Here is a 144179-nt window from a genome sequence, read left to right on the forward strand (position 1 = left end):
ATGCAGACTTATATACTAAAACTACTGCCTTTACCCCCAAGAGGTATTAGTTACCAATTCAATTATTTTTAATTGACTTTAATTTTAGGAAAGTTTTAGAATTTATAGAAAAACTTGAGCTGATAATAGAGTTTTCAAATACCCACACCCAGTTTTCTCTATTACTAGCAGCTTACATTAATAGGATATGTTAGTTAAAATTAGTGAATTATTATTATTAACTAAAATCCATAATTTATTCAGAATTCCTTAGTTCTTTCCTGATTTTTCTTTTCCATTTAATGTTCCATGACCATCCAGGAAACAGTCATTCAAATAACCACATTACATTAAATTGTAAGGTCTCTTTAGGCTCCTCTTGGTTGTGGCAGTTCCTCAGACTTTCCCTATTTTTGATGATCTCACCGGCTTTAAGAAATATTATTGAGATGTTTTGTAAAATACTCCTCAATTGGAATTTGTCTGGCATTATTCTCATGATTAGTTTGGGATAGGTTTTGAGAGAAAGACCAGATAGTTAAAGTGCTGTTTCTATCACCTCATATCAAGGATTCTTACTATCAACATGATTTATCATTATTGGTGGTAACCTTGACCATCTGGATGAAGTAGTGTCTGTCAGGTTGCTTTGCTGTCGAGTTACTCACACATCCTATATTGTGTTTTGAGAGGGCATATTTATATGCAGCTCACCCTTACAGGATGGGGAGTTATGGTTCCTCTGGTCAACAGCAGAATATGTACATAAATTATTTGGAATTTTTGATGGTTCATTTTATGTGTCACTCTTGCTAGGGTATTATGTCCAGCTATTTGGTCAGACACTAGTTTATGCACTGTTGTGAGAGTATTTTGTAGAAGTCATTAGTATTTACAATCAGTTGACTTTAAGCAGATTACCCTTCATGATGGGAGTGGGCCTCACCCAATTAGTTGAAGACCATAAACCAAGGTTTATCAGAATAAAAGAAATTCTGCTTCAGTACTCTAACATAAAAATTCTGCTGAGTTTACAGTCTTCTGTTATGTCTTATAGATTTTGGACTTGCCATTCCCTGATATGGAGAAGGAAATGGAAACCCACTCCAGTGTTCTTGCCTGGAGAATCCCATGGATGGAGAAGCCTGGTAGGCTGCAGTCCATGGGGTTGCACAGAGTTGGACATGACTGAAGCGACTTAGCAGCAGCAGTAGCAGCATTCCCTGTTATGGCATTAGCCAGTTCCTTAAAGATCTATCTGTGCTTACATCTATCTATCATCATTTGTTTATCTCCTATTCATTCAATTTCTTTGGAGGTATTTAATTCTTCTGCTTAAAAGTTTTGCCTTTTCTCTTGAATTTATTTATTTAATCACTTACTTATATTAGTATGGCCTCATGGATTTTTATTTTATACTTTGGATTTCTATTCTGGTACTTCCTTATTAATTTGTTCCTTAATTGTTTTGCCAATTAGGAGCTCCTTTAGTTGTCTCTGTTTTTTTTTTTTTTTTTATGTACCCCATGAATATAGGTTTTTATTTTGAGCAGCTCTATATTTTCTGTCATTACAAGATGCTCCAACTCATCCTTTATATTTCTTGCCTCATTTCGAATTTCTATAGCATCAGCTTAGAAATAGATTCTTTTTCCTACACTATTCTCCATTCTAGGAATCAGAGTCATAAAAAGTATATAATGTTAGAAAGCATCTAGTCCAGTGAATTTCAAAGATTAAGATTCATATGAATCATCTTTGGACTTTATAAAAATTCAGATTCATTGGTTCTGGGAGCATGAGATTCTTTATTTTTAGGAATCTTCATGATAGTGTAAAAGTTAGTCCTTTGAGGCACAAGAATGTGGTCAATATTTCTCACCTTCAGTTCAGTTCAGTCTCTCAGTCACATCTAACTCTTTTCGAACCCATGAATTGCAGCATGCCAGGCCTCCCTGTCCATCACCAACTCCAGAAGTTCACTCAAACTCACGTCCATTGAGTCCGTGATGCCATCCAGCCATCTCATCCTCTGTCATCCCCTTTTCCTCCTGCCTCCAATCCCTCCCAGCATCAGAGTCTTTACCAATGAGTCAACTCTTCACATGAGGTGTCCAAAGTACTGGAGTTTCAGCTTTAGCATCATTCCTTCCAAAGAAGACCCAGGACTGATCTCCTTTAGAATGGACTGGTTGGACCTCCTTGCAGTCCAAGGGACTCTCAGGAGTCTTCTCCAACACCACAGTTCAAAAGCATCAATTCTTCGGTGCTCAGCTTTCTTCACAGTCCAACTCACATCCATACATGACCACAGGAAAAACCATAGCCTTGACTAGATGGACCTTTGTTGGCAAAGTAATGTCTCTGCTTTTCAGTATGCTATCTAGGTTGGTCATAACTTTCCTTCCAAGGAGTTAGCGTCTTTTAATTTCATGGCTGCAAGTCACCATCTGCAGTGATTTTGGAGCCCAAAAAATTAAAGTCTGACACTATTTCCACTGTTTCCCCATCTATTTCCCATGAAGTGATGGGACCAGATGCCATGATCTTCGTTTTCTGTATGTTGAGCTTTATGCCAACTTTTTCACTCTCCTCTTTCACTTTCATCAAGAGACTTTTGAGTTCCTCTTCACTTTCTGCCATAAGGGTGGTGTCATCTGCATATCTGAGGTTATTGATATTTCTCCTGGCAAACTTGATTCCAGCTTGTGCTTCTTCCAGCCCAGGATTTCTCATGATGTATTCTGTATATAAGTTAAATAAGTAGGGTTACAATATACAGCATTGATGTACTCCTTTTCCTATTTGGAACCAGTCTGTTGTCCCATGTTCCAGTTCTAACTGTTGCTTCCTGACCTGCATACAGATTTCTCAAGAGGCAGGTCAGGTGGTCTGGTATTCCTATCTCTTTCAGAATTTTCCACAGTTTATTGTGATCCACACAGTCAAAGGCTTTGGCATAGTAAATAAAGTTTCATAAATTCGTCCTCAATTTGTCCCAAATAGTATCTCTCACAATAGACTATTCAAAGTCATAAAAACCTTAAGCAATGATATTAACTTATGTGCAACTTTGGTTCTATTTCTAAAGTTGGGAAGGTAGAATCTTCTTTACTAGGTTATTTGCTATATTTGTTTCCTAAGTTTATATGGGAGATATTCTAATAGTACATAATATTTATATACAGAATACATAATTGTAATAATACATAATAGGAGACATTAAAATTAATACATAATTTGATTTAAGTAAGTCTTTTTTTAAAACTTGATGTAAACTTTTTTATTATACAAATCTTCAGTCAAAATCTGAAATAGTTAGCAGTTATCTAAGGAATCCAGGAAATTGTGATATAAATTCTTTATATAGAATAATGATGTTCCATATAATCTCTCATTAGTCTAATGTTTCTCACATTAATCAGTTTCATTTGGCTCTATATGAGAAAGATAACTGAGGAGAAGAATATGTAGGGGCTGAACTATTCAGTACTTATTGCAAGTGTAACAGATAAGGTTACAGCTGTTCTAAATAAAGGAGGTTGATATGGTATATTCTTCTAAGAAGATTGTGTAAAGGAAGGGTTATGCAAATATTCAAAAGGAAACAAAGTTTGAAGAATCCTCAAGTCAGTTGAATTACATCACATACTTCATCATCAAAGAGCAGACGAAAAAGAGTAATCTACTTACCTCAACCTATCATTATATTTTTCATCAAAAGTTCCATAACAGTGGAAAGATTGGATTATATTCCATGTTTATTGACATATGGGGTAATATAAGTATAATGAAAGAACTAAATGAACCTGTGTCTGGTTTATTGCTCATAAAACTCACATCAAATGGTCATGAACAATGGATGGGCAAATGTAGATGTTCTTTATTAAACTTCTTCTAAGATAATAGTGGCTTTATTTGTGAAGTTATTACTTTCCCTCTTCTTTATATCTACCTAAGGATTTTATGTTCGTGAATACTGGCAATTGAATCTAATAGTAGCTTTCTGGATATTGCTTCAAAAGCCAAAATCTGTCTAATTTCCCTGGGCTCAAAATAATACATAATCCTCAGTACCTCCTTCAATAACTTAAAGAGAGGAAAATATGCTTTGCTACAGTTGACATGAATTTTATGAATTTTAGTCTATATATGTATATGAATTTTAGTGTATATACATATATGTGAGTTTGTGTATGTGTACCAGTGACTCACAGAATAAAGCTAGATTTTATATGGTAATAATAGAATTCACTTAGACTTATATTCTAAATTTTTTCATTCTGATATTTTTCAGCAGTTATTTATCTATAAGTATTTGCTTGTTCTGTTTCACTGGAATGTTTGATTTCATACAGCTTATCATAGACAGGTCTTTCCTATAGGTATGTGTGTGTATGTGTATGTGCATAATATAAATGAATGTGTATTTACTCAAATATTCATACATGAGGAGCTATATGTCAATATTGCATTTCTTATTCAAAATGTTGATATTCTCAGTGAGTTACTCCTGGTTATGTTCATGAAGCAAATCTTAGTTAAATGCCAGTATAATAATTTCAGGATCCTACCCTGGTCCATTTTATATTCTAATTCATTACAATTTTGTGAGGATTAAATAATATCAAATGTTTATATGACACTGACTAATTTACCATATGCTATTCGAACTGTCTTACACACTTACACTCATTCAAACCTAAATAGGCCCCAGTACCATCCTCATTGACAGATGAAAAAATGTATACACAATAGGCTTAGTATCTCATCCCAGGAAAGCTGAGATTGAAAACCCTATAATCTGTCTCTTATCAAGTAAAATAATAAAATTCACTTTGTGCATTTGACATCAAGAACTTTCCAACAAATACTACTTTTCCTCTGCACTTGTTCTCAATTTCTTTTTTATTCCTTTTCATCCTAAAAATATTTTTTGTATTTAATGTCGGCAAAGAGAACAGAAAGAAAAAGCCTCAGTAACATACTTAATATGCACATTATATAGCCTTGGTATCAATATTAAGATTACCAATGGTAAAAATCACAAATTCCATTTTATATTCTTTATGGCACTGCAAAAAAGGACTTTGATACTTTAAACTGTGTTATGGCTCTTTCTCTACACTATTCTGGCTCATTTTTAGTTAATCCAATTTTACAGTTAAACTTTTTAAAATTAATCAACTGCTTCTTGATAGAATGACTGAAAAATTCTCCCTGACTCTGGTCTTAAATGTTTTGTCATGCCTTCTGAGAGCATAAACATTTTAGCCTAAAAATAGTCTAAAATTTTTTCCTATTAAAATAAGAGCTAAACTGAGGGTTTAAAAAAGCTGTACAGTTATACTGAACATTCAAGTATGAATTTTGTTTACCCTTATATTCTTATGACAAAGAAGAAATTGAACATCCTAAATACCAAATTTAATTATTTAGGTCTACTTATTACTATAACTCATAATTATCAGATAATATATAATGGAGTAAAATGGCAATTTAATATTTTCAGAATGGTAGTCAGCTACAGGATACAAAGTGAAATGTATTTTATAAGGCTGCAAGGTCTTCTTAAATAAATAGATCTATTATATTAATAAAATGTTGGCAAAATAAAATTATTTACTTGACAGATTTCTGATGTGATTTGCTAAATTGTCCTGACACATTTGAAAGCTTGACGCTTAAAGATTTGTAAGAGTTAATGAAAAGAATGATGATCTGAGGTATTTAAATTTTCTTCTTATTCAGTAAGAACTCTCCAGTATAAATCTTTGTGGAAATGGTTTATGCTCTGAAGAAAGAACAACGGTTTGATTCTCAAAATCTCATCAAAAAATGAAAACTTTATGACTTGTATCCCAAACGGTCACATATTCATAAATTAACCAAGTCAAATGCTTGGATAAGAAATTCTTGATTGAACAGATGGCTTTGGATCAGGAATGGAAGAGAAAGTGATTTTCAGTCTTATGCTTTTATTTTTATAAGTGTCAATATTCTGAACATTTGAGATATCTCTTAGCAGATGGTGACTTTGGAATTTCCTTACCACATCCTGAGAATGATACATCTCTATTGTTACTAAAAGTATATAGACAATGATGCTATTTTCTAAAGTAAATATAATGAATTGAAAATGCTCTTTTATTATTATTTATCATTAGATAGAAAATCAATATTTAAAAAAAAATTATATCTACCAGAACTTTTAGGAGACCAAAAAAGAAGAATTCATACTAAGAACAAGAATTCTGCAATTAATTTGTTTCCCATCATGGAATCACAACATTGAATCATTTCCTGTATTTATTATAAAATAAGACTTGATCATAATATCTATTAAGTTGACAATTGACAATCCAGCCCATTGTTATTTCTTGACCCACCAAACTTAGACATAATATGCAATATTTTTCAAAATTGCTGCAGATGGTGATTGCAGCCATGGAATTAAAAGACGCTTACTCCTTGGAAGGAAAATTATGACCAACCTAGACAGCATATGAAAAAGCAGAGACCTTACTTTGCCAACAAATGTCTGTCTAGTCAAGGCTATGGTTTTTACACTAGTCATGTATGGATGTGAGAGTTGGACTGTGAAGAAAGCTGAGCACCGAAGAATCAATGCTTTTGAACTGTGGTGTTGGAGAAGACTCTTGAGAGTCCCTTGGACTGCAAGGAGATCCAACCAGTCCATCCTAAAGGAGATCAGTCCTGGGTGTTCATTGGAAGGACTGGTGTTGAAGCTGAAACTCTAATACTTTGTCCACCTGATGCGAAGAGCTGACTCATCTGAAAGACCCTGATGCAGGGAAAGATTGAGGGCAGGAGAAGGGGACGATGGAGGATGAGATGATTAGATGGCATCACCGACTCAATGGACATGGGTTTTGGTGGACTCCAGGATTTTGGTGGACTCCAGGAATTGGTGATGGACAGGGAGGCCTAGCATGCTGCGGTTCATGGGGTCACAAAGAGTCAGACTGAACTTAACTGAATATATTATAATAAATATGTATATTTATCAATATATCTAAATTTGAGGGTCAAGAAATAACAATGGGCTGGACTGTCCATTGTCAATTTAATAGTTATTAATGTCAAGTCTTCTAAGGTCTTCTGTAAGTAGTAGAAGCAGGGAACTGTGTTTTCCAGATCCCTGTCTCTCTTTTCATCATCCAAAGAATAGTACTTTCATGAGATTTTAGATAAAGGAGAAGCATAAAGTTTTATTTTCATGGGTCCACTGAAGATAGACACTGGACCAATATAAGAGTTCAAGAAGCCTCCAGTTGAGCTTTTTGAGAATCATGTTCACTTGTGTTGATAACCAAAGTACTTGGATGGGAATGGTCCAGAGGTTCTTTAGTGGCTTTAGAGTGAGCATGTAAGACCCACTTGTTTACATGCTTAAGTGAAGATCTTCATATGTAGTTTTCTAGATTTTTTTCCCCAGCCTTTCCATCAAATAAACATCTAATTGTTTGTATTAATACAACTGAAAGATATAGACTGGCTTCTGTTTTTCTAACCAAATTTGTACTTAAATAAGTAGTAAAAACTTGTATCTGAAATAAAGAGAGCAACATAAGAAAAAACAGCTAAAATGATAAATCTTGGAAAATAGAAAAGAGGAGTAAGATTGAATCTTAATATCCATATTTATCAATATTATCCTAAATGCACACACAAGGCTTCCAGGTCAGAGAAGACTACTATTTACACCCAGCAAATAAGCATATGCCTTCCAGGTGCCTCAATTTCTTAACCCTGGGGTGAAGCAATGAGATCCAGATGTTCTCCAACATATGCTGGTTTGTACTATAAGTGAAGAACCTAGGACAAAATAACCTGAGTGCTTTGATCCTTGGGGACCATGTTTTTACTCTAACCCTTTGGAATGTGTATACATCTCTCTTGGGGAAAGATAAGATCATTGTCTCCAGCTTTACAGTATCTTCATAGGATGCCTCCACACTTCTAAGTCTCAGCTCCCCAAGCCCTCAGATAAATTTCTCTGAAATTGTCTCACTGGCTAAATCAGTCATCTTCCCAAATTTACCTGTCTTTCAGATGTCTGTAAAATATACTCAGAAAGCTTCAACTATGCAAAAATACACAAATATTTTCTCTACTATGCCATAGGAAATGATTGTGTTTTAGAATTATGGATCATATGAATATTCAAATTTTGTGCATATATTATTATAATTAGTATCTGCATTATTATTTACCAGTTTTTATAAAGAACAGATGATCTTGGAGCCATAGAAGATTTTTTTGCTGGTTAATTATTTACTGCCATACCAAGAGCAGAACTGCAGCAGCAAGAGCCACACCTGATTATTGTATAATATTTGCATATGGAAAAGAGAAGTCTTTAAGGTTCACATATTTTGTTGAGGGATCCACATGCCTCGTGTGTGAGATAGTTAAATTATCATGAAACCAAAGTTTACCTATGAAGCTTACATCCAAATTTTAGTCTTCAAAAAACTATTAGTTGTGTACTTTGCTTTTTTATATCAATTTTTTAATTTTTTTAAAAAATAAGCACTTTGAAAATGATTTATTTATCTGTGGCTGTGCTGGGTCCCCTTTGCGGCATGGGCTTTCCTCCAATTGTGGCAAGCGGGGGCCACTTCTACTTGTGTGTGCAAGGGCCTCTCATTGCAGTGCCTTCTCTTGTGGAACACAGGCTCTAGGTCACATGGATATCATCAGTTGCAGCTTCCAGGCTCTAGAGCACAGACGCACTAGTTCTGGCACACAGACTTAGTTGCTCCATGGCCTGTGGGATCTTCCAGATTGAACCCGTGTTGCCTGCACTGGCAGGCAGATTCTTTACCACTGAGCCACCAGAGAAGCCCAATATTTTCATTTTTAGAAGGAAATACTGCTATTAAGTGTAATAGTGATAACCCGCCCCATCCCATGCACCAGAAACACAGCTATTAATGTTTTATACTGAAGATGATAGATTGTGCTTCAACTATTAGGGGAAAAACAAGCCACCTCAACAAATTAAAACTGAAGCATTAACAATATACAAGCCCTAGAATCTATGGGTTACTTGCATACAGCTTAGGTTGTAATTTCCAGGAATATGTTTGATTTTTTTGCATTCTTCAATATTAATATATTTTATTCCCACTGACAACAAAAATAATTGCTTTGAACATAACAAAAGTAATTGTGTGAGAAATTTAACATGACTCTATGGTAGTGCCTCTGTAATTTCTGCATTTGCTTTTGCCTATCTGAATGTGAAAAAAGCAGATCTATTCCTGGAACTTGAAAAATGAGATTGTGGTTAAGGGCACCATGACATATTCTGGTAGAATGTGTGTCTTTGTTGCCTATTCTTTTTAGTTTGAAATGCTTTGAGAGTATGCTTTATAGCCACCTGCTATTTGTGCCTCTTTAGAAAAATGGACTGCAGTGTAAATAATTATGGTTTTGAAAAGCAAATGATCACTTTCTCCAGGAAGACCGATAAATTCATGCCTCAGTTAGGTTCCAGCATTTGCCAGCTTTTCTCACATCTTTGCTACTTGCCTTTCACTTTTAGCTTCATTTATATTTCAGTCCCTAACATGAACTTTAATTGAGATAAAGCTAATTAGATTGAACACAGTACTCCAAAGTTCAGTAATAAACCAAACATCTCATATACCAATATGACTATATGAATTCCTATTGATGAGAACTCTCTTTCCCAATGCCTGTTAGATAGTTCCAACATTAAGGCCCAGGTCCTAACACACCTTCTAGGAGCCATTCTATTTATCCCAAGACTTGCTTTAGTTGCTTATCACTCCTTCCTCTCTGTCCATCTCTGTCACAGGTTAATCACATTATGCTACAACAATTTAAAAATCTAAAAGTAGATGGAGTATTTGACAACAAGTGGTGTAGGATTCTTCTTCACATATCTTTCTAACACTTAAGAAAGTACAGGTACAAATAGGACTTAAAGGATGTTTGCTGAACAACTGGATGGATCATTGCTAAAATACCTTAAAGATTAGTAAGTGAGAATAGAGGTTTGATAACTATGAGTACCATCTGGACTTCAGGAATTCGTCCTTAATGTAGTCATGTCAGAGTACATGTCAGGGCATGGCAAAGCTTGGGAGAAATTGATTAGAGACTACATCACTATGTAGTTTAGTGCTCTTTTAGTTAATCAGAATTTTTACACATATTCCCACACACTGAATTTCAGTACCCAGTTAATATTTTACTCCTTTGCTCTACCACTATAATAGAAATCTATACCACTGGTGTGCTGCAGTTCATGGGGTCGCAAAGAGTCAGACATGACTGAGTGACTGAACTGAACTGAACTGATGCAACTATGCTTAAAGCAAGGTTTAAAGAAGTAGACAAGGCTATGGTTTTTCCAGTGGTCATGTATGGATGTGGGAGTTGGACTACAAAGAAAACTGAGTGCCAAAGAAGTGATGTTTTTGAACTGTGGTGTTGGGGAAGACTCTTAAGAGTCCCTTGGACTGCAAGGAGATCCAACCAGTCCATCCTAGAGGAGATCAGTTCTGGGTGTTCATTGGTAGGACTGATGTTGAAGCTGAAACTCCAATACTTTGGCCACCTGATATGAAGAGCTGACTCATTTGAAAAGACCGTGATGCTGGGAAAGATTGAGGGCAGGAGGAGAAGGGGATGACAGAGGATGAGATGGTTGGATGGCATCACCAACTAAATGGATATGGGTTTGGGTGAGTTGGTGATGGACAGGGAGGCCTGGCATGCTGCAGATCATGGGGCCACAAAGCATCAGACATGACTGAGCAAGTGAACAGAACTGAAAGAAATAGACAAAATAAGAAAAAATTTCTTAAAGTTTTCTGGATTAAAAAACTAGAAAACCCATGGGATCTTCTATAAATGAAATCAAACAGTATTTGTCTCTACCTAATGTATATTGGCAGAAAGTGAAGAGGAACTAAAAAGCCTCTTGATGAAAGTGAAAGTGGAGAGTGAAAAATTTGGCTTAAAGCTCAACATTCAGAAAATGAAGATCATGGCATCCGGTCCCATCACTTCATGGGAAATAGATGGGGAAACAGTGGAAACTGTGCCAGACTTTATTTTTTGGGGCTCCATAATCACTGCAGATGGTGACTGCAGCCATGAAATTAAAAGATGCTTACTCCTTGGAAGAAAAGTTATGACCAACCTAGATAACATATTAAAAAGCAGAGACATTACTTTGCCAACAAAGGTCCATCTAGTCAAGGCTATGGTTTTTCCTGTGGTCATGTATGGATGTGAGAGTTGGACTGTGAAGAAGGCTGAGCGCCGAAGAATTGATGCTTTTGAACTGTGGTGTTGGAGAAGACTCTTGAGAGTCCCTTGGACTGCAAGGAGATCCAATCAGTCCATTCTGAAGGAGATCAGCCCTGGGATTTCTTTGGAGGGAATGATGCTAAAGCTGAAACTCCAGTACTCTGGCCACCTGATGCGAAGAGTTGACTCATTGGAAAAGACTCTGATGCTGGGAGGGATTGGGGGCAGGAGGAGAAGAGGACGACAGAGGATGAGATGGCTGGATGGCATAACTGACTCGGTGGACGTGAGTCTGAGTGAACTCCGGGAGTTGGTGATGGACAAGGAGGCCTGGCGTGCTGTGATTCATGGAGTGGCAGAGTCAGACACGACTGAGCGACTGAACTGAACTGAACTGAACTGAATGTATATTGGAGTGAATTTTTAGAGTTAATATATATCCTACAAATACATTGCATCTCCTTCCCCCCCTCCTCCCTGCATGTGATACAATTTGATTTCACTTATATGAAGTACCAAGAATGGATAAATTTATAGTCAGAAATTACATTGGTAGATGCTAGGGGTCAGGGTCAGGGGTGGGGAGGGAATGGGAAGTTGGTTTTAATGGGGTCCAGAGTTTCAGTTTAGGAAGATGGAAAATCCAAGAGATAGATAATGATAAGAGTTGCATAACAATGTGAATACTGAACCGTATACTTCAGTTCAGTTCAGTCACTCAGTCATTTCCAACTCTGCAACCCCATGGACTGCAGTACTCCAGGCTTTCCTGTCCATCACCAACTCCGGGAGCTTGTTCAAACTCATGTCCATCGAATCAGTGATGCCATCCAACCATCTCATCCTCTGGTGTCCCCTTCTCCTCCTGCCTTCAATCTTTCCCAGCATCAAGATCTTTTCCAAGGAGTCAGTTCTTTGCATCAGGTGGCCAAAATATTTGAGCTTCAGCTTCAGTATCAGTCTTTCCAGTGAATAGTCAAGAGTGATTTCCTTTAGGATGGACTCGTTGGAACTCCTTGCAGTCTAAGGGACTCTCAAGAGTTTTCTCCAAATCTGCAGTTCAAAAGCATCAATTCTTTGGGTTTCAGCTTTTTTTATAGTCCAACTCTCACATACATACATGACTACTGGTAAAACCATAGCTTTGACTAGACAGACCTTTGTTGGCACAGTAATGTCTCTGCTTTTTAATATGATGTCTAGGTTGGTTATAGATTTGTTGTCTTGCAGTTCTTTCCTTCAAGATTCCCTGAAGCAGCACCAGCTTCCCCCTGCACTTGGCAGTTAAGACAAGGAACAGTGTCAGACTTAGTTTGTAATATTGACAGCTCCTGTAGAGGGCAAGAAACACTCCAGCAACATCATGGGGTGACACTGCCTGCCACATCCTCCCAGGAACCTGAGCCTCAAAAGAAATCCAGCTTGGGTCTCAAGCCTGCCCTGTCTCCTGAAATTTGATACTAGCCAAGTAGGTCATTTTGGATCATTAATTGGATACATAAGCCCTCTTGGAGGAGGTCACCATAACCCCACCATGGAGCCACCGAGCAGAAGACCCACAAACTGCAGAACAATTATACCAAAGAAATTCTTGCACTGTTAAGAAAGTTCCAGGACCTACAACAGACTTCTCAACCTGGGGATCTGGCAAAGTAACTGAGAACCCCCAGGGAAATTGACTTTGGAGGCCAGTGGGATTTGTTTACAAAACTTACACAGGACTGGGGAAACAGACTCTTAAAGGGCACAAACAAAACTTTGTGCTCACCAGGACCCAGGAGAAAGAAGCAGTGACCCCACAAGAGACTGACTCAGACTTGCCTATGGGTGTCCAGGAGTCTCCAGCAGAGGCATGGGTTGGTGACGGCCTGCTGGCAGGGTTTGGGGCTCTGAGTGTGGCCGTGCTTGCATGGGACTTTTTGAAGGAGATTGCCATTATTTTAATTACCTCCACCTTAGTTTGGTCTCAGGTCAAACAACAGGGAGGGAACACAGCTCTGCCCATCAACAGAAACTATATAGTTAAACATGATTAAAATAGTATGTTTTACATTATGTGACTTCTATCACACACACACACATAAAAAAAATTTAAAGGGAGATAGCCTCTTTTTTGCTGACTTGAATTCTTTAAGAGCTGAAGATTTCTTTTTCTTTAAACTGTATTTTATTTAGTACATAACTATGTGCAGTTGATTAGCTAATTTTTGGCAAAAATAAATTGACTGCTGAGTGAATGGAAGTCACTCAGTCATGTCCGACTGTTTGCCACCCCATGGACTGTAGCCTGGCAGGCTCCCGTGTTCGTGGGATTCTCCAGGCAAGAATACTGGAGTAGGTTGCTATTTCCTTCTCCAGGGGATTTTCGCAACCTAGGCATTGAACCCAGGTCTCTTGCATTGCAGGCAGATTCCTTATCATCTGAGCCACCAGGGAAGCCCTGGTAACTCAGAACTTGACTGAATCAGAAGTTGACTGCTTGTGAACTTTATTTCACTACTGATCAAATCAGTTTATTATGAAGATTGCCTAAATAGTCATGTACTCATTTTAAACAGCTGATATTTTAATAATAAAAATAATTAAAATAGATTAACATAAATATGTTATAAATTTACTAAACTTATCCAGGTAGTTTTACATACTTAATTCTAAGGGGATAAAAGTCTGAAAAATTATATCCAGTTTTATCATCCAGTATATTTTGCCTACTTGTATTTTGTGCATATTCTTGAACTATTTTAGCAAAATTTTTTTAAACAGCTATGTTTCTAATAATCATTGATATTTCTATATGTTTCCAAATTTCACTTTTTATTTATTCCTTGCCTTTAGATACTTATGCTATAGATTATTAACTTTTTTCTTTTGATAAGACATGACTCAGACCACAGATTCCAACTAAAATTATTAAGTTACCTTTCATCTTAACTCTTTCCTGATAAGATTTTAAACTTTTTTCATATTTCCTGAAAAAGCTAGTAAGAGACACAAACATTTGATCTTTTACCATTTAAATAAAGGATATCAGAGATAATTAGGTTTGTTTATCATTCTCCACTTTTTTTTAAAGAAATTTGGGATAAAATGAAAATTAGCAAACCTAGAAAGAAGTTCAATCTTCTTTAGACTATAACATATAAGTAAATGTGTTAATAAATATATTTCAGCAATTATATATTTTCAAGTTAAAAATACACTCATAACTGGACACACAGATAAGGACAATATCTATCTATAAATAATTTTTTTCTAGGTTTCAATGTTCTTATTAATCAGGAATATGTGTAATACACCTTACGATATAAATGAAAGGCTCTGAAAGTTTTTTCAGTATGCTTACATTTGCAAACTGTTCTTACTCCCACGGTAATCATAAGTGTATCCTCATAAATTGATTTTACATTACGTTTCAAAAGAAGATTCTACTCTTTTCTGTCCTCATAATGCTGACTAACATACTGTTATCAAACCCAGCTTGGGTCTTCTCACCCAATGCACAGCAAAGCCAATCTACTGACAATGTATGTACAGCATTTATTGCATGGCAACCAACGTGGGCCCAAGCAGGGAGAGCTAGAAACAGCTCACATTCAACATCCTGATGAATTTTAGGGAAGAGTTTTTAAAAACAAAGGGAGGGAGAGCATCACAGTGTGTATGATCAACTCATGCACAATTCTCTGGTTAATGGTGAGATAATGGGGTGACATTTCTGGAATCTCAATCATCAATCTCTGATTCCAGTCAGTCTGGGGTCTGTTTGCTGGTGGTCAGCATACAGTTAACTTCTTCCCCCTGGTGGAGGATTTAGAGGAGAATTAGTACCTATGGAATAACTCAGAACATTATTTACAGCCCCTGAGAAGGTGGTAAAGGCCCTTGACTTGGTTTTATGGCTAAACTATTATTATTTTGTCTTGCTTGACTATCTTCCTTTGTTTCTGCACTCACTTCTCAGATTAAATCTGCTCTTTGGAACTCTGGAAGATCTAGGAGGCTGAAGCTTTTCTATTAAAAATGACAATCAGGGGAAACAGGGAGCATCTGTCCTGGGGAAACCCCTGCGGGGTCCTGCTCAGTTTCAGTACCATATCGGACAAAAATCCTTAGTATTCTCTTATTATCAGATATAAACTTGCTTTTATCTTAAAACAATATTTCTGGAGTAACTTCAAATATATAGTCAAGATTGGCTGTGGTTGATGCCCTATGTGCCTGAAACATGATCCTAACAAAATTTTAAAGATGTGAGAATGGAGTCAAACCCTTTAAGGTTTGAGTACCTCCAAATGAATTTTAAATAACTGTGTTCTCGCTCTCTCATATATATACATTCATATAATATAGTTAAGATAGATAAAAACTTCTATTTTTAAAGGGACAAAAAACATTGCATGAGGTATTCAATACTCTCTAAAACAGTGGCCCTCACTTAACCAGAGCTGTTAATAAGGAGCTTGGTACATGGTTGTATTTAATTAAAAAACTTCAGTGCCCACATCACTATCAATCTTCAGATAAATTAGAAAGGACAAATGGAGCTTTCAAACTTAAGCTAGTTTTCAGACACTCCTGAATTTTGTGAATATAAGCCCACAGTCCCAGATGCTGCTTTAAAACAGGACTAATATGTGATCATATTGCTAATAGGTTCCAGAGACTTCTGTGGATTTCCTGTCAACTTGTTCATAACTTATAACCTGGAAGAGACATCCAAAAAGTCTGCCTTGAGTCTGGAGTAGACTTCAGGATCTTGATCCTTGGAATCATCAGTTAAGTAGACAGCCAAGTCATCTTAAAATAACTGAGATTGTCTTAGGAAGAGACCTCAAACTGAGATTGTGTGGGAATCTTCCAGAAGCAGATGACTGCAGAAGGAGATAGCTTCAGCATAATACTATCTAATCAAGAAGATAACTGACTACTTCTGCCCAAGTTTCATAGAAAGAAGTAAACAGAGCTACAGATTGTTATGCTTTGATCTACCTGCTCCCCTATGTACTTTATCTTCTTAGATATTTTTCCCACTTGATTGTTTAATATTTGTAAGTGATTTACAGACACATAATACCTCTTGACAATAACAATGTCCTTAGCCTTTTTATTTGGATTGTAAAATGATCACCACAATAAGTCCAATTAACATCCATCAACACATATTTCAAAATTCTTTTTTCTTTTGATTAGAACTTTCAACACTTACTTTCCTAGCCCCTTTCAAACATGCAATATGATATTATTAACTATAGTCAGCAAAGCAAAAGGAGAAGGGGGTGCAGAGGATGAGATGGTTAGATAGCATCACCAATTCAATACACATGAATTTGCACAAACTGAGAGATAGTGAAGAACAGGGGAGCTTGACATGAGTGATGAAGCCCATGGGATAGCAAAGAGTCGGACATGACTTATCAAGTGGACTACAAGCACCTGCTGTACATTTACATCCTGATTTTCTAGCTGTAAATTTATACTTTTTGATCCTTTCACCATTACCCACTCTGCATTGCCTTAAGCAACTACCAATCTGTTCTGAATCCATGTCCTTAGCATTGATTTTCTCTGTTTCCATTCACTTCTTGACATGAGTCCAATACCTGAACATAATTTACTCATGCTTTGGCTAAGATATGTAATGAAACAGACTGTTGGGTTTGTACTCTTTCACTGTGATGTTATATAGTGATCCACTGGTACGAGTTCCTCATAATAAATCTGCTTATTCTCTACTTGGATTTTTAGATAGTATCACCACAACAGGAAAGAAAACCAGAAATCTAGAGCCTGTTATCATGACATATCTAGGGTGGAAATTTTGTTTCTGCACTGAAACAACCCCCACAGAACATTTGTGTCTGTTAGCTTTTAACCAAACTTTTACAAAATTAGAGGTTGGCAATGAACTATGGAACTGATGGTATATATTCCAAAACTGTCTCACGAAAAAGAGCCCTATTTAAGTTCAGTTTCAAACTCTTGCACTTTAGTTCTCCTTGGTGACCTTTCTAGTACAAAATCTGTGTCTGTATTTGGACCATTCTCGATGAGTGATGGCTAACCATTACAAAGTTATTGGACATTCCCAAGTTACATTTTTGGCTGAAAATAGATCATGGTTAAAAAAAAAAAAAGAATCTTACTCCATTTTTTTTACTACTTGAATGCTGATATCTTTTTAACCTTTTGCTCCAAAATTGGGCAAGCTGACAAGAAATCATGGGTGCTACTCCTTCGGTGCTGGAGGGAAATTCAAACCAGGCAAAACCCTTCCTGTGTGTGAGAGTCTCATGTAAGCCCCATTTTAAAGCATCTTTCAGACTTTATTTTTAAAATTACATTTTGTTATGGTAAGAACACTTAACAAGACATTTACCCTCTTCTTACATTTTTAAGTGTACAATACAGTATTTTTGACTATAGATGTAATGGTATATGACAGATCTTTATAGTTTATTTCTCTCGCATAACTGGAATTTTATGCTCATTGATTAGTAGCACCCTGTTTTCCCCTCTTTTCAGTCCCTGGGAGCCATGACTGCTATCTTTGCTTCAATGAATTGGACTATTTTGAATATCTCATGTAAGGGAAATCAGGCAGCATTTGTCCTTCTGTTACTAGCATATTTCACTTAGCATAATGTCCTCCTGGTTCATCCACATTATTTTATGCTGGAGAATTACTTTCTACATTAAGGCTGAATAGAATTTCATTATGTGTATATAAAGACATTTTCTTTATCGATTTATCTATCACTGGACAGATAGCTGTTTCCACACCATGGTTAATGTGAATAATATTACAATGAACATGAGAGTGCTAATATTGTTTTTTGAGATCCTGATTTCATTTCCTTTTGATAAATACCCCTAAATGGGATTGTGATTATATGGTAGTCCTATTTTTATTTTTTGAGGAATCTCTATACTGTTTTCCATAGTGGTTGCACCATTTTGTGTTCCCATCAATAGAGTATAAGGGCTGCAATTTCTCCACATTCTTACCAACACTTGTGTATCTTTCATTTATTTGGTAAGAGCTATTTGATTCATGTGAAATGATAGTTCAGTGTGGTTTTGATTTGCATTTCTATGATAACTAATGGCATCAGATATTTTTTCATATACCTGTTGACCATTGGTGTGTCTCTGTTGGAGAAATATCTGTTCAAATCATTGTTGTTCAGTCATTAAGTCATGTCTGACTTTTTGTGACCCAATGGACAGCAGAATACCAGGTTCCTCTGACCTCCACCATATCCCAGAGATTGCTCAAATTTATGTCCATTAGTTGCACCCGCAATAAAATTCTGAGCCACTCTCCTTTCCTTGACCTCCCAAGCCATGTGGAACTTGCTTGAGAACTTTATTCTACTCTCAATTCAAGTAAAAAACCTTTTTAATCTCCTTGGTATATGTGCAGTGTCATCAGTTCCAAAGTCCATGACAAATTTTTGGTGGGGTCCATTCTGATATATTGTCTAGCTTCACCTGGAAAATAACCACAAGTAGTCATTTGAGACTTAACCATTTGTGCAGGAAATTCTTACTCAAAAGAGACAAAATTGTTAACTAGTCAAAAAAAAAAAGTTTGCTTTAGATCTTTGCCAAACAACTTATGTGGGTTCACTCATTTAGCCAAATAATTATCTAATTAACAACAGCCTGCTCACCTGAACAAAGAGTTTGGGTATTAGGTTCATAGTTGTCTCATCAAGATTGGTTTCAAGATTCTGGCCCTGTTGTGTCTACTCTTCTTAAATAACCATATCATGAACTCTGGCATGAATGCACAATCATTTTTCTTGCCTTGAATATCCTGCATTGGAGGAAGGTATATATATATATATATATATATATATATATATATATATATACATAATTAACTGATTTATATTGTTGTATGGCAGAAAGCAACATATAATTGTAAAGCAATTTTCCCTCAGTTAAAAAGTAAATTAAAAAAAAAAGAATATTCTACATTAAACTGTTGGAATCCAGGGAATGAAACCTATAAATTCTCTTTCCTTTCCTCTCCTTTGATACTGTTAAGAATTTGTAAATGTGGAGTTTTTCATATCTGTAATAAATTTAGTTAACTCAGTTTTGAGTGATCAAGAGGTTTTTGTTTGTTTTTGTTTTCTTTTTAAGGGGAGGTGGTTTTTGTAATGAGTCAAGAACTGACAAATATTATGTTTCACTCAAACTCTTAATTTTCTAATTGCTGTTTACATGGCTTAACCTAGTTTTCGACTCACTGTTGTTTCTCCAAATTGCACCCATCTTTGACAGTGACCCCAGTATTCCATGGATAGGTTTTCTATTCTGATATACTTCTGCCTCTATCAGACCATAATTCAAGCTAAAATTCATATATTTTTGGGAATACGAACCATTAAGATCAAGAGACTGTGCATCTGCTATCTGAGGCATGGTGATTTACACAGTAAGTACTCAGTGACATGTTTATTATGCTAACAAACTCTTACTGAATATGCTATTGACAAAATTCTTTACTTCTCTCTTTATCTCCCAACAAATGGTGCTTCATATCTTGTGCTAGCTGTATTCATGTAGTTGATTCTTTAAACCGGAGGGTAGAACCAATTTTTGTAAAGTAAGTATAGCACCCAGAACCAAATCTAATATTCCAAACAGAGAACAAAGAGCCTCCATACTCTTGTGACAGATATTCTATTTTTATTATCAAATCATAGAAGACTTCCCTGGTGTTTTGACAGGCACATGGTGTCTTCTACTAAGTGAAGTTGCTCACTTGTGTCTGACTTCTTTGTGATCCCATGGACTATACAGTCCATGGAATTCTCCAGGCCAGAATACTGGAGTGGGTAGCCTATCCCTTCTCCAGGGGATCTTCCCAATCTAGAAATTGAACTGGAGTCTGCTGCATTGCAGGCAGATTCTTTAGCCACTGGGCTATCAGGTTAGCCCTTTGACTAAGTATACGATTAACTAAATCTTTAACATAATTTTTTTTTTTACCCCCTACAATGCTAAATTATATCTTGTGGTATTTTCACTGCTACTGCTGTTTCTTTGGACTGGGGGTGTAATTATTTTATTTTATTTAGATGACTGTAAATCTCTCAAAATTGTGTGCAGTCTTGATCTATCATATTCTATATTGATTATCCTTCTTGACTTTATGCTAATCACAGATTTAGTATTTTGGTTTCTAAATCTTTATCTTGATAATTCATGAACATCTGAAATAAACAGATCAAAGGGAAGAAGTTTGTGCCATAATGTAAAAGACCTACAATCATGACAGCATCATCCTCAGTGACAAGGCCATTTGGTCATATGTGTTTGAACTGGTTGTGTGAAGAAAATCTGAATAATCTGGAAAGTGCTCTCAGATCCCTTTTTCATGCTTGGATCAGAGTCTACAGGCAATTAGTGTCTTTGAAATGAAACACTGAAACCTCTGTGGTTTGCTTACAATTCTAAGACCAACTTCACTGATGAAATATTGATTCTTTCTTCAATCTCATCTTAAACTCTCTCTCTCTTTTTTTTTTTTTTTTCTGGAAATCTTTCTGATCACACTTTCTAAGGCTGGGTTAGATGGTTAGAACACTCATCCAAGTGTTCCTTTTAGACTCTTTACCACTCCTATTACAAAATTTTCACTCTTCATTGTAATTGTTTATGGCACATGCTTATGTTTCACATTAAAATGTAAAAAGCACAAGAGGAAACTTTATTTTTGTTCATTAATTGTGTTTGCAGCTCCTAGATTTCTGGCTGATATATAATCAATAAATATAAAATATCATCCCAAATACATTCATGTTACTTTCTAATGGATAATTAAATATTAACTTCTTTATTTTCTATGACTGATCTAATCTAAGAGCCTTAATTTCACTGAATATCAGTCACCTTAAAGTTTGAGTTTAAAAAAAAAGCCATTAGTTTTTTCAATGTATACTAAAAGTTCAACTGTCTATCAAGGGCTGATATAAAAATATTTCACATGAAGAATCAGTTTTTTCTAAGTCTGCCCATCTTTCAGTACATCCCTCCACCCTTTGTTTCTGTCTTCCAAGGTGGTATTGCTGCTGCTGCTGCTAAGTCATGTCAGTCATGTCCAACTCTGTGTGACCCCAGAGATGGCAGCTCACCATGCTTCGCCAACCCTGGGATTCTCCAGGGAAGAACACTGGAGTGGGTTGCCATTTCCTTCTCCAATGCATGAAAGTGAAAAGTGAAAGTGAAGTTGCTCAGTCATGTCTGACTCTTAGCGACCCCATGGACTGCAACCTACCAGGCTCCTCCATCCATGGGATTTTCCAGGCAAGAGTACTGGAGTGGGTTGTCATTGACTTCTCCAAAGGTGGTATTAGGTTGATGCAAATGTAATTTTTGGTTTCAGACCATGAATTTTAAATCATTATAACTAGGCTTAAACCAATCTAATAAATAGTTATATGCAGGAGTGTACTGAGGCCTTCAGTTCAGTTCAGTTCAGTTCATTCTCAGTCCTGTCTGACTCTTTGCGACCCCATGAATCACAGCACACCAGGCCTCCCTGTCCATCACCAACTCCCGGAGTTCACTCAGACTCATGTCCATCGAGTCAGTGATGCCATCCAGCCATCTCATCCTCTGTCGTCCTCTTCTCCTCCTGCCCCCAGTCCCTCCCAGCATCAGAGTCTTTTCCAATGAGTCAATGAGGTGGCCAAAGTACTGGAGTTTCAGCTTTAGCATCATTCCTTCCAAAGAAATCCCAGGGCTGATCTCTTTCAGATTGGACTGGTTGGATCTCCTTGCAGTCCAAGGGACTCTCAAGAGTCTTCTCCAACACCACAGTTCAAAAGCACTGAGGCCTTACAGAGCATCAGAGAAAGCATTCTTCTGAACCATGAAGTCTTCTGGATTCCTTGGCTCAGTGAAGTGGCTAGTTTCTCTGTAATAAAGAATTTGGTTGGCCTTTGTCCCAGTTATTAGAAAGTGAAAGTGTTAGTTACTCAGTCATGTCTGACTCTTTGTGACTCCATGGGCTGTAGCCCACCAGGCTCCTCTGTCCAAGGGATTCTCCAGGCAAGAATACTGGAGTGGGTTGCCATTCCCTTCCCCAGGAGAATCTTCCCAACCCAGGAATTGAACTCAGGTCTCCTGTATTGCAAGCAGATTCTTTACCAACTGAGCAATCAGGAAACCCCAGTTCTTAGAAGTAACCTTTAAATCATTGAAAGCTCCCTGGGTAATAGAAATATCCTTTTTATGGTGGACTTTATGGGTTTATGGACTTCCCAAGTGGCTCACTGGTAAAGAATCCACCTGCCAAAGCAGGTGACTCAGAAGACGTGGGTTTGATTCCCCGGGTTGGGAATTTCCCTCAGAGAAGGAAATAGCAACCCACTCCAGTATTCTTGCCTGGGAAATCCCATGGACGGAGGATCTGGCAGGCTATAGTCCACGTGGTTGCAAATAATTGGACATGACTTAGTGTCTGATTACATGTATGCAAACCGGGGGTTTATGCTCATGAGTTACCTCATGTTGGAGTTATAGATAGATTGTGCTAATGATAATGACTCTGGATAGTTGCTCAGATCAGAAAGACCAACCAAATGACTGGGGGATTCTGGCTTTGAATCAAGTGGTATCAATTCAACCCGTGGTGAAAGGAGATTGAACTCAGTCACGTGGGCAATGATCTGATCAGTCATAACTACATAATGAAAACCTAGTAAAAACTTTGGACACCAAAGTCAGAAGAGAATCCCTCATTTGGAAAATACTCTACATATCATAACATATCCATGTACTAGGAGAGTAAAATATCCTGACTCTATAAGGAGAAGCCACTGGAAGCTTTGAGTCTGAGATCCTTTGAGACCTTGGCCTATGTGTCTTTCCTTTGGCTGGTTCTGATTTGAACCCTCTTGGCTGTAACAAAACTGTAATAATAACACTTTCCTGAATTCTGTGAATCATGGTAGCAATTAAAAACCAGAGGGAACTCTCAAATTTACCCTCACTTGGACAGAAGTGAAGGTGGCCCTGGGAACCAGGGTTTGTGGCTGGTGTCTGAAGTAAGGGTAGTCTCAAAGAGGAGTGTACCCTTAGCATTTGAATATTTTTCTAATTCTAGGTGTTAGTGTAGAAGACATTGCAGTCTTAATTTCTGTGCTGGTAGATGCTGAACAGTTCTTGTAATGATCCTAGCTCTTTGCAGACCCACCATTCTTTGTAGAATGCCTATGGTTGTTATCTAGAGGATTTGGTTAATCTGAGTCACTTGAAAATCACAGAGACCTTGGTGCACTGCTTGAGATTCATATGTCCATCTGTCAAAGCTCCTGGCATGCCATTATCCTCTTATTGAAAGCTAGCGCTACTGAAATTTCCAGAGTGAATTTTGTGATGTGCCATCTAGACTCCTTTTAGGACTAAAAGACTTAATCCCTTAACTTTTAAGGAGGTTGCTAACTACTGTTAGATGACAGCTCTCTCTAGAAAATGCTCCATACCAAAGTCAGCTGTGTTGCCCAAGGTTGTATCCTCTTTCTAGAGATAACCTGCATTAATGATGATAGATGCAGGGATATTAAACCTCACCTTATTACTACAATGAAGGCAGTACTGAAGGGTCATCATAGCTTCAGAGATCCTTATTAGGCTTGGCTAGAGCTCTGTTTGGGTTACATCACAATTCAACTTCTCCTTCTGTCCAATCCTGCCTCATTTCATTTCTCTTTGAAGCTGCCATGACTCTGTGATAAAGTTCTTGCATGTTAGTCTCAGCTTCATCTTGCCAGGACCCCAAGCTCTAATCATTGCTGCCAGGAATGGTCATAGGAATAAAATACAGAATCCAGGAACTTAGTCATCTTCTAGCTCACACCTATAATCCATGGCTAGCATTAGATGATCACAGAAGACTCTGGTACAAGGGATCAAAACTGTTGTTAAAACTTTCTCTCACAGTGAACTGGATTGGTGTATCACTGGAGAAGGATGCACTAGCAAGGGTGCTGTATTGTAACTTTGAGAGATACGGGGTAAGTAACAACTGACATAAAAGATTGTGAACTCAAGCAGCTGTTGCTAAGTGTAGTAGATGCTTAAAGGAAAGATAAGCAAAGGGTAACTGATTAAACAGCAATTAAAAATTAAATGCGAAAGCGACAGGCTTCCTTGGTAACACAGTAAGCTGTAATTGCAACCAGAAATCAGTTAAAGCTGAAAACCAGACAAAGGACTTTGTGATTAAAGTACCAAAGTGTCAAAGAAAGTTAAACAGTGAACTAAGGCAATTGTCCTATGTAAAGTCAAGACTCTAACTGAGAAATAAAATGACTTAGGTATGTGATAAAGATAGCTGGGTTAAAATACTAAAAATTTCACATTCACAGATTCCCCTAGCCCATCTGTTCATGTAGAAGTAGCCCCCACCCCTTCCTATTAAGGGTTAGAATATTCCCTCCACTGTAGAGGATCTCTGTTGTGGGAACATGTGTCTCTCATCCCCATATCTGCCCTCATCTCCTTTCCTGGTTACTAGATCATTAGAATTATTTCCCATCATAGTTTGGTTTCAGAAAGTTTTGGTTAGATAAAGGATTATAAGAACACAAGGAGCTGTAGAAAGTAATCTTTCTTTTCCTGGGGAGATAATTAAGGCTCATCCTTCAAAGAAGGTTATGAGAGAAAGGGGAAGGCACAAAAATACATCAAGAAAACATATCTTAAAATGAATGAATAGATCTTATTTGCAAAGCAGAGATAGAGACACAGGTGGAGAGAACAAAAGTATGGATTCCAAAGTGGGGGGGAAGAGGAGTGGGAGGAATTGGAAGATTGGAATTGATATCTCTACACTATTGATATTATGATAATGAATGAAAACCTATTGTATAGCTCAGGGTCTGCACAATGCTCTGTGGTGTCCTAAATGGGAAGGGAATCCAAGAAAGAATACAGCTGATTCACTTTGCTGTACAGCAGAAACTAATACAACATTGTAAAACAGCTATACCCCAATAAAAATAAAATGAAATAATAAACAAATGAATGATTCAATTCATATTGACTCCTCTAAGAATATTTCATGTCCTATGAAGGCAGAATTAGTTCCTCTTATACATACCAATAACCTCTTATTCATATTTCTATTATAAGAATTATTCCACCGCTGTTATTCCTCAGAGAACTATCTCCTCTAGTATCAGAGGAAGTTCTAGAGAATTGACAGCTCATTGAATATACAGCAGACACTAATACAGTGTCTTAATTTTGCAATTCCAAGACCAGTTTGACTCATCTTTCAAGTTGCCTCTTAAACTCACTTTTTCTTAATATGCTTAATATTTTCTAAATTAATGAGTCAATAGATAAAATAAGTTAAAAAATTCAGTTGAGTGGATTGAAATCTTTTCTCTCAAAGATATCTGGCAAATTAAATGACCCAAGACAGTTGACATTGGGATATGTTTGAATTTGAGCTGATGAATATACTAAAATAATACTAAGTGGAATTTTCTTTTTCAGACATTGGTCAGATAAATATTTTGGGGAGGAGGAAATTCTTCTTGGCTCACCAAAAATATATGAAGTTTGAGAAAATGGGTAATCCTAATTGTTTCATTTTGTTTGCACCTCGTCGGGGAAGGCATGCCATCCCACTCCAGTACTCTTGCCTGGAAAATCCCATGGACTGAGGAGCCTGGTGGACTGCAGTCCATGGGGTCGCTAAGAGTGGGACAAGACTGAGTGACTTAACTTTCACTTTTCATTTTCCTGAATTGGAAAAGGAAATGGCAACCCACTCCAGTGTTCTTGCCTGGAAAATCCCATGGATGGGGAAGCCTGGTGGGCTGCTGTCTATGGGGTCGCACAGAGTTGGACACGACTGAAGCGACTTAGCAGCAGCAGCAGTAGCCGTAATAGTGGAATGTTACCTAATCCAGCCCTAAAGACCAGACCTATTACCTTCTACAAACAGATATATTCAAGCTGCCAGTTTGAGGCTTAAGGTAAGCTCTCAAAAGACAGCTGATAGCTGTACCTCCACGTCAACTGAAGCCAACTAGCTTAAAGCTATTTAAAGATATTTTTTGGCACTTAAGTCTGGAAATGGCAACAAAGCAACCAAGTTCCAATTGCCCAGGATGGTGGTGAAGCTGCAGGATGCTCAACTCCAAGTGACAGATGCAAATTCTTGGAAACTGGGCTCAAAGGGAATTGTAATCAACTGGCTGCATGATGAAGAGAACACACAGTGCTGTGGCAGGACATTCATGAGAAATATGGATTCAGCTGGTGCTGTTTACAGATGAAAAAAATGTATTTTTGTGCTGAATCCAACCTGTGATGTTCCAATGAGAACATGTGGCATCCAGCAATCCATTATCAAAGCTGATCTCCCGACTCTCAAAAAGAGCGATATGAAAGAAGCAGCGATTTTAGTCTCCAATTCATTTCATTTTTTCCAATGTTATCTTTGGGGGATTAAAGATGACTGGTGCTGATACAGTTTAGACCAAGTTTAGACCAAGTAATTCCTGAGACAGCGAAATGACAGCTATATCTGGCTGTGCACCTGAACCCTGGGAAAATGCTGATGAAACTTTGACTTGGGTTTAGAAAGACTCATTTGGATATATTGTGTATATATTTGAATCATAAAGGAAAGAGGAAGGCTATGTGAAGTCTATAGGAAATGGCACTTGTGGAAGGTCAAATTGGCATTTCCATGGCTATACTTTCTATGTGGAATGAAATTAACCAGAAACATACAATGCAGTGTCCTTTATTTGAAGGTGTCTATAAATTTCTTTGCAAAAAGAAAGATGCTTAAAAATTTCCATCTGTTAGTATGCTGCCACAGTGAGTTTAGTGCTGAAACTGTGCTTTTGGCAGAGACATATTTACTACAGGAGTGTCAACACTTAGGGCAAACCAACCCTAGCTTTATAACTGAGAAAAATGAGCAGTGCCCAATATTCTGTATCCTCAGGCCCTTGCAAAGTGTCTGGAAAATGTAAGTATTGCTTCATTAATGCTTGCTGAATTGAATTATATACAATACAAGTGAACAAGATCAGGCAGTTTACAGATTGTAAATTTCTCTGGAAGGAAAAAAAAAGAAACATCAAAGTGTGGCTGTCACTGTAAGCATTTTTGACTGAATTCTTCAAGAGGTTTATTTATATATACGTGTCCAGTTTATTTCTAAAATTGAATGTGTTCACTTTTGTTTGAATAACCACTTGCAAAAGACCATTCCTTAAACCAAAAGTCCTTCCTTAAACCAAAGGACTACACTTTGGCCCCATGGTGGGTAAGTTATTAACAATAAATCTGCTTTGTTATGACCTCGATTCCATATTGATAGATCCCTTCAACAAGCCATCATAATATGACTTAAGAATTCTATTTAATATTGTATAGTCCATTAAATTGATACATTGGATGGATAATTTAGTAGCAAGAAAAAATGACGCCATTTGAAGAACTGGTGTATTATTTTTTATCAGATCATGACAATTAGATAATTTATCATATTTCCATTTTTATCTTGCCAGGATGCCCAGAACTAAATATAATGCTCAATTAGGATAACCACTTAGACATTTTGTTGATACATTCTCTATGATATGTTTTTATTTTCTTTTTCTATTCTAATATTTACATAATAAAACTTAGAGAACAAGTGCATACATAATAGGTATGTAGATAGGTAGCCAACTAGCAAACCAAATATTTGTCATTGTAAAGATAAGCCAAACAGCCTGAAAAATATTTTTTGTTGATAAGACAAACACAACCTGAGGACACTCAAGCTGAATGAAACAAAAGGATTGACCTTCAAACTAGGCAACAAACTCTGCTTGTTATTGCAAAACATCACATTCAAAAACATTTATTAAAATCACCAGAATATTGATCTCTTTTTCTAATTTCAAAGTGTTAGTTTCTCAGTTATGTCTGACCTTTTTTTGATTCCATGGACTGTAGCCTACCAGGTTCCTCTGTCCATGGAATTCTCCATTCGAGAGTACTGGAGTGGGTTGCCATTTCCTTCTCCAGGGGATCTTCCTGACCCAAGTCTCCTGCATTGTGGGCAGATTCTTTACCATTTGAGCCACCAAGGAAGCCCCTTTTGGTTTCAAGAGGAAGGATTAAATAAATATTTGTTCTAAGATAATTTATGTCCTATATATAGTGAGAATAATTAATATTAGCTGTTTCTTTCATTTTATAAAAAATATAATTTAAAAACCAACTGGAATTATATTTTTCTTTTAGCTCATTTTGATAATAATATTTAAATACATAAACTATAGAGAAGGCAATGGCACCCCACTCCAGTACTCTTGCCTGGAAAATCCCATGGACGGAGGAGCCTGGTAGGCTGCAGTCCATGGGGTCGCTAAGAGTCGGACACGACTGAGCGACTTCACTTTCACTTTTCACTTTCATGCATTGGAGAAGGAAATGGCAACCCACTCCAGTGTTCGTGCCTGGAGAATCCCAGGGATGGGGGAGCCTGGTGGGCTGCCATCTATGGGGTCGCACAGAGTCTGGACACGACTGAAGTGACTTAGCAGCATATATATATATATATGTAGTTCAGTTCAGTTCAGTCACTCAGTCATGTTTGACTCTTTGCGACTCCATGAACTGCAGCACGCCAGGCCTCCCTGTCCACCACCAACTCCCGGAGTCCACCCAAACCCATGTCCATTGAGTAGTTGATGCCATCCAGCCATCTCATCCTCTGTCATCCTCTTCTCCTCCTGCCCTCAATCTTTCCCAGCATCAGGGTCTTTTCAAATGAGTCAGCTCTTTACATCAGGTGGCCAAAGTGTTGGAGTTTCAGCTTCAACATCAGTCCTTCCAATGAATACCCAGGACTGATCTCCTCTAGGATGGACTGGTTGGATCTCCTTGCAGTCTAAGAGACTCTCAAGAGTCTTGTCCAACACCACAGTTCAAAAGCATCAATTCTTTGGCACTCAGGTTTCTTTATAGTCCAACTCTCAAATTCATAATTATGGTTATTATACATGTATATTTACTTAAATATGTATTCATACGATATGCAAAATGCAAAGACTATTAGATATTACTTTTTGTTTGAAGAATTAATAGAAACTTAAATTTGTTAGTCTATAAATCTGTGATAATATCTTGTCAGTTATCTAAAATTGAAACTTGCTTGAAGGGCATTTATGGAATTCTTTATCAACAGTAAAATCTCATGCTACACGAAGAGATAACAAATGCTTTTTTAAATAAGAAATTTGTGTAAACCACCTTTAAGGTAATACTGAAGATTAGTATCAAATAAAGCAGTTGAACTGTGTACCATGTTGAAGATTTTTCTATTATGGAATAAACAGTTAGAGGCCTAAAGTCAAGCTTCTGTAACAGAAAGTATTTTATATAACTCATGTTACTTGCTTCATTGGACAGGATAGCATGCTATGGAGTCTTGCACTAATTAAAATTGATAAATTTGTATGTGATGTGTAAGGTTAAAAATTGAGATATATACTTTACATGTCATTGTGTCTGACTTATGTGTGACCCAATGGACTTTGCTGGCCAGGCTCCTCTGTCCATGAGATTTCCCAGACAAGAATACTGGAGTTGGTTGCCCTTTCCTTCTATAGAGATCTTCTTTACCTGGGGATCGAACCCACATTTCTTGTATCTCCTTCATTGGAAGGCAGATTTTTTACTAACTGCGCCACGTGGGAAGCTCTAAAGAGGTAAAGAAGATTGAAATATGTTTTTACTGAGTGGGAGTTGTTTTTCACAGTATTCTATCACAATCAAGAATTCTGGGAAATCCCATTCCAAATTACTGAGATCTTAGGACAATGTGTGGAACAATAAAATACAGACTTGCAGCCTTTATATTTGATGCAGGTATCATTTTACAAGGGATTTTTATGTTCAGATGCTTAGTTCCACTTCAGAAGAAATCAAGTACCACTGCCAGTGCCACCAATCTATGACAAATCAGAGAAAAAGTAGTAGCACACATGTATTATATTCATATCACTGTTTTGGATTCTCCTGTTTAGTAAACATAGCTTTGAGTTACTCCATCTCCATGCATGAAGTATGTTAAAAGAAAAATCACTTTTTGTTATTTTGTTCAGCCGTATTCAAACCTTTGCGATCCCACGGACTGCAGAACACCAGGGTTTCATGTCCTTTACTCTCTCCCAGAGTCTGCTCAAACTCATGTCCATTGAGTTGGTGATATTCAACCATCTCATTCTCTGACACCTGCTTCTTCTCCTGCCCTCAATCTTTCCCAGCATCAGGAACTTTTCCAATGAGTTGACTCTTCACATCAGGTGGTCAAACTATAGGAGCTTCAGCTTCAGCATCAGTCCTTCCAATGAATATTCAGGACTGATTTCCTTTAGGATTGACTGGTTTGATCTCCTTGCTGTCCAGGGGACTTTCAAGACTCTTCTCCAGCACCACAGTTTGAAAGCATCAGTTCTTTGGCACTCAGCCTTTTTTATGGTCCAGGTCTCATATCCATACATGACTACTGGAAAAACAATAGCTTTGACTATACAGACCTGTGTTGTCAAAGTCATGTCTCTGCTTTTTCATATTCTGTCTAGGCTGGTCATAGCTTTTCTTCCAGGAGCAAGTGTCATTTATTTTATGGCTGCAGTCACTGTCCACAGTGACTTTGGAGCCCAAGAAATGAAATTTGCCACTGTTTCCACTTTTCCCCCATGTTTTTCAGAATCACTGAAAACCAATATCTCTTCTTAATGACTTTAATTCATTCCTGAAGATTCTACCCTTAAGTGAAAGAACATTAAATAAAAATAATTTTTCCTTAATTTCAATGGGAAAAATGATACATTTTTTTTTTTTTTTGGCTGTACTCATTTATTTATTTATTTATTTATTTTTGAGTGAAAATGTTTTTTTTTTTTTAATTTTTAAACTTTACATAATTGTAGTAGTTTTGCCAAATATCAAAATGAATCCACCACAGGTTTGTGTTCCCCATCCTGAACCCTCCTCCTCCTCCCTCCCCATACCATCCCTCTGGGTCGTCCCAGTGCACTAGCCCCAAGCATCCAGTATCGTGCATCGAACCTGGACTGGCAACTCGTTTCTTAATGATATTTTACATGTTTCAATGCCATTCTCCCAAATCTTCCCACCCTCTCCCTCTCCACAGAGTCCATAAGACTGTTCTATACATTAGTGTCTCTTTTTCTGTCTCGTATAGATACCACCTTTCCAAATTCCATATATATGCGTTAGTATACTGCATTTATGTTTTCCTTCTGGCTTAGTTCACTCTGATAATAGGCTCCAGTTTCATCCACCTCATTAAACTGATTCAAATGTATTCTTTTTAATTTTACTCCATTGTGTATATGTACCATTATTCATTGCTGATGGACATCTAGGTTGCTTCCATGTCCTGGCTATTGTAAACAGTGCTGCAATGAACATTGGGGTAAAAAGCAGTGGGATTGCTGGATCATAAGGCAGTTCTATTTCCAGTTTTTAAGGAATCTCCACACTGTTCTCCATAACTAGTTTGCATTCCCACCAACAGTGTAAGAGGTTTCCAACTTTCAAAATATCCATTTTTCACAGATAGCATATGTCAAGTAATTTGAAGCTAAAATAGTTTGTAAATAATAAAAAGTAGTAAAGTTTAATATATTTATTCCAAACTTTTCTGAGCCATGTTCTTTAGTCTTTTGAGAGGATGTTTATTTTGCATTGAAATGCATTTTAAAATAGAGTTTTACTACAGGAAAAATCTCCAGGGCAAAAATTAAAGCTAAACACTAAAGTCATGGAAAAACCATGGAAAAAATAAATACACACAATAGCCCAAAATCAGAGCATACACTTTCTCTTCATCTCTCATATTTTATATGTGTATATAATATGAAAAGGGTTTTGGACTCATCTAAACAAAATGTACAATTTAATTTTGTTTCATAAGATAATCTCTGAAGGAAAACCTTTGTGTTGAGTAAACTATTATGCATGCTCTTTTTCTGAAATAGTAATGTCAAAATACTGTGGTGCTATGCAGTGCTTAGTCGTTCAGTGGTGTCCAACTCTTTACAGTTCCATGGACTATAGCCATCAGGCTCCTCTGTTTGTGAGGATTCTCCAGGCAAGAATGCTGGAGTGAGTAGTCTATCCCTTCTGCAGGGGGATTGTCCTGACCTAGGAATTGAACCATGGTCTCCTGCATTGCAGGTGAATTCTTCACCAGATGAGCTACCAGGGAAGCCCCCAAATATTGCTAATATGTAGCATTCCTTTGCTGAGATTTGGAGTGGAAACTTACAAAACAAATAAAATAAGAGATGTTTCCAAACTGTTTAAAATTTTTCTGGAGTTGACATGGCTAAAAGTATGAGTACTATTCAATCATAATTATTAAAATAATACACTTAGTTTTATACCACTTCTAAGTTTTCAATAACTCAATTTTAAATTGATGTCTAATTAAATTGATAGTTTATCTGCCTTTGCTTGTATTAATTTCATCCAAAATTAGATTTTCAGGAGCATCTTCATGTTCAGGGTGTCTTCAGGAGTCTTGGAATTACTGTTTACCTTAGAGTTGTTGTTTAGCAATTCAGTTGTATCTGAATCTTTTTTACTCCATGGACTGCAGCACACCATGCTTCTCTGTCCATCATCAACTCCCAGAGTTTGCACAAACTCATGCCCATCAAGTCAGTGATGCCATCCAACCATTTTATCCTCTATCATCCCCTTCTCTTCCTGCCTTCAATCTTTCCCAGCATCAGTGTCTTTTCCAAGGAGTGAGTCCTTCTCATCAGGTGGCCAAGGTATTAGAGTTTCAGCTTCAGCATCAGTCCTTCCAATGAATATTCAGGGTTTACTTCCTTTAGGATTGACTGGTTTGATCTCCTTGAAGTCCAAGGGACTCTCAAGAGTCTTCTCCAACACCACAGTTAAGAACCATCAATTCTTTTAGGCTCAGCTTTCTTTATAGCCCAGCTCTCACATCCATACATGACTACTGGAAAAACCATAGCTTTGACTGTATGGAATTTGTTGGCAAAATAATGTCTCTGCTTTTTAATATGCTGCTAGGTTTGTCATAGCATTTCTCCCAAAGAACAAGTGCTTTTCAATTTCATGGCTGCAGTCACCATCTGCAGTGATTTTGGAGCCCAGCAAAAGACAGTCTGTCACTGTTTCCATTGTTTCCCTGTTTGCCATGAAGTGATGGGACCAGAAGCCATGATCTTAGTTTTTGATTGTTGAGTTTTAAGCCAGGTTTTTCACTCTCCTCTTTCACTTTCATTAAGAGGCTCTTCAGTTCCTCTTTGCTTAACTAAAATATTTTATATAGGATAAAATATACACAAAATTCAATAGTTGAAGCTTAAATTGAAGTTTTCACTTCATTCTAAGCTGTTTTTTTTTTTTTTATTAATGGAATGCATTCAACTACTGAGAATAATGAAGCCATCAGAGAGAGGATCTTGGGTGACTCTAGCTCTGTTTTTCCCCTAGTAGTTTATATTCACCAGGGAAATGGTAATTTTTATTGTTTAGCTTGACATGAACGGAATTCAGACTGACATTTATTATGTTGCTCTGCTATTTTAACTTCACTTACATTAGCATCCCCCACACCAGTAATGATGAATGGGAAAAACTTCCTTTTTTTTTCTTCTGAAGGAAGAGAGAGCCTTAAGTTTTCAGAAATTCTGAGTTGGTCAGTTATCTCCTTATCCTTTTATTCTATCATAAATGAGGAAAGAATATGGGAGGTTATATTGTTGTACACGTTCAGAATATTTGTTTCTAACACCCTATTTGGCAAGGCTGCTATAATAAAAATACCACACACTGGCTGACTTAACATAAATTTATTTTCTCATAATTCTGGAGGTCAGAAATTCAAGGTCAGGTGTCTGCAGGTTTGATTTCTCCTGAGGCCTCTCTTCTTGGCTTATAGATGGCTTCTTCCTTGCTGTGTTCTCACATGGCCTCTTTTCTCTGCACAAACTTTACTGGTGTTTCTCTTTCTTATTCTGAGGACATCAATTATACTCCTTTAGGACTCACACTAAGAGACTCATCTTTACATAACCAACTCTTTAAAGGTTCTAACACCAATAAAGTCATATTCTGAGCTACCAGGAGTACATCCTTCAATACATGAATTGGGAGACTCAATTCATTTCTTGACAATTATTATATTAACCAAAGATTCTAAGGATATGAAAACCCATTTTGAAAAGTGAAAGAGAAGAGTGAAATAGTTGGCTTAAAGCTCAACATTCAGAAAACTAAGATCATGGCATCTGGTCCCATCACTTCATGGGAAATAGATGGGGAAACAGTGTCAGACTTTATTTTTTTGGGCTCCAAAATCACTGCAGATGGTGACTGGAGCCATGAAATTAAAAGACACTTACTCCTTGGAAGGAAAGTTATGACCAACCTAGATAGCATATTGAAAAGCAGAGACATTACTTTGCCAATAAATGTTCCATCTAATCAAGGCTATGGTTTTTCCATTGGTCATGTATGGATGTGAGAGTTGGACTGTGAAGAAAGCTGAGTGCCAAAGAATTGATGCTTTAACTGTGGTGTTGGAGAAGACTCTTGAGAGTCCTTTGGACTGCAAGGAGATCCAACCAGTCCATTCTGAAGGAGATCAGTCCTGGGTGTTCTTTGGAAGGAATGATGCTAAAGCTGAAACTCCACTACTTTGGCCACCTCATGTGAAGAGTTGACTCATTGGAAAAGACTCTGATGCTGGGAGGGATTGGGGGCAAGAGGAAAAGGGGATGACAGAGGATGAGATGGCTGGATGGCATCACCTACTTGATGGACGTGAGTTTGAATGAACTCCGGGAGTTGGTGAGGGACAGGGAGGCCTGGCGTGCTGCAATTCATGGGGTTGCAAGAGTCGGACACGACTGAGCGACTGAACTGAACTGAAGTGAACTAAATCTATTTACTTGAGGAGTATCAAACTCAAAAGGCTTTAAGCTTATATGCTGCTGCTGCTAAGTCGCTTCAGTCGTGTCCGACTCTGTGACCCCCATAGACCGCAGCCCACGAGGCTACACCGTCCCTGGGATTCTCCAGGCAAGAACACTGGAGTAGGTTGCCATTTCCTTCTTCAATGCGTGAAAGTGAAAAGTGAAAATGAAGTCACTCAGTTGTGTCTGACTCTTCGCAACCCCATGGACTGCAGCCTACCAGGCTCCTCTGTCCATGGGATTTTCCAGGCAAGAGTACTGGAGTGGGTTGCCATTGCCTTCTCCATTAAGCTTGTATAGGTATCATTAAAACTTTTTTGTAGCCACCCTGTGAAATAGTAATGAGTTAACTGGATAATCACATAGGAAGAAATAAACCTAATTTTAATCCCTAATTCATTCTAAAAGCTATTTATTTCAAGCTGGTTTATAGATCTAAGCAAAGCTGATAGAACCATCAAGTTTGTAAAAGAAATCATCAGATCAGATCAGATCAGTCACTCAGTCATGTCCAACTCTTTGCGACCCCATGAATTGCAGCACGTCAGGCCTCCCTGTCCCTCACCAACTCCCAGAGTTCACTGAGACTCACGTCCATGGAGTCAGTGATGCCATCCAACCATCTCATCTTCTGTCGTCCCCTTCTCCTCTTGTCCCCAATCCCTCCCAGCATCATAGTCTTTTCCAGTGAGTCAACTCTTTGCATGAGGTGGCCAAAGTACTGGAGTTTCAGCTTTAGCATCATTCCTTCCAAAGAAATCCCAGGGCTGATCTCCTTCTGAATGGATTGGTTGGATCTCCTTGCAGTCCAAGGGACTCTCAAGAGTCTTGTCCAACACCACAGTTCAAAAGCATCAATTCTTTAGCGCTCAGCCTTCTTCACAGTCCAACTCACATCCATACATGACCACAGGAAAAACTATAGCCTTGACTAGATGGACCTTTGTTGGCAAAGTAATGTCTCTGCTTCTGAATATGCTATCTAGGTTGGTCATAACTTTCCTTCCAAGGAGTAAGTGTCTTTTAATTTCATGGCTGCAGTCACCATCTGCAGTGATTTTGGAGCCCAGAAAAATAAAGTCTGACACTGTTTTCCCATCTATTTCCCATGAAGTGATGGGACCGGATGCCACCATCTTCGTTTTCTGAACGTTGAGCTTTAAGCCCACTTTTTCACTCTCCACTTTGACTTTCATCAAGAGGCTTTTGAGTTCCTCTTCACTTTCTGCCATAAGGGTGGTGTCATCTGCATATCTGAGGTTATTGATATTTCTCCCGGCAATCTTGATTCCAGCTTGTGTTTCTTCCAGTCCAGCCTTTCTCATGATGTACTCAGCATATAAGTTAAATAAGCAGGGTGACAATATACAGCCTTGACGTACTCCTTTTCCTATTTGGAACCAGTCTGTTGTTCCATGTCCAGTTCTAACTGTTGCTTCCTGACCTGCATACACAGGGGAGTATATTTATGACCATGGAGATTGGCTTTCATTTTTCAGAGAGAATGTAAAAAGAACAATTCAAATGGGAAAAAGTTGATAAATTAAACAAGATTAAAATCTATCATTTATGCTCATGAAAAACACCATTAAGGAAATGAATCAGTAGCTTATAGTTTAGCTACTATAGAACATATCTATCTGATGTTGGAAATATACATATAAGTGCACACACATACATGGATATATCACTATAAATTAGCCAATAATCCATAACTATAAACCATATTAATCTAGATCTGGAAACAAACCAAATGCCTATCAACAAGAGAACATGATAAACACATTGTAGTAAACTCGCATAATGTAGCACAACTCAGCACTGAAGGGAAAACCACTATTTATTTAAAATTTTCATTGAAATTTAGTTGATTTACAACGTAGTTTTACTCTCTGCTTACAGCAAAGTGAATCAGTTTTACATATGCATAATTTTACTCTTTTTAGATTCTTTTCTCACATATGTCATTATGGAGTATTGTATATGTAAAACTAATAAGGAACTACTATATAGCATAGGGAACCCACTACTTAAATGTACAAACACATGAATGGGTCTCATAGACACTCAAAGAGACACAAGGAAGTTTTCTGTCATGACAGAAATGTGCTAGGCTTTATCAAATGCATTGAACTAAACACTTAGAATCTGTGCATTTTACTGAATAAAAGCTTTTGTAAAGGAAAATAAAAATACACAAATTCACAAAACATTTTGTAATGGTAAAAAGGCTGAACATGTACTTTATAACTATGGGATATTATTGTATTTAAATTTCTGGAGGGACAGGCCTCAACTAAATAATTTACCATTATATGAGATATTCAATAACTATATGCCCATCTGGAAAGGTAATAAGGAGCAGGAAGTTTGTGAGAAGGTAATTTTATTTACGTTTATTTTTCTGGTAGAAAACTGGCTAGCTTATGGAAAAATATTTATAATACACACACATATTATGTACAAATATTTCTAGAATTGTCTTAGAAGTAATCAAAATCTATTTTATTATGACTTTGCTCAAGTTTCAGACTGAGAAAAATGTACACGTTTTATTTCTATACTATAGGTTAGCCAATAAAAAATACAACATCAATCCCTGTCTATAAAAGTCTCTGATGACTTGGGAACTTCATGCATTTTATATTTTAATCACTGCTTTTGGTAGTAGGGAAGTGACTCACTGTATTGGATAGTCCCCTTGACACACGCAGAGGTTATAAAAGAGTGAACTAAAATATACCCTATATTTGGACCCATTTTTTTTTTTCCTTCTGGGAAGCATACTCTCAGCAAGAAAGAGAGAAATCTGCTTCCACAGTGTCCTTAATACTTGCAAAAGACCCTAAGAAGATTTTTAGTTACATGATTAAAGATTTGAACATGATGTTGGGAAGAAAAGCTATATTCTTTGGTGCAGTCTCCAGAGAGAATGATGGACATATTCCTGTAGCTATTTGAGGCACTCTAAGTGTTGTTTCTATTTCCACTTCTTCTGGATTGTTTCCAATTGAGTTATTCCTGAGAAACTTAGCTGCCACTGACAGACTTGGATTAAAATAAATAAGTGGATGAATATATTAAACACATCAAGTCATAGAATGGAACATTTAATGAACTTGTGTTATTTTGTGGAGTACTAAATAACATGACAAAATGTACATGATAAAATAAATAGAAAAAATATCAGAAATCACACCCAAATCAGCATAGAATTAATAATGAAAAAATAGATAGCATCTATACAGTGATAGTCAGCTACGTACATTTCAAAATAACTTATGTATTCTTAATTCATTGAATACAACATTATGTTTCATGCTTAGTTGCTCAGTTGTGTCTGACTCTTTGAGATCCAATGGACTATAGCCCACCAGGAATCTCTGTCAATGGAATTATCTGGCCAAGAATACTGGAGAGAGTTGCCATTTCCTTCTCCAGGGGATCTTCCCAACCCAGAGATCAAAACCTTGGCTCCTGTACTGCAGGTGGGTTCTTTACCACTGAGCCACCAAGGAAGTCTCACAACATTTTGAGAAAGTACTAACATTTTCTTCATTTCACTTATGAGATATCTAGGCCCAAAGTAGTTAAATTGCTTATCTGAGGTCATGCTGATAAAAGATCCAGATCTGCAACTCAAACTTAAGTTATAGGACATCAGAGTCTGCTCACTGTACTGCATAATTCTGTGAGCACAAACAGACACAAATACAAATTGATAGAATGGAGGCAAGAATGTGTGGAAACTCATTATTTAATGGTTGATCTATTTGATGATAAGGATGGGGAAAAAAAGTTGGGAGACTAAAACAATGGGGAGAGTTATTATTTGGTCATTTAATATTGAGTAAATTAACAAAGGGAATTTATTGCTTGTCATATAGCACTAAAGGCCAGATTAAAATTATTGGTCATGAATTTAAAGTGAGATGAATCAACTTGGTTGCTGCAGTCAGTGTTCTAAAGAGAAACACAACCAATAGTATATACAAAAATATATATTTATATTTATATCTGGCAATGGCACCCCACTCCAGTACTCTTGCCTGGAAAATCCCATGGATGGAGGAGCCTGGTAGGCTGCAGTCCATGGGGTCGCTAAGAGTCGGGCACAACTGAGTGACTTCACTTTCACTTTTATATCTTTATCCATCCATAGTATATATACCTAATAGTATCTATGATTTTTGTAAATTATCTATTGGATTTTCACATATCTATAAATGTATGTGTGCACAGGCTTCCCTGGTGGCTCAGTGGCCATATATATGTGTGTATTTATTTATTTGTGTATATACACACATACATATATGAGAGAGAGACAGAGAGAGAAAGAAGAGTGAAAAAATGAAAAAGAAAGTAAGGGAAAAGAGGCGAATAATAAAGAAGTGACTCACATGATTAGTCAGGCTCCAGATTTGCAATTGGCAAGCTGAAGACCCAAGAGACCTGATAGTGTAAATTCCAGTCTGAGACTAAAGTTCTAAGAACCAGGAGGATTGCTGATGTAAGTTCTAGTCTGAGACTGAGTCTGTCTGAAAACAGGAGATCATTTTCTGAAGAGAAATGATCAGCCTGAAGAGAATGAGTGAAACGGAGAGAGAAAGAAAGAGAAAATGAATATTCTCCTCTTGTTCAGCTTTTTTGTCCTAGTTTGGCCATTGAATTGGATGAAGCCCACCCCCATAGGGAGGGCAATCTGCTTTACCCAGTTAATCCATTCAAATGTTAATCTCATCCAGGAATAGCCTCATAGACACACCATCCGGAATGATATTTAACCAGATATCTGGGAAACTTATGGCCCATTTGCTATGACCCTCTTCCAACAACACAAGAGAAGCCTCTACTCATGGATATCATCAGATGGTCAATACCAAAATCAGATTGATGATATTCTTTGCAGCCAAAGATGGAGAAGCTCTATACACTCAGCAAAACAAGACTGGGAGCTGACTGTGGCTCAGCTCATGAATTCCTTAATGCAAAATTGAGATTTAAATTGAAGAAAGTAGGGAAAACCACTTTGCCATTCAGGTATCACCTAAATTAAATCCCTTATGATTATACAATGGAAGTGACAAAAAGATTCAAGGGGTTAGATCTGATAGACAGAGTGCCTGAAGAACTATAGACAGAGGTTCATGACATTGTACAGCAGGCAGTGATCAAGATCCCCAAGAAAAAGAAATACAAAAAGGCAAAAAAGTTCTCTGAGGAGGCCTTACAAATAGCTGAGAAAAGAAGAGAAGCAAAAGGCAAAGGGGAAGAGAAAAGATATACCTATTTGAATGCAGAGTTCCAAAGAATAGCAAGGAGAGATAAAGCCTTCCTCAGTGATCAGTGTAAAGAAATAGAGGAAAACAATAGAATGGGAAAGACTAGAGATTTCTTCAAGACAATTAGAGATACCAAAGGAACATTTGATGCAAAGATGGGCACAATAAAGGACAGAAATAGTATGGACTTAACAGAAGCAGAAGATATTAAGAAAAGGTGGCAAGAATACACAGAAGAACTATACAAAACAGATCTTCATGGCCCAGATAACCAGGATGGTGTGATCACACATCTAGAGCCAGACATCCTGGAATGCAAAGTCAAGGGGCCTTAGAAAACATCACTATGAACAAAGATAGTGGATGTGATGAAATTCCAGTTGAGCTCTTTTAAATTCCAAAAGATGATGCTGTGAAAGTGCTGCATTCAATATGTCAGCAAATTTGGAAAACTCAGCAGTGGCCACAGGGCTGGAAAAGGTCAGATTCATTCCTATCCCAAAGAAAGACAATGCCAAAGAATGCTCAAACTACCACATGATTACGCTCATCTCACACTCTAACAATATAATGCTGAAAATTCTCCAAGCAATGCTTCAATAGTACGTGAACCGAGAACTTCCAGATATTCAAGCTGGTTTTAGCAAAGGCAAAGGAACCAGAGGTCAAATTGCCAACATCCATTGGATTATAGAAAAAGCAAGAGATTCCAGAAAAACATCTGCTTTTGCTTTATTGATTATACCAAAGCCTTTGACTGTGTAGATCACACCTGTGAAAAATGCTTCAGGAGATGGGAATAGCAGATCACCTTACCTGCCTCCTGAGAAATCTGTATGCAGGTCAAGAAACAACAGTTAAAACCAGACATGGAACTCCAAATTGGGAAAGGAGTACATCAACGCTGTATAACGTCCCACTGCTTATTTAGCTTATAGGCAGAGTACATCATGTGAAATGCTGGACTGGATGAAGCACAAGCTGGAATCAAGATTGCCAGGATATCAATAACCTCAGATGCACAGATGACACCATTTTATGGTCAAAAGTGAAGAGGAACTAAACAGCCTCTTGATGAAAGTGAAAGAGAGTGAAAAAGCTGGCTTAAAACTCAAGATTCAAAAAACTAAGATCACGGCATCTGGTCCCATCACTTCATGGCAAACAGATGGGGAAACAGTGACAGACTTTATTTTTTTGGGGTCCAAAATCACTGCAGATGGTGACTGCAGCCATGAAATTAAAAGATACTTGCTCCGTGGAAGAAAAGCTATGACCAACCTAGACAGCATATTAAAAAACATAAACATTACTTTACCAACAAAGGTCTGTCTAGTCAAATCTATGGTTTTTCCAGTAGTCATGTATGGATGTGAGAGTTGGACTATGAAGAAAGCTGAGTGCCCAAGAATTGATGTTTCTGAACTGTGGTGTTGGAGAAGACTCTTGAGAATCCCTTGGACTGCAAGGAGATCCAACCAGTCAATGTGAAAGGAAATCAGTCCTGAATATTCATTAGAAGGACTGATGCTGAAACTGAAACCCCGATACTTTGGCCACCTAATGTGAAGAACTGACTCATTGGAAAAGGTCCTAATGCTGGGAAAGTTTGAAGGCATGAGAAGAAGGGGACAACAGAGCATGAGAGTTGGTGATGGACATGAGTTTGAGCCAACTCTGGGAGTTGGTGATAAACAGTTGGTTATGGAAGCCTGGCATGTGCAGTCCATGGGGTCTCAAAGATTCAGACATGACTGAGTGACTGAACTGAACTGAACTGATGGCCTATTTAACTTGATACCTAAAATTAACCAATGCAATTGTTGCATATTTCTCTCCAACCATGCACAACTACAAGTGTGCAGGTGTAGAAGGGACAGAGAATTTTATTCAAGCTAAACTGATGTTTTACCAAGTGATTAAGACAGAGAGAGTTCCAAGGGAGTAGAAGGTAAAATGCAGAAATGTATAATAACAAACCATATTGTTTTAACTGTGTGATAAAAAGTTCCTTTGGAGCCTTGAAAAGGGTGAACAATCTGATGAGATAGAGGAATTGTTGAGATAAGAGACTAGCTGCTGCTGCTGCTGCTAAGTCGCTTCAGTTGTGTCCGACTCTATGCGACCCCATAGACAGCAGCCCACCAGGCTCCTCCATCCATGGGATTTTCCAGGCAAGAGTAGTGGAGTGGGTTGCCATTGCCTTCTCCAGTAAGAGACTAGAGGGAACAGAATTAGTGGCTGGAAATTGGAATGTCTGAAATTGAAGTCATGGATGGAGTGCAGTGGTTTTTGTTTGTTGTTGTTTCACTAAGTTGTGTCCTACTTTTTTGTGACCCCATAGACTCTAGCCCATCAGGCTCCTCTGTCCATGGGATTTTCCAGGCAAGAATACTGGAGTGGGTTGCCATTTCCTCCTCCAGGGGATATTCCTGACCCAGGGATCAAACCCATGACTTCTGCATGTATCTCTTGCATTGAAGGTGGATTCTTTACCACTGAGCCACTAGGGAGTGAAGTGGTAATTATGGTAAATGGGTGAAGGAACATGCACAAAGTTTGGTAGATTGATAGCAGATGACAACCCCCATCTCTGCCCTTATTTATAGAGGAGAGTATAAAGTAAAGATAAGATTTATGTGCATATGAACTATTTTACAAATCAGAATGTGGTCAGCGCCATAAGATATGTACCAACAGAGAACTAGGTGAGCTCTGAAAAGAAAGAAATTACTCTTGGCTGGTTACTAAGAGGGAAGTGGGATTTCAATTCTACCCTGGAGGGTGAGAAATATGTGTGGGTGTGGTCATTAGGATATTTGGATTGATTTGATATGTAACAGGATTTCCAGGGGGTTTTGATCAAGAACATTTTATTGCTTATCATGTAAAAATAAAGCTGAAACCCCAGTATTGGGAAGGGTGAATTAAAGATGTGTTTGGTTAAAGATTAGTTATATTATAGTTATCATATTTTCCAGGCACATATAGCCTGGAAAAATATAGACTCTATATTTAGCCAATGGTAGGGGGAAAGTGTCTGGATTATTGGCATAGCTATTGACAGAGCACACAGTCTAAGTGTTTATTTTTGTAAGTTAGTGGCTGGTCAGGTTGCTTTTTAACTCTCTTTGATCTTGGCTGGGATCACTCAGATATTTCATGACCATCTGTCTGATACTGGTCTGGGATAGCCTTCCCTTGAAATGATTAGGGCAATTTGACTGAGCTTCATAAACCTTTCATTCCCTAGCAAGCTTGTCTTAGCATTTCTCATGCCAATGGCAGAGGGACAAAAGCAGAGTGAAAAAGCAAAAGTACCTTTTACAGGTTTCTAGTTAAGTCACATCTACTCATTTGTCACTGGACAAAGCAAATTCTATGACCAAGCTCAGAATCAGAGAGACTGAACACCAAAAAAAAAAAAAAAAAAGTAATACAGAGAAGAGTGAAGAATTAGTCAACTTCAGGCTTCCCTGGTGGCTCAGTGGTAGAGAATCCACCTGTAATGCAGGAAATGTGAGTTTGATCCCTGGGTTGGGAAGATCCCCTGGAGAAGGAAATGGCAACCCTTTCCACTATTCTTGCCTGGAAAATCCCATGGACAGAGGAGCCTGGTGGGCTACATTCCATGGAGTTGCAAAAGAGTTGGACATGACTGAGCAACTTTCACTCACTCATTCCTGTATATTTAGTACAGAATAGAAAAAAGAGGACAGATTTACATGATGTTTTGAATATGTGACATTTTGCATGTATATATGTGTATTTAAGCAATGACTGATTAATAGATATAGATTTGTACACTAAGTCTAAGGTAACTGTATAATTTTCTAGGGAAAGTATGTAAAGAGAACAGAGACATAGAGCAAGAGATAGAAAGAGATGGTATGGGGAGGGAGGAGGGAGGAGGGTTCAAGATGGGGAACACATGTATACCTGTGGCGGATCATTTTGATATTTGGCAAAACTAATACAATTATGTAAAGTTTAAACATAAAATAAAATTTTTAAAAAAAGAAAAAGAAAGAGATGGAGAGAGCATCTCATATAAAAATACTTTTGGGTGTGTCCATGAATTGACTACAACAAAGGAGGTGGATTTGAGTCAATGGATTTGAGACTTCATTCTTGTTTCTTTTAGATTTATACTTGAAATGAAAAGCTGAGATCAAAGGAGAAAATATACTTTTATAATAGTCTTCATTGGGTTGAAGAAATAATTTGTTTTCAGGAACCAGATAATCTGAGTTTGAACTCTAGGTTAATTATTACAAATTATTACGTGTTCAGGCATCTTTTCTGTTAAATGTGGATAACAGATGTAATTTGAGGGTTGAATGAAATACCTAGCAAAAAGACAGATGTGTAGTTAGTACTCAATAAGCAGGTCTATATCTCACCCCCATTTTCTTCTCTTAATTCTCCTTTCTCTCAATAGCGTGTGTGACTGTGTGTGTGTGTGTGTGTATAATTTATGTTCTTTTTAGTTTATGGAGCTCACTTTGCTATAATAGTACAGTATAAAAGCCACATTCTTGAACATTTACAACTTTATTCCAGAAATAGATCAGTGACAGAACATCAAGATTCTTATGCAAACCTTGTTGATATATTTTGAAGTGCTATGTAAATATTAAAATCCCTGTCATAGGTTTCCTGTGACTACTTGCCTACTGGTGACATCTGCAGATTCTCTGATGCTTCATATTTTATATTATGAATTTTAAGACACTTACAATTTAATTTTGAGGTGACTGAATGAAATGGAAACAAGTATTGTGAAATATTTAATCACCTTGGGGTTAAAATTGACAACAGAATTAAATCAACAACTGCTATCTTGAAACAAACTAATAAAAGTGCATAAGTTATCTGACAAGTTCAGCTCTATAGATATAAATAGATATAAAGATAATTCTAAAAACAAAGTGCTCCTTTTGTACAAATAGGCAGAAAAAATTATATTTTTCATGCCAAAGTTGATAAATTTTTCAATGTGCTTGGCATATTTAAGGTACTCAGTGATTAAATTTAGTATCATTTAATGTAATCACTATTCATTTTTACCCTTATTTTATAGCTAAATACCTATACACAGTAAATATAGGATGATGATAAGGCCTCATGAATAATAGGTAATTAATCCTCAGATGAGTCAATGGATGATGCAATGACCATTATTATTAACAGATGTTTATAAAAATACACTCTTTTCTAGGTGTACAACAATTTAAAAATTGGATAAATCCTTGTCCAATAAGACTAATTTCTTAGGGGAACAAGATAATATCTGTGATGACTGATTTCAGGGATATTGAAATACATAATTTTTTAAAAAATAACTTCCATTCTCTAGAAATTCTAAAAAAAAATTCACATAGTATAATAAGAGTTTTCAAAATTATTTTAGGTACAAGTAATTACAGCAGAAATTATTACTGCTGACTATACAGATTACTTGAAGTTCAGTTATTTGATGACTTTACTTTAAGATGACTAAAATGGGAACATAATTCAAGGCAGATGTTTTTTTGAAAATAGGTTTTAAGGATAGAAAAAGCAGAGTACAGTGAGTTTCTCAACACCAAATAGATCACCAAAGATAAATGTCACCTTTGCAGTTTTGCTCAGAGTTAAAGGTACCTCAAGTGAAATAACCAACGGCAGACACATGGATGAAGGAGACAGTGCTCCACCAATAAGATTTGAAAAGTGGAGGACAAGCTCTGCTAACCAATGTCCTGCTTCAGTATTTTTTAGGTGCCTGAATTGAATAGCCACTATCTTAATAATTTAAGGTGATTGTCAATATGACATATACTCTAGAAGAGAGGTTCTAGAAGAAAGTCATTAAAATGAGCAAAGGGCCTGTGTTTGAGATCTAGCTTTGGCATCTCTTTGTACCTGTGGGATGATGTAGAGGCAAGTGTGAGGAAGTTAGAACACTCTAAAAAAAAGGAATTTCAGCAAAAAGGTAATATATAGAGAAATGAAGATATGCACACTAAAGAGCCAAAGTGAAACTAGGTGGGTGATCCTGGTATTTCTCTCTCATTTGCACCATGTCACAGGTGAATTTACCAGTGAATATATGGTTTCAGGGTACAGGAAAACCCAAGACAATTAAAGAGATAGCTCAGTAGGCAAAGAATCTGCCTGCAACACAGGAGACCTGGGTTCAATTGCTGGGTAGGGAAGATCCCCTGGAGAAGGAAATGGCAATCCACTCCAGTATTCTTGCCTGGAAAATCCCATGGACAGAGGAGCCTGGCGGGCTACAGTCCATGGGGTCGAAAGACTCGGACATGACTTAGGGACTAAACCACCACCACCAAGGGAAATTCAGAGAGCATTGAAATGCAAAAATAAATAAATAATTGTTGCTTTCCCTCCTCCTTCACCACCACCTACCTCATTATTAGGTTATTTGAGCTTAAGAGAATCCAGGTTAATACAGTATAGAGAATGACATGTTTATTAATTTCTATTAAGATACTTAATGTTTGTAAATGTTTAAATTTGGATCTTCCCAGGAAAAAAAAAAAAAGACTCTCTTTCTTTTTTCCTAATGTATTTTGTAAATGTTTTTTAAAAAAATGTTTTGAAGGTAGCTAGATTGCAGGACAGAGGGATAGGGAGGGGAAAGACATTGAAAGGCGAGTCTGCTCACCAAGTAGGAGGGCTGGGTGATTGAATCATTCTTTTAGTGACAATTTTAGCTAATGCTTCCCTGGTGGCTCAGATGGTAAAGGATCTGCCTGCAATGTGGGAAACTGGGATTCAATCCCTGGGTCTGGAAGATCCCCTGAAGGAGAGAATGGCAACCCACTCAAGAATTCCATGGACAGAGGAGCCTGGTTGGCCATAGTCCATGAGGTCACGAAGAGTTGGACATGACTGAACGACTAACATATTCATTAATTTAGTTGACTCAAAAAATGATTTTGTTGATATACAAATAGGTGATTGGGAAACACTTACTTGATTGTAGCTGTATTCATAATATCTTAGAAAATGCATATTGGACATTCTAATGCCCTCCCTTGTATGTGCTATCAAATTAAGGTTAGAAGAAACAAGTAAAAAGAATCAAATATATATAATAGACTCATGTGGGAAGTGAGAATCTTACCAAAATCCACTCTTAGATATCTACCAACAGGGCTCATGATTGCTGGAGAGCTGGGGAGTCATCCTGTTAACCCAAATGCCAGTCGGAGGTCCTTTCTGATCTCTTGGCCTCCAGAAGAGACTAGTGTCTACACAGCTGACTTTCTGGTCTTTCAGGTGCTCAAATGAATTCTGTGCATTTGAGCCCTAGGAGTTTTGTGCTGTATTCTCTCAATTCCTTTACAATCAGGTTCTGGCTCAGGTAACATGCAGTTCCTTTTCCTAAGTGTTGTTTTCATTTTTCTCCCTCTCTCCACCTGACTGTAAGAAGCTTGTGTTTACAAAAATTAGCTCATATTTTCTCCTTAGTGAATTGACTTCTTAGCTTGACTATGGCTTATATTCTACAATAAATCTATTAATCCCTGCAGCATCAGGGGAAAGAGCTCTCTGCAGACAATCACCTCTTTGTATCTACAGATTATAAGTGAAGTTGCAATTCCCTGATGTTCTGTAGGCAGGGGTCAAGTGTATGTGTATTGTATCTACTCATTCTGCATTTTCAAATGAGTGAAAAGTCATAGGTATAAAGTGAAAAAAATCACTACATTTCTTATCCATATCTTGTTTTCACTTAATGACACCACCCTTATGGCAGAAAGTGAAGAGGACCTAAAAAGGCTATTGATGAAAGTGAAAGAGAAGAGTGAAAAAGTTGGCTTAAAGCTCAACATTCAGAAAACTAAGATCATGGCATCTGGTCCCATCACTTCATGGGAAATAGATGGGGAAACAGTGTCAGACTTTATTTTTGGGAGGCTCCAAAATCACTGCAGATGGTGACTGCAGCCATGAAATTAAAAGACGCTTACTCCTTGGAAGGAAAGGATAGCATATTCAAAAGCAGAGACATTACTTTGCCAACAAAGGTCAGTCTAGTCAAGGCTATGGTTTTTCCTGTGGTCATGTATGAATGTGAGAGTTGGACTGTGAAGAAAGCTGAGCTCCGAAGAATTGATGCTTTTGAACTGTGGTGTTGAAGAAGACTCTTGAGAGTCCCTTGGACTGCAAGGAGATCCAATCAGTCCATCCTAAAGGAAATCAGTCCTGGGTGTTCATTGGAAGGACTGATGCTGAGGCTGAAACTCCAATTCTTTGGCCACCTCATGCAAAGAGTTGACACATAGGAAAAGACTCTGATGCTGGGAGGGGTTGGGGGCAGGAGGAGAAGGGGATGACAGAGGATGAGATGGCTGGATGGCATCACCGCTTCGATGAACATGAGTTTTGGTGAACTCTGGGAGTTGTTGATGGACAGGGAGGCCTGGCGTGCTGTGATTCTAGGGGTTGAAAAGAGTCGGACACAACTAAGCAACTGAACTGAACTGAACTGAAAATTAGCTTCAGGTATACATTTTTGAAATGAAGAGAGACAAAACAAATTTTGTCTTTTGCAAATGATGAAGCAAAAGCCAGTCTATTGCACTCAGCACTGTCCATGAGAGGTTTTATTTTCTGATCTCTCTCTTACCTTTGACCTGATGAACTTCTGTATTATCAACGTTGCTGTCTTTTCTGTTTTGTCTACGTTAAGCTTTAAGAAATGCTTGTGGAGAATAAGACAAGGACTGACAAGTACATTTAGAATATTGAATAAAGTTGGTCAACATCTGCTGCTGCTGCTGCTAAGTCTCTTCAGTCGTGTCCGACTCTGTGCAACCCCACAGACGGCAGCCCACCAGGCTGCCCCATCCCTGGGATTCTCCAGGCAAGAACACTGGAGTGGGTTGCCATTTCCTTCTCCAATGCATGAAGGTGAAAAATGAAAGTAAAGTCGCTCAGTTGTGTCCGACTCTTAGCGACCCAATGGACTACAGCCTACCAGGCTCCTCCGTCCATGGGATTTTCCAGGCAAGAGTACTGGAGTGGGTTGCCATTGCCTTCTCCATCTACTTCTTTGTAATTTACACATTTTCCCACAAATGACCTTCTAGTATATTTTTCTTTCACTTACAAGTTTGTTGCATTCATTTGAGTTCTTCAATCATAATAAAGATGTGGATTCGAGCCCTGAGTACTAGAAACATTTTGGGGTTTCTCATTAACAGATAAATAACAGGAAAATAGGTCAAAAAGAAGCTACAGAGAAATTCAATGCCATGTATTTGAGTCCATGTAATACAGATTGTCGTTGCCACTGTTGATGAACCACATCCCCTTTTGTGAACTCATGAACTGTAGCCTGCCAGGCTCCTCTGTCCACGGGATTTCCCAGGGAAGAATACTGGAGTGGGTTGCCATTTCCTTCTCCAGGAGAACTTCTGGATCCAGGGATCAAGCCCAAGTCTCCTAAATTGCAGGTGGATCCTTTACGGCTGAGCATAACATATATAAAATAACACTTTGTATACAAACAATGATAATTATTTTACCAAGGTTAAGTATTCATTCTTTATGTACCACTTGTAAATGAAAACTATACCATTTGAGACCACCTGATAAGAACCTACCTGTCAAATCAGGAAATGCAGGTTGGTTCCCTGGGTCAGGAAGATCCCCTGGAGAATGAAATGGCAACCTTATCCAGCATTCTTGCCTGGGAAATACCATAGACAGAGAAGACTGGCAAGCTACAGTCTATGGATCACAATAAAGTCAGACCTGACTTAGCAACTCAGCAATAACATAGCATTGTCAGACTTCTAAGATAGCAATATTCATATATGAGGTGATTTACTGAATTTGCACCTTCAACTAGACACACTTAGTACATCTTTATAACTTAATGAGATGGTTTTAATGGAAGACGGTTCTTCCTTGATCTTTCATGTTTGATGGACTTCATTTCTTTTCAGAATGCTTGTATAAGTAAGTAGCTATTAAAATAAAGAGATGTTTCACTCCCTGGAGCAGATTGAATAATAAGAGAGTCAGTCAGTCAGTTTCAGTTGCTCAGTCATGTCCGACTCTTTTCGACCCCATGAATCGCAGCACGCCAGGCCTCCCTGTCCATCACCAACTCCCAGAATTCACTCAGACTCACGTCCATCGAATCAGTGATGCCATCCAGCCATCTCATCCTCTGTCGTCCCCTTCTCTTCCTGCCCCCAATCCCTCCCAGCATCAGAGTCTTTTCCAATGAGTCAACTCTTCACATGAGGTGGCCAAAGTACTGGAGTTTCAGCTTTAGCATCAGTCCTTCCAAAGAAATCCCAGGACTGATCTCCTTTAGAATGGACTGGTTGTATCTCCTTGCAGTCCAAGGGACTCTCAAGAGTCTTCTCCAACACCACAGTTAAAAAGCATCAATTCTTCAGCACTCAGCTTTCTTCACAGTCCAACTCTCACAACCATACATGAATGCTGGAAAAACCATAGCCTTGACTAGATGGACCTTTGTTAGCAAAGTAAGGTCTCTGCTTTTCAGTATGCTATCTAGGTTGGTCATAACTTTTCTTCCAAGGAGTAAGCGTCTTTTAATTTTATGGCTGCAATCACCATCTGCAGTGATTTTGGAGCCCCCCAAAATAAAGTCTGATACTGTTTCCACTGTTTCCCCATCTATTTCCCATGAAGTGATGGGATCAGATGCCATGATCTTCGTTTTCTGAATGTTGAGTTTTAAACCAACTTTTTCACTCTCTTCTTTCACCTTCATCAAGAAGCTTTTGAGTTCCTCTTCACTTTCTGCCATAAGGGTGGTGTCATCTGCACATCTGAGGTTATTGATATTTCTCCCGGCAATGTTGATTCCAGCTTGTGCTTCTTCCAGCCCAGCGTTTCTCATGATGTAGTCTGCATATATAACAGAGTAATAAAGGTAATAATAACAGAGTAATAAAAATAATGTGTCTCTCTGTGGAGAGGAGGTAGGGCCAGTTTGTCAGAGGTGCCTGTATAAGACCAGAGACATGAAGATGAATCCTTCTCCTGTGATTCGTCCCTGGTTGTGGGCAGGAAACACCTGTCCTTCATGATGTTGCCCTGAGAATTCGCCTCAAAAACTGGGGCAAGATGTTACTCTGGCCCTTACTATAACTATATGTAATCAGCTGCTATTGCTCTGACCCAGAAACCTCATGTCTTTTTGTATCTATGAAACTTACAGGCTAACTTGTTAGCTTGCAGTAAGGTAAGAGGTAAAACAGTGTTCCTGAGGTAACGATGTGAACTTTAGGAAATGTCTTAACAATTTTGCTTGACTGGATTATGTTTCATCATTATTTATAGAAAGATTTGTTCTTTTGTATCAAAAAACCTTATCTAATTGCATGACTAATAAATACAGTAGAAAATTAGAGTGACTCTAAAATAGGAGAAAGACATCAACACCCATTATTCTACCACCTTGAGAAAATCAGTAATAATATTTTTCACATTTTTTTCAGTCTTCCCCGTCTTGTGAGTACACACAGTCACACCCATTCACAGATAAAAATGCAATTTTATAATTTGGGATCATACTCTACATATTGCTATATTTTGTAATTCTGGAATCCCAAATGTGCCTTATTACTCATAATTGTTCATATGACACGCTATCATTATTGGTTATAAAAGATACCATTTGGGTGTTACTTTTTCTTATTATTGCCTTTTTTTCTCAGCTTGACTTCTGGTTCCCCAAACTATATTTTAAGCTAACATTTACACACTATTAGCCTATCCTACACAATCTGCCAATAGCTTTGTATGATTCTTTTGTAATAAAGTCAAGAACTGTAAGAAAATATTTTTTTTCTATTTGCCAGCTGTCCTCCTTAGAGAGAACTTCCTTACTCTAAGATTTTTATCTTATAGTGTTAAATATTTACATTTAACAAACATTCATCTATGAGGAGATGATCTAATATTTCTAATAATTATGAGATCTAATATTTATTGGACATTTATTATGGTCAAGTACTTTCCTAAGCAGTTGTGTGTAGATAATATTAAAATCTCTCAATCTCTTCAGGTGGTAGTATTATTATTCTAGTTTTATAGATAAATTAACTGAAACAGAACAAGTTTACAACAGCTTCCTGGAGTCACTGAGACAGTCGATTATAAAGTTAGAACTCATATCATGCAGAGTCTGACTCCCAGACCCTTCTCTGGAACAATGGTAACATTTTGTCCTCCAGAGTTAATCTAGAGTCCTGTCACTGTGTCTTGAAACCACCAGACTAGGTTGTTCTTATTAACAACATATATTTATTTTTCATAATTCTGGTTGCTGGAAGCTGAACGTCAAGGCTCTGGCAGATTTGGGGCCTGGTGAGTTCATCGAGGGCTATCCTTTTGCTGTGTCCTCACATGGCAGAAGGGCAAGGAAGCTCACTGGGGTCTCCTTTGTAAGGGCATTCATTTCATTTATGAGAGCTCTACTCATGAACAAATCACTTCTTAAAGGCCAAACTTCCTATACTATCACCTTGGGCATTAGTATTTAACATTTAAAGTTTGGAGGGATGCAATGGAAGCAGCGAGAGACTTTATTTTCTTGGGCTCCAAAATCACTGCAGATGGTGACTTCAGCCATGAAATTAAAAGAGTCTTGCTCCTTGGAAGAAAAACTATGACAAACCTAGACACCATATTAGAAAGCAGAGACATTGCTTTGCTGACAAAGGTCCATCTAGTCAAAGCTATGGTTTTTTCCAATAGCCATGTATGGATGTGAGTTGGAGTATGAAGAAAGCTGAGAGTCGAAGAATTGATGCTTTTTTTTTTTTTTGAATTGATGCTTTTGAACTGTGAGTTGGAGAAGTGTCTTGACAGTCCCTTGGATTTCAAGGAGATCAAATCAGTCAATCCTAAAGGAAATCAGTCCTGAATGTTCACTGGAAGGTCTGATGCTAAAGCTGAAGCTCCAATACTTTGGCTGCCTGATGCGAAGAACTGACTCCTTAGAAAAGACACTGATGCTGGGAAAGATTGAAGGCAGGAAGAGAAGAGGATAACAGAGGATGAGATGATTGGATGGCATCACTGACTTGGACATGAGTTTGAGCAAGCTCTGGGAGACGGTGAAAGACAGGGAAGCCTGGCATACTGCAGTCCATGGGGTCTCAAAGAGTCGGACATCTGAGCAACTGAACCAAAACACTATCTATGGAGTCATAAACATCCAGTCTATAGAGAAGAAGAGGTATAGATTCCATCCATAGGAGGTAACAGAATATCCTCCAAGAGCAGCCATGTCACAAAATCAAGACTGGGAATAATGAAAACTATTTCTTCAGTTTACTTGTTTATAGCACATTATTTTTAATTCAGGCAAATGGTCAGCACACTCTTCTCCCCTTCTCTCTTTATGATAGTTAAGCACACAAATTTCTCTTGCCAACACAATCCTGGCAATGTATGTATAACTGAAGAAACAGTTTTCTTAATTCCTCTTGGGCATTTGATCCACCGCCAGCTTCTCTAAATTTAGATCAGGATGCTCCTTTAGAATTTGACAAGTGTCTTGCATTCCTGCCTTTATCCTAGAGCCATAAGGTCCCCACTTCATATTTAGAAGCTCTTTTACTGTTAACTTGTTTATGTAGCACTTTCTGAGATCATTTATCTTTATAGCAGCCTGAAGTGTGAGGCTGAAAAGTTTAGGAAAAAAACACTTAATTTTTTATAGATCAAAAATTAGAGTGAAGTGAAAGTTGCTCAGTCGTGTCTGACTCTTTGCGACCCCATGGACTGTCACGGAATTCTCCAGGCCAGAATACTGGAGTGGGTAGCCTTTCCCTTTTCCAGGGGATCTTCCCAACCCAGGGATCAAATCCAGGAGTCTCGCATTGTAGGCAGATTCTTTACCAGCTGAGCCACAAACGAGGCCGAGGAACATTGGAGTGGGTAGTCTATCCCTTCTCCCGTGGAACTTCCCAACCCGGGAAACAAACTGGGGTCTCCTGCATCGCAGGTGGATCCTTTACCGGCTGAGCTATCAGGGAAGGAAAAATTAGAGAGTCTTATACAAACCTGATTCCAGCTTATTTCTAATAATCATTCACTAGTTTTCATGCTGATCGCTGTTAAGAACTATGTCTATCACTGAAGTAATGACTTACATTTTCAAATTCTGATGGAGGAAAAGTAATATTTTCAAGCATCAGTTCCATACATACTTTTGATTTTTCATATACATTTTGCAGAGTGTGATCTAAAATTATATTTAGACATTTTCATATGAAGAAGGGCCTTGCTAACTACTTCATTAGATTTTAGCTAGAAATCCCATGTTTTTTCCCCAGTCTCTAGGCTGTGTACATTCTGTATGAAATGACATGTGAAATGTGCCTTCAAATAGAACTATCATTTTTCTGTTGTTGTGCTGCTACAAGAGATTATTGCAACCACTTCATTCCTTAGTATGCCACTGAGAGTCATAGACAATTTTTGGATTTTGGCCTGACATCACACACAGTCACAATCACCATTCTGTCAAATGACTTTACCCTTACTAGACAGAGAGCAAAATTAGTATGTAAGTTGTGGGCACATGGCACATGAGTTGTTATTCGAATTCCTTAATACTAACAATAATAAAAGTCAAATTTTGAAGATGAAGTCGAGAAATGTTTTTCTTCGAAAAGTTTGAAGATAGATCCTCCATATTTTTTTTCTTCTTTAAAATTCATGTTAACTTTAAACCTGAATTACTTATACAAAAATAGAGAATTAGTCATTTCATTAAGTGTACTGTTGGTGCTATTTTCTTCTTTCCAAAAGATATAATTGTTGAGAATTACTGCTCCCAAGAGAATTCAGTTGGAAACAATTATAAATTTTTTTCTTTTTCAATAATCACTTTGAAACATCATATACAGAGTTAATCTATACCGTTCTGTATAAGATTTCCTTGCTGGCAAATAAAAATTTTACTAGCATGTTTTTCGAAGTGACTATAGCATTTCTAGTTCTCAAAAAAGTTAATAACAAAAATTGTAACTTATTTAAAAAAATTAAATGTGTTGCAAGGTTTTCTATTTTTAATCCTCCCAATAATCTTATTGGACTAAGTAAAGTTAAAATGATATGTCTTTTTATTATATACCTGATGTGCTATTTACAGCCATAACCATACCCATTCATACACTTTGTATCTTGCTTTTTTTGTTTTGTAGAACATTAAATAAATGACTTTGTCTTTCTTTAATATTTTAGATTTTCATTTGTATTATTTTTGTAATAAAAATGTTTAAAAAAAAATGATGTGTCTTTTGTATAGGTGGAAACACTGGCTCAGATATGATGAGTGACAATTAAGGCCCCACAGTGTCAATTAGCTGCTAAGTCGCTTCAGTCATGTCCGACTCTATGCGACCCCATAGAGGGCAGCCCACCTGGCTCCCCCATCCCTGGGATTCTCCAGGCAAGAACACTGGAGTGGGTTGCCATTTCCTTCTCCAATGCATGAAAGTGAAAAGTCAAAGTGAAGTCGCTCAGTTGTGTCCGACTCTTAGTGACCTCATGGACAGCAGCCCACCAGGCTCCTCCATCCATGGGATTTTCCAGGCAAGAGTACTGGAGTGGGGTGCCATTGCCTTCTCCGGCAGTGTCAATTACGTTTGGACCTAATTCTTATGACTCTAAAACCAGTGACTTTTAAAAGTATTTGTGTAAATTTTTATTTATTGAGCTATCATTGATTTACATTATATTAGTTTCTGGTGTACAACGTAGTGGTTCAATATTTTTTACAGAAAATGTAAATACACTCCATTTATATTTATTATAAAATAATGAATATTTCCCTGTGCTGTATGATCTATTTCTTAATTAATTTCACATACAAGTCTTCAACTACCTTTCTACAGACGTTGAATATAGATGTTTCTAGATTTTAATATATCCTCTAATTTAGAGAACCAATCTGTTGCATTTCACTTAACTTTGCACATTCTCTCAGTGATTTTCTTCTTTCACATCACCCCTCTGGAAATATCCAGGGTACATCTACTGAAATTCAGAGAAGAAACTGGTCATGGTGGGAGTCATAAAGTCTCTCAGACTCAATATAAACTGGATAATCACATAAGCCTACTTATTTCAAAGATAATAATACAATTCATTCAGTTTCTTGAATCAAGAACCTTGGAGAGGAGATGGGAGTGTTTTACTAGAGGAGACAGAAGAAAATTTTGAAATACTGGATACATGCTGTATCCTAGGAGTCAGAACATGATATTATGCATTTGTTAAAAAACCAGAGACCTTCATATCAGAAAGACTATATCTAGCATGTGAGTGTGTGCATGTGTTCTCAATTGTGTCTAACTCTTTGCGACCCCAAGGACTGTAACCTGCCAGGCTCCTCTGTCCATGGAATTTTCTGGGCAAGAATACCAGAGTGGGTTGCCATTCCCTTCTCCAGGGGATCTTCCCAACCCAGGAACTGAACCAGTATCTCCTGTATTAGCAGGCAGGTGTGTGTGTGTGTGTGTGTGTGTGTGTGTTTACCACTGAGTCTTCTGGGAGGCACAAATCTACCATAATCAAATTAAAAATATAAGCAACAAGAATATCAGTGGATACTGGGAAGGAATGCAGTCTGTGACAAAATATATTGAAATTAATGACACATCTTCACTGAAGTGGTGAAGGGTAAAGAGACTGACCTAAGAAACATTGGAGTATGATATTTTGATTGAAAAATTTAACATTAAGATGAAAGGAATTGTATATAAGCATTCTACTCTGATTGATAAAGCTATTTCTTACAGCATTACAGGTTAATAATTCTGAAACAGTTGTGCATGGATTTCAAGACTGAACAAATAAATAAGTGGATGACAGATTGGGATGCCAGGTTTCTCACTGTTGGAAAGGGGGATTACCGATTAGCAGGAGGAGGGGTTAGAATAAACCATATAGTCCTGAATTAGAGTCAGAAATACTAGTATGAATTCAGGTTTAGATTAATGTAGCTACAGATGAGAAGGTACATAAATAATTATAGGTAAGTATGTATACGTGGATTAGGATACATGCATATGTTTTCTAGCTTTGTTCTCTGAGAGAATCAACAAGCATGACATCCCTGTAGAAATGAACACACTCAGTGTCTAGATCCTGGTTTCTAACTCTGTTCTTCAGTGAAATGAAATAGGGTTTCCTGGAGAAGTGAATGATTCTAGATATAGGGTCAGAGTATATAAGGTGAACTTGGCACATGTTTTAGTGACAAAAAAGTAAGGATGTTCTCAAGCAACAAAAATATTAGTCTTGTCATGGGAACGTAGGAGCCAGGGTAAAATATCACCTTGTCAACATCATCAACCTTCTGGTTCCTACCCGTCTGGGCTCTAAGTGCTTCTGGGAAGCATACAGTTAAGTTCCTCCACCTGTGGGGCTTTCAGTATTTGCAAGAACGCTCAAAAGACATAGCTCAGAATATTTTATATAGTCCTTGAAGAGGAATTAAATGTCCTTGATTTTGTTTAATGGCTAAACTATTATTATTCTGTCTTACTTGACTGTTTTCCTTTCTTTATGCATTTTCCCACTTCTGATTAAACTTATCCTTTAGAACCTGGGGACAACTTAGAAGGTTAAATTTTTCTACAGGAAGAGGCAGGTGAAGGGCATGGGGAGGGGGATCTGTCTTGGGAAGGCCCCATAGAGTCCTGCTTACGGCCGAAAGCCAAGAGGAGGTAAAGACTCTCTTGATGAAGGTAAAAAAGAAATGTTAAAAAGCTAGCATAAAACCCAACATTCAAATAGCTAAGATCATGGCATCCAGTCCTATCACTTCATGGTAAATAGATGGGGAAACAAGGGAAACAGTGACAGACTTTATTTCCTTGGGTTCCAAAATTACTGCAGATGATGACTACAGCCATGAAATTAAAAGATACTTCCTCCTTGGAAGAAAAGCTATGACAAACCTAGACAGTGTATTAAAAAGCAGAGACATCACTTTGCTGACAAATGTCCATATAGTCAAAGCTATGGTTTTTCCAGTAGTCATGTACGGATGTGAGAGTTTGGACCATAAAGAAGGCTGAGAGCTGAAGAATTGATGCTTTCAAACTGTGGTGTTGGAGAAGACTCTTAAGAGTCCCTTGGACTGCAAGAAGATCCAACCAGTCAATCCTAAAGGGAATCAACCCTGAATATTCATTGGAAGGACTGATGAGGAAGCTGAAGTTCCAATACTTTGGCCACCTGATGCGAAGAGTGGACTCATTGGAAAAGACCTTGATGCTGGGAAAGTTTGAAGGCAATGGGAGAAGGAGACGACAGAGGACAAGATGATTGGATGGCATCACCAACGTGATGGACATGTGTTTGGGCAAGCTCCAGGAGATAGTGAAGGACAGGGAAGACTGGCATGCTGCAGTCCATAGTGTCACAAAAAGTTGAACATGACTGAGCGACTGAACAACAACTACATTATTGCCATTAAAATAAGATCCAAACACTTGACTGAAAATTTCTCTGGTGGCTTATGCAGTAAAGAATCTGCCTGCAATGAAGGAAAGCCAGGTTCAGTCTCTGACTTGGGAAGATCCCCTAGAGAAGGGAATCACTACCCACTCCACTATTCTTGCCTGGAGAATTCCATGGACAGCAGAGCCTGACAGGCTACAGTCCATGGGGCCATATAAAGAGTAGGACAAGACTGAGCAATTAAATGTATTATAATATAAAGTATAGATCACTTAAAAAAAGATTCAGTGAAAATTATGGAATTACATAGATATCAAAAAAATGTTTTTACAAATAAATTAGTTTAGATAATTCTGTTACAACAGATAAATCCCAAATATTTAGTAGTTGCTTATATTTTTACCCATGTGAAGTCCAAATCAGCTTTCCTGATAAGCATACGACTTTCCATCATAGAGAATTTATAAAAAGCTCATTTTGTGACTCAGCCTGCTTCAACAGATGACTTCTAAATCAAGACTGGGGAAAATTCATGGAGAGTTATGCAAAAGAGTCTTTTGAAGTAAACTTGGAAGAGACATGAAATATTTATTGCCATGTTTTAATGGTTATAGTCATGACATGATCTTAAATTATTACAAAGGAGGCTGGGAAATGGAGTTCAACAGTGGACCAAAGCACTGAAGGAAAGGGTGAGATGATGAGCCATAAAGATAGCAGTTCTTCTTTAACTTGCCTTGGCCTCCATTTTCCCACAAGATTGAGGCTCTGAGGATCAAGTCCCTTAGGCTATAACCACACTGGAATTCCTTCTTTTATTCGATATTCTAATTTCAACTTCCTCAGACCTTTACCTTGGCTGTTTCCTGCATCTACAACCTTTTTGATTATTTATAAAATGTATGCATCTGATTAAATATTATTTTTCCAGGGAGACCATACCTAACACTGAATTCAAAATAATCCCCAGTTCTCTATTTTAACAAAGCCTTTAATGTATTTCCAACTCTTATCACATTCATCTTATCAAATTTTTAAAACTCATTTATTATTTGCCTTCCTGCCCAGCTCCATAGGAGCAGGACCTGACTTTCCTGTTCATTGCTCTGCCATCAGTGCCAGAGAAAGTCTGGTACTTAAAATAAAGAAAAAAAAATCTTTGAATGAATGAACAAATATTCAGAAAGAATCCTTACTTTCACTGAAAGGCTTAGAAGAGAATGTTAATTATTCTTTGTGAAAGGAATGAAGGAAAGGAAGCACAAATGATAAAAACAAAAATGATAAAAGGGTGTTCAAAAATGTATATGATGAATGAAAGTTTAACTGCCAACAGAATTTAGAGTTTCATATTCCTTATTCCATATGTTAGTGTTGTTATTTGTCACTAAGTCGTGTCCAACTCTTTGGGACTCCACGGACAGTAGCCCACCAGGCCCTCTGTTCATAGATTTCCCAGTCTAGAATGTTAGAGTTGTTTGCCATTTCCTTCTCCAAGGGATCTTCCTGACCCTGTGATTGAACCCATGTCACTTGCATTAGTGGGTGGATTCTTTACCACTGAGCTACCAGAGAAGCCCACTCTTTATTCTCTTATTAAATAATGAACCCTCATTTCAGAATTGTGCAACAGTTCCAATTAGTGGGTCAAGCATTTCCATATATAATGTGATGTAAATCACTAAGAGACATATCTTCACAGTTTCTTCAAAGATTTACCAACAGTTCCTTTGCTACTTCTCTATATCTTTTATTTTTGCTAAACTGGAGGACTATCCATTTAAGTGAAGAAAGCAAACTTGAACTGCAAATGTGAATCATGCTTTTCTAACATCCAAATGTGGTTTTAATATTGCCCCTTTTCAATGTTACTGCTTTCTCAACTGATTTCTTACACATTTTTAGTAAGAATCCTAATAAATAGAAAATTTTTCTTAGCTGAAATTTGTAAAGAAGATATAGTCAGGGTATTCACTAAAATAACATTTTCATGTTGTGAGTAGCGTGTTGAGTTATAAGTTTTCAGAATGCATTATTTACTCACATACTTACATAAAAGCACATGCAGTCTCTGCTCAGCAAAAAATACACCTGAAGATACATATTGTTATTCAGTAATTTGGCATTTCTTGAAAAGCTAAAATAAAACTTCTTGCAATAAGCTATGTAGATGAAATCAGTTTTAGGAAATACTTTATGAGCAAGTCAAATCATGTTAGAACAGTGATATTTAGCTGTCTTTTTAAGGTATAGCTAGTAACTCCTTTTTTTTTTTTAATTCAGTGAAATTTCACTCTAATGAAATAATCTGAATAGCCCCAATAATTTGTCTAGTCCCTTGGACTTTATGTAATTGAATTGTAGATCCATTCTAATGGGATTTACTCTTTGTGCATCTTGAGTCATTTCCTTCTTGAGTTGGCTTCTTTTTTAATTCATATATATCAGCAATGGGATTTTAGAGATGTGAAAGATTATGCAGCCCCTAGAGAGCAGATACTGTGTAGAGTAAATTTAACTCAATTTTATATCTCAAAAGCTCAGGCAGTGTTTCATTTCTAAATCTTCCAGTCTATTCTATTTGAAGGAGGTAATGAAAATTTGTGTTAGAAAAGAGGAAAACTCTTGTGTTTTAGAAAGAGTAAAATTTTGCAGAGTTTTACAAAATATATACTTGGCTATGGAAATGTAAAGAAATAATAAAATGGTAACAAATATATATCAGAACCATTCTTCAACATCAGCTAAATTGCTACATGGATGAATTCAGAAGCTACACTCTATCCATACTTGAGAAAAACTAGGTTCTTACTTTAAACTGTAGAAGTGTGGCCAAAAGGAATGTCCACAGAAGCCATCTTTGCAAGGAAACAAACCAGTGGTGCTGTGCATAACGCCAGTTAGACCTTTATAAAGTGAATGTTGTAAGGAAACTGTACAGGTCAGAGTGCTGTTTTATGAAACGAGACCTCCTACAAAACAGATCTTTGTTCAAATCATAGCTCCTGCAACCTCTTCCTCATGTGTCCTGAGACAACTTACTTAATACTTTTGATGCCCAGTTTTATCTTAAGTAAAACTGGGATTGATAAAACCAATTTAAAGACACTGTTTGTATTAAATCAAATGTGAGAGTAAATGCACTAGTTGAGCACATTGTAACTATGGTGGAGTTAAGTGGACTCTTCCTGAGAAATCTATAAATCTAAATATCTATCTATTTAAATATTTTAATTTGTAGATTATCTATACAAATATTGAATGTCAGTGTAACTCCAATGTAAGAGTCAACATATTTCTAAGATATGTATTTTTGCTTTTTATAAAGATAAATTGGTTTTAATACTAGTTGCATTAACTGTAGAATATTGTAATTGCATATCCCTTTTATACTATTGACTTAAAAATTGCTAGCCTTTATCTTTTATTGACCCTAATTTAGTTACATAAAGATGATACAAATATAAAATTAAATACCAATAAAACCACAGTATAGGGAATTACCAGTAGTCCAGTGGTCAGGACTTCACAGTTCCACTGCTAGGGTTCAATCCCTGGTTGAGGAACTATAATCCCACATGCCATGCAACATGGCCAGGAAAAAAGGGGGAATAAAAGAAACAGTAAACCCTAATATGAGATTTCCTGGTGGCTCAGTGGTAAATAATCCACCTGCTAATGCCGGAGATGCAGGAGATGTAGGATTGATATCCGGGTCAGAAAGATCCCTTGGAGAAGGAAATGGCAACCCATGCTAGTATCCTTGCCTGGAAAACTCCATGGACAGAAGTCTTTCAGGCTACAATCCATGGGGTCACAAAGAGTCAGACATGATTTAGTGACTGAACGACAGCAAATATAAGCTTATACAAGTTGAAATTAAGTCAACTTTCAGAAATTATTCTATGAAGCCTATTGGTCTAGGGAGAATAAAAAAAAAAAAAAAAATGAAGACTTATCTCTGGACAAAAGCCACCCTACAGGATATGACAGTAAGTCCTCTTCCAACAAGTTCTGTTATGCAAGCAAGTTTGTTAGGGATCCAACTAACACAAAAGACTATGTATAGTACTGTACTATAATAGGTTTATAATACCTTTTTATATTATATTGGAGAAATATAATAACATATATTATAGGAGAAATAATAGGAGAAATAATAGGAGAAATAATACATAACAAATAAACAAACACAAAAAATAAAGAATGAGTTTTAAATTTTACAGTACAGAACCTTGGAAAATACTGTGGTACCAGCTACATCACCGCTGTTTTACTCTTGCTTCTGGACATCCTGAGCTTGAAACAAAGATACTGTACCACTGTACTCTATGTAGTACTATAGACTTCACAAAAGCACAGCCATTTGTAGAGGATACATGCATTGTGATGATGTACACCTTATGTGATATAACTTATGTGATTGGATATGTGAACGTGCATCCACTTGAAAGCTTGCAACTTGAAGGTTCATATATAGGGGACTTACTGTAATTTAAATCTTGTATACTGCTCTACAGACAATCAAGAGTTTGTTTCTGCCTTGTTAATTTCACCACCCACTACAATGATGGATTAGCTTGTTGAGGATGATCACTGGCTTAGTGAAATTAAAAGTAAACATCAAAAGGTTAAGCATTTTTCTTGATGAGATGCTGCTATAGTTTAAAGGCATGTCTTATCGTTCACACATAAGTAAACATCTGAGGAGTATTAAAGAGAGAGGTATGCGGCATTCTGTTAAGACAGATGGCAGCTGGTCCACAGATGAGAGGAAAAGAGCAGAAGAAAAAGATCAAATGACTTGCCATTTGGGAAGAAAAGCATGGGTTGTTCCACAGTCAAATATATGAAAAATTGTGTTGGGAAGAATTTATTTTATATATTCATTAATCTGTTTCTGTCTTCTATCAATTTATTCAATATTAATCTCACTAAAACAATTTAAAATATTTTTTCTCCTATTTATTTGGAACAGTAATGAATGGTAAATTAGAGTATTTTCTAAACGTTAAACACTACTTTAAAAACAAAGAGACTAGCAAATCCTGGAAACCAGGAAAAATTCAAATTCTGAAGATATTTTTTAAATTTAGTATGCCTTTGCTCTGTAGGCTGGCCCGATTCCAAATGCTACTAATTAATCAGCAAATGAAGTGGTAAATAGGTGCACTATTTTTGTTCTAACTTTGGTCTAACTTTATAATTACTTACATGTAAAATGTGTGACTCTAGTCATAGTGGTATCTATTAAAATTTTAATTCCAACTAAGTTAATGAGTCCATGAGGAAGGAAATGCTTGCAAAATTATTATAATTAAGTTGCTTTAAATGGCCACATTTTGAGAACACAAGGAAATGAGTAGTTAGTTCCCTAAAGAGATAAGCAAACATACTGTAAGGAGCAAAATGTATTTTAACATTTATAACAATTACTTGCTTATATCACTTCAACTTCTCTAACTGTGGTTAAATCCACCTTGAGATGACACATTTAACCTGATACAATCACTACACCAAATTGGCAATGAAGGAACAAAGTAGAACCATTTTTCAAGAGAAATTTCAGTTCTGGTTACCTCATGCTTTAGAAATAAAAAGCACTAGTATAGTCTGTCTTTTTGAAAATTGCTTCTCTCATTTTGGGGCTTGCCTGATAGCTCAGCTGGTAAAGAATCCACCTGCAATGCAGGAGACCTGGGTTTGCTCCCTGGGTTGGGAGATCCCCTGGAGAAGGGAAAGTCTACCCACTCTAGTATTCTGGCCTGGAGAATTCCATGGACTGTATAGTCCATAGGCTCCCAAAGAGTTGGACACAACTGAACGACTTTCACTTCACTTCTCTCCTTTCATATTATATCATAATATAATATATAATTACATAGAATTATAAATATATATAATTATTGTACTTTTATCTTGTATGCTCTAAGAAAATACCACAAAGGTTGACCTTTTAAAAGTTTGATTCTGTACTAAAGATGTTTTAAAAGGAAATTTTAAGTAAGCAATATTTAGAAAGTTTTTTAAAAAAGAGGAGAGTGAGAAGATGAGTTTCAGAATAGTCTTTGGATTGGAATTTGTTGCATAACAATCTGGTGCTGTCCTGGAGAAATAGGATTGTGGAAAATTGGAAATACTAGATTGAATTATGAAAAACTGAAGTTTACAGCCTACAAATCAATAAAGATATTTCAGGAAAACCATCAGCATATCACTTATTGTCAAACTTGGCGGCAGTATTTCAAAATAGGCAACATTTACTGCCTTCTCATATCTTTAAAACTCTTTCTAAGTTTTTTGTTTGTTTTTTCCTTGTGCCTTTGCATGTCCAGTGCTTCATAGCAAAATGAAATGGGATGGAAGTGCTTGACTGCCAAAGTCAACCAAAATTTGCTGTATCTAATCTAAGTTTCCCATTTCCATTTTCTGATTCCATTACTCTTAGCTTCATGCTTTGGTTTTTTTCATGCATTTATTTGGTTATTTTCAGCAATTTCAGATAAACTGTAGTCAGTGGCAGGCAATTCTTCATCCTTCTTTATCTGGATCTTTGGAATATTTCCCATTTGTGGGCCTGTTGAAATGTCAACCTCTCTCCCTATTCTCCCCTGCAACAGGATTAGAAAGAGATCCAGGACCATTCAGTATAGCTCTGCATCTCCACAGAAGAATGATTGCCTAATAAATAGGTGTAAGGACCTAGCTAGGCCAATTAAAATCTTCCTCTGCATTTTTGCACTGAGAATCTTAGAAAAGCTATCTTCATTTTGGATCATTTTGGTGCAAAGGATAGAATATGGGGGTTTGGTGATGTTATATTTCTTGTTGATGAGGAAAAAAAAAAGCCTATCTGAAGCAGAAATGTATGAAGTTGACATGCAAAGAGAAGCAGAGATGACCTGAACTGGGCAAAGAGGAGAGAGTCATGGCATTATGTTTGAGTTCCTCTCTTACTGGAAAGAAGCTCTTTCTAAGCCTCCAGTGATCTGAGTCAATGACATCCCTATGTATGAGACATCCCTATGTATGAGCCATCCCTATGTTTGAGTTGAGGTTCTGTCACTTACAGAGGGAAAACATTTCTATTAAATTCATAAGAGGTAAATAAGCTTTATTGTTCAGTTGCTCAGTCATGTCCAACTCCGCAGCCCCATGAACTGTAGCATGCCAGGCTTCCTTGTCCTTCACTATCTCCCAGAGTTTGCTCAGACTCAAGTCCATTGAGTCCATGATGCCATCCAACCATCTCATCCTTTGTTGCCCTCTTCTCCTTATGTCTTCAGTCTTTCCCTGCATCAGGATATTTTGCAATGAGTTGGCTCTTTTCATCAGGTGGCCAAAGTATTAGAACTTTAGCTTCAGCATCAGTCCTTCTGATAAGTATTCAGGATTGATTTCCTTTAAGATTGATTAGTTTATGCAAGCCCAAAGAGTTATATTGTTAATTAAAGTGGGAGAATTATTTTGAAGCAATTATTGTTGCTAATAAGTGTAGACTGCATTAAATAATAATTTCTGTCAAATTAATGACTGACATAGAAATTTATATAGTTTTCAAAGAGATGGCAGTCATTACCTCATTGGACTTTCACAATAAAACTTTGTTAGATAGGTAGAAGTATTTTTGTATTTAAATATATAGGCATTTAGTTAAATTAGTTGCTCATATTAACAGAGATTAAAAACAGTTGAGCTGAGATTAGAACTCAGGGACTTTGACGCTAATTTCACATTTTTTTCTCCACGTGACAAACACCTTTGCTCTCTTGTGCTCCCTGTCTGTTCTGTTTTTCCTACCCTCTCACCATCCCTTTGCAATTTCCTGGAGCCTCAGCACTGCAGCCACACTTCATCATTCCATTAGTCTGCACTCATCCCCTCCAACCTCCTCACCCCAAACATTCACTTGTTTGTAAGTGGAGTCATAGTTCAGATAGTGTAAATTGCCAGAGGGAATAGTGGAAATTCAGAGCTCTGAATCACCACTGAGCAGATGAATAATGCTTCCTTTGCAATTTGCAAATTTGTGGTTTTCTCATACCCTGTAAACATGAAATGGAAGGCCTGAAGTGGGTATTCTTTATGCTAATCTCACTCTGGGCTTCTCAGGTGGCACTAGTGGTAAAGAAGCTGCAGGAGACACAGGAGACGCCGGTTCAATCCCTGGGTCAGGAAGATTCCCCTTGAAGAGGGCACAGAAATCTCCTCCAGTGTTCTTGCCTGGAGAATCCCATGGACAAAGGAGCCTAGTGTGCTACAGTTCATAGGGTTGCACAGAGTCAGGACATAACTGAGCATTTTAGTGTGTACTGTCTCACTCTGCCCACTTGTGGAGGCCATGGCCCTATGTTTAGCAATCTAGAAGACCCAAGATACAAATGACCTGAAGTTGTGATTCTCAAGTGTTAGCCTGACTCAGACACCCCCAGAGGGCTGATTGAAATACTCTCAGAGTTTCTGAGTCTGTGTGCCTGAGATGACAGAGAAGGCAATGGCACCCCAATCCAGTACTCTTGCCTGGGAAATCCCATGGATGGAGGAGCCTGGTAGGCTACAGTCCATGGAGTCACGAAGATTTGGACATGACTGAGCAACTTCACTTTCACTTTTCACTTTCATGCATTGGAGAAGGAAATGGCAACCCACTCCAGTGTTCTTGCCTGGAGAATTCCAGGGATGGGGGAGCCTGGTGGGCTGCCGTCTATGCGGTTGCACAGAGTCAGACACAACTGACGTGACTTAGCAGCAGCAGCGGTGCCTGAGATGAAGCTTGGGGATTTGCATTTTGAACAAGTTTAAGGAGATGGTAATGGTCCTAGGACCACACTCTGAGAACATCTTACCTGAATAAGAACTTCTTTTAAGTAGACAGGGATAGTTAAAAGTTTGCTGAATTCCCAAAGAATCTAACTTTCACTTCTTTATTCTTACCTGTCCAGAATTCATGACCAAAGACCCTGGTCAGTCCACTCTTGTTTGCTTGACTGTGATAGGTGTATATTTTGATGTCAGTCATTGAGACTTGGGATATTTCTGTGCAAAGGAATTATGAGAGACAGCACGAGATAGGGGTTGAAAGTGTGAGACTTAGAATGTGACAACCCCAGGTCTAAATTCAGGCTCTGATTTTTACACCCTCTGCGATTTTAAACATATTAATAGGAACTTCCCTGATGGTCCAGTGTTGAAGACTCTGTGGTCCCAGTGCAGGAGGCCTGGGTTTGATCTCTGGTCAGGAAACTAGAGCCTGCATGCCACAATTAAGACCTGGTATAGTCAAATAAATAAAAATAATAAAATAAAATAGCACATTAATTAAGTTCTTATGCTACCTAAAGTAGAGATAATGGCATTATTTAACACTCTGTGTTCTGGTGAGCATAAACAAGATAGTTAATGCAATACACCAAGCCCTGTGTCCAATACAGTTTATGTGCTGTGCTGAGTTTCTCAATTGTCTGGCTCTTTGCAACCCCATGGACTATAGCCCACCAGGCTCCTTTGTCCATGGAATATTCCAAGAATATTGGAGCAGGTTACCATTTCCTACTCCAGGGGATCTTTTCAACCCCAGGGATCAAACCTATGTCTCTTATGTCTCCTGCACTGGCAATTTACTTACATAATACTCATAATGATTCACTAAATATTTTGAAGGTGCTTAGGTAAAGTCAAAATATGATTATTGTCACTATCTGTTGGCATATCCAAATTGGCTTCCAAATGACTTTTAAGGCATAATGTGTTTAAACTTTGTTGATTGTGTAGATAAATGACGTTTAAGTCCTTTATAATAAACGATCTATAATATTTTTCTCTTGTTGTTGTTATTTAGTTACTAAGTTATGTCCAACTCTATTGCAACCCCATGGACTGTAGCCTGCCAGGCTCTCCTGTCCATGGAATTTCCCAGGCAAGAATACTGGAAGTGGGTTGTCCTTTCCTTCTCCAAGGGACCTTCCCAACCTAGTCATCAGGGAAGCCCCATTTTTTCTCTTAGTCAAAACCTAGCAAATACAAGCATATTAAGTTGCTGCTTACTCTGTTGAGTCTTTCTTTCTCCATAGAAACAAGACCTGCTAATGGTACCACACAACTGAAACTGCTAAAGATAGGTGGTCTTCTGTGACAATCTATATTACACACAGAACAGTGATATGCCCAAGGCTTCATCATGTTGTTTATATATTTTGTTCATTATTGGCACTTTGTATATTTATTTGCATCTACTTGAAATACTATTTCTACTTACTCCTCTTGCTTAACCGATCATTTTAATTTTTTTAGATTTCACTTAGGGTTTTATTCTAAGTAGGACTCAGAAAGCAAGTTATATTTTCCTAGTAAAGGATCTACTATAATAAACTTTAATTCAATTCAAAGTTCCTTAAAAGTTGAGACCACCTATACTTAATTTATGCAATAAATATTTACTGAGTGCCTACTATGTAATAGGGTGTGTCCTGGGGATTCAAATATGAATTAAACTCTATTCACTAGTGATACCAAGAAGATCTATGAGTAGATGTAACAAAAGGATGGAACCGAAGTTTGAATTGGAATTAAGGAAAGGTCTTCCTTTCTTGTCATTTAAGTTGAATTTTAAAGATGATAAAGAATTAGTCACATGGGCAGTGTCATGAAGAGCATTCAAATTTAGTGTGGATATATATGGAGAACCTAAGTTGGGAAAATGCTTAATGAATTCTAGAACAGAAAGAAGCAGATTTGCCTGGACCATAGTGAGAAGGGATATTGTTAGATGCAAGAGTATCTTGCATCTTATCTTATCACACCAGAGATGTGATAGAGGTAAAATGTAAGTTCTTATTGGTGATGTTAAAGGATTTGAATCATAAGAGCAAAACCAGAGGTTATTTTAATTTCTTCTAGAATGAAAAATAAAGGAGATTTTCCCCCTAAAGAGTATTAACTGTGTCAAATACTACTGAAGATCAAGAAAGATGAGAACTAAATGAATGATGTTCTTTCTATTCATTCATTGGAATGAACATCACAGAGAACTTTGAAATTTCATCAAAGTAATTTTGATGGTGTGGAATAAGTAAAATTAACACTGACTTGAGGAGTAACTGTAAAATTAGAAAGAGGAGACATGAAAAACTCACCAAGAACTCTGATTTATTGCAGAAATAGGATGCTACAAATGGGAGTCAAGGTAAAGTCTGTTTTGTTTTTTCTTTTAGCTGGGAAACATAAGATCAAATAAGTGTCAGCTCAATATTTTAATATTATTTAAAATATTAAAGCAAAACTCCTTGTTCAGCTAAATTGAAAATCTAGAGTTAGACATTTATAACTCAGAGCCATTTATTTTACAATTTTATTCTCTAGTCTTAAATTTCTACAGCGTTAGAGTCTTTTTCTGTTTTTCACATCTAATACCTAAAGTCTCATCCATTACAAGTTTTTTAAGAAAATCTAAATGTCAAGAAATATATTTTTTCTATATAAAATCTGAGTTATACTCCTTTTTAAATTTTACAGATATTAACACTTCCCATACATGCAGAAATTATTTCTGCTCTGATGTCAGCATTTCAAATCCCTTTAATTACTAAACTATGTATGTAATACACTTTAGGAACACACAATGTTTAAATCAAGGAAAAAACAAAAATAAATTTAGAAATTATAAAATCATACTACTTTAAATTTAGTTCATGTGGAAAAACAACATTAAAAAAGAATATTACTCTTTTCATACTTACTTAGTGGCTCAGATGGTAAGGAGTCTGCTTGCAATGCAGGAGACCCGGGTTTGATCCCTGGGTTGGGAAGATCCCCTGGAGAAGGAAATGGTAACCCACTCCAGTATTCTTGCCTGGAAAATCCCATGGAGAGAGGAGCCTGGAACACTACAGTCTGTGGGATCACAAAGAGTCTGACATGACTGAGAAACTTCACTTTTCATAAATTAAAAGGACTTGGCCATAATTTTCAGTCTTGTGGGCATGATCACTCAGAATGGAGTGATGAGTTTCACAAATAAGACAAAGGCCTCCACTGTCATGCTGATATTTCTTCAGGTGAGAAAAACCATTTTCTCTCTCTTTCTCTCTCTCTCTCTCTCTCTTTTTTTTACTGTGTTTCCATCATGAGAAAGTCAATTTTCTCAGTAAAATTGTGCATCGCAGTAGGAGGAGCTGAAGGTCAATGTGTCACCAAAATTTGTAGCAAAAACTCTGAGGCTTTTGGTTGATGGGGTGGTTACTGACTGAAATAAGGATGGAAGAAAAATTATCATTTTCATACCGAGACCAGCAAATTCACCAATGTTGTTTTTAGTGGAGAAAAAATATCATTTCCACCATCTCCCTCAACTTGTTTATCCCATCTGTCACATTCTGTGTGATTCTTTTTTGATGCAGGCACGTTCAGTCCTTTCTCCCTGTAGAGTTTGACAGTGAGTTAATCAGCTGTAGGGGCTACTGAATGCTATCTAATGGGGCAAGATGCCTGGTCCTATTTCCTCTCTTTCTCTGTTCAAAATATTGTATCAAACATAAAGTGAAGACCCCCAAAGCTTCATCAAGTCACACTTCACAGACTATCAGATGGATATTTTTGGACATACTTGATTCCACATAAACAGGAAAAAAATCAGTTTCTGTGACTCCAATAATGTGTCTTCACAGTGAGTGAGAAAAACATCCCTGTGGGAATTTTAAAAATGACTCCTCAACCCTAGACAAATAACTCTATCAGGAGGGCAAACATCTTGCCAGAAGGCTGCTGTGCTCAGACGGATACTGCTGCTGCTCACATGACCCCTTTTGATGCTGCTCTGAAGAAAGGATATCATGGAGACTTGCAGTCAATTACAAGCTATTTAAGATAGAGTTCCATTTCCAAGATTCTGGAAATTTCCTTTTCAGAGATATTTAAATGAATGTTTTTCTTCAGGTTCCACTGTGCACTTCATGCTTGCTTTGCAGGTCTTCTCTGTTGAAGATCTCTTCTGAACAGCCTCAGGCAAAGCTCAAGGCAGCCCGAAAGCCTAAGTAATAAAATCCTCCTTATTCCCAGGAAACCCTGGAACAATTTCAGTCAGTCTCCATAGAGAGTGAGCTGTATTGCACAGAGATCACGACAAGATAGGAGAGTGAACACTCACTGGTTTCCCATAATCAAATCTCTTTTAAATGATCTCTTCCTAGGTGACTCTCCCAGGCTAAAGCCACCACATCCCCTTTTACTTCTAAAATGACATTAAATAATAAAGCTACTCAAGCACTCATCCACCTGTGACATAAAAGTGTTCTGGTAGGTAGGGACAAACCTCCAAGTTTTACTTTTATTTCAACAGAATGCAAATATCTTGGATCATTTCCATTTTCTTTTACTGTTTTTTTTTTTTTTCTAGTCTAAATATTGCAAGATAAATGCACAACTATGAATAGATACTCACAACTATTCCATTTATAAGTGCATTTTTCAGTGAGAAAATAAAAACCACATGTATTAATTTGAAAGTCAATCTCTCACCTAAATGTGTATTTTTATACTTATATTTTACTCCTCTGGAAGTGAGAAGCAAGAGATTCAGTACAGAATTGAGGGAGTTATCATATAAGCTATGCCAACAAGATTAGAAAAAAAAAATTGTATAGATAGTGCTGAGCAGAAGCCTATCTGATTGTAAAAGGGCATGGCAACTGAAGCTATTCATATTCTGTCTTCTAGACTTTTCCATCAGGATTAGAGCCAGAATTGTAGGCTCACAATGTGCAAATTCTCACTCACATTGCATTCTTTCTTCCTCTCAGTCCTGCAAGGTGACTTGCTCTTTGTATGGTGTTTCTTTCCTACCTTACTAAATTAATAGCCTCATCATTTGCTTAGTCATCTCAGTTAGAAATTGCAAAGTTGTCTCCAATACTTCCCTGGCTCACATTTTGGGTTATCATTCATAACCATCATGCTACTTTCTCGGGTCAAGTATATCCATCTCTTCCACACCACTGGCTCTGTCCTATTTTCTATTTAGATGCTCATACACTCTTCACTGTGCTAAAACATAGCTTCTGGCTGCCAGCATCTCTTTTATCTGCTGCTGTCATGAGGATTATTTTCTAAGACCGAAGCTATATCCAATCAACTTCCTGAGTTAACAAACTGTTTCCTGGGTTCTATGGCATAAAACTTTAATACATTTTCTTATAGTCATAAGAAAACTATTCACATCCCTATGAAACTGATGACTTTAGTTTCTCATTTCTGTAATTCACATTCCTTTGAATTTTGTAATGCAGTGTCCATCTTTATGTGACCTTATTTGTGAATTTCTTTCACTATTCTAATTGCACTTTGCTAATATCAGCTATATTCCTGTCACCTAAATGGGATTTATTCCCCTAAAAATTATTTTAAAATATGTGATTTCCTTTCTCCACCAAAGGGGGAAACCTCTAATTGCCATATTTTTAAAATTTAAAGAAACCCCAAAATATGAAGTAAATATGTGTGAAGTATATCACATTAATTCTTTCCTCCAGATAGGAAAATATTCTTGTTGGTAATATGTTTGCACCCTGACACTGTTTTTTTAGCAATATTTTTATGTGTAAACTCTCAGGTTTTTAAAGATAGCATATAATTTAATATTACATTTTAAAGCCAAACACTCTAAGAGATTTTACTCTTTAAAGAATTCTTAATAATGCTCCAAATATAATACTAGTTCTCACTGTTATCTACATAAATTGTATTTTGTTGTTCCATTGCTGAGTCATGTCCGACTTTTTGTGACTCCATGAATGGCATCACACCAGGCTTCCCTGTCTTTCATTATCTCCCTGAGTTTGCTCAGACTCATGTCCATGGAGTCAGTGATACCATCCAACCATCTCATCTTCTGTCACCCACTCCTCTTCCTGCCCTCAGTCTTTTCCAGCATCAGGGTCTTTTTTCATGAGTCAGCTCTTCAAATCAGGTGACCAAAGGATTGGAGCTTCAGCTTCAGCTTCAGCATCAGTCCTACCAATGAATATTCAGGACTAATTTCCTTTAGGATTGATCTCCTTGCAGTCCAAGGGACTCTCAAGAGTCTTCTTCAGCACCACATTTCGAAAGCATCAGTTTTTTGGTGCTCAGCCTTATTTATGGACCAACTCTCACATCTGTACATGACTACTGGAAAAACCATAGTTTTGCCTATATGGACGCCTATTTAAATACTGGTTTTAAGATTCTGTTAAAGATGACTTGAGAATATTTCATGAATTTTTGAAATTTTTATTTAAATAAACATCCTAGCCCTGAAAGGGCCATGACTCTGCTTCTTAACATCAAGTTTTTTTAATAAAATCTTGAGATAAACTATTTATTCTATAAATGATGATTGGTGTGAAATACATGTGAGGATTTCCTTATGTAATTGGAGACTCTCCCCACTCACAGCTCTATCAGTGTCTATCTTCCACTAGCTGAGAATCTCTAAATTAGAACAATTAAATCTTTGAAGTAGACCCCCAAATGAATCAGCTTCCTTTGCAAAAATGTAGAAAAAAGCTCAAAAGAAAAGATACTGCTGCAGCTAGAGAGAAATGCAAAGAGCAAGGAACTGAAGAGTCAGTGATTTAATTCTGAACCATAGAATTGTTTTGATGTCCTGCACACATCCACCTGAAGACTTGACTGTTCAAACACCTGAAACTCCTTTTTTTTTTTTTTTAAAATTAAGGTATAGATAGCATATTCAAAAGCAGAGACATTACTTTGCCAACAAAGGTTCGTCTAGTCAAGGCTATGGTTTTTCCTGTGGTCATGTATGGATGTGAGAGTTGGACTGTGAAGAAGGCTGAGCACCAAAGAATTGATGCTTTTGAACTGTGGTGTTGGAGAAGTCTCTTGAGAGTCCCTTGGACTGCAAGGAGATCCAACCAGTCCATTCTAAAGGAGATCAGTCCTGGATGTTCTTTGGAAGGAATGATGCTAAAGCTGAAACTCCAGTACTTTGGCTACCTCATGTGAAGAGTTGACTCATTGGAAAAGACTCTGATGCTGGGAGGGATTGGGGGCAGGAGGAGAAGAGGATGACAGAGGATGAGATGGCTGGATGGCATCACTGACTCGATGGACATGAGTCTGAGTGAACTCCGGGAGTTGGTGATGGACAGGGAGGCCTGGCGTGCTGCGATTCATGGGGTCACAAAGAGTCGGACATGACTGAGCGACTGAACTGAACTGATGGTTAACATATGGTTTCCCAGGTGGCTCAGTGGTAAAGAATCTGCCTGCCAATGCAGGAAGCACAGAAGATGTGGGTTTGGTCCCTGGTTTGAGGAGATCCCTGGAGGAGGAAATGGCAACCTTCTCCAGTATATTTGCTGGGAAAATACCATAGACAGGGGAGCTGATTGGCTTCAGCCCATGGGATGGCAAAGAGTTGAACATGACTTAGCAACTAAACAACAATAGCAATGGTTGACCTACAGCATTATATTTAGTTACAGGTGTACAATAACCAATATTTGTATACAATGGGAAGTGATCCACAATAAGTCTAGTTACCATTTGACACCATAAAAAGTTGCAAATATTTTCTTTTGTGTTGGGAACTTTTAAGATTTGCTCTCTTAGTAACTTTTAAATATGTTCTACAATACTGCTGCTGCTGCTGCTGCTGCTAAGTCACTTCAGTCGTGTCCGACTCTGTGCGACCCCATAGATGGCAGCTCACCAGGCTACCCCCATCCCTGGGATTCTCCAGGCAAGAACAATGGAGTGGGTTGCCATTTCCTTCTCCAATGCATGAAAGTGAAAAGTGAAAGTGAAGTCACTCAGTCGTGTCCAACTCTTAGCAACCCCATGGACTGCAGCCTACCAGGCTCCTCCATCCATGGGATTTTCCAGGCAAGAGTACTGGAGTGGGGTTCCATTGCCTTCTCCGTCTACAATACTATTGACTGTAATCTCCATGCTGTACATTACATCCCCATGATGCTATTTATTTTACAACTGGAAATTTGTACCTCTTCAACATTTTTGCCCACTCCCCTATTTTCCTCCCCTCTGGAAACAACCAGTCTGTTCTTTAGATCTATGAGTTTTGTTATTTTGCTTTTTAGATTCCATGTATAAGTGAAATCATATAGTATTTATTTCTCTTTAACTTATTTAACATAGCATAATAACTTCAAGTTCCATCAGTATTGTCAAAAATGGCAAGATTCTACTCTCTTTATGGCTGAGTAATATTCCATTATTATATATATATATATATATATATATATATATATATATATATATATATACTATATATATATCTTAGACTACTTGTAAATTGGCTATTGTAAATAATTCTACAGTGAACATCATGGTTCATATGTCCTTTTGAAACAGTGCTTTTCCTCCCTTGGACAAATATCCAGAAGTAGACCTGTTGGATAATGTTCTAGTTCTATTTAAAATTCATTTTCCATAATAGCTCATCAATTTACATTCCCACTAGTTCTCAGGAGTCACCTTTTCTTCACATCCTCACCAATACTTGTTATTTCTTGTCTTTTTTGATAAAAGCCATTCAAAGAGGTGTGAGGTGTAACATTAGAAGGCTTTCTTTACCATCTCCCCCTAGCCCTTGTTGAACAACACATTCTTAAGTATTCTAAGGAGCTGATGGTGACACTTTCTCAATAGATTTTGGTTGTGTTTGTGCTGATACTATTCAAATTTCTACACTTAGTTTCAACCTATTTTCTTTTGAAGTGATTATCCTCAGTTCCTATAAATATTCTGTTTATCATTTGAGCTAAATTTCTCTAATTAACCAAACTCTCTGAAGCATTTTGCTAAATCTAATGGTCATTTCACTTTGATCAAAACTCCGAAATATTAAGTTTACCATTTGATGCACATGTAATTGTCAAGATCTGTTTCCTGCCACCCTTCATTCCAGACTTCCTGGCTTCAGAACACTTTTGTTCATTGCCATAGTAACCATGACTCTCATATTCCATTTGAGTTGCCTATGTACTTGAAATATTTCCTGACATGAGAAAATAACTCATCTTCTATTGTCTATTCCAAACTTGATCAACAGTTTAAGATACAAATCAATTTTTATCTCCTTCTTTGAACTGTTCAAGGACTCCAGTGATGTTTTCTTGTTTTACATAAATTTACTATTCTATGCTATCATTTTCCAGTTACACCAATAGTAGGGACTGAATTATGTCCCCACACAATTCATATCCCAGTACTTCCATATGTGATTATATTTGAAATAGAACCTGGAAAGAGGTAATTACTGTCAAATGAGGTCATATGAGTGGACTGGAATTCAGTCTGACTGAAGCCCTTACAGAAAGAGGGCAGTTGGACACAAAGAGACACCAGGGACGTGTGTGCAGAGAGACGCAGCAAGAGGGTAGCCATCTGAAAGCCATGAGACCCCTCATGAGAAACCAGACACCTTAATTTTGGACTTTCAACCTCCAGAACTGTGAAAAAATAAATTTGTGTTGTTTAAGTCACCTCTACTGGCAGCCTTAGTAAACTAATACACAAATAACTTACACGAGGTAGTGATTCAATTTATATACATCAAATTAATTGTATATAAGTATTTTATGATGAGGGTATCACAGGTGGCTCAGTGGGTAAAGAACCTGCTTGCAATGCAGGAGATGCCAGAGATATGGGTTCCATTCCTGGATCAGGAAGATTCCCTGGAGGAGAGCACAACAACCCACTTCAGTATTCTTGCCTGGAGAATCCCATAGACAGAGGAGCCTGATGGGCTACAATCCATAGGTCACAAAGAGTCGAATATGATTCTTTGAGTGACTGAGCATGCCACAGCACAGCATTTTATGATAAATCAGGATAAAAAGACAGGTGAATGTTAAACCTGGCTATTATGTCTTCTGTGAGCCACTGGGCTTCTCCTACCAGCATTTGTATCAAGACTATGTAATTGAAATAAATTCTGAATTCTTTACTTTTAAAACTTTAGTCAATGCAGGGATTAATGGAAAATATAAGCTATTGATTTCTGTTGAAGGATTGCAAGTGCTCTTAGATTAGCTATGTTTATTGGAAAAAAGAATAGTTTAAAGAAAAATATTACTGAAAAGGAAATTTAATACATTTCATTCAAATAATTTTAAGGTACATAAAGAAAATTATTTGAGTCAAATGTATTTTGATCCTTGGGTCAGGAAGATCTCTTGGAGGAAGAAATGTCAACTCACTTCAGTATTCTTGTCTGGAAAAGTTCATGGATAGAAGAGCCTGGCAAACTTCTGTGAGACCACAAAGAGTCAGACAGGACTGAGCCACTAACATTCACTTTCAAAGAAAATGAAAGTCAGGCTGATATACCTGGTCTTGAATCTCAAATACGCCATGCTCACTTTGCAATGAAATGGGGAAGTAACTTGATCTCTGGACTATAATGAACTGGAGTATTTTCTATTTATTAATAAATAAATGTAATATTTCACAGGCTGTTGACAGGATTACATGTATACATTATTACCTAATAGAGTTTTTAGCATAAATAAGCAATCATCATTTGGAAAACTGTAAATTTAGAAAACTGTAAATAACTGGATTGAGATGAGTCACCGGTTAGTGGCCTGAGAAAGGGTCCAAGGCAGACAAAGGGACTTTGCCTTTAAATACATAGTCAAAGTGATATAAATAAGAAAAATGCAAAGATATATAAGAAAGATTTAAAACTATGTAATTTAAAAATTAATAACAATTTAATTGTGTATTTACTGCACTTATGATCCACTAAATCACTTATACATTTTGACCTATTTGTCTATTCAGCTGTTTCATATGAGGTATTAGTTATATTTCTTTTGTTCTTATGTTATTATCTTGTACTTCTTTTAGATTTCAGTGAGGAAGAATACCTTAGAAATAATAATAAAAAAAAAATTCCACAACCCCACAACTGATGCAATCAATATTTAAATGGCCTGTATGTGTTTGAGGGGGAATATATTTTGTAGGAAGAGGGAAAGTCATCAAAGTTAATTAGAAATGAAATGAGGTTAGCTAATTAGAAAACTTAGGAGAAATTATGTCAGCTAGTGATGTAATGAAGACAGAGATATAACAAGCAGAAAGTAGAGAAAAAGAAAATGAGAGATAGAGAGAGGGAGGGAGAGAGAGAAAACAGAAAATAAAGCAGAATTATGGAAAATTTTCATTCTTATTCTTTTGACCATAGGAGAAAGCACAGTTAAGAACACAAAGGAAATTAACATAATAAAACTATAATGTCACCAAAGACTTGAGCTGTCCCAATAGTAATTCCTAGCTTTTCTGGACATAGAATGCTCACCTTAAGATGATTACACTAAATGAGAAAAATCAAATATAAATTGAATAAGCAGTAGGCAGAGGTATGCCAAACTAATGGGCTGTCATTTGGAGAAAGTCCTGAGAAGTATCTGGACAGGTCAGTGCCGTGAACAAGATGAGTTAATGAGAGTGAAAATTTGACTTATATATAGAAATGTTGTGTATTTGAGAGCGTAGTGTTTCTTGCATTGGTTTACACTGAAATTGGTGTAATTAATCAATCATGTTGTCACGTTAACTTCAGTTCCTTCCATCTCCCAGCACCATGGCCTGGGAGTTGTGATCAAGTACCAAATGGCAGAATCTCTTTCTCCTGGGCACCTGGGTAAGGAGACTGGAGCACTGGCATCAGGGTAGCCCTCATGGTTCACCTTGATACCCTTGCTTTCACTCTTTTTTATTAATAATTATTTTTATTTATTTTTGTATTTGGCTGTGCTGGGTCTTAGTTGCAGCATACCGAATCTCTTTATAATTGCGGTGTGTGGATTCTTAGTTGAGCAAGTGGGATCTAATTCCCTGAACAGGGATCAAACCCAGACCCCTGCACTGGGAGCACAGAGACTTAGCCACTGGACTACTGGAGAGCCCCTTGCCTTTACTCTGGCCCAGCAGACTTGTGCTCACCTACAACTAGAGGGAGGCAATGATGTTGAGATTCTCATAAAGATTGGTATTATATATACTTAGAGGATGTCTTTTTGAAAGTAGAGAGAACAATAGTTTTGTAACATATGCATTTTCAGATCAGGGAAATCACTTCATACGTCAACACATCATGTCTATGATATCACATAATGACTATCCTGTAAAGAGAAAATTATGAAAGGTTGACATTAATGATGCTCTAGCAATAGATATGCCAATCCAAGAAGGTAAATTTCTTGTGTTGACTGACAAATTAATGTGGAATTCTAGATTTTCTAAAGGGTGTATAATATAAATCAAAGTATGATAACTCTGGTTAACATGGAATAGAATGAGCTATTAGAGGAACCAAGTGGTAGGTTAAAGATCCTTACATGAAATACTCAGAAATGGATGGAAGATTCTTTTCAAATCTGGTAGCCTTTCAACTCTTATATACTCAGCCTTCTTGGAGACATGATATTAAATTATCTTAATAATTTCACTAAAAGTCCAAGTTCAACCACCTTTATCTAGCACTGAACAGTCTACATCACATAAAATCCAAATTAAAGTGAATTGGAATGTGTGGGGATTTGGAAAAACCTTAAAGAAACTCTTGATTAGTATCCCATTATATAAGAAAACTCACTTTATTTTATTTTAGTAAAAAGGTTGAAAACATGGATAAACACAAATAGAAATAAATTATTTGTCAAAAATGAAACAACTGTTTTCCCTTGTCCAATGTGAAAAAATTTCCAATTACACATTGTATTTTACCCACACATGGGTAAAATGCCTCTGAATTTGTAAAATTATTCTAGGGAGCAACATCCTCACAAAAGTCACACTTTTCAGACATGGATTCAATCTGCATTTCATCCACCCTCTTGATTTGTCACTCTCTGGAGCTCCCTGACTAGGAGAACTTCAACAACTTTCTTCCCCTTGGGGTTCCCACCATCTGTTTATATTCCTTAAAAGACCATTGTATTGTATGCACTTTATATGATTAACATCATGCATATTTCTGAAAGTGATTACCACTTACGAAAATTAAACCTAGTCTAGATATATGAGAGATAAGCATTTTGAGATGAATAGAGCTTCCCAGGGGGCTCAAAAATCCACCTGCCAATGCAGGAGACTCAGGAGATGTGGGTTCCATCCCTGGGTGGGGAAGATCCCCTGGAGAAGGGCATGGCAACCCAGTCCCGTATTCCTGCCTGGAGAATCCCCAGGACAGAGGAGCCTGGTGGGCTGCAGTCCATGGAGTCTCAAAGTGTGTGATGTGACTGAGCACACATACACACATAACCATACAAAAGTCTTGATAAGAACTTATAGAGTCTGTTTTGTGTGTGTGTGTGGTGGGGGGATGGGTAGTAAGTATGGTGACGATAAAAATACATTTTCCAAAATTGCATAGATTTGCAAAAACGTATTTTCTTGGCTGAATGTTCAACCCTATAAGGTTTTCACCTTTATATAAAGTTGTTCCATGTGAGTCAGTTTTTATTACTGCTTTATTGTTTTATATACAAATAGAAAAATATTTTTTCTGCTATTTAATCTTAAGGGCTTTGCATATCATTTCATTTCTATTTTTTACTTTTGGACAAAAGACCCTCTTCAAGATCAAGGCATGTTACTCTGAAGGCAGATATGGAGGAGAATGTGTAAACAAATGGTAGAAAAAATAAGATAATCACTTGCTTTGTTCCTTTGACTATGTTAACCTTAAAGCATCACAACCACTTGCCACCTGTTTCTATCACTGTCACTTGTCTCCTTCCTTCCTTCTTCTTTCTTCCATGGTTTGAATGCATATTCAAAAGTTTCAGAAAATTAATCACACAGAACTGTTTTTAACATGAATCTACCCTGAGATGACTTTCAAACAATTAACCTCTTTTGCTATTGTTGTTGTTTAGTCACTAAGTCATGCCAGACCCTTTGCAGCCCCATGGAATGCAGCGTGCCAGGCTTCTCTGTTGTTCATTATCTCCAGGAGTTTGCTAAAACTCATGTCCATGGAGTTGCTGATGCCATCCAACCACCTCATCCTCTGTTACCCACTTCTCCTGCCCTCAGTCTTTCCCAGCATTAGCCTGGGAAATGTTTGAACTGCATATTTGAACACTAACAAGTGTTCAAAAATGCAGTACAAATAGTTTAAATTGTAAGGTCTCCAGAATCCTTGCTTCCTGTCATTGCTCTAGATTAAACTAGTCTTTCCAGATTTTATTTCAGTTGCTGATGACAACATAAACAGAAGATGGCACTGTTTACTTATTATTTAAAAAGGCAACACCCACTTAAAAAAAAAAAAGCAATACTTCCCTTCTAGGAAAACATACAGTGTTATTAGAAACTGGAAGTGAGACTACATATATAATGAGCAAGATTTTTGAACATTACAATAAGAAATATACTTTTAAAATTATATGAGGTAAACTAGACCATGGAAAACAGTCTTACTGTCCACTGAATTTTCAGGAACAGCCCATTTCAAATGGAATTCAGTTGCAGTTATATGCACGGTAAGGATGGACCAGCGACCTGGGTTTGGGTACCAGCTCCACCAATACAAACTATAAGACCTTGGAGCAGTTGCTTAGGACAACTCTCCAAGTCTCTTGCTGTAAAATGGGGGTGATAGCACTTATTCTGTAGGATTGTTTTGTGGATTGAATTGAGCACATAGTAAAACTTCATTAACAATGCTAGACTGTCTTTGGTTATCTTGTTAATAAGACATCTATCATCACTAAATAACACAATGTCTAACCTAGAAAAGCAGTGTAGAAATTGATTACATTACTGAAAAGAAAACCCAGAACTCAGTGGAATTTTGGCTTACAGATGATTCTTATTTAAACAAGAGTCAGGGCAAGTGTAAAAACTAATTAATTAGTTACTAATCTTGAACTGTAGAGCACTTGATAATATCAATCTTTTCTTTTCATGGCAGAAATGTGTTTATTCCCAGTTAAACAAGTGAAGATATTTCATTAGTAACCAGGGAAAATTTTCTTCAAGTTTTATAAAACACTAAGAATTACCTCATCTACCTAGATATATAGAAATAAAAGTATTTCTTTCACTTTATGTTTTCACTCTATTGCAGTAACTATATGTATTTCTTCATAACCTATCTTTTCTTTGAGGAATTTCAATGGTAAAGTAACATATAGGAGAATATTTTGCCCCACTGCTTCCCTGAAAATTAAAGACACATTATTATTAGTCTCTATTATGAACATGAACATTTTAATTTAACATATATCGGTAAAGGCTTACTCTATCATATAATATTTAATTTTGCAGTAATATTAGCTTAAAGCATCAAAAGTTTAAATGGTTGTTTATACACTGTTAAATGTTTATTCATTCTCATGATTCTCAAGTGGTAGAACTAGTCATTAATGTGTATTGCCACAAACAGCCATTTCCTGGTTTCTGTGGTCATATGACTGAGTTCCAGCCAAAGGAACATGCATAAAATAGATGGTGCCATTTTTATGCCAATGCTTCTAGGAAGAAGTTATGCTTCCAAACACAAAAGATCTGCTTTTCCTTTTAACGCCTGGCTGCAGATGACAGAAAAGCCTTTAAAGAATAGAGGAGCTACAAAAGGAAACGAATCTGAGTCCCTGATTCTCCACATTAAGGAATTCATCCATGAGTAAGTAACAATTATGTAAGTGGAAATTAAATTTCTCTTTGTGCTTGCAAGTATCACTGCCCAAAGGAATACTCTCATCAAAAAATAAATAAATAAAAATAAAAGAACTTCCTAACATGTGATGTACTCAGTTCAGTTCAGTCACTCAGTTGTATCCAACTCTTTGTGACCCCATGGACTGCAGCATGACAGGCTTCCTTGTCCATCACCAACACCTGGATATTGCTCAAACTCATGTCCATTGAGTAGTGATGCCATCCAACATCTCATTCTCTGTCACCCACTTCTCCTCCTGCCTTCAATCTTTCCCAGCTTCAGAGTCTTTTCCAATGAGTTGGTTTTCCACATCAGGTGGCCAAAGTACTGGAACTTCAGCATCAGTTGTTCCAATTCAGGACTGATTTCCTTTAGGATTGACTGGCAGGTAAGGTGGTCTGGTATTCCATTTCTTTAAGAATTTCCCACAGTTTGTTGTGGTCCACATAATCAAAGCCTTTGGTATAGTCATTAAAGCTGAAGCAGATGTTTTTCTGGAACTTTCTTGCTTTTTCGATGATCCAACAGATGTTGGCAATTTGATCTCTGGTTCCCCTGCCTTTTTTAAATCCACCTTGAACATTTGGAAGTAGTTGGTTCATGTACTGTTGAATGGTTGTATCTCCTTGCAGTCCAAGGGACTCTCAAGAGTCTTCTCCAAAACCACAGTTCAAATTCTTCAGTGCTTAGCTTTCTTAAGGTCCAACTCTCATATCCATAAATGACTACTGGAAAAATCATAGCTTTGACTAGATGGGCCATTGTCAGTAAAGTAATATCTCTGCTTTTTAATATGCTGTCTAGGTTTGTCACAACTTTTCTTCCAAGGAGCAAATGCCTTTTAATTTCATAGCTGCAGTCACCATCTGCAGTGATATTGGAGCCCAAGAGAATAAAGTCTGTCACTGTTTCTATTTTTTCCCCATTTATTTGCCATGAAGAGATGAAACCAGATCTGGTTCTAACTGTTGCTGCTTGACCTGCATACAGATTTCTCAGGAGGCAGGTAAGGTATTCAAACAAATAACACAAACCAATGCTTTTATCCAAGCCCCAATTTCTAGCAGCTGCTGAGCTTTTGGGGTTGAAGAAGGATTTATGACTTCCAGGTCTTAGTGGTATGTGTGCATGGGAGGAATATGCAAATACATTAGAAGGAAGAAGAGAAGAAAATAGTCACAGGAGAGAAAACAAAACAAGATCAATAATTCATTAGAAGAGGATTCTTGCCGTTGTAAATTCCTGTATGTACTTAAGCTGCCTGGGGATGCTGAGAAATCTTAGGAGAATACCATATGTTTCACAAAAAGTGGATTGGTTCATAGAGCCAATTTAAAAGATGAATTTTAAGTAAGAGCAACCCCTTCTAGTAACTGGTTAACACAAGTCTAAAAGGCTACACAGATTTATGGGTTTGATCTTTTATTTATAGAATGTATGTGTACCTTTGATTTATGTTTATAACTTTTTATGTTAGACTGTTTTAGATTTACAAAAAAGTTTTGAAGGTAGTACAGGGTTCCCATCACCCCATGCCCAGTTTTCCCTTTTGTTAACATTTTATGTTACATTTGAACTAATGAACTGATGTTGATACATTGTTAACTTTAAAAAGTGAAAGTAAAAGTGTTAGTGGTCAGTCATGTCCAGTCAAGTCCTATTCTTTGCGACCTCATGGACTGTAGCCCACCAGGCCCCTCTGTTCATGGGATTCTCCAGTTAAGGATACTGGAGTGGGTTGCTATTTCCTTCTCCAGGGGTCTTACTGACCCAGAAATTGAACCCGGATCTCCTCTATGGCAGAAAGCTTCTTTTCTGTTTCAGCTACCTGGGAAGCCACCTGTTAACTAAAATGCATGCTTTATTCAGATTACCTTAGCTTTTACTTACTATCCACTTCTGTTCCAGGATTTTATACAGGATCCCACATGACATTTAGTTTTCAGGTCTCTTTAGGCTTTCCTTAGCTGTGAAGGTTTCACAGATGTTCCTTGTTTCTGATGGCTTTGGCAGTTTTAAGAGATTTTTGAGAAGGGGAATTCAGGGGTCAAATGCCTTTTTCATTGCATCCTGTTAAGGATATATACTACAAGTAGGACTTGTTATTAATGATGATAATACCTTTCTTTTTGTGTGTGTGTGTCACACACTATGGTGTGTCACACACTATTCTATGGTCACCACTAGACTGAAAATCCTCTGATGATGGAGACCGTCTTGTTCTTGAGGAAAATACGTGCTATCACTGGTAAAAACAACTAACTTACTGAACTTCCCAGAATTTTAGCATGTGAGACACAAAGACCATTTAGAACCAGGCAGCATGATTTTCCTCCCTCACAGATTTGACAGTTATATAACACTGAATACAGAATATCAAAATAAAAGGGAATACATGCCACATGGTGAGGAAGGAAATGGAGACACATTCTAGTATTCTTGCCTGGGAAATTCCATGGACGGTGAGGCCTCATGTGCTGCAATCCTCAGGGTTGCAATGATTTAGTGACTGAACAACAATAATGCCATATGAAGCTGAGAAAGCATATTTTTAATGATGTCAAATATCTTTTCATGTTACTGATGTGCTATATTACTCTTTGAAATTCTTTGTTTAAAATTGAATCAAAAAGTCAGGAAAACACATAATTCTAGATGCTTGACAAGCTGGTTCCTCAGCCGCACTATTTTTAATACCAAGAACCCAGAATCTTTTTTTTTTTCCCATCAGTTCCTTTGGGAAGAGTTGATATTAGCCTTCACAAATTTGGAGAGTGGGAATTATAGGGCCCACATGGGTTCTTATTGATAAGATGGCTTGTTATGTTGCCAATGCAAACAAAGAACATAATCACAGTGATCTGTGAGACTGACCAAATTGCCCAAATGGCATCCTACTATCTCACCAGTGCCCATCTTCTCAAAGCTGCGAGACCACCAGATTCCAGACCTCCGGCTACATGACCATCCCTTCAGAGAATTTTTCATTGGTGAAATAAAGAAAGACTCCGTCAGAAAGGGAGGACGCTGGTTCTCCTTAAGGGCCAGTCACCATCTCTTTCCCCTCTAATAAATTTCCCTTTTCTTGCCTGACTGCCCGGCTCACTCTCTTTTTCTCTGCAGTCACCTTACAAGAATGCATACTTATCCTGGGATGGCTTGAAAGTTCATCAGTGAAGAATGCTATGCCTTTTAAGTGTCCTTTGCTTACTTCCACAGTTGCAAATATGGAAAACATTCTAATTAGCCTCAACTGTCTTCCAAGGCTTGACAACTTGTCATAAAATCCTCCGGGAATCCAGTAAGGACCTTCTCTCTTGTAGATAAAGACACATTTCTTGTACCTAGACTATATTTTTCTATCTTAGGTTCTTGTGCTTCTCCTGCAGAATATTCCTAGAGTATGTAGAGAGAAGGGAGGCAGCCTAATGAAAACAGCAAAAAAGTGTTGATTCTTTTCTTGACTTGTTTTCTCACTTTTTAGTCTAGTCTGGACAGCTTCACTTGGTTCATATCTTGGTGGTAAGCAGATTCACATTTTTACTTTCCTAGCTGGTTCTCTTCACAATCAATCTTCAGAAACTATCTCCTTGTATAATTTTTCACATCATGTCAGAATCTTCTAAGTAACACAAATTGATACTTCCAGCTTACAAAATAATGGCCATGTGCATATTACACTTGCTTTTTCTAAAAACACAGCTAGTATAGGTTTTCTCCCAGTGAATGTAAACTAACAATTAAACAAGACACTCATATTTGTCTTTTTTTATCAATATCTTTTATTTATCTTTTTATTTATGTTTTCATGTTTCACGTTTAAAAGATATGATATAATTTTGCTTCTTTTGCATTTATTATACTCACTCTATTTTCATGATCATTGTTTACTAGTAACTCTTAGACTTTTGTTCACTTCTTGAAAAGAATATCCATTTCAGAAGCCTGTGATTACGTGTTTCAATTCTATTTGGTCAAGTAAAATAATTTGAAATCATACATATATTGTATGTTGAAGAGAATTGCTTATTCTTATTTAATAGGTTGACAACAGGTGGGGAGGTGGAATGATGTTGTACTACTCAGTTGACACAAGCAAATCTTATATATTATGACTTAACATATAGTGCTTTTGAATTTGGTCAATTTGCCAGACATACATTGGGTCCATATCAGCTTTATTTGCTATGAACAATTATATTTATTAATATAGCTATTTACTTAGCTCTGACTGAAGCAAGCATTGTATGAGACATTGGGTATCTAAGACTAATGGAAAACAGATGAGGTTTCTGCATTCAAGAATATTACATTCTAGTAAGAGACAAGGTATTTTAAAATGATTACAAATCAAAAATAAACATACAAATCTGGAAAGTGCTATTAAGCAGAGGTATATGTACTTTTAAAATTAGTTTTATTTGAGAGTTATAGTGAACAAGTGTACAATTCAGTGGGGTTTTTTTTTAGTGTAATTAGAAGACTGTGCAGCCATAACCATTATCCAAATTCCAGAACATTTTTATTACCCCTTAAAGAAACTATTGATATCCATTGCCAATCATTCTGTCTCATCTCCCCATCCCATAACTTGCTTTGTTTTAATGGGTTTGTTTACGCTGGACATTTCATATAAATGGAGTCATACAATATGGAGTCACTGTGTCTGACTTCTTTTATTTAGCATAATGTTTCCAAGGTTTGTCCATGTTGTATTATGAATATATCAATGCTTTATTTTTTATTATCTAAATAACATTTCATGAATCTAAATAATTTTCCATTAGGTGGACATAGCACATTTTATTTTTATCCCAATTTAGTAAGTGATGGACATTTGCTTTATTTCCATTTTTTGGCTCTTATAAATAATGCTGCTATGAAGTTTGTGTACAAATTTTTGTGTGAACATATGTTTTCAATTTTGGGAAGCATATACTAGGAGTAAGATTGTTGGATCACATGGTACCCCTTACTTAATTTTTTGAGGAACTATCAAGCTTTTTACAAATTGCTATGCTATTTTGCATTTCTACTAACAAAGAACAGCAGTTCCAATTTCTTTATATCTTTTAGAACACTTACTGTTGGTGCCAGTTTTGTTTTTTTTTATTTTTTATTATAGCCATCCTACTAGGTGTGAAGTGTTCACTCACTGTTTTGAATTGTATTTCTTTGATGACTAATGAAAAATCATTAAAAGTCTTTTCATAGACTTACTGGTCATTTGTATACTTTTTTAGAGAAAACATTTATTCAAATGATTTGCCTGTTTTTAATTGGGTTATTTATCATTAGATAGAGTTTTTTAAAATATATGTTCTTTTTTGAGTAATTTTTTTAGAGGTTGCTCTGAGAGGGTCCAGTTAACATCTTAGCTTATAACAGTCTAGTTATAAAGTTATTCAAACTTGTATATCACGTGTAAGAGTTCAGTCTCTCTTCTAAAGATATTTAGGAAAGGGTTTTAGGTAGAAGGGAAGCCAGTATAAATTTAGGATGATGAGTTAGCAAGGAGAAAGAGAGCTGATATGGAAGAGAGCTGAAATATACGAATTGGATAGATTTGAGAGACATTTAGGAAATACAATGAACTGGGCTGTTGGTGAGTTGAAGGGAAAGTTTGAGAAAGAAATTCACAGAAGAACTTGGCCTTCCTGCCCTTTCATTACTCCATGGCTCTGGGCTCTTGGCTAAAATGTCTGATAATGCTACCAGCATTTCATCTTAGATAAATGCACAACCTATAAAGTAAAATTGCCATGAAACATAGTCACTGTCAGTACAAACACAGGGATCTCTCTCAGTACTAGTTGATACAATGTAGGAAGCTTCTAGAGGAAGAAGAATAGACAGAAGCTCTGGTTACCAAGAGAAGAGAGATAGAAGAGACATGGGAGAATGGTTAGTGCTGAAACAAAACCAAAATCACACACCTGTCTTTCTCCTACTCTTAAGATTTTGAGGAAATCAAAACCCCCAAATAATCTGTTCTTTAAAAAACAGCTATGTTTTTTCTTGCAATCACCTTTGACATCTCAGATTTGATTTGCCTAACAGCTCAAAATATTTTCACTAAGAGTCTCATCCTTCTTGACATATGCACAAGTTATCTCTTCATTCGCATCTCTAATCCTGTCCCTGAGGTTTACAATAGTGGAGATATTGCTACAGTGTTACATCCAATAACCTCTCATGGTAACATCAATAGTCTATTCCCAAATTGTGTATGTATTGCTTTAAAAGTTTTTCAATGATTCAGTCCATTAATAGCAAATTGGACATTATGGCAATGTTAGAAATCATGAACTTTGAAATGAACTGCTTAATCAAGGTAGAAAGCATCTTATATCTGTAGAGAACCACAAGTATCAAACAGTAATGTATCTTTTAAAATATCCAAATGGTACCAGGATGTATCAATCATATAAAAATGTCATAAATATCAACATAGCATTGTTTCACAAATAAAAAAATGACATAAATCTTGGATCCAGAAATTCCATATATAGTTTTGTATTGTAAAGACAAACAGTTACTTCCACTAAAAGAAGCATTTGGAATGATGTGATTTTAGCATTGTTTGACAAAATAAAATATTATAAACATCCTAAGTATATTTAAATAAGAAATAGTTAAAAGTATGATAATAATTCATGAAAAAGGATACAATCGTTCTGTATGTACTTGTATGGAAACATCTTCATGAAATATTTTCAGGAGGAAAAGCAAAATGTTAAACAGTTTGTATTGTAAAGTATTATTATGTGGATGCAGTGCTAGTGGTAAAGAATATTCCTGCCAATAAAGAAGATGCAAGAGAAGCAGGTTCAATCCCTGGGTCAAGAAGACTTCCTGGAGTATGGGAATGGCAATCCACTTCAGTATTCTTGGCTGGATAATTCCATGGACAGAGAAGTCTGGTGGGCTACAGTCCATGGGGCTGCAAAGAATCGGACATGACTAAGCACAGCACAGCTTGTGGAAATAAGAGCACATATATGATTAAGCATTCAAAGACTATCTCTGAAAAGATCCATGGGCAACTGGTAATAATACTTAGCCTCAGGAAGGGGAACAGAGAAGTTGAGATGTTTGGAAAGGGGAGATACTGTGTGTGCTTTTTGGTACATACTTTCTTGAATTTTTTAAAGTTGTACCACACATATCTTTATAGCAGTTTCTACCTATCATCTGTCTAGCTAGCTGGCTAATTATTATTATTATTTTGTATACACACATACATCAAAATAAGTACACACTGTATTTGTGAGAGTTCACCAAGCAAAAGAACCAAATATCTATGTATATACACCTATCTATATATCTATACATATATATATATATATATATATATCTAGAGATAAATCTCTATCTTTATCTCTATCTCATTCTGTATATATTCCTGCATGGCTAGAAACTCAAGCAGAATTTCTATGTTGTAATCTTAAGGACAATTCTTTTTCTTCAGGTAGCCTCCAGTCTTTGCTCTTAAGGCTTTCAACTAATTGGATGAGACTCACTATATTATGGAGAATAATATGTTTTTACTCAAAGTCTACTGATTTAAATGTTAATTGCAATAAAAATCACCTTCAAAGCAGTAGTTAGACTGGTATTTGATTAGCAACTGGGCACCATTACCTGGTTAAGTTGACACAAAATTAACTATCACACATACACTGAGAAATTTGGGGTTTAAAAATGAAAAACATTTCTGCAAATGAGAAACAGAGGAGAAACAAGTCAATGAGCATGTATAAGTGAGAAATAGAGGAGAAACAAATCAATGAAAATGTCTCCATGATCTACAGATAATCTTTCCCTAACAATGCTGCAGTTGGGTCAGATTCTTTGCAACCCCACGGACTATGGTTCACCAGGCTCCTTCTGTACATGGGATTTCCCAAGCAAGATTACTAGAGTGAGTTGCCATTTCCTTTTCCAGGAGATCTTCCTGACCTATGGATTGAACTCACATCTCCTGGGTCTCTTGCATTTGGCAGGCAGAGTCTTTACCACTGGGAAACCCATAAGGGACCTGAGCTCTGTGGATTTTGGTATCTGTGGGATTTCTGGGAACCAACTGCCTGAAGATACCAAGGGGCAACTGTAACTCTCCCAGGTATCATTATATCTAAAAACAAGCTGTGTCCCAGTAGGGATAGTAGAAGAAAATGGACATCTGTCATTGAAGGAAAAACAAAACAAAACTAAAAAATATCAAATCAACATGTTGTATTGCACATTTTAAACTTACACAATGGTTTATGCCAAAAATATTTCAACATAGTAGAGATAAAATAAAATGAAACAAACAAAAATGAAACAAAAACACTACAGGGTTTGAAGCATCCTGTGAGGAAGACTCCCTAACTTCCTGGCACTTAGCAGAGGTTTTAAGTGTCACAGGCAGTTGGGTCATGAGGTAAAAGAGAGAAAAAAACAAGAATGTGATGATGCAGGAGGTAAGGTAAATGATCCTATATCATTTTCCAGAATCATGGAGTCTAAGAATAAACAAGGCTGCAGTTTGGAATTTTGCAAGAAAAACGGACAGTTTAAATTACTCCTAAGGAAAGTTATGACCAACCTAGATAGCATATTCAAAAGCAGTGACATTACTTTGCCAACAAAGGTCCGTCTAGTCAAGGCTATGGTTTTTCCAGTAGTCATGAATGGATGTGAGAGTTCGACTGTGAAGAAAGCTGAGTGCTGAAGAATTGATGCTTTTGAATTGTGATGTTGGAGAAGACTCTTGAGAGTCCCTTGGACTGCAAGGAGATCCAGACAGTCCATTCTAAAGGAGCTCAGTCCTGGGTGTTCCTTGGAAGGAATGATGCTGACGCTGAAACTTCAGTACTTTGGCCACATCATGAGAAGAGTTGACTCATTGGAAAAGACTCTGATGCTGGGAGGGATTGGGGGCAGGAGGAGAAGGGGACGACAGGGGATGAGATGGCTGGATGGCATCACCGACTCGATGGACATAAGTTTGAGTGAACTTCGAGAGTTGGTGATGGACAGGGAGGCCTGGCGTGCTGCAGTCCCTGGGATCGCAAAGAGTCAGACACGACTGAGTGACTGGACTGGACTGAACTGAAAGAGCATATTTTACAGCTTGGGGATTTAGGAAACAAGCAAAGACATTTTGGACTAGAGGCTTACAATTTTTAGTGTAGAATTTTCTGAAAGACTTTTAATGAAAAGCCTAATAATATTTCAGATATTTAAATGCTGTTGACTACATTTGTGGGAAAGAACCAAGCAGCCTGTATAGCAGTAAAGATGAACTGAAGATCAAGGTGTTGCTGATGGATGAAGACTCGGGTTCAGTTTTTGGTAGATTTTTAGAACACTGTACCCTCCACAGTAAGAATGGGAAGCTACGTGAGACGATGAATATTTTAGCATTATGTGTGGTTTAACAGAAAAAAAAATAGGGGTAGGAAAGTAAATATAGTCATCATGGCTAAATTTGAAGTGGCTAGGCAAAATAGCAACAATTTTATGATTCTAAAATTTTTATTCCCTGAAACTAAATATATATTTTGTCCTAAATATACCAGCATAGCTATGCTCATGAATATTTGAAGGAAGTAATTAACATACACTATAGCATCTCTCACTATTTCACATTTTTTGATACCACTTTTAAAGTAGTGTCCAAATAATGTGCAGAAAGTGCAAAGGTTCAGACAAGAGTTTTAGTTTCAGTATTCTTGTTCTGTGGCATTATTCTTATGTCAATTTTTAATCATTTAGAATTTTGCAGAAAGTTGTTTCTCTTCAGTTTTTAGGATGTAGACAAGCATGAAAATTGAATTAAGTGATAAAAGTTTGGAAGTTGGAAAATAAATGCATCACTTCTAAAAAGAAGGAGTCTAGCAGAGGTAAAATAAAGAGTTTCATGTGGCTTCCGTGTTTTCAAATTTCACTGGCCTATAAAATTATGTTTGTACTTCAAAGAAAGAGGACTAGCATAGGGCTGTCAATGGAGTTTTTTTGACTAAGTCTATATTTTTAAAAAAGCAACAGAAAGTAAACTCTAATAGTGCTGCCATTTCCTAAAAGAAAACTTTTAATACATACAAACATAATTCAGTTTATAAGTTTTATTCACAATATCATACTAATTCTGCTTGTACCAACTGGTTAAAACAGTCACTGCTAAGCTCATCACTTGATGAACGTAATCTTAAAGCAGAGATCTTTATGTTTCATATCCTAGAGTCATGAAAGCTTGCTAGTCTTTCCTTATTTTTTTTTTTTTCCGTTTGCCAAGCTGTTGAAATTTTGGTAGATACCTATGCATGCTCACAGATTATCATTTGTAATATTGACTTGGGATAATTTTTGTGTGGCTGGAACATCTAGAGTTGCTCCATAACAAGGTGGTGAGAAATTTTCGAATGTTCTTGAAAAGTGTAGAATTTCAGTCTATGAACTTACTTTCTCAGAATTCTAAAGAAAAATCAGTCCCTTAGGAATGACATAAAAGTGGGCATTTAATACTCAGTACAGAGGAAAAGTGAGCAACAGAAGACAATTATTTCAGCTCTTGAAGATGTTTTAACCTAACTAGAGAAAGAAAAAATGTGTGTGAAACGATAGGAAAGTAACTTTAGGACAATTTATCGGTGAACATATTATAGTGACTTTGTAGGTAGGTTGCTTCAGTCATGTCCAACTCTGTGACCCCATGGACTGTAGCCCACAGGCTCCTCTGTTCATGGGATTCTCAGGCAAGAATACTGGGGTGGATTGTTATGCCCTCCTCCAGGGGATCTTCCTGACTCAGGGATCAAACCTGTGTCTCTGTCTCCTGCAATTGTAGGTGGGATCTTTACCACTAGTGCCCCCAGGAAGCCCTTAGTGCAATGTGAGGCCTGGAGGATATTTTGGCTGTGGTATGAATTCCAACAAAAGACTCCAGAGCATTCATTATATTTCTATGATCTCTGTCCAGTATGGGTAATCTGATGGTAAGTGAGGCTTTGCCACATTCAGCAATGTGCACATTTTCTTCCACTATGAAACGATCATGAATTTAAAGTGTTGGTTTTGGATGAAGATCTTCCCACATAAACACGTTAATGTGAATTCCCTTCTGTATTTATTACCTCATGTGTAGGGCCTTTAGCCCAAATATATAAATGCTAAGGTAATCTAAAACAAAATATTACATGCAAGTAATTTTAATCTGAGAAGACTTTACAAGGTTTTCCAGAGAAACTGTTTTATTTTTTTAATTAATAAGAATATAATAAATTTGCCTTTGTGTTACAAGGAAGTCTCAGAGATCTGCAATTAAACATTAGATATTTGGTGTAAACATTCAGAGTAGGTTAGTCAAGGTGAAGGGTATTTATGGTACATTTTCGCTTTATGCTCCTTGTGGCATCTAAGTCTTCTTGACGTATACTGGATGCTGTGTAAATTTAGATGCTGTAGCTGCTCTAAAAATATTCTATAGTAAATAATTAGGTTGATACACTAAATATTCAATAAAGTCACAGTCATGAACTTGCTGGGCATATAGAAAAATCAAAATGACTTTCTTTTCTTAGCTCCTGTTTTGACTTTGCATTTTAAAATTAGATTTCACTCAATGCCTTCTAAATTGGTAACTTGCAACATATGCTGCCTTCATCAACTATATTCTGTTTTTATTCACCTTCTTTTCTTAATGGTATACATCCAAAAGGAAAAATACTTAAATTGAAGGGAAAGACATATTTGGCATTTTTTTCTTCTGAAGCAAGATATCAGAAGCCAGATAAATATAAATGATTTATCTTACTCCTGTTGGAATCTAAAAAGCACATGGACTTTATCATGAGATAGCTGACAGCAGCTTTTTTTTTTTTTTTTTTTTAAACACAAGTTATTTCAAACAAATCAAATAGCAAATATAAAGTTTTATGTTTGGGGCCATTACATATATTTTTCAATGAGTAAATTTGAAAAAGCACCATTTCAATATAAACTTTTAAGAAACAGACACATACATATACTCTCTAGAAACATACACATGTATATGTATACTAGAACTCTCTCCTTGATAACAACAATATCAGAAAGAATAAAATTTGGAACCATTAGAAAAAAAAAAAAACAAAACACCTAAACCACTGTAAGAAATTTATGGGTCACTAGCCCAGAGAACCAAATTTGCTTTTCTGAAGTGTTTGTCAAAAAGAGACACCTAATATGTGATGAGACAGTTGACTTTGGAAATTTGAAACCTCTGAAAGCTGGAGAAATCATTATGAATGGAAGCTGAAGTTTGCAAATAAGCAATTTTGGAATGAGGCTATTTAAGCATCCAACATGGATGGAGACTAAAAATCAAGACCACCTGTCAGCAAAGCAACAATTTACTACAGGAAATTCTTATCTTGGAACATCAGACCGATTACCAGTAAATAATGTTACTGCTTTAGGAAATTTTTGTTAACCAAATTATTCAAGCACACAAGTTACTCATCTGGGAAAAGAACTGTCCTTTTAAGACAATAGAATATCATCAAAACTTAGTCAAGACATTCCACTCACCATGTCCAGGAAGTCTAAAACTACTTATCTTGTGAACTTTTCTAAATCTAACTAGCTGTCTACCTTGAAAAACTTGCCTTAAATAACTCAAAGTCATGTCCCCGAATCTTATAAATTTCTTAAGTTTCCCCTGTAGAAAAACTATTGGCCCATCTCAAGGTGGAAACTTCTCTCTCTCTCATAAATTTAATGAGTTCAACTTTGCTAAAGTATCATGTTTTTGTCATGATCTTTTGTGTCTGTGCCTGTGTGTGTGCTCAGTCATTCAGTCCCATCCAACTCTTTGTGATCCCATTAACTGTTGCCCAGCAGGTTCCTCTGTCCATGGAATTTTCCCAGCAAGAATGCTGGAGTAGGTTGTCATTTCCTACTCCAGGGGACCTTCCCAACCCAGGGATTGAACCCATGTCTCTTGTGTCTCTTGCACTGACAGGTGGATTCTTTACTACTGCACCACCTTTAAAGAAAATTAAATTAAACAGTAATTATTATTAGGCTAGGTAAATCAAAAGTTAGACAGTTTTCAGATACTGATGTGATGAGACATTATAAAAACTACAAATTCAAATAGTACTAAAATTACTGCTATGTTTAAAAAAAGAATTTGAAGAACTTGGGTTATGTTTTTCTGATTTCAGAAGTCTTATATCCAATAATGTTTATACTTTCATGAAAGTCTTGCTATTCTCTGTCAAGGGTGTTGGAGAATCTGTGTAAGATCAAAATTCTTCCTTTTTCCTTCTTTCCTTCCAGTATTTTATGATTGTGTTTTATTCCTTATGAGTCCTTTTATTGGCATCATTGAGTCTCCCAAAGTAGTCTTTAGCTCAGTGAAAGACTATTTATTCAAAGTCTGCCTCTCTTTTATGTATTTATATTGCTGTTATGCTTTCTCAGTCATGTCTGAACTCTGTGAGCCCATGTCTGCAACCCCATGGACTATAGCTTGCCAGGCTCCTCTCTCCATGGAATTCTCCAGGCAAGAATACTTGAGCAGATTGCAATTTCTTTCTCCAAGGGACCTTTGCAACCCAGGGATTGAACCCGTGTCTCCTGTGTACTCTGCATGGGCAGGCAGATTCTTTACCACCACACCACTTGGGAAGCCATTTAGATGTTTATAATTATTGGCAAATACTGTGGGCATTTTCTAATTAAATCATCTCATTGGTGATGGAAATTCTGTATTTATGAATAAGTGTAAAAGACCTATTGCTCCCCAACACTATTGGTGAACAAAAAAGTTGAAAGGATTGACAAACTTTAAAAGGATTGTACCTATAAAATATGTAGTAAGGTCTTTTAGTAGTTGTTCCAGAATGATACTTGAAGTGGTAACTGCTTGAAATATGATTGTTGTAAGAAATTTAATGCATTATTGATTACTTTTATTGAAGATAAAATTGAGATATTATGCTATGGTGACATAAATGCCTCATTAACATAAAGGGGTTTGTTGTTGTTGTTAGCTTGGCAATTTACAACATCGTGTTTCCACCATTGATAACAGGCATCCAGGAGCAGGAGCAAAAAAAGAGGGATATTAAAAGCATACCATTATTTTAGGAACTAATAATAGAGAATAGAAATGCAGTTGAGGGCAGAGGCACACTCTCGGAAATGACTAGGTGGATTGGAGACTATCCCCAGGGCCACCTTGGAAGGCCTGTGCTGAAGAGTTATATGTGGGAAGGAGCTTGGGTCATTGAGTCACCCCTGGAGGTGAGCTACTCCTTTCCTGGAATACTTGAACAGTGACAAACTGACTCTACATAAAATCCATGAAATTGTGACTTTGCCATTTCCAATTGATTCGCTTCTGAATTGCTATAATTGAAATCCAGGTCTCTTAGTTAATATCTTTGGAAACATCCTTCAATTTTCTGCCCCTGCCTGACTGCTTTGACTAGACAGAGAAGAGAGAGAAATTTTCAGAATATAACTATATTTGGAGATAAGGTCTTTGAAAAGATCAAATGAGGCTGTTAGGGTGGGGCCCTTATCCTATATTAGCGTGTCCTTAACAGAAGAGGAAATTTGGACATACAAGGAGCCACTAGGAACACCCATTCTACAAGAGATGGCCATACGAGGGCCCAGCAAGAAGGCGGTCTTTTCAAAGCTGAAGAGAGAGGCCTCAGAAGACTCTGAACCTTGTCAACATCTTGATCTTGAACTTCTAGCCTCCAGAACTGCAAGGAAAGAAATTTCTGTTAAATCCTCCAGGCTGTGGTGTTTTGTTATGGCTGCTCTAGCAAATGAATACATAAGACATTGCTGAAATTTTTCCATCATTACCAATGCTGATCATATAGTTTTACTTCAAATAACTGAAGAAACTGTTTTCCCAACTTAATTAGAAACTCCACTATTCATATTTGCCTAGGGTTCAGGGTTTCCAAGGTTTACCACTCAGAAGTATTTTGTGTGTTTGCTCCATTTATATGGGTGTCATCATTCTGTGTGCACATGCGCTCAGGTGTGTCTGACTCTTTGCAATCCCATGGACTGCAGCCTGCTAGGCACCTCTGTCCACGGGATTTCCCAGGCAAGAATACTGTAGTGGGTTGGCATTGCCTTCTTCAGGGGATCTGCCCAATTCAGGGATTGAACCTGAATCTCTTGTGTCTCCTGCATTGGCAGGTGGATTCTTTACTACTGGAATCACCTGGGAAGCCCTAGGTCAATCTTAAAAAAAAAAAAATCAACCCTGAATTTCCATTGGAATGACTGATGCTGAAAATGGAACTCCAATACTTTGACCACCTGATGCCAAGAGCTGACTCATTGGAAAAGAGCCTGATGCTGGGAAAGATTGAGGGCAGGAGGAGAAGGGGGCAACAGAGGATGAGATGGTTGGATGGCATCACTGATTCAACACATGAGTTTGAGCAAGCTCTGGGAGACAGTGAAGCATAGGGAAGCCTGGTGTGCTGCAGTCCATGAGCTCACAAAGAGTCAGACATGCCTTAACAATGGAACAGCAACATATAGGGTATGGTTTTCTGTAAATTTTCACAAGAATAGCAAGATGGAAACTATAGTTTCATTTATAGTCATTCCACCAATCAAGATAATCTGCTGCTCTTTAATGGTGCCTTCACACAGAATATTCTTCCTCCTCCTGAGTCAGAAAGTGGCATATCTTTTAACAAACTTATTATTAAGGTGACTTTATCTTATTTTGAAATAGCATTGTGCAAATGTGGAGTGCAATTGTAAACCATGAATATTATCGGAGAACACTGATGTCTCAAAGTATTTCCTTTTATTAATCCAAAAAAGGAAATATTCAAACTTTTGCAGAAAAGAATGGGGCTGGAAATGTTTGTATTTATTTGTGGGTTGTGTGTATATGTATGTGTGTGTGTGTTGGATGCAGGGACGAAGTCAAAAAATGTAAAGTAGAATAAGTATAAATTTTACATGTCCCATATTGCACATGATTATTATGCAAGTTTTGATACTGATAACTGTATTAGTTTTTATGAATCAAATACTATAAAAATAATAGTAGTAAAAGTAATTGAGGTAGACTTAGCTTAGATTTAAAGAGACTTTGACTTCAGATCATTGAAGATAAATTGGGAACCAGTGTTTAAAAAAAGGGAAAATCACAGTATTTTACCAGTAAAAATATTTTGTGTTTAAAAAAACCTAAATAAATGTTCCACACATTTATTTTGGAAATATAATCTCTTCAAGTGCTATACATGCTAACTAAAAATATGAATGTTTTGCTAGCCCAATTCTTTTAAGCCACTTTATTGAGATATGGTTGACAGAAAGCTGTGCATATTTAACATATTTAAGGCATATAACTTGAACAGTTTGGAGCTTAGAATACGTGAAACCAAAATCTGTGCCAACCTAGTTCTTATTCCAAGAGTACATGAAGTGAATACATTCTTCAGTTCTCAGTTTCATATTGGAATACAATAGGCATCACTTTCTTTCCACTTTCTATCCACAAAGTGTTTACATGGAATTGCAGTCCCAATTTAAAAAGTCTCTAAAAGCTTATCTGGGGGCTAAGCTAGCATAAGTCACAAGTGTGTACATAGTACTTAGTTTTTCAGACTCTTGAAAAAGAGAAATTCCCTCCTCGCTGCCCGGCATATTACAAATTTGATTTCTCTCCTCAGACATAATGGAGGGTGAGTGTCATGAGAGTGACACTGTTCATGCAGGAATAAGTCAGGCAGCAGTTCATGGGCTGCCCTTAATGAAATTTCTAAAGAATTGTACTTTTCATAGGCTCTATTGAAGGAAAAATGGCACAGTGGGATTTAATAAAATCAGAGGTTAGTAATAGAAGGAACATTCTGGGAAAATAAAAAAAAATAAAATTTTCTACTTAATAAAATGTACACTTTTCACTGAAATTTCCAGTGTAATATAGATGAAACTGCATTAAAGTTAAGAAAAGCACATGAAGATTATGGTTGTTTTTCAGCCCTTAAAATAGATTGCTTTTTCTATTTATCTGCTAAAACCTACGTTCAGGGATTTTTCTCTTTTCTGAAAAATTATGGCATCTTGAAATGGTCAGAGGGCTGCATTCCACACAGTGCCTCAGATGTTACACGAGAGCTCGATTTGGGGGCAAAACTAGTGGGAATTGAAAGGCTGATTTTCTTTTTTTTTTTTTTTTTGGTTTTTTTTTTTTTTTTAATTTTATTTTATTTTTAAACTTGACATAATTGTATTAGTTTTGCCAAATATCAAAATGAATCCGCCACAGGTATACATGTGTTCCCCATCCTGAACCCTCCTCCCTCCTCCCTCCCCCATACCACCCCTCTGGGTCGTCTCAGTGCACTAGCCCCAAGCATCCAGTATCGTGCATCAACCTGGACTGGCAACTCGTTTCTTACATGATATTTTACATGTTTCAATGCCATTCTCCCAAATCTTCCCACCCTCTCCCTCTCCCACAGAGTCCATAGGACTGTTCTATACATCTGTGTCTCTTTTGCTGTCTCGTACACCGGGTTGATTTTCAACTACAAATTATTAGAATATTACTGAGATGAAGCAGTGTATATAGTCAGGCCACCTAATATGGCTGTTCTCTTGCTCTTGGTACATCCCTGGCTGAACCAGTGTCTGCTTCGCCTAACACACTCACGTGACTGACCCTTCATACATACTTGCTTCAGCTCCACATTGTGACTGTTCTAGTTTTTGGGTTTTTTTTTCAGTTCTCTTTTATTTCACTGTGCTGGGATCTAGCTCCCTGACCAGGGAATGAACCTTGGGCCCTGCAATGGGAGTGCACAGTCTTAACCACTGGACTACCATGGAAGTCCCTGTTTTAATTTTTAGGTAGGACTATCTCCACCATTGGATCATTGAAAAAGCAAAAGAATTCCAGAAAAACATTCACTTCTGCATCATCGGTGCTTCCTTTGTAACTCAGTTGGTAAAGAATCTGCCTGCAGTGCAGGAGACCTGGGTTGGGAAGATCCGGTGAAGAAGGAAATGGCTATCCACTCCAGTATTCTTGCCTGGAGGATCCATGGCAAGATCCATGGAGGGTATGGGCTACAGTCCATGGGGTCCGGACAACCACCACTGAGGTATACTTGCTTTCCTGGTGGCTCAGCTGGTAAAGAATCTGTCTGCAATGTGGGAGAACTGGTTTCATTCCTGGGAAGGGAAGATCCCCTGGAGAAGGGAATGGCTACCCACTTCAGAATTCTGGCCTGGAGAATTCCATGGACTGTATAGTCCATGGGGTTGCAAAGAGTTGGACACAACTGAGTGACTTTCACTTTCACTGCTTCATTGACTACATTAAAACCTTTGAATGTGTGGGTCCCAATGAACTGTGGAAAATTCTTAAAGAGATGGGAATACCAGACCACTTACCTTCCTCCTGAGAAATCTGTATGCAGGTCAAGGAGCAAGAGTTAGAACCAGACATGGAACAACAGACTTGTTCCAAATTGGGAAAGGAGTATGTCAAGGCTGTATATTGTCACTTTGCTTATTTAACTTATATGCAGAGTACATCATGATAAGTGCCAGGCTGGATGAAGCAAAAGCTGGAATCAAGATTGCTGGACAAAATACCAACAACCTCAGATATGCAGATGACACCACCTGTCAGAAAGTAAAGAGGAAGTAAAGAGCGCCTTGATGAAAGTGAAAGAGGAGAGTGAGAAAGCTGGCTTAAAGCTCAACATTCAGAAAATGAAGATTGTTGCATCTGATCCCATCACTTCATGGCAAATAGATGGCGAAACAATGTAAACAGTGACAGACTTTATTTTCTTGGGCTCCACACTCCCCACTGTGGATGGTGACTGCAGCCATGAAATTAAAACATGCTTGCTCCTTGGAAGAAAAGCTATGACAAACCTAGACAGTGTATTAAAAAACAGAGATATTACTCACTGACAAAAATTTATATAGTCAAGGCTATGGTTTTTCCAGTAGTCATGTATGGATGTGAGAGTTGGACATTAAGAAGTCTGATTGCTGAAGAATTGATGCTTTTGAACTGTGGTGTTGGAGAAGACTCTTGAGAGTCCTGTGGACTGCAAGAAGATAAAAGCAGTCCATCCTAAAGGAAATATGTCTTGAATATTCATTGCAAGGACCAATGCTGAAGCTCCAATACTTTGGCTTCAATACCTGATGGGAAGAACTGACTCACTGGAAAAGACTCTGCTGCTGGGAAAGATTGAAGGCAGGAAGAAAAGGAGACAACAGAGGATCAGATGGGTGGATGGCATCACTGACTCGATGCACATGAGTTTGAGTAAACTCCCGGAGGTGATGAAGGACAGGGAAGCCTGGCCTGCTGCAGTCCATGGGGTTACAAAGAGTCGGACATGACTGAGCAACTGAACAACAACAAATCTCCACCATGATTGCTTGTCAAAGGGGTGGTGAGGGGTATGGCTCTCTGCTAGTTTCGCTGATAACCAATGAGCCAAACTGATCTCAATTACCCCCATAACTAGCAATCCCCACCCCCCCCCCCGCTGGGAGCAAAAAATGCCTGCTGATCTCTCACCCATGGTCGGGTGTCACTTCAGGACCCTGTTGCAGATATATAAGTTCCCATCCACCACCCTTATGCATTAAACCATTGATGTCTCTGTCACGGTCTCTGGGCTCTTTAGTCTTGAAGCTGGGCAAGTACGGGCCTTGTAGACCTGGAGGTGCAGCCCAATAAACAGTCACATTTTCCACTTTGGGGTATTTTAGGATTCATTCTGAAAAAGGATATCTATTTAGAGTGCTCTTTTTCCTATCAACAGTAATTTTCATAAAGTACGTTTTCACATTTCTACTGGAAACACCTATGCCTGTAAGTACAAGTATAGAACAATAAACGTTTTGAAACTGAACTTTTAAAAAAAAATTATTGTAGTTATAGTTCTACAAAATTCAAGAAAATAAGTGAAAGTGATATTTTAAGGCTTGCAAAATAAGCATTGAAATAAGGCAAATAAGGTAATGTGTCTAATACATGGATACATTTTGCCATTGTTACAGTTTTTTTTTTTTTTTTTTTTTTAAATGGGCAAGATAGAGGAGATGAAGGAAACTACTTCCAGAACTACTGGAATTAGATTGCCTTAGGGTGGACTTTGATCTTCCCCAGTGGCGTAGATGGTAAAGAATACTTCTGCAATGTGGGAGACCTGGGTTTGATCCCTGGGTTGGAAAGATCCCCTGGAGGAAGGCATGACAACCCATTCTAGTATTCTTGCCTGGAGAATCCCCATGGACATAGGAGCCTGGTGGGCTACAGTCCACAAGGTTGCAAAGAGTAAACTCAACTGAATGACTAAGCACAGCACAGCACAGAGTGGACTTCATGACAAAACTTTACAATAAAATATTTCTTAAGAGCCACCAGTTAATTGAGGATAAGAAGAAATCTTGAGCCATGTACAGGATTGCTGCTGCTGCTGCTGCTAAGTTGCTTTAGTTGTGTCCGACTCTGTGCGATCCCATAGATGGCAGCCCACCAGGCTCCCCTGTCCCTGGGATTCTCCAGGCAAGAACATTGGAGTGGGTTGCCATTTCCTTCTCCAATACATGAAAGTGAAAAGTGAAAGTGAAGTCTCTCAGTTGTGCCAACTCTTAGTGACCCCATGGGCTGCAGCCCATCAGGCTCCTCCATCCATGGGATTTTCCAGGCAAGAGTACTGGAGTGGGATGCCATTGCCTTCTCCACATATACAGGATTAGGATAACCCAAACCATCTGTTCATGATCTTTCTGCTGTTGATCATGATTTGAGATTAGCAAAGAGCTTGAGAGCATGTGATCAGAGTTCTCATCAATTTTCAGGACCTGAGGTGTGTGTAAGGAAGAAAGATCTCCTCCAGTCTTTAATCATTAGCCCTATTTGTACTAATAGTCTGTCACATGGTGTTATAGTTTACATGATTGTGTCTCCTCAAAATTCATATGTTGAAGCACCAATGCTCACCATGTGTGTGATTTCTAGGTGAGACCTTTGAGAGGTACTTAGGTTTAGATGAAGTCATGAGGGTGGAGCCAAGATACTGTGTGAAGCCACAGGGAGATGATGGCTTTTGCTTGGCAAACCAGGAAGAGACTCTCACCAGGAGCCCAACCTGTCGACCCATGAGTTTTGGGCACTTCTGTCTCCAGAATGGTGAGAAATAAGGGAAAATTGTTTAAGTCACCCAGTCTATGGTGTTTTGCTCCTGGTTAGAATTTCAACATATCTGATTAGATGCATGCTATTAGTTCTGTGGTGTTTCAGAAAAGGGATGATTACTTCAGAATCAACTTGCGAGAGAAACCACTACAGAGGATAGATTTAGGTAGATAAAGCAAAAGAACTTTCCAGAAAGGGAAGATAAGCAAGAAAATACAGAAGAGGACATGAAAATAAAGGTAAGGTTAATTAATGGGGAGGCTACACTAATCATTCCATTCTAGGTATTTACACACTGATGGCCCCATGGACCCAGGCACTGGGCATAGAGACGTTAATTAGATACCCATCTTCCATTCAAAATTCCCTGAGTTAATTGTTCAAAATATAACCAGTGAGAAATTTTACACATACACGCATCAATTATAGCATACTTCCATTGGGGAAGAGGGATAAATTAGGAGTTTGAGATTAACACACACACCACTATCTATAAAATAGATAAAAAATTAGGTCTTGCTATATAACACAGGAACTATATTCAATGTCTTGTAGTAACTTACAATGTAAAAGAATCTGGAAAATAATAGATATAGATATGTATGTATAGCTGAAGCACTTTGCTGTTCATCTGAAATTAACACAACATTGTAAACAAACTATAATTCGGTTAAAAATGGCTATTTGAATATATATGAGAAATAAATATGTAAAATACTGGTTTCAGACTTGAAAAATTTATGAAATACTTGATAAGTTCTGAACTCAGAGAAAAAGTGTAAAATGAAATGGGAGGATGCAGGATGGAGCAATTAACTCTACCTGGGGAAGGAGTGGTCAGGGAAGCTTACTTGGAAAAATCTTAAAGTGGGAGCATTTATGTGGGTTGCAATGTGCAACAGGCATTGTAAATCCTTGCTGTTGAAAATGGCCCTGAGATATGTCCTTGCACCTCAGAAGTCTACTGGTTGTTGCCCATCTTCTCTCCCTGCATCTCAGGGGCTGCCCCCTTTCTCACCATCTGGCACATCTGGATACCAAACCTGCTCTACACTGCATGAGATATGACTTGAATTTATTTCCTTTATGTATTTTTCCTGCCAGCTTGAACTTTTGAGGATACTTTTGTAAGAAATCTCTCCCTAGCAGTCTTCAGAAACAAGCAAATATGACCCATTTGCCCATTAAATAATCTTTATATTTGACATATCTATTCCTTTAAAAAAGTTTTATTTTAAAATGTTATACACATACATTGGAGAAGGCAATCGCACCCCACTCCAGTACTCTTGCCTAGAAAATTCCATGGATGGAGGAGCCTGGTAGGCTGCAGTCCATGGGGTCCCTAAGAGTCGGACATGACTGAGCAACTTCATTTTCACTTTTCACTTTCATGCATTGGAGAAGGAAATGGCAACCCACTCCAGTGTTCTTGCCTGGAGAATCCCAGGGACAGGGGAGCCTGGTGGGCTGCCATCTATGGGGTCACACATAGTCGGACATGACTGAAGCAACTTAGCAGTAGCAGCAGCATACATACATAACATTTGAAGATTAATACAAATAAAACAAAATTACTCCTGCTTACATATTGTAAGGAAGACAACAGATTCTTTTTTTTCAAAGAATCTAAGTTGTTCAAAGTTACATTGTATTTCTGACTTTCACAACAACTGCTGGATTAGAAAAGACCCATGTTACTTTTGGCTTATCTTAATATTCATTGGGCTTCCCTGATAGCTCAGTTGGTGAAGAATCTGCCTGCAATGCAGGAAACCCTGGTTCAATTCCTGCGTCAGAAAGATTCCCTGATGAAGGGATAGGCTACCCACTCCAGTATTCTTGGGTTTCCTTTGTGGATCAGCTGGTAAAGAATCCACCTGCAATGTGGGAGACCTGGTATTAATTGCTGGGTTGGGAAGATCCCCTGGAGAAGGGATAGGCTACCCACTCTAGTATTCTGGCCTGAAGAATTCCATGGACAGTATAGTCCATGGGGTCGTAGAGTCAGACACAACTGAGGGACTTTGACTATTCACTGACTCAGTATTCATCACTGTCTAGTATTCAATGCGCTGCTTTTACAGTGATTGTAAAATGATTTTACAGTGATTGAATTATGTCTCATGCCAAACTTCCCTCCAGGGACTGTAAAATGCATTCCTTTACAAGAGGCTTTTTTTTTTTTTTCTTTTCTGAAATGCAAGAAGCATTATGGCATTCACATTCTGCTATCTACACTGCTTAGATTTGGTTCCCCAATATTTCTTTCTTTCTAAAGTTAGCTTTCTAAAGTTCAGCTGGAAGAAGAGAAATTCATCTCTGATAACACTTCTGTTAGTAGTTTGCTGAAGACTATTTTTAAAAATCAAGATGCAAATCATTTCCATGCATATTAACCATTTGAGGAGTAGTAAGTTCTCAGCTACAGTTTAGAAACATGACCTTGGAAGATAGAACATAATTCACCAATCATATCAGTTATAAAAATCCATTGAGCTCATATTTTATAGCTTTTTCTACATATAGGACTTTGTGTTATTTATTTCAACATGAAGGGATGAGGAAGACATATCTATTTTTTGAAAGTTTTAATTTAGGGTAATTCAGCTAACTAGTCAAATCTCTCATTTGAGAGACAATCTAGGCTTCCCAGGTGGCTCAGTGGTAAAGAATCCACCTGCAAGAGACGTAGATTTGATTCCTGGGTCAGAAAGATTCTCTGGAGAAGGAAATGGCAAACTTTTCCAGTATTCTTGCTGGAAATTTCCATGGATAGAGGAGCCTGGTAGGCTATCGTCCCTGGGGTCACGAATAGGAGGACACAACTGAGCACTCATGCACAAGCAAAAATCAAGTGGCTTCTAGACAGAGTAAGATCTATGATCTTTTGTCCTGTCTAGGTTTCTATTTTCCAGTCATATCTCCAACATCACATTCTCAACCCAACCATCCTGTCCCAGAACTTGCTCATCTTCCTCTTATCATTCATTACTTGTGCACATGCTAGGCTGTTGCTCTGAAGTCTGTCTGCCTCAATCAGGCAGAAACTTTTCTTGTTTGTTCCCAGTAATAACAGATGTACACATCCAGCTTACTGCTTAGACCATTGCTTCCAAAAACTTACATTCTTTCTGTTCTTGCTTTGTTTTCCCTGTTTGTTCTGTGTCCAGAAAATTTTGTTAAACCCAGTAGTTGCCTTTGGTAAGCTTGTTTTATTCACTTTATTGTTAAGCTAGTACATGTGTAGAGTGTCTTTGAGGTCCCTGAAGTCAAAGGACTGTTGGTCTTTTATCTGCATGTCCAGAATGGTTTCACTGCTTGTTAGACATTGTGCTACAATGTTGAGTATCTCTATTTTATTGTCTTCCCTAATAGAGTGATGGGTTTGTTTCTTACAGGCAGTTAACTTTAACTGAAGATCAGCATACTTAATACAGTTCTGTTGTTCAGCAATGTTAGATCAGTTCTAGAGTTGCCTTGATTTAGATCTAGAGTATCTTTTCCTTACACTGAAGTATTTGGGGGATATTACTCAATGTCCATGATGTAGAAAGTGATCTTTCAACTCTGGTTTGTACATGAATATTTTTCATCCTTTTGTGAAGTCTAGCAGTTATTCAGTTCAAATTTCCAGATAGATTTTTATTTTCAAGTGTTGTTTTTTTCCTCATCTCATGCAGTCTTATCCTGTGCATTTGTACTTATAATCAACCAAAAATTAGTGAAAGCTTTGCATAGATTTCCATGCAGATTTCTGGATCTCCTTTATATATATATTTATATGATTTTGATATCTTGTCTGACAAATCAGGTCTCCTTGGTAGCCCCAAACTCCCATTACTGTCTCTACAATCAGCTAGGCGTCTGTGGCCCACTAGGCACCAAACCCCCATTTCATAGATCACCAAGATACTGGTTTTATTAATGAGAAAGTGATGGATGCTGTTTGAAAAAATAGTTTTAGTGGAAGCATCAGGATGATCCTGTTTCAGGTTCATAGGTGTGAAAAGAATGGTGAAGTAACTTCAGTAACTGAAAATTTCACTATATTTTCCCATAGTTGACTCTTTGAAATATGAGAGATATATGCTGTTATGTTTTTCTAGAAAAAGCAAAATAAAGGAGCCACTAACCACGAAGCAGCGCTGATGGAAACACTAATAGAAATAACAGTAGAACAAAACATTATTAATAGTGGAGGTAAAGAAAACTCCTGAAATTTTAGTTTATTTTATTCCTAGTATTTTGTTAAGTGAATGGTTATACATTTATTGCAAGATTTTGTATTATAATTTTTTTTTTCCCAGGGGCTATGAGGACTTGCTTCTGACTTTTCATCCCACAGTTCATAAAAGAGCTTATCTAGGAGTCTTTAACATTTAGTTAGTATGGATCTTTTTTAAAACTAAGGGTTGTTTAGTACTTTGCTAATTTCCATAGCTAAAGGTGTGAAATGATTATATAGTTGTTATATAAATGACAAAAGAAACTGTGTAGCTCTATTTAAGGAAAAATGAAAGGAAAATAAATGGTTAGATGGTTAATACTATTTATTAGCATTAGATATTATAGTACAGCATAGTATAAAAGTTCAGTATTCAGAAAACTAGGATCATGGCTTCCAGTCCCATCACTTCATGGCAAATAGATGAGGAAACAGTGGAAACAGTGTCAGACTTTATTTTTGGGGCTCCAAATTCACTGCAGATGGTGATTGCAGCCATAACATTAAAAGACACTTACTCCTTGAAGGAAAAGTTATGACCAACCTAGACAGCATATTAAAAAACAGAGACATTACTTTGCCAACAAAGGACCATCTCATCAAGGCTATGGTTTTCCCAGAAGTCATGTATGGATGTGAGAGTTGGACCATAAAGAAAGCTAAGCGCCAAAGAATTGATGCTTTTGAACTGTGGTATTGGAGAAGACTCTTGAGAGTCCCATGGACTGCAAGGAGATCCAACCAGTCCATCCTAGAGGAGATCAGTCCTGGGTATTCATTGGAAGGACTGATGTTGAAGCTGAAATTCCAATACTTTGGTCACTTGGTGTGAAAAGCTGATTCCTTGGAAAAGGCCCTGATGCTAGGAAAGATTGAAGGTGGGAGAAGGGGATGACAGAGGATGAGATGGTTGGATGGCATCACCGACTCAATGTACATGAGTTTGGGTAAATTCCGGGAGTTGGTGATGGACAGGGAAGCATGGCATGCTACAGTCCATAGGGGTCACAAAGAGTCAGACACAACTGAGTGACTGAACTGAACTGAACTGAACAGAATAGTATAGTGTAGTATAGTATAGTATTCTGTGCTATGCTCATTCACTCCATAGTGCCTGATTCTTTGAGACCCTATGGACTGTAGCCCATCAGCTTCCTCTGTCCTTAGGATTGTCCTGGCAAGAATACTGGAATAGGTTGCTATTTCCTCCTCCAGGCGATCTTACTGATCTAGGGATCAAACCCTTGTCTCCTGTGTCTCCTGCATTGCAGCTGGATTTTTACCCACTGAACCACTGGGGACACCCATAATATAGTATATTGTATGTAGTATAAAATATAACATAACCAATGCACTAGAATATAGAATTCATCTGTCTTTTGTGTTATCATTATTATTCAAAAGAAGCAAGAGGGAGTTCCTGCAAGACTGTTCAGAAACCAAACACTTTAGGTCCTCTATAATTTTGTAGGTCTATTTCAATATAAATCAAATCTACCATGCAGGTAAAATCAAAACAGGGAAAGAAAATATAACTGACAATATGCTTTAGAGGAGAAACTTACAGTTTGAAGTGATATTTTGTAATGGAGAGGGCTGCAAATCAAGAGCGTGAACCAATTTTTAAATAATTTTTCCACTGCCATGACACAACAGGGAACATATTCTCAGGACTCACTAATGTCTGTGGAAATGGTTGAGAGGCAGGCTCATCACTTAAATGGTAAAGTAGATTTGTCTTTGTTGCTGTAAGTAAACTGGCCTTAATTGAAAAGAGGTAATGCTTCCCAATCTCTTTGTAGCCTGTCACATTTCTGCTGTACTTTTCTCTGTGCTACTCTGCACAATGGCTCTGTCCTGATTATAGGTTGTCTTCTGTATAAATGGTGGTTTGGACTGCATATTGGGAGCTTGTTGATTCTCAATGTTGTTCACTATTGGTAATAATTAATGACTTGCTTGCCTTTACATAGAAATAGAATGCTGATAATTCTATACATGGAGAAAAACCTGTCACATCCTATCATTTAAAACATTTTATTAGAGGAAGTAAGGGATTTGAAATATTCTCATCAACAGAAAATGGTTTATGTTTCTATGTTCTTGGCCCATGGAAATGTTTGGATATAATAATCAAATTATTTTTGGAACATTTCATTGCTTTAAAAGTAAATGTTCACAAAATCAGAAAAAGTGTTTTTGCATTTAGATACATCTTCTTCATTATTTAAAGAATAAAGTTATAAGAAACATGTTAATGCATTGGTATCGATTGTGGAATAGGTATTATTGCAAAAGAATTCCCAGACAGTTTTCAGGTGTTGGGTTCTTGGTTCTGCAGGTCTGAGCAAGTTGACCCTGTCAGATAATGTCCTGTGATTGGATCCCAAATAAAGATGCTATAAATGTGAGGTAACTTTGCATAGATAAACTATGCCTTTGGACCTTGCCTTCTAATTTCAGCTTAAAAGTCTTCACCAAAGCATGTTGTGGAGTATCTCAGTAAAGATCCTTGATTTTCCCAAAATATTATAATAAAAAGGTATAATTTACGTAACAAAGCCCTACGTTTAAACCCTTACTCAGCAAGTTATTCTGTAAGTGCTTTTGAAAATAATCACTTGCATAGTAATATTTTTACTTACAAAATTAAAATCAAATTAAAGCACACCTTATACTATGGTAGAAAGATTAAGTGAGAACATTTGCAAGATTTGGAAACTATAAATAAAATATAGTAAATTTCATTAATTCAATTTTTATTTGAAAGTTTTGAGTATACTATAAAAAAAATAAGATGGGAATTTGAAAAAAAAAAGATGGCTATTCCATTTTGAAAGGGATAAGTACAAAATTCTACTTGGGGAGTATTTAGTAAACAAACGTCTCTGTGTGTCTTTTAAAATATTTTCACTTAAATTTAAGCTTGCCTTAAGTGGATTGTTTAATAACCTTCGGTGGCTTTTCTCAGCGTGATGAAAGCCAAGCTCCTTACCCCACTGGCAAAGCATAATGACATGTGACCTGTCACTTATCTTCTTAGTGTCAGACCACAGTTTCTTCCACTCACTCTGGCCTCTTCAATCTCAGAGCACACAAGCTTGCCCCACCTTAGGGACTTTGCACTTTATCTTTCTCCAAATTATTTAATTTGGTTAGCAGTCAAATGTCAGCTCCCTCAAATCACCTCTTAATTCATCTCTGACCTCAAGTGTCACCTTTTCAAATATCTTTCTTATGGCTTTTAAAGTCCTGAATATCATCCATCCCCTTGTTTCCTTTTCTTTGTAATATGCATGGCTATTTGATGTCATATAGTTTGCTAAGGCTTCACTGGGAAGGAAAAGCTTATCCTCCACCCTCTCAGTTTCAATTTCTGTGAACCTAGGAATTAAATTGACAAAAGACAGTTGAAATGGAGAAAAGAGGCTTGCTTGTATGCAAATAGAAACTAATAAGATAAATAAGTAGCTTTTAAACAGTTAAATGTAGAGGCTTTGGTACCTTATTTAGTAAGAGAAGAGGTGGTGGGGGAGAGGCTTCAATGGAAAAGACAAATCAGTTCCTTTAGAAAGACAAATGGGCTTCCCAGATGGCTCAGCAGGTAAATAGTCCTCTGCCTGCAATGTAGGAGACCCAGGAGAAGCATGTTCAATTTCTGGTCCCTGGGTCGGGAAAATGCCATGGAGGAGGAAATGTCGCCCCACTCCAGTATTCTTGCCTGAAAAATCCTATGGACAGAGGAACCTGGTAGGCTACAGACCAAAGTTGCAAACACTACTGAATGACTAAGCAGACACTCACACATAAAGACAAATGGGTTTTTAGGAAATCAAATTGAAGACAAGAAAGTTTGTGAGATGTTTGTTTATGCAGGTGTGACTGGTCTTTCTATTATGTTCATGACCATGAAGCTTTCCTAGAGAACAGACTATTGGTAGGTTGTCTCTTGGTCTCTCTCCTGGGAGTAGACTCTCCAAAGTGGGAATTTATAACAATTTCACTTCTGAGAAGTTGCTGCTTTTGGTCTGATAACTAAAGCTCTTAGAAAAACTCTATCTGCTGTTGAATCTCAAATCTTCAGCTGAAAATAATCTTCATACTACCTATGGAGTTCTAAGTGAGTTCAGTTCAGTCACTCAGTCATGTCCGACCCTTTGGGACCCATGGACTGCAGCACACCAGGCTTCCCTGTCCATTCCGGAGCTTGCTCAAACTCATGTTCATCAAGTCAGTGATGCCATCCAACCTTCTCATCCTCTGTCATCCCCTTCTCCAGCCTTCAATCATTCCCAGCAACAGGGTCTTTTCCAAAGAGTCAGTTCTTTGCATCAAGTGGCCAAAATATTGGAGTTTCAGCTTTAGCATCAGTCCTTTCAATGAATATTCAGGATTGATTTCCTTTAGGATTGACTGGTTTGATCTCCTTGCAGTCCAAGGGACCCTCAGAGTCTTCTCCCAACACCACAGTTCAAAAGCATCAATTTTTTGGCGCTCAGCTTTCTTTATGGACCAACTCTCACATTCATACATGACTACTGGAAAAACCATAGCTTTGACTAGATGGATCTTGGTCAGCAAAGTAATGTCTGTGCTTTTTAATATGCTGTCTAGTTTTGCCACAGCTTTTCTCCCATGGAGCAAGTGTCTTTTAATTTCATGGCTGCAGTCACCATCCGCAGTTATTTTGGAGCCCAAGAAAATAAAATCTGTTACTGTTTCCATTGTTTCTCCCAGTGAGTTCCAAGTAGATCCCTACAGCTGTCATAACAAAATTCCACAGACTGGGTGACTTAAACAGAGTTATTTTCTCACAGTTCTGTAGGTTACAAGTTCCAAAACAAGGTGTGAACATGGTTGGTTTCTTTAGAGGCCTTGTTCCCTGGTTTGCAGGTAGCTTTTTCTCTGTGTGTGAACATCCCTGGTTTTTCTCAATGTGTTCTGATCAATTGCCTCATCTTATAAAGACACCAGACAGACTGAGTTAGGACCAACACTTATGGCCTCATTTTAAATTATTCACCTTTTTAAAGGTCTTATTTCCAAATACAGTCACATTCTTAAACACTATGGGGTTAGAGCTTTAACATATGAATTTTGGGGTGACATATTTCAGCCCATATAACACATATTATTTACTTTAATTCTTTACTACCTACTGTCCCCCCTTGGGCTGCAAGGAGATCAAACCAGTCAATCCTAAAGGAAATCAGTCCTGAATATTCATTGGAAGGACTGATGGTGAAGCTGAAGCTCCAATACTTTGGCTACCTGGTGAGAAGAACTGACTCATTGGAAAAGACCCTGATGCTGGCAAAGACTGAGGGCAGGAGGAGAAGAGGGAGAAGAAGGTGACAGAGGATGAGATGGTTGGATGGCATCACTGACATGTTAGACATGAATTTGAGCAAGCTCCGAGAGTTGGTGATGGACAGACAGGCCTGGCGTGCTGCCATCTATGAGGTGGCAAAGTGTCAGACATGACTGCATGACTTAACTGAACTAAACTGTACCCCCCTCCCCCATGACATGAGCTCTTAGATGCAGAGAAATGCCTGACTTCATTGCTCTCAACATATAAAACTATTAGTAGCCATATTTGGCTGTGGTCGGTGGACAATAAATACTGTTGAACACCTAAATATATTGTTTAAATGAATAAATATGTATTTCTAAATGCTGAGTAGAACACTCTCCACTAGAATATGTATAAACATATTTTATATACAAAGTCAATGGGAAGACAGAAAAACTTTCTCAAACATTTGGAAAATTGTTCAGTGTCAAAAACTGAAAATACATTTATTTTAGTTTGAAAATATTACTCACAAAATTATCATATTTAAAATCTATGAAAGTCTAAGAGTAGTCTTCAAGAAGAAAGAACACTCTTTAAGAAAATGGCTAAATAACTTACATAGAAAAACCAAGTCATATACTTAGCCAACTTTATCATGAAAGATATGTGAGATAAGGTGTTAAAATGACCAGAATGGAGTAAAACACTTTTAGAGAATACAGGCTGAAATGTGTGTGACTTAAATAGCACTTTGAAGAAGTGAAGGAATATTTAAAAACCAATTATTGAGTGTATGTGTGTGCATTAGTCACTCAGTCATGTCCAATTCTTTGTGACCCCCTAGACTGTAGCTCACCAGCCTACTCTGTCCATGGAACTCTCCAAACAAGAATACTGGAGTGGATAGTCATTCTCTTCTCCAGGGGATCTTCCCCACCCAAGGATTCAACCTGGGTCTCCTGTATTGCAGGCAGGTTCTTTACTGTCTGATTATACAGTATTAAAATGCAAAATTGAAAAGTTAGGAATAACAGATAATAAAAGCTGATAGACTGAGGAGTGAGTTGCAGAATTTTGCAGCTCATGGTTAATAAATAATTTGAATTAGATCAACTATGGCCTTTATAAAGGGAAAATGGTGATGTGTGGTCAATGTGTAAACACTAGAGATCTTAAATTTAGAAATTAAAAAGTTTGTTAAATTTTTTGAAATTAAGAAATTTTTTAAATTTAGGAAAGCATGTGTTACTGTTTTCGTGATGTACTAAGGGTTGTACACCTAGATTGAGGTTGTTATAAAATTAGATATATCATATATATCATACAACTGGAAAAATGCAAGTGAAAAATTAGACTCTTTCTGCTATAAGCTTTGGAAACCAGCTAAGTGGCTCTTTGTATTGCTGTTTTTAGTGTGGAAGAAGCTAGTGACAGGTAATGGTTTACAGCAAGAAATATTGATATTTATCCCTGAACAGTGGTTTAGTAAAGTGGAAAGCAGTATAAAAAAGAACTTTGAATGAAAACAAATCTAAATGAACAAAAAATTAAACTAAGGCAGAGAAGTAAATTTCAGAGTCATTACGACAGAAATGGTCTCCTCATCAAGGAAAGGAGAGAAGTAATAGCAAGTTATCTAACACCCAGGCTTGAAGAATAACCACATGCAGTTCATATTGTGTGATTTTTCAAGAGAATATGCTATTACCAAAAAAAAAGGAGAATTAGAACAAGACTGTGTCTTGACTGAAGTAACTTAAATAATTTTCAGTGTGAAATAGGGTTAAATTTACTAGGGAGAAATTACTTCATGTTTTTTCACTGTGTTTTGGAGAAGTGATCGGTGGGATAGCATTTTGCTTTCTGTTCTACTGGTATCAACATAATTAAGAGAAGACAATCTACATTCACATTGAGTGACAGTACTTTGTGATTATTATTTTATTATGGAATATATAGTTTTGAATTTTCCTCTCCGTATCTATCATTGCCATTGCTGCCACCTCTGAAACTTTCATTTGGAACATTTTGGACTATTAATTGCCCTAGGAGATAATTTGGAGAATATTGAGAAAAACCGTGAACCTTAGATTCTAAGGTGCAGTTGGGGCATTTTCAATTCAGTACTTACAATCCAGCCAATTTTGGCTGAGTTAGCATATAGAATAACTTTACATATAGCAGAGGATATCCCTAGAAGGGACAACCTGGAGAAATATTGTTGAAGAGAGGTGAACAGAAGGAGAAAAGAGAGAGAGAAAAAAAGAAAACTTCAGCTACATCTTGATGAGTTATTTGATTCTTTCTTCAATATCTCATCACCAAAAATGTAATAACAATAATAGTAAAAATAAAACAATAGTGATACATTAAAAAAAAAAATATGTTAGTCACTCAGTTGTGTCTGACTCTTTCTGTACCCATGGACTGTAGTCCACCTGCCAGGCTCCTCTGTTCAGGAAATTCTCCAGGCAAGAAGACTGGAGTGGGCAACCTTTCCCTTCTCCAGGAGATCTTCCTGACCCAAAGATTGATCTCAGGTCTTCTACATTTCAGGCAGACTTTACTATCTGAACCACCAGGGAAGCCCAAGTAGTCACATGGTGGTAAATAATCTGCCTGCAATGCAGGAGACTTGGGTTTGATCCCTGGGTCAGGAAGAGCCCCTGGAGAAGGGAATAGCTACTCCCTCCAGTATTCTTGCCTGGTGAATTCCATAGACAGAAGATCCTGGAGGGCTACAGTACACGGGGTTGAAAAGAGTTGACCATGACTGAGCAACTAACTGGTTCATAAAACTGCTTCTAAAAATAAACCCAGACAGGCCACATCATTTTATATTTGTATTTCTGTGAGGAAGAGCATAATACTGTGCTTTAGTAGTACTTTTAGCTTTATAAGGGACTATGCAAAACAATGCTCAAACTACTGCACAATTGCACTCATCTCACACGCTAATAAAGTAATGCTCAAAATTCTCCAAGCCAGGCTTCAGCAGTACGTGAACCATGAACTTCCAGATGTTCAAGGTGGTTTTAGAAAAGGCAGAGGAACCAGAGATCAAATTGCCAACATCCACTGGATCATAGAAAAAGCAAGAGAGTTCCAGAAAAACATCTACTTCTGCTTTATTGACTATGCCAAAGACTTTGACTGTGTGGATAACAATAAACTGTGGAAAACACTGAAAGAGATGGGCATAACAAACCACCTGACCTGCCTCTTGAGAGATCTGTATGCAGGTCAGGAAGCAACAGTTAGAACTGGACATGGAACAACAGACTGGTTCCAAATAGGAAAAGGAGTACATCAAGGCTGTATCTTGTCACCCTGCTTATTTAACTTGTATGCAGAGTACATCATGAGAAACGCTTGGCTGGAAGAAGCACAAGCTAGAATCAAGATTGCTGGGAGAAATATCAATAACCTCAGATATGCAGATGACATCACCCTTATGGCAGAAAGTGAAGAGGAACTAAAAGGCCTCTTGATGAAAGTGAAAGTGGAGAGTGAAAAAGTTGGCTTAAAGCTCAACATTTAGAAAACGAAGATCATGGCATCTGGTCCCATCACTTCATGGAAATAGATGGGGAAACAGTGGAAATAGTGTCAGACTTTATTTTTGAGGGCTCCAAAATCACTGCAGATGTTGTTTGCAGCCATGAAATTAAAAGACGCTTAATCCTTGGAAGGAAAGTTATGACCAACCTAGATAGCGTATTCAAAAGCAGAGACATTACTTTGCCAACAAAGGTTCGTCTAGTCAAGGCTGTGGTTTTTCCTGTGGTCATGTATGGATGTGAGAGTGGGACTATAAAGAAAGCTGAGCGCCAAAGAATTGGTGCTTTTGAATTGTGGTGTTGGAGAAGACTCTTGAGAGTCCCTTGGACTGCAAGGATACCCAACCAGTCCATTCTAAAGGAGATCGGTCCTGGGTGTTCTTTGGAAGGACTGATGATAAAACTGAAACTCCAGTACTTTGGCCACCTCATGCAAAGAGTTGACTCATTGGAAAAGACTCTGATGCCGGGAGGGATTGAGGGTAGAAGAAGGGAACGACAGAGGATGAGATGGCTGGATGGCATCACTGACTAGATGGACATGAATTTGAGTGAATTCCGGGAGATGGTGATGGACTGGGAGGCCTGGCGTGCTGCAATTCATGGGGTCGCAAAGAGTTGGAAACGACTGAGCAACTGAACTGATGCAAAACAGAGCATCTCTTTGGTTAGAAAGTTTTCCTCCAGAATCTCACAAGTTTGCAGGTTGATGAGTTTTCACACATCAGAACAACCAATTGAACCCTGGTGAACAAGAAAAGCAACTTCTGGCAGGACTGTGATCTTTCTCACTAGCTTGACAGTTCCTCCTCCCTTGTGGATCTTGGAGCCAAACTCTTGTATTTTTTCCTATTTTCATCTGCTACTGTGAGAAATTCAGGTGAAAATCAAAACCGAAATCCCAACACACTGGAAACTCATTCTTATCTCTTTCCTTATAGCTCTAAGATTTCCCCTCTCATTTTCAGGAATAAACAGTTTTGGGAAGCAATCTTTTACAGTTTTAATGGCTTGTGGCATCTGCAGTCTCTGAAGTCAAGCCTTTTCTCTAAAGGTTTCTTTTCACCATTTAGGTCTTTGGGATATTTTCATTTGTGGTCTGAGCAAGGTTTTCTTTCTACCTTTCTCCTGGGTTGTTTTTTTTTTTTTTTTTTTCTGAACTAGATACCTGTGTGTCTATCCTATGTCAAATCATCAACACAAAGTAAAACATGAGAAATATTTCCAAGCTGTTCATTCACAAACAAGCAATCTACATATTTCTTAAAATATTTCTTCAACTTGTCTACACGTATAGGCAACCAGAAGCTACACATGAGTTTTATTTCATACAGTGCTTAGAAGATAGAATATTGCTTTACTCATTTAGAAAATAATTTTGTAAGTAAAACATTTGCAGTGGATATAGCTAATTTTCTCCTAATGTTGTAGCCACACGTTCCGGGAAACAAACTCACTCAGAAGGACAGTGCAGATAGTGGAGCGCAGTTTATTACGCCTGCGGGCCCAAGGCAGAGTCTCCTCTTAGCAAGGACCCCGACCAGCATTTGTGAAAATCTTTTATACCCTATGTGTACGTGTCTGAACCCACCACTCCAAATTCCTTGAGACTTACATAAACCAAGGAAAATACAATCCCAATAACCCCATCATTCATGTGCTATGTGCTCATGTGCTCAAACAATTAGCCAATAATCTATAAACCTGAGGTTACACTCTGATAGATACAGAAAAATTATGGCCTGTCTGGAGGAAGGGGTGATTAGTGTATGTTTTCTCTTAGGCGATGAGTAACCTAGATACGATCTTCAAGGTTCCCCTGTCTGGAGGGGATCTGTTGTTTTTGTAGGCACTAAACACAGAGTTCAGAGTTCATTGGAAAGCTGGCCAAGCATGATCAGCATGAACAGGCCTAAGATGGAGTCCAGGCCCTATGAATTCCTTCTTCACTCAATTCACAGTGTGCAATATCATCATGAGAAGGTATTTTCTGTGAACTGAGTTATTTAAGTAATTTGGTTGTGACCATAAAGACATGGACAGATATACAAAGGTATTTGAAGTCTTCAGGGAGAGCAGTACTGCTTCTAGAACTTGTACTCAGATTTTATTCTTTTGTAAAGGTACACTATTTCAGCTGCTTCTGTTGTGATTTCAAGTGATAGAGAAGGCTTAACTTTTTTTTCCCCTCAGTTAAAGTAATATGTAGGAAAGTTAATCTGAGGACAAATACACAATTTTTTTTTTTTTAATGTTTCTTAACAAGATGATTTGGATAAACTTGACTAAATTCACAGCCTTACTTGAAAGGAATTGTATTTAATAGTGACTGAAATGAACTGTCTCATTATACTTTAACATTGTGACTCTGTTATTCTAGAAACAGCATTTTTGTAATGACTCTTTTAGATCTGGATTATGTATTTGGTAGTAGATCTCTCTAAAAACAGTATTTTTGGTTATGAAGAGATAATAATTAGAGAGTAAGCTAAAGTTGGGTAGTTCGTACCTTGAAACAATGTTACATAAGTCATTATTTTAACTATTCATGTGTTGTACAACTTTTCTAATAGAGAAAGTATAAAGTATATATATGCACATGTATATGCGTGTGTGTGTTCAGTTGTGTCTGACTCTTTTGGGACTCCATGGACTATAGCCTGCCAGTCTCCTCTGTCCATGGGATTATCCAGACAAGAATATTTGAGTGGGTTGCCATTTCCTTCCTCAGGGGCTCTTCCAGACCCAGGCATTGAACCCATGGCCCATGCTACATCTCCTGCATTGAAGGTGGATTCTTTACTGCTGAGCCATAGGAAAAGCTCAGTGTGTGTGTGTGTGTTTGTCTGTGTATATGTGTGTGTGTATATATATGTATTTATATTTATATGAAAATAGTGGGATTTGAACATATGCAATATACACACATATATATATTTAATATAATGAGATTTGAACAGATAGATAGCTGTAAATATTTGTGTCTTTGTCTATACATTTATCTATTTAATCCAACTACTTTATATTTTATGTGAGAGCCTAGTCTTCTTAATTATAAGAAGCTAATTTTTACATAAATTTAAAATATCCAGGGCTTAGTTTTGTAAAAATTTTAACTAGTTTTGTTTTTTATAGTACATAGAAGTTCACTGATGGATAGTAAGAAATTTAAATAATGGTGCAAAAATGTCAGGTAAATGCTAAAAAGAAGATGTTGATTTAGAATAAACTTCTTTTAAGTGCTAAAGACCAGCCAAGAGGAAAGGAAATTTGAGTCATTAATATATAGAGGAAATGAGGAATATAAAAACTACAGTTTTTATTTTTATGTTATAAAATAACATATGCAAAATTCTTATAATTTAAAGAATAGAAATTCCTTGTATTAAAATCTGAAGAATACTTTAGTATGGTTCCTAAAAAGAGAGCTAAATAGCAATCTGCTACTGTCAGCCCTAGAGATGGAGACAGGTAAGTTTTCTTAAAACCTGGAGGCCACTCTTGGTTTCTAAGTGAAGGATTTCTAGGATGAGCAAGGTAGCATGTTTTTTACCTCAATTATAAGCTTCTTGCTGCTACTGCTACTGCTAAGTCACTTCAGTCGTGTCCAACTCTGTGACCCCATAGACGTCAGCCCACCAGGCTCTCCTGCCCCTGGGGTTTTCCAGGCAAGAACACTGGAGTGGGTTGCCATTTCCTTCTCCAATGCATGAAAGTGAAAAAGTGAAAGTGAAGTCACTCAGTCGTGTCGGACTCTTAGCGACCCCATGGACGGCGGCCTACCAGGCTCCTCCATCCATGGGATTTTCCTGGCAAGAGTACTGGAGTGGGGTGCCAATAAGCCTCTTAGTTGTATGTTATTAGTCTTCTCTTTTTGGTCACAACAAATAACACATAGACTTCATATTTCCTTCCTGCTTCCACTCTTGTACCCTAAGGGTACTATTTATATGGCAGCAAAATTATCTTTAAAAATGCAATTCTTATTATATCATTCTTTTATTTAAAATATATTTACAGTGTCTTAGTTCATGTAGAATAATAAACATGAAGTTCTTTACCATAGCCCATCACCGGTCTCTTCCAGACACAACTCACACCTTGTTCTCAAATGCTTTTTCTTCACTCTCCCTAGTAGTGTTCCTCTCTTCCTAGGTTAGTTCACATGTGTTCTCAGGGCTCAGTCACTAGCTGTTTTACCAGCTGGAATATTTTCCTGACAACCTCTTCTTTTGCATGAAGCTTTGAGATGTCACTTTTTTGATAGGCCCTGGCACCCCACTCCAGTACTCTTGCCTAGCAAATCCCATGGGCAGAGGAGCCTGGTAGGCTGCAGTCCATGGGGTCGCGAAGAGCCGGACATGACTGAGTGACTTGACTTTCACTTTTCACTTTCATGCATTGGGGAAGGAAATGGCAACCCACTCCAGTGTTCTTGCCTGGAGAATCCCAGGGACGGGGGAGCCTGCTGGGCTGCCATCTATGGGGTTGCATAGAGTCGGACACGACTGAAGCGACTTAGCAGCAGCAGGGCAGGGGGTGTGGCATGGTTGAGTCATTCTCTACAAAAATTGATTGATTTTTCTTTACAGCATTTTCCACTATATCCCAAACTAGATTGCTTATTTCTCTATATGAAACACACACACAAAGAACCAGTCTTAATGGAAGAAGGTGTCTTACCTATTGTAATTGAATTATTTAATCTTAGAGCCTAGAGAATTTCTCGCACCAAGTAAGTTCTGATCCTATATTTTGTGAAGGAATGGTTATGAGCAAAACATGTGCTCAAAAGTTATTTGGTAAAAAGAACTCAAAAATACACCTAGGACTTTCCAGCTTCCATTTTCCTTGAGAAATCAATCATCTCATAACTTGGCTTTCCAATTCTGAATCAGTCATTTGCCTTTGAGATACCCATGGCTCAAATAATAAATAATCTGCCTGCAATTCAGGAGACCTGGGTTTGATTCCTGAGTCAGGAAGATTCCCTGGAGAAGGGCATAGTAACCCCACTCTAGTACTCTTGTGTGGAGAAGCCCCATGGACAGAGGAGCCTGGTGGGCTACAGTCGATGGGGTTACAAAGAGTTGGTCATTCAGTAAATCTGTCAGCCAACTGGTATTTTAAATAGCACTTAAGTGCCAGGCTAGGAATATCAGGGGTGAACTAGCCAAGACTGGTAGAATCACCATCTTAGGGAGCTTATATTCCAAGAAGAGAGGAACTGGAATATAGGCAAAGAACATAATGACATCAGTAAAAAGAGGGCCTTTATGTTTTAATTTTCCTATAAATCATTGCAAGTTGGAAAACAGAAGAGTGAGAATACTGAGTTATACTTTAGAAAGATGACACTAACACTCATTTAGATTGCTTTGCTATTGTGCTGCCATAGTGAATATTTGCCTCTTCATAAAAAAAAATGTGAGAATTTGATGACTTGAGAATAATGTTAGATGAGCTTTGATTTTCAAAACTTTATTGTTATACCCGGTTCCTGAATATGTCCTGGCTGCCACTGTTATCTAATGAGTTTAATCTTCACAACTTTTCCATTTCCATTTTGTCTGCCTTGCTCTAATTATAACAGTTTAAAAAATTTTCTACATATTAACATTGAGACAATTTTAAAATAAAAGTCCAATTGGAAAGTAATAACTGGTGTAGCTGTGAAAACACAAAATATCCTATATTTTTTAATTTCAATTTTAATTGGCTGAATTCTATGTCTGCATCTATTACATTTTCATTCAGAAAATGAAGTGGAAGGAATTCCTTGGCAGTTCAGTGGTTAAGACTCCATGCTTCCATTGCACGGGGACACATATTCAATCCTGGTCAGGGAATCAAGATCCCATATACCCTGTGGCATGCCCACAAAAATAAATAAATACAATAAGATAAATAAAAAGAAAATGAAGTGGAGGATTATGACAACTCAAATAAGAGAACTTTTACAATCATCTGAAGAACTGTTACTTCTTTAAAATGGATTTTTCAATGACAAATGTCATATATTTTTAACCACCTTAAGTCTAATATTTTAAATATTTAATATTAAGGCTTGAATTAAGTCAATCATTTCCCTTATTTACTTAAACAATGAATTACCTTCTTCAACAGAGCTTAACTCTGTCAGAGAATGAAGTTGTGCTTCTCTGGTTAAAACAGACAATGCCACATAATGTTCTGTACTGGAAAGTTGCTAAGAGAAAGTGTTCTCACCACACAGTATAGTCTTGTGAGTCGATGGATATGTTAACTTATGGTAATCATTTCACAATATAGGTGTATATCATATTATCACATTAAACTCCTACAATGTTATATGTTAATTATAGTTCAATAAAGCTGAGTTAAAACACACACACACACAACAGAAATAACCATTGGGATGAAGGGCAGGAAGTTGGTGGGGTCATGTGTACTTCCCTCCCCTGCTGACTGATCCTAGGCAGGAATAGAGAGGTGGATTCTCAAACATCAGTTTGAAGATAATTAAGATAAAACATCTTTGTATCTGTGATTTTTGAGTATGAAAATCAGAGGAATTGGCAAATTCAGTTTTAATGAAGGGATTTGTTATAGCATGCATTGTGAGTAAATAGCTAACCATTAGGGCTGTTGTGATTGTAGACTTTTCTGGATGACTGAGAATGGAAAATCATAGGTGAACTATAGATAATATTGGCGTCAAGAACTGTGTTAAATTCCCACTTAAAGTGCAGATTTGGAGACTTTATCGGAGGCAGCTAACAAGTTAGAAAATAAAAAATAATAAATCTTGATTTGAGGGTACATTCTTAGGGTAGGATCCAGAGTTATCCAGAATCTTCCTCATATTAATAGAAGATCTTCATGATTAAACACAAACACAAATACGGTAAGTACATGCATGCATGCTAAGTCACTTCAGTCATGTCTGACTCTTTGCAACGTCATGGACTGCAGTCCACTAGGGTCCTCTGTCCATGGGATTTTTCAGCACGGATACCAGAGTGGGTTGCTATGCCCTCCTCTAGAGGATCTTCCTGACCTGGGGATCCAACCCAAACCTGTATCTCTTATGTCTCCTACATAGGCAGATGGGTTCTTTACCACTGATGAGACTTGGGAAGCCCCAATAAGTGCATGACACAAGTGTAATTAAGTAACATTTAGATGTTAGACAACTGTTTTTGAAAGAAAACAAATGTGATTGCTGGCACTATGGCATGGGGGGACAGGATTTTTAACCAGTTTCATTTGTGGCCCCCCGCATTTTTAAAGTTCTTGAAATAATGAATTTGCCTTTTCATGACTTCTTTATTTCCTTTTGAGGAGGAAAAAGTGATTTCAGGTATATATATATAGATATCACACATATATTACCTGTTATGTCATGCAATTGCTGGACAGTACAATATAGATGTCACTCACAAGAACCAAGTTGTCATGAATACATGCGTGAGTAAGTGAATCCTTGGTTGTGTCTGAGTCTTTGTGACGCCATAGACCCTAGCCCATGAGGCTCCTCTGCCATGTGGTTTTTCCAGGCAAGAATATGGTAAGTGGGTCCCCATTTCCTCCTCTAAGGGATATTCCCAAACCAGGGATCAAACCTGAGTCTTCTACATTTCCTGCATGCAGGCAGATTACCTCTGAGCCACTGGGGAAGTCCAGTCAGGAATATATAAATGACACTAAAGAACATCTGTCATTATACAATTGATGCTAATAGAACATTAGGCTTCTATTTTCAATAACTGGGCAAAAGCATGATAAGAAATCAAATGTAAGAGAGCATAATTGTACTTTAATAATAATAAAATAGCCTATAGTCAACAGTAAGATATATATATATATATATATTACATAATAATATTCAACATACTGATAATTTTGTTTTCAAAACATGTACTGAAGAGATTATATAAAGTCTATTGTATATTCATACATGTTCAGTAAATTGATTGTCTAATAGGAGAGGAAACACTTTGATTTATATATTTCCTCCTTTTTGCTCTTTTATATTTCTTTTCATTTCTCTTCTCATGTTTAAAGATTAATTGTTGTTTTCTTGATTAAGAGACATCTATGTATTGATTTGGGATTCAATTAGTTTTAAAAATCCTAGTTATTTTATTCTTCTTACAACTTCTTTTGAAGATTTTGCTTATTTTTGCTTTTATTTTTAATTGTTCCAACTGGACCCTGTTTCTGAGAGGAAAGGAGATTCACTGATTTTCAAATAGGAATTCTTTAGTACTGATTCCTTTTTGCAGGTAAACATGACTTGGTGGTTTTTAGACTTAATTCAGGGTTTCTAATAGAGTATTGATGAGATTTTCCTGAACAACACAAAGGCTATCACAGATGATTTTACACTGACTCAGAGAACCCTAATTACTTAATCTCAGGTTTTTTTTTTTAACCATAAATTGCATTCAGAGGAGCATAAAGCATACAGGTGACTAAAAGCTTGGCTTATGATACAATTCAGGATGAGGCTCAGGGTTTATGCGTGTATTTGTGATCAGTCACTTCAGTTGTGTCTGACTCTTTGCAACCTTATGGATTGTAGTCTCCCAGGCTCCTCTGTTCATGGGATTCTCCAGGCAAGAATACTGGAGTGGGTTGCCATGCCCTCCTCCAGGGGATCTTCTGGACCCAGGAATCAGAACCCGAATCTCTTGTGTCTTCTGCTTTGCACGAAGATTCTTTACAGCTGAGCGACCTTGGAAGCCCCTCAGTGTTTATACTGCAAAATGAACTCCAAGTGGCTCTTGAAACTTGCCTTTTCCCATTCTTTTGATGTCTCAAATGAGACAACTTTGTCCAGTCTTCAGAAATGCAACTTTTTTCTACTGCTACTGTGTGATAGGGTCATTTGTATTTGTCAGTCTCATTTGGACTTCCTGCTTTGCTTTTCTTAGTTATATTCTATTGTGTGAAAATATAATGAGGCAGGTCAGGAATGGGGGGAGGAACCAGGGGTGAGAAGCCTTGGTTTGATTTTTTTGAACTCAACTCTACCAGTTCAGTTCAGTTCAGTTCAGTCACTCAGTCGTGTCCAACTCTTTGCGACCCCATGAACCGCAGCACGCCAGGCCTCTCTGTCCATCACCAACTCCCAGAGTCCACCCAAACCCATGTCCATTGAGTCGGTGATGCCATCCAACCATCTCAACCTCTGTCGTCCCCTTCTCCTCCTGCCCTCAATCTTTCCCAGCATCAGGATCTTTTCAAATGAGTCAGCTCTTAGCACCAAGTGGCCAAAGTAGTGGAGTTTCAGCTTCAAAATCAGTCCTACCAATGAACACCCAGGACTGATCTCCTTTAGGATGGAGTGGTTGGATCTCCTTGCAGTCCAAGGGACTCTCAAGAGTCTTCTCCAACACCACAGTTCAAAAGCATCAATCCTTAGGTACTCAGCTTTCTTGACAGTCCATCCATACATGACCACTGGAAAAACCATAGCCTTGACTAGATGGACCTTTGTTGACAAAGTAATGTCTCTGTTTTTTAATATGCTGTCTAGGTTGGTCATAACTTACCAGAGGACAGCTATTTCAAAAAAAGTAGAAGAAGATATCTGCCCTACCTATTATATGTTTTTGGAAAGTCATATGAGAGAATTCGTATGAATGGGCAATGCAATTTAAAGAGTGGTAGGCAAAACTAGTCTAGCATTTGGACTATGATCTTTTCTTTTTTTTTTTTTTTTCTGTCTGCAATCTTTTGAGAGGCAGACTCAAAAAACATTCTCAAAGCAGCTTTGTTATTGTTTTTCAGAGACAACTACTCCGTTTCCTCTTCATTTCTACATAATGAAATTTTGATCTGGGAAGTCATGTTGTCACTGTGTTCTTTGGCTATAGCTATGTAAACCACTGCCAAATGCAGTACTAGAAACAACAGTTATTTTTCATAATAGGTCTCAGGTTCTGAGATTGGGGTTTGGCTGATATATGATGTCCTCAGTCATACTCAGGGGATGAATGATACAAGCTGGGCTCTGCTTTGTGGGTCCTTCATTTTTCTTTCTGGGACCAACAAGCAGATCAGAGTATGTCTACCTCATGGCAATAGCAGAAGGGCAAGTGTGAGCAAGCTTGATATTCTAAGCCTCTTTGACACTTCTACTTATGTCACATATGCTAGTATTTCACTGGCCAAAGCAAGCTATTTGGCCAAGCCCAGGGTCAGGAAATTATACATATCACCATCCCATGTAGGATCATGCTAAGTACATGGCAAAGGAGACAGCGACAAATTGGGATCATCTTGCAACTTACTACTGTCACTTCCCTAGAGTAGTATGCTCCAAAGTGAGACAGTTGGATGTATATACATTATCATGAAGACACAAAATATATTAATATATATAAGAACAAAATTAACTTTATGATGAACTTGATGAACAAATTTTTTTTATTTTTAAACTTTCAATCAGTTTATTTAGAGTGATCAATTCTAAGTATTAGCTGTTACATAAAGTACAGATCCTATAGTTAGATGGTACCAAATACTTTAAATATTAAAATTGTAGGTAGTAAAATACATATGCACACACTCTTTCCAATTTGAGCCACATTTTGAAATTTATAACATCAAATTAACATCCTAAGTCAAACATCAATATAGAAGACAGAAGATAATAATAACTAAGATTGCTGCTACCTTCTGCTGCTGCTGCTGCTAAGTGGCTTCAGTCGTGTCCGACTCTGTGCGACCCCATAGATGGCAGCCCACCAGGCTCCCTCGTCCCTGGGATTCTCTAGGCAAGAACACCTGAGTGGGTTGCTATTTCCTTCTCCAATGCATGAAAGTGAAAGGTGAAAGTGAAGTCGCTCAGTTGTGTCTGACTCTTAGCAACCCCATGGACTGCAGCCTACCAGGCTCCTCCGTCCATGGGATTTTGCAAGCAAGAGTACTGGAGTGGGGTGCCATTGCCTTCTCCAACACATATGTATTATAGATGTATTTTCATGCTCATTGCAGTTCTTAAACTTGAAATTTGGAAGAACTTCTTAATTGTTCACATGGTTTCCTTTTTCTGGGATATATTTTAGCAGAAAAAATTCACTTTATAGCACTCTTTATAACATTTGATTTGATTTAAATTGTATTTATCTTTGCTAAATCAGACATGTATTATTTTTGTTAGATATTTTAGGCTTTATCACAATATCACATTGCTATTATAAAGTTATTAAAATATAATCTAATAGTGTGCTTTACTAACTACTATTGGTTCTCTCTAAATGTGTTCTTGTCAACATAATTCCATCTATATTCCAACTGGCCCTGCAGAACCTGATATTGTTAGAAAGGAAAGGCTGATAATTATTCCTCAGGGCACGCTTTATCATATTTATGCTTTATTCAGCCCATTAGGAAATAAAATTGTATTTGGTTTTAGCATGCACATCATTTTCTTTTGTGTATGTCTGTGTGTGCAAAGTAGTAATTCTAGTAGCTAAAATTTGAACTCATACATTGTCATAGAAATACTTTAAAACCAAACCATTTTTTGCCTATTTGAAATACAGTATAGATGCTAACGATATATATATATATATGAAAGTGAAAGTGGAGAGTGAAAAAGTTGGCTTAAATCTCAAAATTCAGAAAACAAAGATCATGGCATCCAGTCCCACCACTTCATGGGAAATAGATGGGGAAACAGTGGAAACAGTGTCAGACTTTATTTTTCTGGGCTCCAAAATCACTACAGATGGTAACTGCAGCCATGAAATTAAAAGACGCTTACTCCTTGGAAGGAAAGTTATCACCAACCTAGATAGCATATTCAAAAGCAGAGACATTACTTTGCCAACAAAGGTTCATCTAGTCAAGGCTATGGTTTTTCCTGTGGTCATGTATGGATGTGAGAGTTGGACTGTGAAGAAGACTGAGCACCGAAGAATTGATGCTTTTGAACTGTGGTTTTGGAGAAGACTGTTCAGAGTCCCTTGGACTGCAAGGAGATCCAACCAGTCCATTCTGAAGGAGATCAGCCCTGGGATTTCTTTGGAAGGAATGATGCTAAAGCTGAAACTCCAGTACTTTGGCCACCTCATGAGAAGAGTTGACTCATTGGAAAAGATTCTGATGCTGGGAGGGATTGGGGGCAGGAGGAGAAGGGAACAACAGAGGATGAGATGGCTGGATGGCATCACTGACTCGATGGACGTGAGTCTGAGTGAACTCTGGGAGTTGGTGATGGACAGGGAGGCCTGGCGTGCTGCGATTCATGGGGTCGAAAAGAGTCGGACATGACAGAGACTGATCTGACTGATCAGTCAGCCATCTAACAGATGCTAACAGCCATCTAAAGGAGGTTAATAAAATATAGGTAAAATAAACACAGACCAGATTTGTTGGTTTAGGAAGAAGCAAAAGTCAGATTTGTTTAAGGAGGAAAAAAAAGTATAAATCTGAGTTGACAAGATCTAATTTTTCTACTTATCTGCCCTGTAATCTTGAAGAAGCCACAGCCTCTTGATTTTCTGTTTCCTAAAGCTGAAACTCCAGTACTTTGGCCACTTCATGCGAAAAGTTGACTCATTGGAAAAGACTCTGATGCTGGGAGGGATTGGGGGCAGGAGGAGAAGGGGACGCCAGAGGATGAGATGGCTGGATGGCATCACTGACTCGATGGATGTGAGACTGAGTGAACTCCAGGAGTTGGTGATGGACAGGGAGGCCTGGCGTGCTGTGATTTATGGGGTCGCAAAGAGTCGGATATGACTGAGCGACTGAACTGAACTGAATCTAGAAAATGAAGACAATGGTAATCAAGTCTCCTGTCTTACACCTTTTGGGCATGATGAAATCAAATATTAGGGAACTGTTAAGCAAAGTTTAATGTGGTACATTTATAACCTGCTATAATAGAAATGGAGTCATGACCTGGTAGTTGTTATTGAAAATAATAGAAACTAGGGAATAAGCTGGTGATTTAAACAGTTTTAATAAAACAGAAGCCTCCTCTAAGTTTCAGAGTCCTGGCTGATCAGTGACACTATGGAAAATTTCAGAGCAGAAAAAGAACTGTATCCTTTGACTTTATGAGATAGAAGAGACACACTTGTTATGGAAATGTTACCTAGTCCAAGTTTGCTCTGCTTGCACAACAGGCCAATGAATCAGAGAGACAAGGTGTTGAGGCAAGGAATGTGACTTTTTTCAGAGAGCCAGCTGACTGAAAAGATGGCAGACTGTGGTGGTGGTGGTTTAGCAGCTAAGTTATGTCCAACTCTTGTGACCGAATGGACTGTAGCCTGCCAGACTCCTCTGTCCATGGGATTCTCCAGGCAAGAATACTGGACTGGGTTGCCATGCCCTCCTCCAGGGGATCTTCCCAACCCAGGGTGTATCTTATGTCTCCCTCATTGGCAGGCAAATTCTTTACCACTAGTGCCACCTGGGTATCCCATAGCATAGGGAACTCTCCTCAGTTTCTGTGGTGACCTAAATTGGAACGAAATCCAAACAAGAGGGGATATATGTATATATATGAATATATGATTCACTTGGTTATACATTAGAAACACAGCATTATAAATGTTCTAAATTTTTTAAAAAAGGGAATGTATAACACAAAAAAATTTTTTTGCACACATATTTTAAAAATCATTAGTATTGGATACTCAGTTGTGTCCCACTTTCCAACCCCATGGACTGTGGCTCACCAGACACCTCTGTTCAGGGGATTTCCCAGGTGAGAATGCGGGAGTGGGTTGGCATTTCCTCCTCCAGGGGATCCTCCTGACCCAGGGATCAAACCCAGCTCTCCTACATGGCAGGCAAGATTCTTTATCATGTGAGCCACCAGGGAAACACTTTAAATCAATGTGGAAAAATGTACAAATATATAGTTTTTCTGAAATAGTAGGAAAAAACAGGACAATCTTATAAAATCCTGTATAGTAACTAAGAACGATTAAAAATGATAGGCATTGAAAGAATTTGGTTTAATAACTATCCTAATATCAGAAGACTTTTTAAATTGAAGTTTTGCTTCTCTAGTTGCTAAAGAATCCATCTGCAATGCAGGAGACCTGGTTTAGATCCCTGGGTTGGGAAGATCCCCCAGAGGAGGGCATTGCAACCAACTCTAGTATTCTTGCCTGGAGAATACTGTGGACAGATGAGCCTGGTGGGCTACAGTCCATGGGGTTGCAAAGAGTCAGATATGACTGAGCAACTAACACTTTCAATTTCATAGTTAATTTACAATGTTATGCTAATTTCTGGTGCACAGCATAGTGATTCAAATATATTCATATTCTTTTCCACAGAGATTTATTACAGGATATTGAACATAATTTTCTGTGCTATACAGTAAGACCTTGTTTATCCATTTTTGTAATATTTTACTGTATAATTAATAACTATGAAATCAGTGCCAAATTCCCAATGGGAAAATTTTTATTCATTTCCTTTTAATAGTAGCTTCTGTTCTGCTGTGAAAGATTAATAAACAAAAACCTCAATTAGATAGAGTGGGGAGGGGCTATATCCTAATACAAAATAAAAAGTTTGGGAAAAAATAGAGTTGGGAGACTAGAAGGGGGCACTCTCATGACCTGTGACAATGACAGCCCAGCAGAAAGAAGAAAAATTCTGTTTTTTATTAGCAAGGACTCAGCCGATGAAAAGCCATAGACTCTTTGTTACTGCAACCTTCCCTGTTAACTTCCATTTCATCCAAAGAGGTCTCCTTGCCTTGCCACGCTGGAACTTGCATGTGGCTCATCATGTTTGCAGACCCTAAATTCTAACTCTGTTGATTCTGAATAAATCCATTATTGTTGGGTAGTTATCTTGAAGTCTATTTGTTTCAGGTCAACATCTTGGTGGGCCTCTAAGAGGACCAGAAGTGACTCTTGATGGCTTCAGGTCTAGTGAGCCAACAGGTGCAGTCCCACAACTGAGCACATGGTCCTTGATTGATTTCCACGCTGACTTTGGAGTTTGAAGGTCCTTCTTCTTCCAGTTCTGTTTTCATACTCTATTTGCATTTGAAGCTCTCCAGGCTTTATTCAGGATCTATTTAAAATTTTCTTATTTCTAGATTAAGTCTTAATCTGAATCCAGCACTCAATTTGGCACTTCAGCATGATCTTGAGATTGTTTCAACCAAAGTGGGCCATTTGGCCCAGTTCCCGTTCTGCCTTTGATCTCGTATTTGAAGGACTATCATCTGGCAACTGGCTGAAAAGGCTTTTGGTTAGGCTATTCACTTTGAATTTTCTGGAGTTGGCTTGCAAGCTGGAATCAAGATTGCCAGGAGAAATATCAATAAACTCAGATACGCAGATGACAGCACCATTATGGCAGAGAGCAAAGAAGAAGCCTAAAGAGCCTCTTGATGAAAGTGAAAGAGGAGAGTGAAAAAGCTGTTTTAAAACTCAACATTCAGAAAACTAAGATCATGGCATCCAGTCCCATTACTTCGTGGCAAATAGATAGGGAAACACTGGAAACAGTGGCTGACTTTATTTTTTGGGGCTCCAAAATCACTGCAGATGGTGACTGCAGCCATGAAATTAAAAGATGCTTGGTCCTTGGAAGAAAAGTTATGACCAACCTAGACAGTATATTAAAAAGTAGAGACATTACTTTGCCAACAAAGGTCCATCTAGTCAAAGCTATGGTGTTTCCAGTCATCACGTATGGATATGAGAGTTGGACTATAAAGAAAGCTGAGGGCCAAAGAATGGATGCTTTTGAACTATGGTGTTGGATAAGCCTCTTGAGAGCCCCTTGGACTGCAAGGAGATCCAACCAATCAATCCTAAAGCAAATAAGTCCTGAATATTCATTGGAAGGACTAATGCTGAAACTCCAATACTTTGGCCAACTGATGTGAAGAACTGACTCATTGGAGAAGACCCTGATGCTGGGAAAGTTTGAGGGCATGAGGAGAAGGGGACGACAGAGGATGAGATGGTTGGATGGTGTCACCGAGGCCATGGACATGAATTTGAGTAGTCTCTGGGAGTTGGTGATGGACAGGGAGGCCTAGTGTGCTGCAGTGCATGGGGTCATAAAAAATCAGACAGGACTGAGTGACTGAACTACCTGAAGGCTGTTCAGGCACCAATCAATTTCCTTCGAATTTTCTAGAGTTGGCTTGCAAGCTGTTTGCAATGAGTCATTTGTGCTATTAGGGATTTGAAAACTGTTCTTTAATCTTGATGAAAAAAACCGAGAAAATGGGTTCTCAGTTATCCTCTTAAGAGGGTTACCCTCTTAAGAAATTTTATTAAAAAAAAAAAGAAGAAGAAAAAAGAAAAACCTCCAGTTCTTTCTCATGCTCATTTCTTATAAATGGGTTTATTTAAAATATTGTTGAGGCAGTTTGGGGGCTTCCCTGGTGGCTCAGAGGTTAAAGTGTCTGCCTGGAATGCGGAGACCAGGGTTTGATCCCTGGGTTGGGAAGATCCCCTGGAGAAGGAAATGGCAACCCACTCCAGTACTCTTGCCTGGAGAATCCTATGGAGGGAGGAGCCTGGTAGGCTACAGTCCAACAGGACTGAGCTACTTCACTTTCACTTTCCTGAGGCAGTTTAGAATATCAATGACCATTATTGAGACCTTTTGAAATTTCAAACTTAGTTTACTTAGAAAAGAATCTGGCTAGAATTGCTCAAAATAGCTCAGAATTGAATGGAGTACTTATTTCAACTGGTACCTTGAGGCTTCCCAAGGTTTTTAGGAGTCTAAAATTGCCACTCCACAAAAGAAGATTTAAGACTGAGACAAACAAACAATTAAAGGAAAATAAAATAACTCCTGAAGCCTCCTCTTCCTTGGCTTCTTTGTCTCAACACCCTCACTGTCCAGCATCATCTTGTCTCTGTCCCTCATCTCCTCATGGGCAGACTGTGACCCTTGAACATGCCCTCTTTCTAAACCCCTTATCCACAAGGCAGGATCCAGTCATAAAATGAAGGTTTTGATATGTTCCTGGGCTAGATAATTATATATTACAAGCAATGAGAATTTGAGTCTTAAAACACCATTCAAACCGATTTTTCATCTCAACTTGGAAACATTTACTCACTCAATTTATACATCAAATAATTGTTGAACAAGGTACCCCAAGAAAAGTCATTGTCCTCAAATATAGAGGAGAACTGATCAGTGGACCTGTGACCTCAAAACATGGAAACATCGTGAAAAAAAGGTTTATCAGACTTCCACGGTGGCCCACTGGTTAAGACTCCATGCTTCCACTACAGGGGACATGGGTTTGATGCCTGGCCAGTGGAAGTAAAATTCCACAAGCTACACGCTCCTGCCCTACACCAAAATACCAAAGAAACAGATAGAAGCAGGGCCCCAAAAAGAATGGAGAAAGTGCCCTGGATTTCAAGAGCCAGCCTCTGATTAGAAGTTTCCAGACTGAATTTCACGGACCCTTAAAATTTCCACAAATGACCAAAATCTAGAAGTCCTACATGTTGGGTTCTCAACCTGCCATATTGCCAAACTAGAAATTGAAAGTCACACACTACATTCATTATTGCTATTATTTTATAAAAGAAATTTTAAGTAGAAAAAATACAGGAAAACTAAATGATCGCAAAATAGAAACCAATTGGAATTGTTTATTTAGGTGTATGCCGACTTCCTATTATTCCTTTTTTTCTTTCTCTATTTTTGTAGATAATGTGGAAAGACTTCTTATGGACCAAAGGTGAGAATGTGAGAAATGACCACTGTAGCACCTGGCAAGCCTTGTGTTTAGGAAGAAGACTGGGTGGGACTTTCAGACCCCTGAGAGGCTGTGTGTTTACACATCCATTCCAGGAGCATTTAGTGAATTCCGACTCCAAATAGGCCCTAACGATGTAAAAAAAACAGATGTAGACAGGAGGCAGCCCAAGAACCACAAGCACCACCCTGCCTCCTGTGTCTGCTTACACCCTGTTGGAAAGACATGGGAAAGATAAGTCTGTGGAGCAGAAGTGGGATAACAACATGATCATGAGGCCCAGTGGGCCACTCCTTGGCTCTTTCATCCAGTAGCTTTGGTGGCATAAGGGCAACTATACCAAATACTGAGAATGCTGCTGCTGCTGCTGCTGCTGCTAAGTCACTTCAGTCGTGTCCAACTCTGTGAGACCCCATAGACAGCAGCCCACCAGTCTCCCCCATCCCTGGAATTCTCTAGGCAAGAACACTGGAGTGGGTTGCCATTGCCTTTTCCAATGCATGAAAGTGAAAAGTGAAAGTGAAGTCACTCAGTCGTGTCCAACTCCTACCGACCCCATGGACTGCAGCCCACCAGGCTCCTCCGTCCATGGGATTTTCCAGGCAAGAGTACTGGAGTGGGTTGCCATTGTCTTCTCCAAATACTGAGTCTAGGGATCCTAGGGATCCACTTAAATTTTGATATTAAATGTGGTTTACCTGACAATGCTTGTACTCTTTATTTTTCTAAAGAAGTTTTTATTGGAATACAGTTGCTTTACAATGTTGTGTTAGTTTCTTCATGTGTTCCCAATCCTGAACCCCCCTCACCCCTCCCTCCCCATACCATCCCTCTGGGTCATCCCAGAGCACCAGCCCCAAGCATCCTGTATCCTGCATCGAACCTGGACTGGCGATTCATTTCTTTTTCTTTTTCTGATAGCTTATTGTTTTGTTTTCTTTTTCTGATAGCTTATTGTTAGCATATAGAAGATAAGATACCAGCTCAAAATTACTGTCATGAAAAAGAGAACTAATAACGTGTGTTAGTAAGAATGTGAAGAAAATAGAACATTTGTTGGTAGAAATGTAAAGTGGTTCAGAAAACAGTTGGGTGGATCCTCAAAAATATAAAAATAGAACTGCCATATGATCCAGCAATTTCAGTTCTGAGTGTTTATCCAAAGAAAACTAAAACATTAATCTGAAAATTAATTCCAACATCAATTGCTGCCTATTCTCAATAGCTAAGATATGGAACTCCAATACTTTGGCCACCTGATGCAAAGAACTAACTCATTGGAAAAGACCCTGATGCTGGGAAAGATTAAAGGCAGGAGAAGAAAGGGATGACAGAGGATGAGATGGTAGGATGACATCACCGATTCAATGTGCATGAGTTTGAGTAAACTCCGTTAGTTGGTGATGGACAGGGAAGCCTGGCGAGCTACAGTCCGTGGGGTGGCAAAGAGTTGGTCACGACTGAGTGCCTGGAGTGAACTGAACTGAAGATATGGAATCAATCTAAGTGATAGATGATTGGATAAAGAAAATGTGCTATCTGCAATGGTCCCTTTGAACAACTCAGGAGTTAGAAGTGCCAATTCTCTGCACAGTGGAAAAATCTGCATATAATTTATAGTTCCCTCTATGTGTATGTAGTTCCTTCATTTCTACTTAAGGAATAAGGGGAAAAACACACAAAAACACATTTCAAGTCTGATCTACTGTCCAGCCTCCTTTGCACTGCCCTTTCACCTGCAGAGCTGTGTACCACAGTGAAACCAACCTTGAGGTATTTGCATCAGTCTCCTATCTCTGTACACTTTGAGCTTGGTACACACTTTGTGATCTGGCCTAGCTGCTGAAGTCACGTTACGTATACAGAGATCATATTTCTACAACTTTTAACAGAACTTTGCTGAAGAATGCCTTCCCTTACTATTGTAATTTATTGACATTAGTTTATGATGGCTGAAGCAATTTTACTATTTAAAAAGCTATTTTATATAGTTTAATAATATTATAATAAATTATCTTTTATCATTTAAAAATACTTCTATAAATTTGAAAATTTGTTCATATTTTTTTCACTTTTATTTATTTATTTTTACTTTACAATATTGTATTGGTTTTACCATACATCAACACGCATCTGCCATGGGTGTACACGTGTTCCCCATCCTGAACTCCCCTCCCACCTCCCTCCCCATACCAACCCTCTGGGTCATCCCAGTGCACCAGCCCCAAGTCTCCTGTATCCTGCATTGAACCTGGCGATTCGTTTCTTATATGATATTATACATGTTTTAATGCCATTCTCCCAAATCATCCCCCTCGCCCTCTCCCACAGAGTCCAAAAGACTGTTCTATACATCTGTGTCTCTTTTGCTGTCTTGCATACAGGGTTGTCATTACCATCTTTCTAAATTCCATATATATGTGTTAGTATATTGTGTTCATATTTTTAATAAATTATTATCCAATAGTCTATTTTAAAATAGTATACATGGAATACTTTGTGGATACAAATAAATTCTTAATTTTTTTATTTACTAATTTCTATTACTTCATATGACAATATTCTGAAAAATAGTAAAATGAGCTCTTCTTTTGTGTATCTATGCTTATAAATGTGTGTTCAGTCATATCCAACTCTTTGACACTCCATGGGCTGTAGCCCACCAGGCTCCTCCATCCATGGAATTTTCCAGGAAAGAACACTGACGCAGTTTGTCATTTCCTACTCCAGGGGATCTTCCCGATCCAGGGATTGAACCTGCATCTCTTGAGTCTCCTGCATTGGCAGGTGGACTGTTTACCACTAAGTCACCTGGAAGCCCATGCACTAAAGGCTTTTTAATAGTCATTGAAACTTTAAGATGAATAATTTTGAGATATTAATTTTTCTGATGTTAAGTTTCCAAGGGTAGCAGAAAGTTCCAGAGTCAGATTCTCAGAACTGCCCTTTGTAGTTTCTGCCACTTACTCGTTATTGGACTGAAGATCTTTGATTTGTTCAGACTGTGTCCAGCTGTTCAAAAAAGGCAATTGGAATTGCAATAACAGTCAACCCTCTTAAAGGGCAGTTTCTAGGATGGAATTATGTAGTATGTAAAAAGGCTTATTAAAAATCACAAAGGAAAATTAACACTGAGAATAATGAACTGTCATTATTTGCTTCAGTTCAGTTCAGTTCAGTTCAGTTGCTCGGTCGTGTCCGACTCTTTGCGACCCCACGAATCGCAGCACGCCAGGCCTCGCTTTCCATCACCAACTCCCCAGGGTTTATTCAAACTCATGTCCATCGAGTTGGTGATGCCAACCAGCCATCTCATCCTCTGTCATCCCCTTCTCCTCCTGCCCCCAATCCCTCCCAGCATCAGAGTCTTAGCTTGGATATTAAAATTGCAGACAAAAAATTATTGGCAGTGTCAAAATGCAAAAAAAAATTTGATCCCGGTCATGTTGTGATATGACCTCATTTAGACATTTCACAAGAAAAAACTACATGTTGTGATTATGTTATAAAGTGTACAAAGACTCTCAGCTTGCTCCCACATTAGTTGCTATTGTTGTGCATTACAGAATACTGCCAACTTATTTTGAAGATGAAAAAAAGGAGCATTGATAGCACATCACTTGTGTGACACTTTAATATTGCATTCTTAGAGCTGAAAATTCTCACAAAAAATGATGATATTAAATTAGTACTTTCTTTCTTTAGCTACTAACTTCAATTGTTGTTTGATCTTTTTATTTAAAAATAAAAATGGGGAGAGAACAGAGCACAGCTTTTAAGGGTTTGTTTTTTTGTATTTTTTTTCCTTTTTTGGGAACTAGCACACTTGAAATATCCAACACAACTAAATACATCTGATGCAGCAAAAAAATATCCTTTCCCTCCTTGGATATCAAACATTACTCTTGGTGCAGCAAAATCTTACATTCAGTATATTTGGTCCTGTAGTTCAACTTACATGCTGAAATCTTAGAAAACCATTTTAACTGGACTATCCATTACTCATTTTCCCTTTTATTCCCTTCTTGAAAATAGAATACGTAACTTTCTTCATTATTACTGCTTTTCCTATATATTTCTCTTTTTTTTCTAATTTTATTTTATTTTTAAACTTTACATAATTGTATTAGTTTTGCCAAATATCAAAATGAATCTGCCACAGCGGATTCCTATATATTTCTTTAGCGTTGTTTAAAAGATGAGCACTTTACTTTTCTCTCCCTTAGAAGATCTAGTCATTCATTGAAAGACGATCTTTAAAAATACCTACGAAACATCAGGTACCAAGTTAGTGAAAATTGATTTGTATGATTTAACCTCGAGAGTAAAAACATATGTTAAAATCAAAGAGATTTTAAAACTAAATAGGTATCTTAAAATGTGTTTTGAAATTACATTGGGCATTCAGTAAACTAAGGCGCTGCTTAGAATGGATAGAATGGACCAATTCATAGCATCACACTGAGCCAACTTCACTATCTCCTGACGTTTTGGGTTAGCTGTGCAAACCAGATGTAATGGAAACCTTTTCCTTCCACTTCTGTGATTCTCTAGGTATCGTCCTTCATACAGTGAGGAAAGGCAAATCAGAGTTATCTAGTCCAAAAAAAGTGTTCAAATGAACATTTCTAATGTCTTCATACATTGACCTACAAAACTTCAGAAAATAATGAAAGCTGTTGGGTGAGGGGTAAAACTGAGCAAAACCATTATAAAAATATGCAACAATACTGCCATCTATCACTTCAAATATTTGTCCTCAGGTATATCTGCTTATATTTCATGTTTTAAAATTAGAATATGTGATTTATGTACTATTTTTATTTAATTAATTTTAATAGAAGTATATAATATAGGATATGGTTGACACCAAAATCAGATTGATTATATTCTTTGCAGCCTAAGATGGAGTTGTTCTATACAGACAGCAAAAACAAGACCAGAAGCTGACTGTGGCTCATATCATGAACTCCTTATTGCCAAAATCAGACTGACATTGAAGAAAGTGGAGAAAACCACTAGACCATTCAGGTATGACCAAAAATCAAATCCCTTATGACAATACAGTGGAAGTGAGAAATAGATTCAAGGGACTAGATCTGATAGACAGAGTGCCTGATGAACTATGAACGGAGGTTCCTGACATTGTAGAGGAGACAGGAATCAAGACCATCCTCAAGAAAAAGAAATGAAAAAAAGAAAATGACTGTGGAGGCCTTACAAATAGCTGTGAAAAGATGGGAAGCGAAAAGCAAAGGAGAAAAGGAAAGATATACCCACTTGAATGCAGAGTTCCAAAGAATAGCAAGGAGATATAAGAAAGCCTTCCTCGGCAGTCAATGCAAAGAAATAGAGGAGAACAATAGAATGGGAAAGACTAGAGATCTCTTCAATAAAATTAAAGATACCATGGGAACATTTCATGCAAAGATGGGCTCGATAAAGGACAGAAACTGTAGGGACCTAACAGAAGCAGAAGATATTAAGAAGAGGTGGCAAGAATACACAAAAGAACTGTACAAAAAAGATCATCATGACTCAGATAATCACGATGGTGTGATGACTCATCTAGAGCCAGTCATCCTGGAATGTGAAGTCAAATGGGCCTTAGGAAGAATCACTATGAGCAAAGCTGGTGGAGGTGATGGAATTCCAGTCGAGCTGTTTCAAAGCCTGAAAGATGATGCTGTGAAAGTGCTGCACTCAATATGCCAGAAAATCTGAAAACTCAGCAGTGGCCACAGGACTGGAAAAGGTCAGTTTTCATTCCAATCCCAAAGACAGGCAATGCCAAAGAATGCTCAAACCACCACACAATTGCACTCATCTCACATGCTAGTAAAGTAATGGTCAAAATTCTCCAAGCCAGGCTTCAGCAATACGTGAACCGTGAACTTCCAGATGTTCAAGCTGGTTTTAGAAAAGGCAGAAGAACCAGAGATCAAATTGTCAACATCCAATGGATCATGAAAAAAGCAAGAGAGTTCCAGAAGAACATCTATTTCTGCTTTATTGACTATGCCAAAGCCTTTGACTGTGGATCTAATAAACTGTGGAAAATTCTTCAAGAGATGGGAATACCAGACCACCTGACCTACGTCTTGAGAATTCTGTATGCAGGTCAGGAAGCAACAGTTAGAACTGGACATGGAACAACAGACTGGTTCCAAATAGGAAAAGGAGTACATCAAGGCTGTATATTGTCATCCTGCTTATTTAACTTATATGCAGAGTACATTATGAGAAATGCTGGGCCAGAGGAAGCACAAGCTAGAATCAAGATTGTTGGGAGAAATATCAATAACCTTAGATATACAGATGACACCACCCTTATGGCAGAAAGTGAAGAGGAACTAAAGAGCCTCTTGTTGAAAGTGAAAGAGGAAAGTGATAAAGTTGGCTTAAAGCTCAACATTCAGAAAACTAAGATCATGGCACCTGGTCCCATCACTTCATGGCAAATAGATGGGGAAACAGTGGAAACAGTGTGAGACTTTATTTTGGGGGGCTTAAAAATCACTGCAGATGGTGATTGTAGCCATGAAATTAAAAGATGCTTACTCCTTGGAAGGAAAGTTATGACCAACCTAGACAGCATATTCAAAAGCAGAGACATTACTTTGTCAACAAAGGTCCATCTAGTCAAGGCTATGGTTTTTCCAGTAGTCATGTATCGATGTGAGAGTTAGACTATAAAGAAAGCTGAGTGCCGAAGAATTGATGCTTTTGAACTGTGGTGTTGGAGAAGACTCTTGAGAGTCCCTTGGACTGCAAGGAGATCCAACCAGTCCATCCTAAAGGAGATCAATCCTGAATATTCATTGGAAGGACTGATGCTGAAGCTGAAACTCCAATACTTTGGCCACCTGATGTGAAGAGCTGACTCATTGGAAAAGACCCTGATGCTGGGAAAGATTGAGGGCAGGAGAAGAAGGGGACGGAAGAGGATGAGATGATTGGATGGTATCACTGACTCAATGGACATGGGTTTGGTAGAACTCTGGAAGTTGGTGTTGGACAGACAGGGAGGCCTAGCATGCTTCCATTCATGGGGTCGCAGAGTTGTACAGGACTGAGCAACTGAACTGAAACTGAATATGAGATATTTGAGTACAAAGAAGAATTTCTTAAATAATACTATGTATGCTGTATAAGATATGTGATTATCATTCAGCAGGTATAATAATTTTACCAAGCTGTATTTTGCTTTGTAAGATTTTCTTCTAAACTCATTCAATATGTGAATGGAAGCCACATGTGGTGAGCTAGCCACAAATAAAAAGGCAAGCTGAATTTACAGTAGAGATGAAATATTTAAAAATAAACAGAGCAATGTATAATTATTTTTACATAATCACACTGTAATTAAGGCTGCTTATAATGTTTAGTATTACATTTATGACACCATTCTACACATTTCATCCTTAGCAAAGTTCTGTTTGAAGAAAAGGTAAGTCAAGGAAAAGATGTCAAATTCTTTTCCTGTCATGGGGAGACACAAACAGGATGGTCACCAGTCCAGTTTTCCCAAGTTTTTGCTTGACTCTTAGTTTAACTCAGCCTCATATCAAGACCTTTGGTGATGAGCTGAATACATTATAAACTAATCTGACTTTCAGAATTTTAGTGTTTGCTCGGACCTTGTTTTGAAGAGCTGGGATCAAATCTCACCACCTTTATCAGTTACTGGAATATCAGGAAAATAGACATATAAAGAAATAATGTATGAATTTCTTGGGAGTCCAATGATTAAGAATCTTCACTCTTACTGCCAAGAGACCAGGTTCAATTCTCAGCCAGGGAACTAAGATCCTGCATGCCACGTAGCCAAAATTAAATAAATAAATTAAATTAAATTAAGACAGTGAAACAATTAAATGCGACTAATACAATTTTGTAAAGTTTAAAAACAAAATAAAATTTAAAAAAAATAAAAACAAAAAATAAAATAAAATATTTTCCAATTAAAAAAAAAATAAATGAAATAAAAAATGAATGAAAAGTGAATTAATTAAAAAAAAAGAAATAATGCAACTAGGCTTTCATTTTTAAATTCAGCCTTTAAATTCAAAACTTTTGGTTTGTTCTGTTCTAACTTTTTGCATTAGAATAAATTATGCAAGTACTGGGCTTATAGTCATGTCCAGATTTTTCAAGCTAAATCTTGTTATTTAAATTCCTATTCAAAAGTAACAGCTATTTTGCTTTCTCATTTTTGTTTTGTTTTTACTGAGACTGCATGTTGTCCCATGATGCTTTGCTTTGAAATGTTGAATCTATGGGACAGATTGATTTGTCCCACTCCATGATTGTGTTGCTTCCATCTGGTAGACTGGACTAACACAGGTTTGTTACCACACAGTGATC

The sequence above is a fragment of the Bos mutus genome, chromosome 1 (genome assembly GCF_027580195.1).
Source record: "Bos mutus isolate GX-2022 chromosome 1, NWIPB_WYAK_1.1, whole genome shotgun sequence".
Taxonomy (NCBI): Eukaryota; Metazoa; Chordata; class Mammalia; order Artiodactyla; family Bovidae; genus Bos; species Bos mutus.